At 45.8% G+C, this 133,539-nt stretch overlaps 3 protein-coding genes across 5 annotated transcripts; all 3 read left to right on the forward strand.

Moving 5' to 3' along the window:
• The first annotated feature begins 2,205 nt into the window (after positions 1-2,205).
• On the forward strand, positions 2,206-47,247 carry LOC148515095 (volume-regulated anion channel subunit LRRC8E-like). 2 transcript variants are annotated; one of them, XM_088480442.1, is made up of 4 exons: positions 2,206-2,435; positions 5,267-5,346; positions 44,139-44,293; positions 44,825-47,247. In XM_088480442.1, exons 3-4 carry the CDS (start codon positions 44,156-44,158, stop codon positions 47,096-47,098), a joined length of 2,412 nt encoding a protein of 803 aa, XP_088336568.1. In that variant the 5' UTR covers positions 2,206-2,435; positions 5,267-5,346; positions 44,139-44,155; the 3' UTR covers positions 47,099-47,247. The 2 variants fall into 2 exon arrangements, with proteins under 2 accessions (XP_088336568.1, XP_088336567.1); XM_088480441.1 differs by lacking the exon at positions 5,267-5,346 and having other exon boundaries at positions 2,207-2,435.
• Positions 47,248-59,067: 11,820 nt separating this feature from the next.
• On the forward strand, positions 59,068-68,812 carry LOC148515096 (volume-regulated anion channel subunit LRRC8D-like). Its single transcript, XM_088480443.1, has 2 exons — positions 59,068-59,095; positions 65,997-68,812. Exon 2 carries the CDS (start codon positions 65,999-66,001, stop codon positions 68,336-68,338), a length of 2,340 nt encoding a protein of 779 aa, XP_088336569.1. The 5' UTR covers positions 59,068-59,095; positions 65,997-65,998; the 3' UTR covers positions 68,339-68,812.
• Positions 68,813-92,025: 23,213 nt separating this feature from the next.
• Positions 92,026-118,537, forward strand: MAP2K7 (mitogen-activated protein kinase kinase 7). Of its 2 annotated transcripts, XM_088480332.1 has the most exons (12): positions 92,026-92,179; positions 102,187-102,234; positions 102,829-102,967; positions 104,961-105,027; positions 105,876-105,989; positions 113,797-113,916; positions 114,385-114,492; positions 114,629-114,808; positions 114,896-114,976; positions 115,146-115,288; positions 115,776-115,821; positions 116,299-118,537. In XM_088480332.1, exons 1-12 carry the CDS (start codon positions 92,062-92,064, stop codon positions 116,434-116,436), a joined length of 1,302 nt encoding a protein of 433 aa, XP_088336458.1. In that variant the 5' UTR covers positions 92,026-92,061; the 3' UTR covers positions 116,437-118,537. The 2 variants fall into 2 exon arrangements, with proteins under 2 accessions (XP_088336458.1, XP_088336459.1); XM_088480333.1 differs by lacking the exon at positions 102,187-102,234 and having other exon boundaries at positions 92,027-92,179.
• The last annotated feature ends 15,002 nt before the right edge of the window (positions 118,538-133,539 follow it).

Genomic DNA, 133,539 nt, shown 5'->3' on the forward strand with positions numbered 1-133,539 from the left:
ACATCAGAACCATGCTTGCCGACATTCAGACTACCCCTTCAACGAAGGAGCAGCCAGGTCGGCATAGCAGGGGGGCTTGGCCGGCACAGGGGGGCGCGGCCGGACATATTACTTGGCATTTGCGGGCGGAGCAGGGGATGTGGTCACGCATCCCAGCTTCACAATGCCAAGATTACTGGCATTGTAAAGCAGGGGGGCGGGGACATGATGACGCAATTAACGCTGAATTGCGTCATTGGCCACCCCCGCTGTGGGGGTTTGTGCTGTAACTGCGGGGGGGGGGAGAGGGGGAGCTGGGGGTCATGTTTGCTTTTCCTGGGGGCCCCGGAGTGGCACTCGATTTTCAGGAGGCAAGTATGATCAGAACAATGTAATGAATGACGGAGTGATAACTCGTTCCGTCCTTCATTACACTGCATGGTGGCCGCATGCAATATCAGCAGGATTGATATGCAGCACATCAAGCTTGAAGATTTTGCATGTGACTACGGTAGCATGCATACACACTACACCATGTGCATGATTTGTCGTTCCGTTTTGGCCATATTGGAACGACACTGCTCCAGTGTGTACGCAGCTTTAGTCAATGTAGTCTCTGTGGAGTGTTGGGAACAAATGACTACAGAAAGTTGCGAGGAAAGTGTAGGAAAGCCTCTGGAGAAGCTTAGAGGGGCATGGAAGCTGAGGGTTGGGATGGGAAGCTAGAGAGATGGGCTTCAACTTATTTCTGTTCTTTAGAATAGAAATAATAACCAAATGATTGAATAATGATGACAAGATACTAGTGGAGAGAGATAATTCAGATGATCATTATAGCTGGGATGAGCACAGGACGTAGTGATTTATTTGTGAGGAGAAAGGGACAAGTGGACAAGCTGTAGAACAGGAGGAGAAGATGAGAGTACATACAACATCTTCTTTAGTGGCATCAGATGAAGGGAAGGTGATAAGAGGGCTCAGGAAATAAATTAAGCAGGTTGTGGATGGGGAAGAAGATAATATTCAATGTTAGATCCTGTCAGTGTTTTCATTGAAGTATAGTTGATTTGGGCAGGTTGACAATAGAATATGTTAAAGAGGGTGTTTGGGTTTAATGCCTGAACGGTGATAAGAATGTGAAAGCATTTTTATTTGGCAATGTCCAGAGCTTTTTGATAGAAGTAGCAGAAAGATTATTACAGGAAGTCATGAGAGGTATGAGAGAGCAAAGATATTCCTCAGACTACAAGGAGAAGAACAGGGACAGGCAGCAGAAGGAGAGGAGACAGAAGTTGCAGAGTACATGGGGTGGAGAGTGGAATGATAGGTACTGAAACTTGTTGCAACCACTTTACAAACCAGCATCCTGACCACAAGAACAAGCAACACTCTGTGCTATTATCTTTCCATTCTCTCCCTCCACCTACACCTCCCTCTACCTCTCCCTGTGATCCATGTGGTTAGTTATACATTGTGTGTAATTTTCCATGTGCCTGCCAGGCCAGCCACTAGGTGTCATGTACTTTAATTGTATAAATTCATTTTGTACAGCAGGGAACATTAATGAGATTGGATTGATATGCTTATTATTAGCATGCTACATGGTGCTTTACAGAAAATATATAATCATTCAGTCGCTGCCCCATTGGCGCTTACAGTGCCTAGTGCACACATATTCTACTAGGTGGAAGGGGTCAAGTCGATGACTACGTGTCTATAATAAAACACATACAGTATAGCAATAAACTGGCAGGCTGGATTCATGCATGATTTTGCTTTGACCTCCAACTTGCATGACATTTTTTTTTTGGGTAACATCAAGATTTCAATAGTATTTGGATCAATAACAAGAATGTGGCTCTCTATATATAAATAAATATATATATATATATATTTATATATATATATATATATATATATATATATACACCTAGTGTAGGAGCCTACCAGCCTACCACCATGCTGTTGAGACCCTGGGTGCCATAATTTCACTATATTTATATATATATATATATATATATATATATATATATTACAGTATATCCCTAGTGCAGCAGCCTACAACAGCAGACTTTGAGGTTGTGAGCTGTGGACATGCACTATGTATAATGCATGTGCTCCAATCCAGTGGTGACTTGCTGTGTGAGTACACATCTGCCCCCCTCTCCCTGCCTGCTGTAATGACACACACTGGTGACTAGTGTATACACTATATAGGTTTGGAGTTTGGCTTCCTGGCCCCTCCCTGTCTATCTCACCAGCCTATTCATTCCGGCTTCCAGCTCCAGGGCTCCCCTCCCTCCCTCTGTACTCCGAGCACAGCCAGGCAGCGAGCGGGACACAAGGGCCCCTGCAAGCTACACAGTGGGATCCCGTAACCTCCAACATGGCCCGGGGTCAGTCTGCAGGATGATCTAGGCGGGGTCCGGTATCTGCTTGCCCGGAGGAGATCTCCGGTAAGTGGCTGTACCTGCGGCTGTCCCATGAAGGCTCTATAAGGGCTGCTACAATGAGGAGCGGGTCCCTGGCGCTGATGGGACTCGGGAAAGTTGTGTCTAGTGCTATATATTATGTACAGCTGCTTCTTATTTATAGTGTGTAACTGCCTTCACTTACACTGCCCTGTCTATAATGGCCATTATATATTGCTGTGTATAGATCTGCTTAATTTATTGCTGTTTGTACATAATCGTGCATTTTGTATTACTGTGTATATACTGTACACAATGGTGCATTATGTATTGCTGTGTATACATGTATATACTGTACATAATGGTGCATTATGTATTGCTGTGTATACATGTATACACATGCTCATGCATTATGTATTGCTGTATATATCCTGGACTGTTAAACACCGGAAAGTTTTAAGATCAATCCACACAGCTCTCGCATATGATATCATCCCTATTTCTGTTTCTGGGCTGAAGACTGCTTAGTGGTGTTGTTACATTTCATAAGACTGAGGATCCAGAACTCTCATTGTGGATATTTGTATGGTCTGATATCATAGGACTACTACTCCCAGTGTGCCATGGAGTATAGTTGTGTCATGGAGCAGCCTGAATGCCGACATACACCTGTATTACTCTGCTCCAAGTCTCCAGAGTTTCCTTCCTTGCCCACAGCAGATGCTGGCTTTGGTAACCACTGTGCAGGTTTCTCCTAAGAGAGTGCATTGACCTCTGCTGCTTCTCAGGCAGATACATGATAGGGGAGAGTTCACTGCTTGATACTCAGCTACTGTATGTCATCATGATAGTAAGTGAGAGTCAACATCCAGTGTGCGGATGCTGGGGTAATGGTAGTGCTTTGTGCTGCTTAGTTGGGCTGCCTGAAGGCAGCCTTCTGTACTGGATGAGAATAACAAGATACCTCCATGAGTTCGGAATCGCATATGCAAATTGCTGGAGGGTACAACTGTACTTTTAGTGTCAATTTGCAAACGCACAAAATAAACCCTATTATCCATAATACACACCAGAAGGTTCCCTGCATAAGAGGCTCCTAAACAACCCACCCACCCTTTGGAGCAGTAATCTAGCTGCTGAGCCCCCAGGTTCTGCTTTTCTACCATCTTGATGGGGAAGAATCACCCATCTTTCCACTTTTGGTGAGGGACAAGTCCTTGGAGACTTCAAAGATCCGACCAGCGCACGGTCTTAGACCAGTCATCAACCCAACAGGAGCTGTGATCCCAGTGTTTTCCTGAAGAAGAGAGAGAGTTGGCAGTGTCAGGTCTCCTTTTAAGCATGGTCTGGATTTCTTGGTGATGTGGCTTCTGCATATTTTATTATTAATATCCTTTATTTATATGGTGCCACATAAACAAATGAGCACACAAGAAAAACAGTTATTAACAGTACAAAACCATGCAGGACAAGGACAGTATAAACATTGCTGCATAGTACAGATATAAGCAACAGGGCATCAGCAACCAAGTGTTGGGTGTCGTTTGGGGAGAGAGGAGAAATGATAGTATAAGTAAGGGAAGGAGAAGCACGTGAGGGAAGAGGGCCCTGCTCGTGAGAGAGCTTACATTCATTAGCTAGTGATCCCCTGTCGGATTGATCTCCTGCTTATTGGAGGGATGTCACCTCTGCTCCCCTTGGATGGCACCATGGGGTGGTCAGCTTCAGGCATTCTGAGGAAGATCAAAGGTTACCCACTTGACATAACAATAAGGCAATCATTACATTATGCCATCCAATGGGGCAGGGACATCCTGGATCCAACCCCATGTTAACCCTTAGCAGTCTTACAGGTAGAATGGACTATGGGCTGGCCAGCATTTTTGGGGGGTGACCGCATTATTTCCGCAAAAACTGCATTTCTGGCACAACATGGCTGACTGCTAGCGGTGCAAATCCTGCAAAGTCTGATTACTTATTATTAGAGCTGCTCAGGTCAGCACCAGTCACTTGGGTGCCTCCATGCCCTCCAGTGATATTCGCTCAGCCAGTGGACATATTAGGGAATCTAGGTGGTGATTTAGCAAATCTTGGAGAGAGATAAAGGGCCATATTCAATTTGAGGCGAAAAGTCAGAGGCCGGACTTTTCGGCGTCATTGACATTTTTAGGAGGGGATAAAGTATCGGGCACGTACCCGCTTATCCCCGTATTCAATTAGGATCCGGCGAAAACGGGACCCGGTGGAAAGGTAAGTAGCGAAAACTCCTGCTTTGTTAGTTAGTTAGTTAGTCCCGCACTCTAGCAGGGAGTATCTCATGGTGCCTGGATGTGAAGAATCCTCTTGCCTTTGCTGCGATGGTTACATGCAGTTCTGCAAATTGACTCTTTGAGAATTATTTTCATATTGCCTCCTACCAAAATTGGACCCATTAAAATTTAGCCGTACATATGGCAGACCACATGGCACATATTAAAGTCATACTTTAGGCACAATGTTTTTTTGTTAAGTAAAGACCACACCCACCAGCGGCCATGGTCACTGGGCAACAAGACATAACACTTGACTTGAGCAAACTTACATCTGAACAGATCAGGCAAATGGTCTTTAGGTCAGAAATGTAGTAACAGATGTGTCCACACACATCTTCCTTGTGCGTTAAACAGCCTTTTTAGTCATGCCGTGCCGTGACTCGGTAGCGCCGAGCGTCTTTTTGTGCGACTTTTTACCTACAAATGACGCACAAGCAGCTTTGATGATTAAAACAATATGGGGCATGCCTATATTCTGTGTGCCGCTGTGGTTATATCTGCATGTGAAGTGCTATGTTACGGTGTCTCTGTGCAGTGATGAGAACTCTTGCCTCTCTGCTATAGTGTGGAGAAAACGAAGGAGCAACATCTCTGATAAAAACAGAGCGCCAGAGTGAGAGTGGACCAAGTTGTAACGCACGGAGGTAAGATGTACGTGGACACATCTGTAGAGGCTAACTTGGCTAAAAACATTTTGGGCACAAACATTGCAGAATTTCTAGGTACTTTTCCGCAGTTATCAGTGTTAGGGAACCTTAGCAGAGTGCACTTTACCAATTCCAGTGTTTGCTATGTCAGTATTCATTCCCGCACAGTAAACACTGAACACCGTGGGCCTGATTCAGAGGTGGGCGCTGCTGCGTCAGCTCTTGCGTCTGTTGCCGGAGTCACCTCTGCGGTAATATGCGAATGTTAGTTTCAGCCCTTCCCCATGTGTAATAGCCTGCATCATTGTGCAAGCACTGAGATGCCCACGTTCTGCGTCTCTGCACTGGGCACTTGCACCCATCCTATGGCAGGTGCAGTTTCTCCATCTGAACTTGGGCACTGCGGCTGTGCGTCTGAGCACTTAGCCGCTTTCACTCACACACCCGCGACACTCCCATCACACACCCATGAGACTTTTTTGTGCTCACTTCAGGCCGTCTCTCAGTCACCGCCCAGGAACGCCCAGCACTTTGCCTCCCCATATCTGATACTGTCTGTCAGCCTCTTTGTATGACGCATGCATCATAAGGGTAACCAGACCTTATCGCACAGATGCAAATAATCGCTCAACCACGAGAACATCGGCCGTGGTCCCATCTCTAAATCAGGCCCTAATTCCCGGGTAACTGAAGAGCTGCACTCTATGTGGTGTCGCTGATTACAGGGGCCAGCGGCTGGCACACAGCTGTTGTGCATATGGGGACTTCAGCTTCTGTATATACAATTATCAATGTTGCAAGGAGTAAACTACTTTAGGTTTTGCCCTGTTGCTGTTGAGAGGCTCATCTGCATATACTGTATAACTGAATGCATGAATATCACATGTGCACCATTTACGACTCTGACACATGTATGTACAGTGCAAGTTTGTACACACACAAATACATTGACATGCCGGAAATCCGTGAAAAGGGACTTGCTCTGAAGACGCAGAAAGCAATGAAAACATAATTTTAATTAATGCAACAGAGCAATGTCTACTTAAGGGAAATGCTCACTGCTGAATAGGGATGCAGTCACCATTCCGGCACAGACAATACCGGCGGATACAGTGCTCATTTGTGTGAAAGTTTCCCCTTATAACCCAGGATAAATTCATGTGCCATAACATATGTAAGCAACATTCACTTATTATTTCATACGGGATGAAGTTAATTTACCGGCGGTCGGGATGCCGGCCATTGAACGCCCGACACCTATATTTAGCTAGACGCTGAAATCACGACAGCCACCATCCCGAATAAAGGTTTCGGGACCACCGGGGGGAGATTAGGGTTAGGCACTCCCCGGTGAGGGTTAGGGTTATGCTACAGGAAGGGGTGGTTAGGGTTTCGCACCACCGAGGGGATGTTAGGGTTAGGCACCTCCGGGTAGGGTTAGGTTTAGGGTGCGGGAAGGGGGGGGTTAGGCACCACCGGGGGGAGGTTAGGGTTAGGCACCACTAAGGGAGGGTTGGGGGGGAGGGTACTCACCGCCCCTGTCGGGATCTTCATCCATCGGGATGCCGCTGTCAGGATTTGGCCATTTCATACAATAGTGTTCATTCTAGCACCCTACACATCACAACCCATACAGTTTCTCTTTCCTGCCTGGGGTGCCGCTCTCTGCTCTGGTGCTTCTAGCACACTCAACTGCTGAGATACAGACCAGAGTGTGCTAGAAGAACCAGAGCAGAGAGTGATACTCCAGGCAGGAAAGAGTAACTGCACGTGTTGTGACAGGTGCAGGGTGCTAGAATGATATGTTCTGATATGGGGGATCACTATGGGTACCCCCGATTTGGCCCGCTGAAGGTAGTCGGGGGTTTTTAATAGCCACAGCAGGTGCATAAATGTGGCTTTAGAAGAAGTGGTGAAGAATAGCACTTAGGTTTTTTTGGGGGGAAAAATAACTAGTCCCATCAAATTTGGGGTACATGAAAATGGGTGCAAGCATATTTTTAAGTCCCTAAAGTTATTTTTTTAAATTCTTTAAAAATGCACCTGCCGCTACCAGCCGTATTCTAGAAAGCACCTGCCGCATACATGGGACCCCCCTGAGGATTAAAAAAAAATAATTTTGACACAGATTACTTTTAGGGGACATTAAAAAGGCTGTTTTTTTTTTCTTTTATTCTACACCCCAAATCCCCAATTCTGCACTTTTTTCGCCATGTATTACATGGGGAAAACTTATTCCCGTTTTTTAACAAAGGGCGAAAAGTCTTTGAAATTGAATATGGGGATAATTGAAACTGGCGAAAATGACGTCCAATAACGGACTTTTCGCCCCATATTGAATATGGCCCAAAGTAGAGAAGTTGCCTAAAGCAATTAATCAGCTTCTAAAGCTGGTACACTTCTCAGCGATGTATTGCGTCGCCATACACACTGCATGATCTGCCGTACGATGATGCGATATAGTGTTACATGTTTTATGTATTAACACTGCGTTGTCTCTGGCATTGTTCCATCAGATGAGAAGATGCGACCTCCTAATTCATCAAACTATGATTTGGGTGGGTTTGGGGGTTCACACCATATGATGACAGAAGCTGATTGGTTGGTATGGGCATCTTCTACATTATATCTCCCCAAGGGGTCAATCAATTAGACCTGAGGGGGGCAAGTTGCCATTGCAACGGCATAGAAACGTCCCAGACTCGTGGATTTTTGTATTCAGCCCTATGGGGCCGCAAGCAAAGATCGGCGAGTTCAGTGGTACTGTAAGTGCGACATTTAGCCGCACTTACTCGCAGCTATGACAAAGTCGCACCTAACTGAATTGAACCCTAAGATTTTATAAATCTCCCCCCTAGTTGTGCTTGCAGAATCCACCTGGCGGCATTAAAAACAGTGTAACCATAAAGTTTTACACACATGTCTAAAAAATCAAGTAAAAAAGAGCGCTTGCAAGAAGGGATGCCAAGTGGGATTAACTTTGGTTTTAAAATGTGGCACTCTGCTCTTGCCACAATCAGTGGTATAGCACAGATTAATACAGCTGTTCAATGGTTGTATAGCATAGTCTAATACCCTGGTCCAACGGTTGTAGAGCATAGTCTAATACCCTGGTCCAACGGTTGTATAGCAGTGTCTTTCCCTGGTCTTATGTTGGTATAGGCCTAGAACAGTTAAATATACTGGTCCAATGGCGGTAGAGAACAGATTAATGCAGTGGTTCCCAACCTTGGGCCCTTGCAGGGGTGTAATGGGTTGGTGGTCCAGGACCAAATGATGTTATTTATGGTCCATGTGGCAAAACCTGTCGTGTTGGCTGCCAATCGTAAAATGTGTGGTCAACCTAAGGATGACAAGTAAACACAATTTACTTAATTTAATAATTATTACTGTCTCTGTATTTCCCAATAAAAAACTTTTTTGTCCAGGGGTGCCGTGAAAAAAATTGCTGATACTCTAGGGCGCCATGATGTTAGAAAGTTTGTGAACCAGTGGACTAATGCAAAGATCTAAGCTGGTTCAGCATAGTCCAATACATTGGGCCAGTACTGGTCTACTGATGGTATAGAGTAGTTCAATATGCTAGAACAGCAGTGGTATAGAATGGGACAAACTAAATCTTGCCTTGTACCTGAAAATTAGAGATGTACGCGGACCCCCCACGTTTTGGTTTTGGATCCGGATTCATCTTCGTATTTTTGTTTTGTTTTGGGATCTGTATTTTATAAAAAAAAAAAAAAACAGCTAAAATCATGTAATTTGGAAATGTTTACATACAATCCAAAACATGAGTTCCGAACTGACTACATAACCGAACCGGGACTCTGACTCCGGATCCCAAAGTGATTCCAAACTCAGACTTGGATCGACTCGGAATTCCAAAATTTGGTTGTTGTTGGTTCTCTGGGAACCGGACCCCCCACATCTCTAATGGAAATGATGCTACAAAATGAGAGGGGTTAAAAACAACTAAAGGAAACTGAACATGTTATGTTTTTATATTAAACAAACGCACTCTGGTATTTGCAGCACTTGTAATTAAGAGACCCCTTTATTTCCAAGTAATGTTAATTAGGCCCTGTATACCCCAGTCTGACATTGCTCTATCTATAAAGCCAGTCAATGGAAACATCCCATAAATCAACAACACCCATCACACGCACAGTCCTGATACTACACGGAGTCTTCTGCATACGTCACTGCACAGAGCACAGAAAGCTGCAGCACTCCTGCTGATTCAGGTTACACCTACAATGTAAGCAGTGCAGCATGTGCAGAACTATTATTACATGTACTATATATAATTTGATGCCTAGCTGTGAAAATGGATGATGCAATATTGGGATCTTTCAAACTTTCTGCATTAGCCTAGTGCTGGAAAAAGTATATTACTGGTGACTTGGGCTCCCACGTGTCTCTATTATCCAGGATATCGCCCTTTCTTTCTCTCACCACCAACTGGTGTCAAATTAGTGCATTGCATTAATGTTATTACTGCTAGTAATTAACACAAACAGATCTGATTCTTATTTTTTCCCCCCTACAATAACCCCATACGCATTTCCTATGCAACTTGCATTTGGGAGGATTGCAGTTTTCCAAATGCCGCCGGCCTCATTCAGGGCGGGATGTACTAAGCATCGCTTCCGCGATCCGGTACATTCCGCCTCTATTCGGGTACATATCGCGGTTGACTACCGCTGTATGTACCTAGAAATGCTATTTACATCGCAAAGGACAGCTCTCCCGATAAGAGCGGTCCTTTGTGATGCCCCCGGACAGAGGGACTTCCGCGTTTAACACCCAGAAGTCCGTCAGGCGTCCAAGGGGGAGCGTCCCGATAAGAAGCCCATAGACTTCTATTGGGTAACGCTTCTATTGGGAGGAAGCTGCTTAGTACAGATGTAAAATGTGGTAAAACCCACGGGAGAGATTCTATTAGCAGCTCGGCCACAATAGTTTCCCGGAATGGCACTTCGTGACCAGGAACGTCACTGTTTTTTCCTCATACATCATAGAGGTGCCCAGAAAAATGAGCGATGTTGAGCACCTGTAATTAGGAGCACCTGTAAGTAGTCAGCATCCCGGCGTGTGGTATGCCGACGGTCGGAATACCGGTGCCAGAATCCTGACAGCGTCGGGATCCTGGTACCAGAATTTAGACTTCTGGCAACCCGAAGGTAAGTATAGGGGGGGTTAGGCTTAGGCACCAGGCAGGGTGAGGCTAGGCTCCGGCGAGGGGGAGGTTAGGGTCAGGCACTAAGGGGGGAGGTTAGGGTTAGGCACCAGGGAGGGTGAGGGGCAGGGGTAAGGGTTAGCCTTACCTTACTTACCAAAGAGTGTCGGGATTCTGAAGGTCAGGATTCCGCTGTCGGTATTCTGACCAGTGGCATCCCCAACCTCCAGGAACCTATACCCAACCCAATTAGAAGATATGTGCGCAGCAGAGCAGTGCGGCATGTTCATTGGCATGCTGCAGCTAATTGGATTGCCCCATTAAGTGTATGGAGTTCATCTACAACAGAATATAGTGGTCAATGGCAGCTTTACTAATAAATGCACACATGGAAAAAGTTGTATGTGAAATTAGTTTTATAGATCCTTTATTCTTCCACTGATACTATGTGACAATGCACTAATAAGCCACCTTATCTCTTTACCACCGCTGGGAAACCTGAAGACTGGGTAGGATGAGTACATGATCGCTGTTCTTATCTAGTGTGATCAGGTTTAGAGATTCCCACATGTTGCAGGCAGATAATGCTGACAAGATCCATCTGCAGAAGCACCGCGGCTACTGAAGGCACCAGCACCCCGTCCCCAGACCACTATGACAAGAGGAGCAGCATGGGCTGAATAACAGGGAATGTGCACAGATGTCATGAGCAGATCTGCTTGTAATAGGGAAAAGTTTACTGCACTTCACAGCTGTGTATAATATAGAAGCAGGTTACAGACATGGGGCTCAATCCAATTAGGAGTGTTTGCGAAAGCGAGTTTGTTTCATGGAACACGCATACATCGCACAAATGTGCGCACCCGAGAAAAGCGAGATCCAATAAGAAATGGCAATCCGCTGTAGTTGCAGCGAGGGGCGCAACTTTTCTACAAAACGCGACCAGGGAGAAATGCATGAATAATATGGGGAAACAATCCTGGACCCCACAAAAGTGACAACTGAGATAGCAGGATCATATAGTGACCATAAGGAAGTGCTGGAGGTTTTTAAACTGTGTCAAATGGTTGATTTCTGCACTTTTTATTGGTGGAAAAATGACAGACAGCAAGTGTTTCCAGCAAATGACAGTCTTTCCAGCATCTTAGGGTACAGAAAAATGTATATATAGTAGTTTTTCATTGTTTTTATACAAGTTGTAAAAAGTTGAAATTAACACTTTTACCTCTTAACTGCAACCCCTCTGCCATCAATACAACCCTCCACATACCTGTCCCCTATCCTTTACACCTCCACATACCTGTCCCCTATCCTTTACACCTCCACATACCTGTCCCCCTATCCTTTACACCTCCACATACCTGTCCCCCTCTCCTTTACACCTCCACATACCAGTCCCCTATCCTTTTACACCTCCACATACCAGTCCCCTATCCTTTACACCTCCACATACCTGTCCCCTATCCTTTACACCTCCACATACCTGTCCCCTATCCTTTACACCTCCACATACCAGTCCCCTAATCCTTTACACCTCCACATACCTGTCCCCCTATCCTTTACACCTCCACATACCTGTCCCCTATCCTTTACACCTCCACATACCTGTCCCCTATCCTTTACACCTCCACATACCTGTCCCCTATCCTTTACACCTCCACATACCTGTCCCCCTATCCTTTACACCTCCACATACCTGTCCCCCTATCCTTTACACCTCCACATACCTGTCCCCTATCCTTTACACCTCCACGTACCTGTCTCCTATCCTTTACACCTCCACGTACCTGTCCCCTATCCTTTACACCTCCACGTACCTGTCCCCTGTCCTTTACACCTCCACGTACCTGTCCCCTATCTTTTACACCTCCACGTACCTGTCCCCTATCCTTTACACCTCCACGTACCTGTCCCCTATCCTTTACACCTCCACGTACCTGTCCCCTATCCTTTACACCTCCACGTACCTGTCCCCTATCCTTTACACCTCCACTTACCTGTCCCCTATCCTTTACACCTCCACTTACCTGTCCCCTATCCTTTACACCTCCACTTACCTGTCCCCTATCCTTTACACCTCCACGTACCTGTCCCCTATCCTTTACACCTCCATGTACCTGTCCCCTATTCTTTACACCTCTACATACCTGTCCCCTATCCTTTACACCTCCACATACACTACCGTTCAAAAGTTTGGGGTCACCCAGACAATTTCGTGTTTTACATGAAAACTGACTTTTATTTATCAAATGAGTTGGAAAATGAATAGAACATATAGTCAAGACATTGGCAAGGTTAGAAATAATGTTTTCTACTTCGGGGTCCATAGGGTTCCACAGGATACCTTAGGGTATAGGTGTGACGTCAGTCGCAGGGCACCAAAGAGTTAAGCTTTCAGCCTCCCAGGATGCACTAGGTCCCCCTCCTATACCCCGCCCCCGGGCCAAGGCACCTCAGTTTAGTTTGGTGCCCGGCCGGAGTCGGGTGCACCTGTTGGAGTGGGGGCTAGAAGAGCCCCTGAATCTTTTTCTTCATGCAGCTGTGGCTGCACATCTGGATGAACAGCATGGACAGTCAGTCCTGACGTCCATGCTGTCTTCCCTACACCCCGCCGGTACCAGAACGCCGGTACTGATCCGGGGATGCTGGTGGGCGTCTGGGGTCACAGCTAGCGGTGACCCCAGATGCTCCGGACCATGGCCGGATTCAAGGGGGACAGAGGTAAGCAGCGGGGTCCCGCGGTGGGTCCCGCTGATCACATGGTCCTAAGTCCCCAGGCAGGGGGCTCCCTGGGGACTGGCTGCAGCGTGGAGCCAGGCGACCAACCTGCGCTTCCACTACCCCCTGGGACAGCGGACCGCAGCAGAGCGGTAGCGCTGCGGCGTCCCAGGGGTTAAATGCATGCCAGGGGAGCGCGCCTTCCCTGTCTCACAGCCGGCGCCTCCCCCGCTGCACACAGCCCTCTCTGCACTGTGCTGACTGGTCCTGTGTCAGCGCTCCTCCCCCAGGCCAGCTTCTCTCTGCTCCTCGGCGGCCATCTTCTCTGCAACGCATGGTGAACGCTGCTGGAAGTCTGGAAGGAAGCATCGTGGTCTGGGTCCCCCCGCATACCTCTCCTCCGCTGTGGCTCAGGTCTGTGTATGCAGCGCTGTGTCCTACCAGGCCCTGTGTCTGTGTAGTTGAGTGATCAGCGCTGTTAGTGCAGGAATTGTTATTTCTCTGCATTGTATGTGACTGTGCTAGCGCTGCCTGTAACTTTTCTTCTCTAAACTGTCAGCTTTATTACTGTCCCTGTTCTTTCTGCTAAAGCCCTTGCGGTGCGGTGCTGCAGGGTGGTCTCTCGCCTATTAATACTTAATTGGTGAGAGAGGTCACATACGTGGTGCCATCATGTCTGAAAGTGATTTTCCCCTCCGGCTACAGTGTACCACGTGCAAAGTACCGTTAGCGGAGGGGGAGGGTAGCGTGGAGGGCCTTTGCCGGCAGTGTTTGTCCATGGCGCGGCCTATTACGGTTACAGCACCGGTACAGGAGCCGCCCTGGGCTTGTTTCGCTCAGGCGTTAACAGCTTTAGTGGGCCAGTTAGCTCCGCAGCCCGCGTTTACTCCGATGGGTTTGTCCCAGCAGTCTGTGGTGTCGTCACCCATGCAGGGGTTCCCACGACAATTGGTGGTACCCCACAGTCTCCCTATTTCCCCGCTCCCGGGTTCTCAGGAGCCAGCGTGGGTTAACTCCCTGACGAGTTCTGTACAGCACTTGTCGGATGTGTTGCAAGGGGAGTCTGTGATGCGGCCTCATAAAAGGCCGGTGGCGCCTCTGTCCGCTCCTTATGAGGATGACGAAGGGACGTCTGATGATGGGGAGATTCTGGATCCTTACGATCAGGAACCTCTCCATACTAAGGACGCTGATGCTAAGTCCAAAGTACATATTCCTGGACTTATTCGGGCGGTCCGCACAGCCTTGGTGATTGAGGACGAAGTTCCCCCAGCGGCTAAATCTAAGTATGCCTTTTTCAAAGATGTGAAGGGCGATGCCACAGTCTTTCCTCTTTCGGGTCAGTTGGTGGACCATTTAGAGGAGGCGTGGAAACAACCTGGCAAAAGATACCAGCCGCAGAGACGCCTGGCGGTGGCTTATCCGTTCGCGGATAATTATTTTGCTAAGTGGGCATCCCCTCCACAGGTGGATTCTCACGTGACCCGTCTTGTCCGTAGTGCCACATTGCCGATGCCATCCATGTCCTCCCTTAAGGATGCTACGGACCGCAAGGTAGAAATCTGCCTGAAGTCCGCTTATTCCCTTGCAGGGGGGGCAGCACGGCCGGCTATGGCCATTTGCTGGGTTGCCAGAGCGATGGAGCGCTGGGCGGATTCATTAGAGGCTTCTTTTGAATCCGACTGTCCGGCCGAACAGGCGGAGTTGATTGGCAATCTCCGTGATTCGGCCACCTACATCAACGAGGCGGCTCTAGACATTAGTACTCTGGTGTCTAGAATTTCTTCAGCAGCGGTAGCTGCTCGTCGCACCTTGTGGCTGCGATCCTGGAAGGCGGACGCAGATTCCAAGAAAGGTCTGGAAGCGTTGCCGTTTAACGGAGAAGTTCTCTTCGGTCCGGATCTGGATAAGATTGTGGCCACGCTGGCGGCAGCCAAATCTGCTTGTCTCCCGTCGGCCGCTGCTCCTTCTGGTTCTGGACCATCGTCCTTTCGGTCATCTAGGGCCCAGGGCAGGCCCAAACCACAGTCGTTTCCTCGACAGGCTGGCCCTAAGAAATCGGTCAAGCCCCGGAAACAGGCATGGAGTACCAGACGTCCGGCCCCCAAGCCAGATGACAAGCCTGCGGCCTGACGGTCCGGGTCTCCCCTTGGGGGATCCCAGGGTGGGAGGCCGCCTGCTGCAGTTCTCCCGGTGTTGGTCGTTCACTACGACAGACACTTGGGTTCTGGAGGTGGTCTCCCACGGGTACGCCCTCTCCTTCCGGCACAGACCCCCGGCTCGATTCTTCACCACGGGTCTACCATCAGACCGGAACAAGGCTACGGAGCTGCGGAAGGTATTGCACACTATGCTCCAGGCTGGAGTTATAGTGCCTGTTCCATTCTCCCAGAGGGGCCAGGGTTTCTATTCAAATCTATTTTTGGTACAGAAACCCAATGGGTCATATCGTCCGATTCTCAACCTCAAAGCACTCAACAAGTCTTTGCGGGTCCCGAAGTTTCGGATGGAGAGCCTACGGTCCATCATTCTGGCGCTGGAACCTGGGGACTACATGGTGTCATTGGACATACAGGACGCTTACCTGCATGTCCCTATTCTTTTGCGCCATCAAGAGTTCCTTCGGTTTGCAATTCGCAGCGACCACTTCCAGTTTCGGGCGTTACCTTTTGGCCTGGCGACAGCACCACGTGTTTTCACCAAGGTGATGGCGGTCATGGCGGCTTCTCTGCGGCTGCAAGGAGTCCGCATGTTGCCGTACTTGGACGACCTGTTATTGGTGGTAGGATCTCCAGAGCTCCTGTTACACCACTTGGACCTGACCATTGCACTGCTGCAACGGCACGGCTGGCTAATCAACTGGCAGAAGTCCACTCTAATCCCGTCTCGGAGGATTCTGCATCTTGGAGCCTTATTGGACTCGGGACAGCAAAGGATCTTCGTGACGGAGGACAAGATCTCTGCTTTACAGTCAAGGGTGCGCAGTTGTCTGCACAGCCGCCGGGTGTCCTTACACTCGGCGATGAGGTTACTGGGCTCCATGGTGTCGGTGTTCGACATGGTGGAATACGCCCAGTTTCACTCCAGACCTCTGCAGCACCTGATCCTGTCCAAGTGGAATGGGCTGCCTCAGTCTCTGAAGTTCCAGACGATTGTGCTCACCCCGTAGGTTCGCCTGTCCCTTGCGTGGTGGTTAAAGACGACCCACCTCAACAAGGGACGTTCGTTCTGGGTTCCAAATTGGGTCCTGTTGACAACGGACGCCAGTCTTCGGGGCTGGGGAGCAGTTTCGGGTCCACACTTGTTCCAGGGCAGGTTGACGCCGACAGAAGCGGAGCTTCCAATAAATATCTTGGAACTCCGTGCGGTCTTCAATGCTCTCCTGCAGGCACAGCGGTTTCTCCAGGGTCACCCGGTGCAGGTCCAGTCGGACAACGCTACCACCGTGGCCTACATAAACAGGCAAGGAGGAACTCGCAATCGGGCGGCTCTCGTAGAGGTCTCTCGGATCCTGGTTTGGGCGGAGCGCAATCTTCCGCCCATATCAGCGGTCTTCATCCCGGGAGTGCTAAATTGGGAGGCGGACTTTCTAAGTCACCAGGACGTTCATCCAGGGGAATGGTCCCTGCACCCGGACGTTTTTCAACTACTGGTGGACAGGTGGGGTCTTCCAGAAATCGACCTCATGGCGTCCCGGCAGAACAACAAGTTGCCAGTGTACGGGTCTCGCACAAGAGACGAAGGGGCGTCTCTGGTGGATGCTCTGTCCGTCCGGTGGACGTTCCGGTTCGCATACCTGTTCCCTCCGGTCTCCCTTCTTCCACGGGTAATCCGGAAATTCAAACAGGAAGGAGGGACGCTCCTGTTGATAGCTCCCGCGTGGCCCAGACGGCACTGGTTCTCAGACCTTCAGGGTCTGTCCGTGGACAGTCCTCTGCGGTTGCCGCTACGACCGGACCTTCTGTCTCAGGGTCCTTGCCTTCACCCGGACCTGACTCGGCTGTCTTTGACGGCGTGGCTATTGAGACGGCCATGCTGAGGTCCCGGGGGTTTTCCAGCTCTGTGGTGCGTACCATGTTACGAGCTCGGAAACCGTCTTCCGCGAGGATATACCATCGCGTGTGGCATACGTTCTTCTGGTGGTGTCGACCGAGAGGTTATGCACCGCGGGAGTTTCGTCTGTCTCGGATTCTCGCCTTCCTGCAAGCGGGACTAGATCATGGGCTTCGCCTTGCTTCTTTGAAGGTACAGGTTTCGGCCCTATCTGTCTGGTTTCACCGTAGGATTGCTACAATCCCGGATGTGCGCACCTTTATGCAAGGTGTTCTCCGTATTCAGCCGCCCTTTGTTCCACCTGTGGCGCCTTGGGATTTGGCTGTGGTCCTGAGGGCTCTCCAAGGACCGCCGTTTGAACCACTGGGCTCAGTGGATATTAAATGGCTAACAGCTAAGACTGTTTTCCTTCTGGCCATTGCTTCGGCCAGACGTGTTTCTGAGTTAGGGGCTCTTTCTTGTAGACCCCCTTTCTTGGTTTTTCATGGGAACAGGGCAGTGCTCCGCACTCGGCCCGAGTTTCTTCCCAAAGTTGTTTCCCAGTTTCATGTTAACGAGGAAATAGTTGTTCCGGCCTTTAACTCACCGGGTCTTTCCGTGGGTGAGGCCTCTTTGGATGTTGTGCGGGCCTTAAGGACTTATGTTGACCGCACTTCTTCGTTTAGGAAGTCGGACGCTTTGTTTGTCCTCTATGGCTTCCGTAAAAAGGGTTGGCCTGCTTCAAAGCAAACTTTGGCAGCCTGGATCCGAATGGCTATTTCTGAAGCTTATCTTCATGAAGGCCAACCGGTCCCTCCTTCTCTGAAGGCTCATTCCACTAGGTCTGTGGGTCCTTCGTGGGCAGCTCGACGTGGTGCCTCGGCAGTTCAGATCTGCAAGGCTGCTACGTGGTCTTCTGTCCATACCTTCGTGAGGTATTACAGGTTTGACACCTTCGCCTCTCAGGATGCTTCCTTCGGGCGGCGGATTCTCCTTTCTGCACAGGAGCGTCCCCACCCTTAAAGGATACTGCTTTGGGACATCCCCAAGGTATCCTGTGGATACCCTATGGACCCCGAAGTAGAAAATATGAGATATGGTAAGAACTTACCCTTGTTATCTCTATTTCTACGAAGTCCATAGGGTTCCACAGGACTCCCGCCCTGTCGCACCTGTGCTGCAGATGGGCTTTGCTCTGGTCACCGGTTTTCCGTCTCCCTCTGGTGAGAATGTGATTCTTGTATGTGTCCAGATCTTTGTTCTCTCTCTTCCTTCTCCTCCTCCGGCCTATGGCTTGGTAACTAACTGAGGTGCCTTGGCCCGGGGGCGGGGTATAGGAGGGGGACCTAGTGCATCCTGGGAGGCTGAAAGCTTAACTCTTTGGTGCCCTGCGACTGACGTCACACCTATACCCCAAGGTATCCTGTGGAACCCTATGGACTTCGTAGAAATAGAGATAACAAGGGTAAGTTCTTACCATATCTCATATTTTTTATTTTAAATAATAATTTTGTCCTTCAAACTTTGCTTTTGTCAAAGAATGCTCCTTTTGCAGCAAATACAGCATTGCAGACCTTTGGCATTCTAGCTGTTAATTAGTTGAGGTAATCTGAAGAAATTTAACCCCACGCTTCCTGAAGCACCTCCCACAAGTTGGATTGGCTTGATGGCACTTTTTGCCTACCATACGGTCAAGCTGCTTCCACAACAACTCAATGGGGTTGAGATCTGGTGACTGCGCTGGCCATTCCATTATAGACAGAATACCATCTGCCTGCTTCTTCCCTAAATAGTTTTTGCATAATTTGGAGGTGTGCTTTAGGTCATTGTCCTGCTGGAGGAGAAAATTGGCTCCAATCAAGCGCTGTCCACAGGGTATGGCATGGCGTTGCAAAATGGAGTGATAGCCTTCCTTATTCAAAATTCTTTTTACCTTGTACAAATCTCCCACTTTACCAGCACCAAATCAGCCCCAGACCGTCACATTACCTCCACCATGCTTGACAGAATTGGAATTGGATTGCAAATTAAATTGTCGTTCCCTGCGACAACGGCTCGCAGTACCCAACTCGCTCCTAATTGGATTGACCCTATGGTATCACACACATATGCACGTATATAAGATATAAAAAAAAAAAGCCAGCCCAATCGCCAATGTTTTATAGTGTTCACGCTAGGCTGTTTTAGCAGGGTGCCGCGCCCTGCCAGATATTTATAGTGCAAAATGCGCTCTGCCCCTTTTAACGGTGCCCTGCTAAAACAGCCTGGCCCTGCCGTTCTGCCGCCGCGTGAATAGATGTTATGCGCATGGCATCTATTCACATTAAGGAAGAGCTCCACCTATGTAGGTGCTGGGCACTCCCCCATTAGTGACACCACCGGCTGGGCACACCCCCTGCAGTGACATCGGCGGGGCAGCACCGCCTCTAACAGTGACTTCGACGAGGCCGTGCCCACTTCACAGAGCGGCCGCACTCTCTTTTCAGACGCGCTCGCGTGCACCCTGCCCGCCCCTAATCCAAGCGGGAACACTAGTTTTACATGTTGTTCTTTATAGAAAATACCATTCACAAATATATATTGTAAAATGTTGCTTACCTGAGTTGTGATCCCTGCACATCAGTCTCTGGCAGGCAAATAACTACACTATATTTATATGGTAACCTCACAGTGGTGGGATGTGTACAGTACAGTAGATATCAGATCTATTAGCATCTTTATAAATTCACAGTTCTGGGTACAAATGTATCCAAATCTGGTACACAAATGTGTGGGTGCCTGGTGCAGGGCATTATACATGTAAAACGCACAGGCCCATGCTTTGTTTTCAGCAGTAAAATGTTTTATTGAATCTTATCAGAGTACAAGGATTGTTATCCAGAGTAGCTGCTCCTGTATCTGCTATCTTATATTGACCTATACACATAACTCTCACTGACTTTTGGTTCTGTAGCGTTACTATAGTGACAGCAGGGTGCCCAGCAACCATTATAAAGGTTACCCATGTGACAACCCCTCTTGCCCCAATACTAAGGGAGATGTATCAAACCTTGGAGAGAGAAATTGCCCATAGCAACCAATCAGCTTCTGTCATTGTATAGACTGTGCTAGATACATGATAGCTGATTGGCTGCTATGGGCACCACTTTTAATTTTTAATAACTTTAGTAAACCTACCCCTATATTAAATGTCACCACCATAGTCTTCATTCTAGCACCCTGCAAGTGTCACAACCCGTGCAGTTCCTCTTTCCTGTGTAGGGTGTTGCTTCCTTCTCTGGTACTTCTAGCACACATTAGTCTGTATGTCAGACATTTGTTGCATCAGCTGAGTGTGCTAGAAGGACCAGAGCAGAGAGTGACACCCCAGATACTTAGGGGAGGTGTATCAAGCCTTGGAGAGAGATAAAGTGGAGACGTTCTCCATAGCAACCAATTAGCTTCTAACTGTCATTTATCTAGCACAATCTATACAATAACAGTTACAGGCTCTGACCAACTTCTCCACTTTATCTTTTCCCAAGGCTTGATACATCTCCCACATGTCAGATAACCTCTTGGCTCGTCTTCCTGTCCAGCTAAACTGCTCAGAGCTGCTCACACTCATACTGTCACAATAGAACATAGGGCAGGCTCAGGGGCAGCCCCTCCGATAAGCTGGTGCCAATGCAGGGCAGGGAAGTTATGCATAGAATGCTTTGCTGAAGCCACTACACTGTTGGAACCAGGCTGGGTGTAGAACAAAGGGCATCACCTCAATAGGGGAGATGTATCGAGCCTTGGAGAGAGCTAAAGTACCAACCAATCAGCTCCTGTCAGTTTACAGGCTGTGTTTGAAAAATGACAGGAGTTGATTGGTTGGTACTTTTATCTCTCTCCACTTTGTCTCTCCAAGGCTTGATACATCTCCCCCTAGCTCACTCATTGACTTGGGGTTATTGCTACTGTAGCGCTGATAGGAGTATTGTGCTTGTTGCTCTGATTGTAGAAGTGTACAGTGTGTGGACTTTGGGCCTGATTCAGAGCCGGACGCTATTTGCGGTCGTTTGTTCTGAAAAAAGGGGTGGCTATTCAAATGAACCGTTCGCTCTTTGCTGTCTGTTCACGCCTCTATGTCTGAACGAGCGAACAAAACTTGCGGTCGTTTTTTTGGAAACCACGCCCCCTGGCCGCTCGCATCCTACGTCATGTCCGCTATTTATTAGATTAATCGAGTACGTCGACCAGCGTATGAACTGCACGCTATTCTTGTGGTTGGTTTTTCCTACCGCAATCATGCGAGCAGTTCTGACTATAAAATAACCCAGTGACATGGTCAATGACGCTGCTGTATTAATTATGCACACCCCTAAAACGCCCGTTTTGACCTTTAAGCACGCCTGCGTTCAGATCTCCACTCCCCGTTTTCAAACACCTTCCCCTGTTACCACCCACATACGCCTCCTCCTGTCACTCAAATTAGCAGGCATTCGCTATTTAGCGAACAAATGATTTTCGGCCGCACTGACTGGTTCGCGCATGCGTATTACGATCCGTACGCATGCGCAGTTGGGCAAACATCGCTCGGAACGAACGAGCGGCCGCTTACGAGCGGCTCTGAATCAGGCCCCTTGTCAGAAGTGGATTGAGACTCAGAACTTGGGGCCTGATTCAGCAAGGATCGCAGTAGCAAAGACTCACACAATCGGTCGATTAACTCGCATTGCGCATGCATCGCAGTGCGCATACGCGAACTACAGTAGCAATTGCGATGAGAAATGCGTTTGCAGAGGCTACGCGGACCCTGAGCACATTGATTAACAGGAGTGCCATTTGTCGGTGTTGAAGGGGGGTGGTTGGGCGACCGCAGGTGTGCCAGTGCGTTGGGACGCCGTTGCAGGGGGTTTGCATAAATTATCCACTGCAATACCTTACGCAGCATGAGGGCTCATAGCGTACGCTGACGTTAGCATTTCCTTAGTGAGGTCTGACCTGCCTTACCTGTGCATATGGGTCCGATGTTACCGATTATTTCGCTATGTTGCCCAAATGCTGAATCAGGCCCTTGGTCCCTACCTGACTTGTACAGGAGGAGTGGCTCAGCAGCTGGGAAAGCCTTTTGGATCTGGTTGTAGAATGGGTTTGAGGCTGTGACTCAAAGGTATTCATGTAAAGTGCTTTATAATGTGTGTTGTGTGTGACAATAAAGTCTTTAGGAATGCTTTTACATATATATCTAAGAATGTTATTTATACAAGTCAACTTTTACATTTGATGTTCCTGTGAGACTGAGGGGCCTATTTATCACAATCTGCATGTCAGTGCGGATGGGATGTGTTAAATTCGCCCTAAAATCACAATGCGATATTAGAATACATCACAAGGATGTATGTATGGGGTATTGCATGCAGGGACAAAGCCTGCACTAAAGCTCTGTCCCTGTAAAGCTCTCCTCCACACTTCTTGGGATATTTTTTGCACAAATTACCCTGAGAGTGAGACTGTGCCTGCACTGCCTGCTAGACCCCCAGCCTAACCATTACCTGCGCAGTGACCGGTGATCTCTTCTGTGACTCCGGGATCTCCCGTTTACAGCACAGAACAGCTGACCGGGGGTTACAGAGTAGGTTCCCGGTGATCAGCTGACCGGAGGAGCTCACCGGTCCTTTGGGTGCAGGTAAGTGTTTTTTTCTTTATTTGAATATTTTTTTTTCTGCAATCGGCTTATGGTTTATTCACACGAGGCTGATCACAGGTGCGGGCTCCTAGTGCTGCTATGCCTGTCGGAGCAGAGCAGGAGTTGATAAAGCCCTAATAACGCCATCTCCAAGTGGTGTTGTTATCACAGGACTCGCCCCATTATTTTTTTTACAATTCAAATTGAGTAAATCTGCGCAGATCGCATTTCCTATTAAATGTATGGAAAATGCAATAATTAGGGCTTGGAGGACAATTTAGCACATTCCCTACAATTGCTCTTTAGTACAATTAGGTGAAACTAAAGTAATATAAAACAAAAGGGTGTTAAAAAAACAAAAACGTTTTCACCATATTTTAGTAAAAATATGAATGAATATGCCGGTAAGTGTGTGAACAATACATTGTGACATACATGACACCAGGTCACCTAGGTAATACATGTAGACACAACTTCCACTAACTTTGCTGTTTGTTATTTTTTAATACTTGTATATTTGGCGAAACAAAGTTGCGATCAGAAGACACAAGTCAGTGAGAGCCATGTGTAAAAGTCAATATTTGATAGCCGGTATAAGAGCAGCTACTGTGGATAACAATCTGTGTTCTATATTAGATAGCCGGTATAAGAGCAGCTACTGTGGATAACAATCTGTGTTCTATATTAGATAGCCGGTATAAGAGCAGCTACTGTGGATAACAATCTGTGTTCTATATTAGATAGCCGGTATAAGAGCAGCTACTGTGGATAACAATCTGTGTTCTATATTAGATAGCCGATATAAGAGCAGCTACTGTGGATAACAATCTGTGTTCTATATTAGATAGTCGGTATAAGAGCAGCTACTGTGGATAACAATCTGTGTTCTATATTAGATAGCCGATATAAGAGCAGCTACTGTGGATAACAATCTGTGTTCTATATTAGATAGCCGGTATAAGAGCAGCTACTGTGGATAACAATCTGTGTTCTATATTAGATAGCCGATATAAGAGCAGCTACTGTGGATAACAATCTGTGTTCTATATTAGATAGCCGGTATAAGAGCAGCTACTGTGGATAACAATCTGTGTTCTATATTAGATAGCCGATATAAGAGCAGCTACTGTGGATAACAATCTGTGTTCTCTGCGATAAGCTACAAAGGCCACATTTTACTGCTGCTGTGTATTGTATGGGCTTGTGTGTTTCATATGTATAGTGTCCTGTGCCGCACGCACCCATGTATTGTGCAACAGGTTTTCCTTATACATGGATACATGTGCATGCAGAGTACTGAAGGCATAAACATGCTTATATGGGCGATATCTAGACCACAGGTTCTCAAACTTGTTCATCAGAACTCCAAACAGTTCATGTTTTCCAGGTCTCCTCACAGAATAACAAGTAATATAATTAGCTCCACCTGTGGATCTTTTAGAACAGGAATGGGGAACCTTCTGCCCGGGGGGCGTATAAGGCTCTCAGAATCATTTGGTCTGGCCCTAGGAGCTTTGTCCTGCTATTCTCATCTAGCTAGCAGGGTGTCTAGAATAGCACCCTGCAGCCAGAATCTATGCAGCAGTGCCGCCTGGAGCGTCCTTAGGACACTTCAGATGGCCACACAGCTGCCCTTACAGCTCCCTGGAGCATCCTCAGGATACTCCGGGCATTGCTGTAATCATTGGCGATTGTGACCCCCACCCCCTTGTGACATCACACTGAGGGGCATAGCCTGCACCAGGCCCACGAATAATGTTATATATATCAAAATGACCCATGGCAGATAAAAAGGTTCCCCACACCTGTTTTAAAATGTGTCAGTGAGTCATGAATATACCCGTGCACCTGCTGGGTGACCTGGAAAACATGAACTGTTTTGAACTGAGGACAGATTATGAGAACCACTGACTAGACGCATTCCACCATTGTGATGTCAGCATATAAATTAATTGTTGATCCTCTATAAGATAGACATGTGGGAAATGCAGGCGGGTAAGGAAACTGTTATATTAAGGATAGAAATCTACAAACTGGCCATTGACTGATTTTTCAACTGGTTCTATAAATTGATACTTATGGCCAGATTCATTTAACCGCGGTAATTTACTGTGTGAGAAAATATGGTGGTAACCCATAGGTTTCGGGATAATTACCCGGAGTTATAGGTTAATGCGTTTGCAGCACCCACGATGAGGTCACTCACCTCTGATTTCTGTTCAAGTCTCCCTTAGGCTCAAACAACAGCCTGCGGGCTGTAATTGAATAGCCCTGGTTGATTAATTAGCCTGTAGTTAATTACTGCAGGTAATTGAATCCTGCCCTAAATGTTGCCTAAATTTTCTGAGTTTTTGATAATTTAAAACAATTTTTTTTCCAATGTCAAACAGGTTATCTAAAACTGTTCAAGCTGAAGTTGATTAAAAAAAATTAAGTTGCGATCTCATTAATGTTCTCATAAAAAAAAAACCTGTTTTATTAAAAATATTACTTAAACGATGCATTTTAAGATAAAAATATTTAGCTCTAAATTGCAAGTTCTAAACATATTTAATAAATGAAAGTACAGCGAACACGTTTGGGGCCTTCGACCTCAATAACGATTCAATTTGAAATTTACAGTAGGATGATCTAGTGATGACCTTTTTAGTTTTACTCTCAACATTTGTTTTTAGAATTGTACTGAATTGGATGTCATGTACCCAGATAAGTAAAACAAAAAATACATTTATCTGTAATTTTACAATATGATATGGCTGACAACCCACCAGGACCAAAGCCTAAATCAATGATTGAGCTGACTAAAGACGATTATGAGTGTTTGTAGCATTCTCCTTGATATGGCACCTGTCAGCTTCTTGTGTGATGACCATAGACTTTATATTTCAGACATCTAGGGGTCAATTTACTAAAGGTCGGTTTGGTGTGTTTGGTCGATTTTCCTGTCGATTTTGCAAACTGGACATTTACTAGAACATCGGCCATACTATTGATGTTTTATAGAAACCAGAGATTTACTATTGGTCTGTTTCTAATCCGACCAAAGCCGGATGGACAACACGCCCAAATACTAGACCTGCCTGAGGTAGATGAGATTGTGAGAAGCGCTGCACAGAATACTAGGATCTGTGCAGGCTTCGTTGGCTTATAAAGCATTGAAAGGGAATTTTTTTTCTTTAAAAATGTGTGGGGTCCCTTCCCAAATTCATAACCAGCCCTGAATCTCGCAGCCTGGGTTGGTATGGTAAAATAGGGGGAAACATGGTGTGGGGCTCCCCCTATTTTTCTATAACCATCACCGGGGTGAACCATATGGCGGGGATAATTCCAAATCAGAGAGAAACACAACATGGGATCCTCCTGCCATATTATTAATCGGCCCCAAACTGGTCAAATAATGGGGTACCTCTTCCCGAGGATCTACTAGTCCTGGGCTGAAAGCCTGGGGCTATTCCCTGCACCCCTGGTGGCGGTGGGTGAGATGTTAATGTGCAAAGAATAGATAATATTAATGTTCCTATTTACAGGCAGACTACAGGTGCCAGCAAGCCTGTCCCGAAATGCCGGCACTTGAGGAACAACAAGTGCCAGCATGCCCGGGCATTAAGGGCCCGCTGGCACTTGTAGTCTGCCAGTAACAAAAGTATTACAATAAATACAGTACACAAACACTGTATGTTGCAGTATTTTATTAAAAGATATTGGGTCTCATTGAGACCCGCTCGCGAGCGCAGGACGCTCGCAAGCGGGTCGATGGTACCCAAATGCGCATGCGCACGATGGAGGGAGTGATGTCAGTGGGAGTGATTTTGGCTCTGATAGAGCCAAAATCACTACAGGGCTTGCGGCAGCGAGACCCTACCGCAGAGTCTCGTCGCAAGCGCGATGGTATCGTGACCATCATCATGGACGCTCGCATAAGCTGTGGGTGGTAACCCACAGCTATGCGAGCGTCCAAAAGGCCGCTCCAAATTTAACTAGGACGGCCCTGATTCAGAGCGAGCGTTCTGGTCAGAGCGTCCGGCTCTGAATCAGGGCCATAGCCCACACTTCCCAAATCCATTAAATTCATACTTAACAATTCCATGGATGGCCCTCTCCTCATTTCAAGTAGGCATTCAGTGGTCTTCAGAAAATAATAAACCAAAAACACGAACCCCACGGACGCACACCAAACAGTGTGCAGTGCAATGGCGAACTACAGCGGCTAATACCATCTGGACATGGTGTAAGCTACTGGGGCCAGCTCTGGAATTAATAGCATTTTAGAGCCTGGTAAATTCGCTTTTTATGGGGACTGCTTTGCGAGTGAAAACGGGGGGTCCCTTTGTATATACATTTTGGGGGCACTTGTGTGCGGAAACCCCCCCCCCCTGAAAACAGGTGTTGTCGGGGGATATCCGGCAACTATTAATTGGTAAAGAAGCCCCCTAGGCTGTGTTTTACCCAACTGTAAAGCACTATGGAGTGTGCTGGCCCTATATAATTGAATGGTCACAATAATAGATGTAAAAGATCAGGCAGAATGTAAGCACTAGCTAAGTAATGTAGTTACAGTGGGACCCTTTTATCTATCAAACTGTTGTTTTCTTCTATTTTTAAGTCCCCACTGCCTCTTAGAACGTAATTGAATGTAATTGTATTTACAACAACCTTTAATGCTTTCAAAGCAGCATTGTCTCTTTGAATACCAGGGCAATTGGTGCTCTCAGGTTACACGCACACAGGAGCCTGCAAGTACAGTCTCGGCCCGACCGCCATCTATAGCATCATGATTTACCAGGGACAGTCCTAGGTTTAGAAATGACACTGGGAAGTTCTGTGTACCTAATGATGATGTCCCTGACTTTTACGTTAGTTACTAAAGAATTAACATTCAATAAAACTGTAATGTGATGATGTCCAGTGGTCACGGATAGTTTCCTGTACTGTACTTTCTGACTTTATAAAAGCGTCCTCTGGCAGGGATGCATTATGCCTCATTGCCCACCAACTGCTGCCTTATACTCCACTCGCTGTTGCGCTCTCCACCCCGGCCATGTCTCTCACAGTCCCTGAGGATTGTACACTTTCTCAGGGGTCTGAGAGGACCCCTCTTGAAATGAGGAGTCTGACAGAGTCCCTGTAAATGATACGTGCCTCTCAACATTTCTGAATCGGGACATGGGGGTAACTCCTCTAAAATGAAGTCTTGGTCATGTCACATTGGCGGTATGACCAGTTCACACCTGTGAAAAGCTTGGCCGATCCCTCCCCTTCCTTACTAACGCCCCTGAATTGCCGCTAGGGATGGGCAGAACGATTCACTACACTGAGTTGATCCATGTGGCTCAACTCAGTGAAGTGTCTCGAGATACGGCTTTTTTTTTTTTTTTTTTTTTTTTCACATCATATTTATTGGATTTTTCATTAAAGTATACATTTAACGACAATTGGTTCATGTCTTAGAATACAATTCTTTAACAATGTATAATCAGCCATATCAAATAACTCAGGGAAATTACATGCATATAATACATAGCTAATCTCGGTCTTGAGATACGGCTCTTTAGATAGAGCAGCGCTGTAGCCAACAGGGGAGCCAGCGACTCAGAGTGAGTCGCTGACAGCTCCGCCCCCCCGCAGCCCAGCACTACAGCTCAGGGTTCTTACCGACTCTCCTGAGTCAGTGCACTGCCCGAGCCCTGGCAGTAGCTGCACGACTCAGAGTGAGTCACTGACAGCTCCGCCCCCTACACTGCTGATCTGACTCAGTGCAGAAGTATAATGAGGTCGGATCAGCAGTGTAGGGGGCGGAGCTGTCACTGACTCTAGCTCCCACTGGCAGAGAGGCTAGGGGAGGTGACAGAGAGGCTAGGGGAGGTGACAGAGAGGCTAGGGAGGGTGACAGAGAGGCTAGGGGAGGTGACAGAGAGGCTAGGGGAGGTGACAGAGAGGCTAGGGGAGGTGGGTGTCTCGACTCACCAAACACTGAGTGACTCGAATCATTCACTCATCTGAATGATTCGAGTCAGTGTGTTGAGACACTCGCTCACTAGCCATCTCTAATTGCCGCATGCACCAGCCGCATCCACTCACCATGGCGAGTGGGGACATTCCTCCCAACTTAACACAAGTCTGGAAAAATGTACTGACAACCAGGACGTTATTTTCAGAAATTGGGACAAATTGGAGGTACGATGATATAGGGCAAAATGGAACTGCTTATGCTGGGCATACACGGCCAGATAAAATGCCTGTCAGACCGACAGACATTTTATCTGGCCGGCTGCCAGCCGCAGATGTCGCCAGCATACACTGTGAGATTTCTCTCTCAGTGTATTCGGCAAACATCTGCGCTCTGCCCCCAGGGGAGGAGACATTTCCCTGTCCGGAAGGAACACAGGAAGTATCTGTCTGACGGCCGCGGCTGGGCATACACTGCCTGATGCGGCCGACAGTTTAACGGGAAATATCGCATCGGACGGGCATGCTGGACAATCCGGCATGCCCGACCGAGCAATATTTAACCCTCGGTCGCCCCCCCACACGCTACAATTATCGGGGCGATTCGCCGATATCAGGCGGATCGCCCCGATAATTGTAGCGTGTATGGCCAGCATTACAGATTAATGTACGTGACAGAAAACAGTGCCTGGGAAACTGTCCCAAGGCTGGATATTAATCTCATAACCGCCTCACACTCCCCCCTGCAAGCCATCTGCCGGGCCACTAGCCACTATGGAATTCCCTGCCACCCCCGATCTGACTCCCACAGCCTCCAAATCTTTCTATTCTAGCTATAATCCTGCTCTATTTATTAGTTACTCTACCCCACCCATATCACAATCCTTATTAATATCCCAATCTCCACTCTGTGCCACACTTGTGTGTACTGTTCCTCCATACTGTCCGGCACGGTGTAGCACTACGCTGCTATACAAATCTACAGTAGTAATGATAACAGGCAAACCACGGTGCACTGCTCTGCCCATCATAACATGGTTATAGAACTTGATTATAATGCTGTTTTACTGACCACAAATGCATCTATTAAATAGTGTATTATCTAAACTGTCCAAAGGATAAGAAAAGGTAATGATAGATATATATCCAGTATACGTAATTAGTGGATGTGTATGGTGTATTTGGCAAATATTGAAAAAACAGGGATAATTACAGGCACACACAGCTTTTCAGGGACAGCTCTTAAAACCCTGATACTGTCCCAGGAAATTGTGGCCAGTTGTCAGCTATAGGGCGGAATTCAATTGTTTTCGCGGCCCGCATCTCCCGTCTAAAGTGACAGGAGATCGCGGCCCGCTTTGCAATTGTTCCAGATTTTCGTGCTGATCGCGCCCAGAGAGATCGGGTTTAGCCGCGTAAAGCAGCTAAACCTGACCAAAGTGCTGGGCGCGATCGCGAAAAGTGATGATTGGGCGCCCAAACATGTCACTTTTCGCACATTTCAGCTCTCATCCCCCTGGGGCTGTGAGCTGAAATGTAGCGCTGGCAGCTGATCGTGTTCGACAGGAGCAAGAATTGAATAGCTCCATCGGGCGCGATGGGGGCAGGAATCAATTGAATTCCGCCCATAGTATGACAAGCGACAGAAGTGTGCTGAGCTACATCAATAGCCAGCTAGGCAGGCTGGATAAAATCTCGGCACTGGGTTACTAAGAAGACCACCTGTGTGAATAATATAATACGTGGGGGTGGGTAGTACTGTAGTAAAGTGACTTGGCATAGAAGTGTGCTTGGACGCCTTCCTTACCACACATACTTCAGCTCAATATACAGTATTTGCTGTGTTAACTAGAATAGTAGAGAGGACCACCCCTGACACTTCTGCCCGACAGTGGTCTGCAGTCCTCTCTATATCATGCTGCATGTGTGTCTGTCTCTTGCCCTAGGACACGTCTGTTATAGCAAAGTAGCCTTAGGGTGGGAGATAAAGTACCAACCAATCAGCTTCTAGCTATTATTTTTCAAACACAGACAGTAAAATGGCAGTTACAAGCTGATTGGTTGGTACTTTATCTCTCTCCAAGGTTTGTTACATCTCCCCCCAATGTGAATGTGAGCAGGGCAAGTAAGAGGCTGCGGAACGCAGAGCACACGGGCCATGGCAGCCTGTGAATGGATGGGACAGCTGTGTAGTAAATGGTAATAGAAAGCCTAGCTGGAATGCATCCCACAGCATATGGAATGGTTTGATGGTTAAGTATTCTGGTGCCTGACTGAGATTGAGTTACTGGAAGTCCCGTCTGTGTATATATTGTACAGTCTGGATGAGGCTTTATTCATGGAGTGGTGCAGTAGAAAGAACTGAACAAATGTTCTTAACAGGCTTGGACATCCAGTGGTGAAGCTGAATGGAGGTGCTGCGACTTGTGGTTCCTCAGCAGCAGGAGATCCACATGTTGCTGTTTAATATGTAAGGATGCTTGCTGGTGATGAATAGGTTAACATGAAGTCTGCAGGGAGTCATATAGAGGTAACTGCTGATCCTGATGGAAGGGTTTCTGCTCCTTACCCATTAACCTCCACAGCTAATTGAATGAGGAAATCTTTACTGGCATAGCAAGCTGGTAATACAAGTCTGGTTATAATAATATTGTTATAGTTTTCATGTCTTTTATAATGGGACTATGGCCCTCATTCAGAGCCGTTCGCTATTTGCGGTCGTTCGTTTAAAAACAAGGGGTGGCTATTCAAATGATCCGTACGCACATTGCAGTCTGTTCACACCTCTAAGTCTGAACGAACGAGCAAAACATACGCTCGTTTATTTGTTAAAAACGCCCCCTGGCCGCACGCATCCTACGTCATGTCCGCTATTTATTAGATTAATCGAGTACATCGACCAGCGTATGAACTGCTCGCTATTCTTGTGGTTGGTGTTTGCTACCACAAATTTGCGTGCAGTTCTGGCTATAAAATAACCCAGTGACGTGGTCAATGACGCTGCTGTTTTAAATATACACACCCATAAAACGCCCGTTTTGACCTTTAAGCACGCCTGCGTTCGGATCTCCACTCCCCATTTTCAAGCACCTTCCCCTGTTACCACCCACATACGCCTCATTCTGTCACTCAAAATAGCAGGCACTCGCTATATAGCGTACAAAGGATTTTCGGCCGCACTGACTGGTTCGCGCATGCGTACTAAAAAGCGTACGCATGCGCAGATGTGCAAACATCGCTCGGAACGAGCGTACTGCCGCTAACGAGCGGCTCTGAATGAGGGCCTATATCTTCCTCGTATATATATTTCTATTTTTCTCTGTAGGAATGCTGCAGCATTAGCATAAAGGCGCAGTCACGCTGCGTAAAAAGCTGTCGCGGCTGCCTTAGCGTCCACCTCTGAATAAGGCCCTTACAGCCTCATTTATCAACGAGTGTATCACTAAAAACTAGTGATAAATGTCTCTGTGTATGATAAATGGTGCTCCAGCCAATCAGCTCCCAACTGTCATTTTTCTAGCATGTATTTTTCGGCCCAGGTTTCGGGATGATTGCGTCTGCGCTATAGAAATGGAATGCGGTGGCGATGTTGAGTCGGGACTTAGGGCGACTATTTTTCCAACTTTGCTCCCCCCAGTGTGAAAAGCTGGCTACACCACTGCTGGTGATCTACATGGGAGCCATCCTATAATCCCTACAATGCTCCTTACTACATAGAGACACTAATCTGTAGTGGTTTTTTACCTGCCTGGTATAATGAGATAAAGTGTAAAGCTGCATACACACACAACGATTTTTTTAATGATTATCGTTAAACGATATCGTTTAACGATAATTGATGGCAAAAATCGTTCACTTTCTGAGTCAAACGATGAACGATTATCGTTCATGCGCGTTCACGTTTGTAGTTTGTCGTTCAGTCAGACTTGTCAACTCAACAATTTTCATTAAGGGAATATGCAAAAATCGTTTGTAGTTCATAAAAATCGTTCAAGACATTTAGTAAATGAACAACTTTAGTAAACAATTTTAGTAAATTTTTTCAAGGGAAAATCGTTTACTCAAATCGTTCATTAAAAAAATCCTTGTGTGTGTATGCAGCTTAACACAATATTTTGGAAGAAGCCAGTTAATCCCTGTATTACGGAAACAGCTCTTATCTGTCAGTCTGCCACTGACAAGGAAGCCATTGTGTAATTACTGGGCTGCTTCCAGATGGACATTATTTATAGAGTGTATTAAGCACTCTCCATTCAAAAGACAAAACACATGCTCCTAAACTGACATATTTTTTTTTTTAGAAGACGGCAAATGTAGGTATGGTATAGGAGGACGTTCCCACACTCCTGGCTTTGGCATGAGAAAAAGAGTCTCTGGCCTTTGTGCAGCCAAATCTGTAATACCTGGATGTTTCGTCCTTTCCCCGACCAGACAGCACGCCACTAGCGCAGCTATATGATGGTGTCATACCTTGTAGAATGTCCTCTTCATCCAAGCAGATTCATCATCCACGACAATCAAATGTTGATTGTGATCAACATATTTACTGTTGCCCTCTTAGAGCCGGCCCAGTGGGAGAAGTATAGTTACTTCTCCCATTCTGCTTATTCACAATCCCTGTGGCTCATTATTGGGACCCCATTATATATGGGCCACTGACTGCAGAGTAGACTGCCTGCAGTGTTCCTATCCTATTTACACTAGGGGTATTCAGCATGTGGCCTCCAGCTGCTACCCTGCCACAGTTTCAGCATTCCCTAATAGAAAAACTGTGGCAGGCATGCTGGGATATGTAGTTTCACAGCAGCTGGAGGACCGCATGTTTAATATCCCTGATTTACAATCTGTCTTGTGCATGTAAGCAGGAAGTGTTAATAGTGTGATTTAACATATGGACACTAAGGGGTCTATTTACTAAGCAGTGTTAGGAGAGAGTGAAAAGTGATAAGGTGCCAGCCAATCAGCTCCCAACTGTCATTTTTGTAACACAGCCTGTGAGATGGCAGTTAGGAGCTGATTGGCTGGCACCATATCACTTTTCACTCTGTCTCCTAACACTGCTTAGTAAATAGACCCCTAAGAGGCCTAAGTTGATATTTTATGTCCTTTCATATTCATTCACACACCTGGGCGCAGAGACCAGCAGTACTTCTTATTCCATGCTGCTCTCATACCCTTCCAGGACTCTGTAACGCACCATTAAATTCTCCTTCCTGGGTTGTCTCAGAAATATATGTATGCTGGTTATAGCCTGACACGAAGAGGGAATTAAATGCTAACCAACGTGCACAGAGTCCTGCTGGAATGGGTGGGCGATTGCACTCAATGATCAATATCTTCACTCATTTTTTTTTTCTGACAAGAAATTGAGTAAAGATGGTCTAGTGGCGCGTCGCTCATGATTTACTGGTGACTTCTGCCTCAGGCCTCAATGAAGAGTATTTATTTACTGCACCTATTCATACATATAACAAGGTGTGTCATGTGACAGAAAGCTGCAGGGGGAGCTTACCAAAGAGACAATGCTCCATGAAATGTAAAGATGTAACCTGCTGAAAGGGCCAATAAGCTTTTACATCTGCTGGGTCATCTGAAGAACTTGGGCAAACCGGTACCTGTATACATACACAATAAGCTTTATTTGTGCTCCTGTAATGGTGGTGCAACACAAATTTGAGTGGCATCGTGGAAAAATAGCTTTTGTGCTAAGGCATCACAAGCTAGCATCGTTTGTCAGGCATGCAATCCTGATTTCATACAGCAGGTGGCGCATATGTAAAACTGCGCATGCTTTCTGTATGGCAACCATTTTGAGCTCTATATAGATTGACATGTATGTATAGTATTATGGACTAAATAGGATCAAGAGAAAACCAAAAGATTTTATCTTCCTTTTGACAGTAAAAATAAAAACAGTACTGTGCTACTTCCCCATTTCCATATCCAATTCTGTACAGCCCATTTCCGGTTTCCCATATATCAGGGATACCGAGTATTCGGCATACCTATTATAGACCAGGGCTGGTCGGAAAGAATCAACAAACAACAACAAAAGATCCTGCACTTAGAAGCACTGCGTTTCCCTGTAGGGGCTGGGGTAATTAACATGATTGGCACCCTTGGAGTAGCAACTTTGCCACCCCAGTAATCACAGTATATTGGCAGGGCTGCAAAAGGTACCACATCTGGTAATGTAACAGTGATATATTTTCTATTATATAGCGGGAAGGTAAAATATATTCTGTAACCCTAGGCCCGACCTGGGACCTTTCCAGAAATACATACATGGTTGTGTCACTGTGGCGTTGGGTTCGTTCTTTGTATCAGCTTTTTGACCCTTCTGGATTGTCACCCTGGTGTTGTCAGCTATACATTACACCTAACTAAACTATTGTATTTCAGCTGCTTCCTGCCTACTGTGCCGATGCCATAAAGCTAAGCAGTACGTCCCCACATGGGGCAATTCTATGGTGTTATCAGGAGGAGGGGGCTGGGTGGCATACTGCTCTTGAATCCATGGACACATCCTCATGGCATTATCACAGCATGGCCACTGCTTGTCCCGAGGGCCACCGCTGGGAAGGGCGCAAAGATTACATACTAGGACACCAGAATTGCTCAGGGACTAAACGGTGTATAAAGTAAAGCCCTGCCATAGAGGGGACTAGTAACAGACTGTAAGACACATGATAATAGAAACGCTGAACAGAGAACAACGGATTGGCATGAAATGAGTGAAGCTTGTGCATGGGAAGTGGGTGGTCTGCTATGGTGAATCCTAAGAGGAGATCAAATTAAGCTAGTAGAATAGTGAGTCCTGTGACTGATAATCTGATTAATGCTTCTTACAGCTGCTCTCCCACTTCAGTGAATTTAGTTCAATAGGTGCAAAAAGAAACTATTGACACTTCAATACACATAATGAAGGAACAGGACCAGATGAAATATATACTTAGAGTCTAGCTAGAGCAACTAATGGCCCCTGGTCTGGGGAACTGCATTAGTTGCACATGCTCTGGAAGCACATAATCCTTGTTTTTCCCATAGACACTGGTTCCAGAACATGAGAAACATCTGTGCCTTGTGCTTTAGGAGCACAGAATCCCTGTGTGTGCTACAGTGGTACACAAGCACGATCCCGGGGACCCCAAACAGTTCATGTTTTCCAAGTCAGCTGTGGCTCTTTAAAATGTGACCGCTAGTAATGACTACACCAGTGTCCAGCTAGGGGGACTGGAAAATGTGAACTGTTAGGGGTCCTGAGGACTGGGGTTGAGGAGCAACATATAAATCCCTTTGTATCTGCAGGCCCCAGAAGCAATCTAAAAACCCTAGTTTCTGTATGCCCTAAAAGCAATATAATGTCCCTATGTATCTGTATGGTCTATTATCGGCGCTGCTATCTACAAGATAGCAGCGCCGAGCGGCAGAGCGATGTACGAACGCTCATACCGCATGACCGCTCGGCCGGCTGTAGCTGTCGTTATCGACAGTTACAGCCTGGCGCTAGCCTATCCCCACAGCAGGGACAGCGCTGTCCCTGCTGGGGCTGCTGCCGGCTCCAGGGCTGCACGCGGGGATCTCGCGATACTTGTGAGATCCCACGCATGCTCAGTGGAGCCAGCCGACCAGAGACAAAGTGCGTCAGCACTAGGCTGATGCGCTGCTGTCTCTAGCGGGTAGTGCCGGAGGGGGGAGTTAACGCTCCCCCTCTCCGGCCGATGAGATGTTCATACATCTCATCGGTAGTGCTTCCTGCTGCGCCTCGGTAAAGAGGCGAAGCGGGAAGCGTTATAGCGGCACTTAACGTGCCACTTTAATACATCTACCCCAATGTCCCTTTGTATCTGTACGCTCTAGACGCAACATAAAGTCCCTTTGTATCTGTATGCTCTAGAAGCAATATAATGTCCTTTTGTATCTGTATGCTCTAGAAGCAATATAATGTCCTTTGTATCTGTATGCTCTAGAACACAGGTTCTCAAACTCTGTCCTCAGGACCCCAAACAGTGCATGTTTTCCAGGACTCACAGAATCAAGTGAAATAATTAATGAATACACCTGTGCACCTGCTGGGTGACCAGGAAAACGTGACCAGTTTGGGGTCCTGAGGACCGAGTTTGAGAACCACTGCGCTAAAATCAATATAAAGTCCCTTTGTATATGTATGCTCTAGAAGCAATATAAAGTCCCTTTGTATGTATCTGTATGCCAAGAAGCAATCTAGAAGTTACTGGCTGGGAAAACACATAAAATAAAGCTATGGATCTTTAAAATGTGACCGCTAGTAATGACTACACCAGAGGCCAGCTAGGGGGACTGGAAAATGTGAACTGTTAAGGGTCCTGAGGACTGGGGTTGAGGAGCAACATGTAAATCCCTTTGTATCTGCAGGCCCCTAGAAGCAATCTAAAAACCATAGATTCTGTATGTCCTAAAAGCAATATAAAGTCCATGATTCTATGCTTCATTGAGATGGAGGAATATATTTCCTGCTCAGTCATGGAAAAACTAGTATGTAGTTATGTGCTGTGAAATCGAAGCATATTTAGATGTTCCTTGTCTATATAAAATCACAAGGCCATCATGACTTCTAATTAATCTTTTATTTATTTTAGAAATTGGACAGAATTCATTACAATCCAAAAGGTTCCGTTTGCAACTAAGGCCCTCATTCAGAGCCACTCGCTATTTGCGGTCGTTCGTTCTAAAACAAGGGGTGGCTATTCAAATGAACCATTCGCTGTTTGCGGTCTGTTCACGCCTCTATGTCTGAACAAAACTTGCGTTCGTTTTTTGGAAAAATACGCCCCCTGGCCGCTCGCATCCTACGTCATGTCCGCTATTTATTAGATTAATCGAGTACATCGACAAGGGTATGAACTGCTCGCTATTCTTGTGGTTGGTGTTTGCTACCACAATTTTGCGAGCAGTTCTGGCTATAAAATAACCCAGTGACGTGGTCAATGACGCTGCTGTTTTAAATATGCACACCCATAAAACGCCCGTTTTGACCTTTAAGCACGCCTGCGTTCTGATTTCCACTCCCCATTTTCAAGCACCTTCCCCCTGTTACCACCCACATACGCCTCTTTCTGTCACTCAAAATAGCAGGCATTCGCTATTTTGTGAGCACATGAATTTCAGCCGCACTGACTGGTTAGAGCATGCATATAACGATCCGTACGCATGCGCAGTTGGGCTAACATCGCTCCGAACGAACGAGCGGCCGCTTACGAGCGGCTCTGAATCAGGCCCTAAGTTGCTTGTATGAAGTGATCCTCACACCCAACTGTTGTACGTTCCACAACAAAACACACTCACAATGAGTCATGTGACTCAGGACTTCACTTATCCACAAATACATAGTGCAGTGCTTCCCAAATTGTGCGCTTTAGATTGCAAGCTCATTTGCACAGGACCATCTTTACCTTCAGGTAAATGTCATTCTATGTCACTTGTTTGTATCGTGAGTCGATCGGTATCCGATCAAAAGGTCCACAGCCCTGCCGACACCACAATGCCGACATGGTTCAAACTGTCAACAGGCAACATGTTGATATCCTCGGAATGTCACCATGTTCACAATGTCGAGGGCAGAACTGTTGGCATGTGTAATGTCGACATGCTAAGGATGCCGACAGTTAGGGTTAGGCTTCGGGGGGGTTAAGGTCTAACTGCTGGGGGGGGTTAGGGTTAGGCACTAGGGTTAGTATTAGAGTTGGGGATAAGTGGAGAAATATCCCGGAATTAACTGTCACATGGGAAGACCAGGTAGAAGACGCTGGAGCCGCCACTGCCGCTGGGAGGAGATAAGTTACTACTGGGCCACCAGGGACGGTTGGTCGACAGTTTGACCATGCTGACATTCTCATGTCAACTGGATGACTGTTGATAAATCATATAACACCCATACGATTGATATAAACCACTACATAAAACAGTATGTCAGTGCTTTTATAAATGGAAGATAACTGATCACATCACTACTCTGGTGGCAGCTATATATATATATATGTGTATGTATATATATATATATATATATATATATATATATATATCTGATATTTTGTTTTAGGAAAGTTATTGAAGCATCAATGTCCTTCATATACGGTCCACACAAACGTCTGGGTGTAACCTAAGCCTGTCAGGCCTGCTTCCTGAGCGATCTTTGCTCACTGATTGCAGACTGTGTTGCTTGTTACCAGAGTTTGTGTAAATTACTGCAGCTGCCTCTTTACAGCCCCCTAATAGGGTAGTGTCATTTCTGGTAGTGTCCTGTGATATTCGGCACATACAGGAAGACTGCTAGGTGCTGTGTTTTCTGTGTAAGTAGATATAGACCTGCTTTGTGTGATGAGAGGATGTAAATGCCTGCACAGAATGGGTATGATATGCCAGATGTTGGAATGCCCCCTGTCAAAATACCGACCGTGGCATCTCGATGGTTGGTATCTCGACAGCGGTCTGGTAAGTATTCTCCCTTCTTGTAACCCTAACTCTCCCCACCCCGCACCCTAACCCTAGCCCTCCCCATTAGTGCCTAAGCCTAACCCTCCCCCCCTTCGTGCCTAACCCTCACCCTCCTCCCTAGGGGTGCCTAACCCCCCCCCCCCCCAAATCTAATGTTAGCCCCGCTATGGTATCTAAACCTAACTTTTCTCAACCACCCCCCATCCCCCACCCCCGCGCGGCTAACAGCTAAGGGGCCCCGGACCTACCTGGTTCGGGCTGGCGTCTCCCTGTGTTCTGGTGTCGAGATTAAGATTGTCGGCGGTATTTCGACGCCTATCCTAAGTCCCGTGTCGGACTTCCAGCATCGGGATTCAGACCGGTGGCATGCCGTCCGCGGGTCTGATAACTACAGCCTGCCTGCACTGCCCAGTGGTCTCTATAAATTGTCCAGGTGATCTTTAAATATTTAAACCAGCATCATAGCATCCATACCTGCTAACCGCCTTTCATTTCCATGAGCAGCGCCTATTCTAAACATAAGGGACTGCAGATTCCATGGTCATTATCGGCTCTTTTGTAAATACTAACATTGCCCACAACTAGACTATTTGCTGTTACTGCCCTGCTGGCCATACATGGGCCTATCTGACTGCCGTGCAGCTGGATGTCTGTCAGGTTTGGCCATACTGTACATATGAGTGGTCATAGCTGAATATCTCACTGTTCAGAGCTCTGGTAAACCCCTTAATAGAACAGGGCACCACTAATGCGAACCCTGCATACGTGTCTGATTGTCCATCATTACCCATATCAGTGGACTTTAGGCCCGTACACTGCAATTTGTGACCAGTTAGGTCTAATTGTGTTCATGCTGCAATCTTGCTGGCACTTTAGAAGTAACTGTCCCCAAACCTATTCCTCCCCTAATACATATTAACCATTTAATTACTATGCCTCTTTTATAATGCACAGATATTTCCACTTTTGGTCTGTATTTATTTATGTATTTATCATATTCTGTTTGTCCCTGGAAATGGCATATTAATTTAGAATCTGTGAAAGGTCTATATAGTAATATAAACAATATCTCCTTAGATGCATGGACTAGGCATAACTACTCCTATGTTAGAGCTATGCAGTTCCCATGTAGACAGGTAAAAGAAAAGGCAGACACTGTTAGGTCTGCTCCCTAACTCCTATGTCCCAGCAGCCCCTATTTTGGCTGGGAGGTCCTCTCCATGATTGCTGGGCCCATAAGGAGGTGTAGCTGGGTGGAACAACTTTAGCTCAATCCTGAACATTAATAGAAAATGACTTTTTATCTTCCCCCAAAGCTAATACAACAATTTGGTGCTTTATGTACAGACATGTGATGACATGTTGGATATGAAAGAGACCGCACTAAAATATATTCCCTGCACTGGGGTACAGTATTTTGTACTCTGCATCAGTGCAAAAAAACAGCAGACAAATAAATACACAGCAATTGTACTGTTTACACCAGGGGTCAGGGAACTTTTTTACCTTTTACCCCAAAATATATTTAGATATGCCGACGTTACCCCCTTGATTTGAAAGGAAGGAAATCCTATAGTAGTGCCCCCAGAGTTGTGCCCCTGTAGCAGTGCCCCCAGAGTTGTGCCCCTGTAGCAGTGCCCCCAGAGTTGTGCCCCTGTAGCAGTGCCCCCAGAGTTGTGCCCCTGTAGCAGTGCCCCCAGAGTTGTGCCCCTGTAGCAGTGCCCCCAGAGTTGTGCCCCTGTAGCAGTGCCCCCAGAGTTGTGCCCCTGTAGCAGTGCCCCCAGAGTTGTGCCCCTGTAGCAGTGCCCCCAGAGTTGTGCCCCTGTAGCAGTGCCCCCAGAGTTGTGCCCCTGTAGCAGTGCCCCCAGAGTTGTGCCCCTGTAGCAGTGCCCCCAGAGTTGTGCCCCTGTAGCAGTGCCCCCAGAGTTGTGCCCCTGTAGCAGTGCCCCCAGAGTTGTGCCCCTGTAGCAGTGCCCCCAGAGTTGTGCCCCTGTAGCAGTGCCCCCAGAGTTGTGCCCCTGTAGCAGTGCCCCCAGAGTTGTGCCCCTGTAGCAGTGCCCCCAGAGTTGTGCCCCTGTAGCAGTGCCCCCTGTAGCAGTGCCCCCAGAGTTGTGCCCCCAGAGTTGTGCCCCCAGAGTTGTGCCCCTGTAGCAGTGCCCCCAGAGTTGTGCCCCTGTAGCAGTGCCCCCAGAGCTGTGCCCCTGTAGCAGTGCCCCCAGAGTTGTGCCGCTTGTACAAAAAAACCCACTTACCTTAATCCCCGCTCCTGCATCCGCCGCCATCCTGTCCGCCCGGCCGCTCCTCAGAACTATGGGAGAGACATTATAACGTCTCTCTCATAGTGTGAATGGAGAGAGGCAGAAGCTGGAGTTCAGGAGAGAACTCCATCCTCCGGCTAACGTGGTGCTGCAGGGAAGGAGCTGGGTGCCCGCTGGTAATAGCATCTCTGCTTAGAGTCTCCCTGCGGCGCCGGGCTGGAGGTCACTGGCGCCGGGTACAGCGGCGCACTTGGTTCACGTGCACCTCCAGCCCTGCATCCATTACCCCCATGATAGTTTTACCCCAAGTGGGGTAATTTACCCCTGTTCCCCGACCACTGGTTTACACGTATACACGTATATACAGTGCATACAAAGAAATGAACACTTGACATGCATTTACAGCAGGAGTGGGGAACCTTTTTTCTGCCGGGGGCTATTTGATCTATAATTATTCGCGGACCCAGTGCAGGCCACGCCCCCTTCGTGTGATGTCACATGGGGCGGGGGCCACGCTCGCCGTTGATTACTGCAATGCCCGGATCATCCTGAGGATGCTCCGGGGAGCTGTAAGGGCAGCGGTGTGACTGTCTGAAGCGTCCTAAGGATGCTCCAGGCGGCACTGCTGCATAGATTCTGGCTGCAGGGTACCATTGTAGGCACCTGCTAGCCAGATGAGGCTAGCAGAAAAAAGCTCAGAGGGCCAGACCAAATGATTCCGCCGGCCTTATATGGCCCCCGGGCCTGAGATTCCCATCTTTGATTTACAGAGACAAATGCATTATACAAGCATTGGGGAAATAAGCGTGCATATAGGCACACCGGCCCAGTCACTGTTCCTTGGTAATTGTGATGTTTATGATAACTATTATAAGTGACCAAGATGGCGGAAACACTCCTCAATTGCTACATCTCTGCAATGTACGTTATTCATGTACCTAAATGTTTATACACTCATGTACAGTGGCTGGAGGAATATGTAGATTCTTTACAGATGATGTATTTCCAGGTTCCTCATCTGCATCTATTCATAGTTTGTACAGTCTTTGCTCAGGACCTCCAGTTGTCAAATCATTTTGATTGCATTATATATATATATATATATATATACATATTACCTATATTACAATATAGCAGTATGGACAGCTCAGTGGTTAGCATTGCAGCCTCACTGCACTAGGGTTGTGTTTAAACACTATCTTTGTGGAGTTTATATGTTCTCCCGTATTTGCTTGGCTTCCATCTGGGTGCTCTGGTTTCCTCCTGCTGCAGACACACTAATTGGCTAATTGTTTTTTGATGAGGGTAACCCTAGTGCATATCCTTTCTCTGTTCCGCCAGGGTCAGAGGTTAAGCAGTAGGTTCTGGACTTTTTCTCATTTACAGCATGTATCTGGTTCCAATCAATGTAAATGTAGAAATCTAATACACTAACAGCTTTGTTACAAGTCCCCTAACTGCAGGGATTCGGCACATTGCTGTTATCCTCTCCCTTGACACAGTATATACCTCCGGGTTAGTGTGTTAGAATGGAGGAGTCTGTGGAAGGCTGATCGGGGCATTGTCTCATTACACAGATTATAACACACTGACAGGCAGATGTATCAAGCTCTGGAAAGTGATAAATTGGAGCGTGATAAACTACCAACCAATCAGCTCCTGTCATTTTTTATACACCGCCTGTAAGGTGACAGTTAAGGCGACACACAGAACAATGTAGGCAACGATACGATCTCGTTAACTATTTCCCTTGAACTCCTGAACACCCCAGACAAACGATATTGTTCATACACATGGAACGTTTGTACAACTATCAAACGATATATATATGGATCGTTAACGACTGCAAATCTTTAATGCTATATAGTTTGGCAGCAAACAACCTCCCGATGCCTTCTGTCTCCCCGTCGGCTGGCGCATAGAGGTGGAGGGGAGTGGCCAGGAAAAGTGCCGACAAATCGTTTGTTGCCCGTGAAATCATTCGTCGTTCGTACACACGGAACGATGTGTGTGTCAAATCGTGAAAGACTGGTCGTGATCTTTATGCAAGTACAAAAGATCACAAACCGCGACCAATGACCAGTAGGAGCGCGCATCATTATCGTGCCTACACACTGCAGTTTTTAATCGATTTTGTCGTTCCAATCTGACGAAAATGGCAATATCATTTAAAATATACCGTGTGGAGCCACCATTAGGAGCTGAGTGGTTGGCAGTTTATCACTTTCCAGTTTATCACTTTCCAGTTTATCACTTTCCAGTTTATCACTTTCCAGTTTATCACTTTTCCGAGTTTAGTACATCCCCCCCTACAGTGTGTGCAATCTGTTGAGGAAGATGGGACTCAGTGTTTGAGTGCACAGAGGCTATATTGAACAGACACTGGATTAGTTGTAAACTGATTACATAGGAAATGTATTATTTATTACGTTTCTTATATAGCGCAGCATATTCTGTTGTGCTTTGCATACATGGGGATTGGTGTGGATGTGACAATAATAGAATATTTACCATATTCCCTTTACTTCAGTCTAGCTCACAGTCATCATGATTCCTGTGGCAGAGTTCAAGCAGTTCACTGAGCAGCAGCCGGCCTTCAAAATACTCAAGCCCTGGTGGGATGTCCTGGCAGAATATATCACCATCGCCATGCTCATGATCGGGGTCTTCGGATGCACCTTGCAGGTAAGTAATCCTAACCAAAAAAGGGGAAACTACATTTTATCTTTCTATTAAGGATTAAATGAAATGAAAGGCCTCACTTTTACTTCTTCCTGAGCTATCTTCATTAATGAACCGCTCTCTGAGACCAAACCATCTAGGGTTAAACTGGCCAACAAGGCTTTGTGGTCACCACTAACCTTAGTCATTCTCAGTGATCCAATTCAGTATGACTTTGGTCTGCCAGGTTGGATTCTCTTACATCTTATCAAACACAGAATATTCCATCATGTTCCACTTTATTGTGCATTATGCATTGAGGTTTGTAAGTGCATTGATCTTCCCACTGAATTTAACTCTCCTCTTTTAATGTTTGTTATCCTTTCTCTTCCTGAAGACTCCTAATTGTAACTCATCACCATCTCTTTGCATTATAAGTAATTCCCTGTTCATAATATTTCTGGAACTCTTATTTTTCTTTCTTTTCTTTTTTTTGTTTTATTCACAAACCCATCTGACATCACCTGCTAAAACATGTTTTCTCTCCATTCACAGATAACTCAGGACAAGATCATTTGTCTTCCTAACCACACCTCTGCTGACGTTGTTTCACAAATCTCCTGCCAAGAATTCACCCAAAGCTCTCAAGCCCCAAATGCTAGTGATGAAGATCTATCTGGTTCCACTCCACCTCCGATTGCTACCTCGGCTCCCCCACGTGAGATGAGTGGACTGCGCAATAACTTGGACCTTCAGCAGTATAGCTTTATTAATCAAATGTGCTACGAGACTGCTTTACATTGGTATGCTAAATATTTCCCATACCTTGTGGTCATCCACACTCTTATCTTTATTATCTGCGGCAATTTCTGGTTCAAGTTTCCTGGCACAAGCTCCAAAATAGAACACTTTATCTCCATCCTTGGCAAGTGTTTTGACTCTCCATGGACAACTCGAGCACTCTCTGAGGTTTCAGGGGAGACAACACAGGAGAAGAATGCAGACAGAGAGCTTTCAAAGCCCAGCTTCGAGGAGAATAGCCCTGCAACCACTGAACTTCCAGTTCCAGAAAAACTTGTGGCAGAAACCTCTTCAGCTAGTGTTTTAGACAAGAAAGAAGGAGAACAGGCCAAAGCCCTGTTCGAGAAAGTCAAAAAGTTTCGGCATCATGTGGAAGAAGGTGACCTTCTCTATTCTATGTATATGCGTCAAACAGTGCTGAAAGTCTGCAAATTTGTTCTCATTACCGTATACAATGCTGCATTGGTAGGGAAGATACACTTTATTGTCCCATGTAGTGTGCATACCGAAGACATGACCGGTTACAACAGCTTCTGCTGCAACCACACAAAGGCCCATCTCTTCTCCAAGCTGGCTATCAGCTATTTGTGCTTTTTGGGAGTCTATGGTTTAACCTGCCTCTATACACTGTATTGGCTTTTCCGTCGCCCATTGAAGGAGTACTCCTTTCGATATGTTCGGGAAGAAACTGGGATTGGGGATATTCCTGATGTCAAGAATGATTTTGCATTTGTGCTTCACCTAGTCGATCAATATGACTCTTTGTACTCTAAGCGATTTGCTGTATTTCTGTCGGAAGTTAGTGAAAGTAGGCTGAGGCAACTTAATCTCAACCATGAATGGCCAGCAGATAAACTACGGCAGAAGCTCCAGCAAACGTCAGACGGTCGCATGGAACTTCATCTGTTCAAACTGCCAGGATTGCCAGATACAGTGTTTGAAGTGGTTGAGACCGAGTCTCTAAAACTAGAAATGCTAAGTGAAGCACACATTCCTCCTCTGGTGTCCAAATTAATAAGGTTGGAAGAACTGTGTTTGTTTAACTGCTCAGCCAAGGTACAACATGCTTCGCTGGCTTACTTACGGGATCATCTCAGGGTCCTTCAGATTAAGTTTGATGACATTAAAGAGATTCCACTTTGGATTTTTAGCCTTCGAGCCCTTGAGGAGCTCCATCTGATTGGCTACCTCTCCCAAGACCTCTCAAAAACTGCTACTCTGGAAAGTTTGCGAGAGTTAAAGAGCCTGAAGTTGCTGATTTTGAAGAGCAATCTTTCTAAAGTGCCTCAAACTGTTACCGAGGTAGCTAGCCACTTACAGAAACTTAGTATTCAGAATGATGGCACAAAGCTCCTCACCGTTAATGCTTTAAAGAGACTTTCTCTACTGAAGGAATTAGAGCTGATCCGATGTGATCTCGAACGGATTCCCCATGCAGTCTTCAGCCTTAACAATCTGCAGATGTTGGACTTAAAGGACAACAGCCTACATACCATAGAGGAGATCATAAGCTTGCAGCACTGCCGGAAACTAAGTGTTCTTCGGCTGTGGCACAACCAGATCGCATACATCCCCGAACACATACGTAAATTGAAAGGCCTGGAAGAGTTGTGTTTGAACCGCAATAAGATTCTTGTGTTACCACCTCAACTCTTCCTCTGTAACAAGCTTCGGCACTTAGACCTATCTTTCAATGAGATCCGAGAGCTGCCCCCAGAAGTTGGAGTTTTGCAGATGCTGCAGTACTTGGCTTTAACGGGGAACTTTTTGGAGGACCTTCCCAATGAGCTGTTCTTCTGCCAGAAGCTTAAGACTTTGAAGTTGGGACAGAATAAACTTACAAGCCTGAACCCCAAAATTGGATCTCTTGTTTCCTTGGTGAGACTGGATATAAAAGGCAACAGAATAGATGTTTTGCCCCCAGAACTTGGAGGATGCGTTGGTCTTAAAAAGTCTGGCTTTGTGGTAGAGCACTCATTACTGGAAACACTGCCGCTTGATCTGCGGGATAGGCTAAGTGAGGAGTGATGAAAGGGTTGAATGCTAGGACAAATGTTCGTGGCTGATTACGTCGTGTGAGATACAGGAACTTGCACTAGGTACAGGGAAAACAAATGTAGCTGGTAGTCTCGATGTCTAACAAAGATATGAACAAATTAAACCTCATTAGGAAAAGAGAGCTAAGTAATAGTTACGAAGTGGTGGAAGAAAATGGAAAGTTAGTTCTTGAGAAGGATATCAGTCACCTAAACTCTTTCTGACTTTCTCTTAGCATGCATTGTGTATCCTTACCCCAATAGTGGCCTTACAATTCCTAACCCCTATTGGCCTTTTTTAAATTTATTATGTCTGCCTCCACAGTACCAGGTTGTAAGTATGTCCTTGCTTAAAACTGGTCAAACGTGTATCTACGAAGGTTCCTCACCCACTGCCCACGTGAGAATACCATTACAAAGTGCAGTTACTCAGCAGACTGGCATTGGAGAAGCACCACCTGCTGGCATATAGTGGCGCTTCAAAGCTGGCCTTTCTTTGGATCCCTATGCAGTAGCCCTTTGTGTACTTAGTTTTATCTGAAACATTGGGCACGATTCTATTCAGCGCGATGTAAATAACACCGGGAGTGAGCTCCCGGAGCTATTCAATACACCGCGCTGCCAAGTCCGACTAAGGATTTCTTCTCTCATCCCTCCGGGGATGAGAGAAGAAATCCGCCAAAAGTCCTGGCGCGAGGCTGTTTTCTGCCCTTCGCGCCTGGAAAACAGCCTCGCGCCGGGAAGTTAGGTCGGGGAATGCCCGTTATCGCGCCTAAAAACCCTTTTTAAGGCCCGAGAACGAGCCTTCCCCGACCTAACATCGCGATGAATTGAATAGCTCCGGGAGCTATCTCCCGGCGCTATTTACATCGCGTAGAATTGAATCGTGCCCTTTGTTTTTATGAACTGACCAGCATAAGGTCACTCGTATTACTTTGATGTACATTTTTTTTTTAAATTATTTAAGATACAAATAAACATTTCAATAAATAATTGTATATTTTCTTGCTGAATATTGGCCCTGATTCAGACCCGGTCGCTCTGAGCGCTCGCTCTGAATCAGGGCCACCCCCTTTGTTGCGAGACCCGGAGCGACGGAATGCCTGTCGCTATCCGGGTCGTGCGCATGCGCTCTGGGCCACCATCGACATATACCGGTTGAGTCCCCCATATCCAAAATGCTTGGGCCCTGGGGCATTTTGGATATTTGAATATTCTGTATTTTGGAATATGTACATACCATGAGATATCTTGGGAATGGGACCCCAGTCTAAACACAGAAGGCATTTATGTGTTATATGCACCTTATACACACAGCCTGCACGTCATTTTATACAACATATTCAATAATTTTGTGGCTCAAACAAAGTTTACGTACATACATGAAATTAATTTGTTTCATATACACCTTATACACAGCCTAAAGGTCATTTTATGCAATACAGTATTTTTAATCATTTCGTGCCTTAAACAGTTTGTGTACATTGAACCATCAAAAAGCAAAGTTTCACCATCTTAAGTCATGCTAAAAAATTCTGTATTTCGTAATATTTGGATATAGGAGACTCAACCTGTATCCTTTAATAGGAGTTGAGAGAAATTGGCAATCTGTGATGGGCACCCGCTTGTGCAGCTTGGCTAGAAGAACCCTGCACCATCTGCTCCAAATTGTAATATGTACAGAGTGTACCATGCTAATGTAAGAACTGATCTGTCACATTACTGGTGTGACTGAGAGGTCCCGGAGTGGTACACCAGCACATAACCTCAGGACGTCTAATGATGGCGGTGTGGAAATAGTAATCTAAAGGCACAAGAGCACCGTGCATCCTAACACTGTGCAGTGCAATGGCCTAGGAGGGCTGGCACCAAACCACTACAAGTGAAACAGAGTCGCAGGCACTGGGGACATTTATTTAAACTGCTGCATGAGACAAGTCTGATGCGTGGAATTCACTTCATATAAAAGCACATTAACGTTACATAAATGCTAGCAATCTGGCATTATTCTTCTGTGCTGTTGGAGGACCATGCTGATTTGGGGTTGGTAGCAAAGCAAAAAAGAGCACCTTGGTAAAACCATGTTCCACTGCAGGTGGGGAAGAGGTAAAATGTGCAGGGAGATTATGATGTGATAGGGGTGCTGTTCAGCATTTGTGGGCTACATGCAAAAACAGCTAGTACTGTATTTCCTCTGCATGCAGAAACAATAAATTACCTGCTTTTTTTTTTTCACACTTTGCTCCCAACTCTGATGCCGCATATCCACTAGGCGATATTAATGAGCGATTGCACGATTATAACATCGTAATCGTGCAATCGCTCATTAATCGTGCACTATAATGTCGGAAACGACCAGCGATGCACGCTCCCGCTGGTCGTTTCCGATATCAATCATCGGCTGAACATGCTGGTCAATATGCCGATAACGACAGATTGGCCATGTTCAGGGATGAGGGAGGGTGCCTACACTGAATGACTAATCGTTCAGTGTAGGCACTGCAGGGGATGGGGAATGACTGTACGATTACAATGTCTTTCAGTAGTCGCCTAGTGAATGTGCACCTTGAGTCAGCTGCACAGTCTGAGACTCACTGCTTGCCATCATTGCCCTCCTCATATAACAACACCTGTCCCATGCTGTATCCTGATCACACAAGTGGACGGGACTATGGGCCTGATTCAGACCCGGACACTATGCTGCGCTTGCATTGTGCGATTTTTCGCAATCAGCGCATGCGTATGATTCGCAATGCGCATGCGCGAACCAGTCAGTGTGATGGGAAAGTGCTCGCTCGGCAGTCGGACCGCTATTTTGGGTGACAGTGCCGTTTGTAGGTGGTAACGGGAAGGTGCTTGTACACGGGGGTGTGGATGTGTGAACTCAGACGTGCCCGACCGTCAGAACGGCGTTTAATGGGTGTGCATAATTGGCAAAGTAGCGTCATTACACACGTGACTGGGTTGTATTTTAGCCTGAACTGCTCGTAATGTTGTGGTGGGAAAAGGCTACCACAAGCGCTGCGAGCAGCTCCGATGGCTCTTGATGTTCCCGATTAGTCCTACAACTGTCGGAGATGACGTGTGTTGCGAGTGGGAAAGGGGGGCGTCTTTATACAGGTGCGAGCGCATAGTGCGGCCGCTCGCTATTACTTAGTGGGCGGCTTTATGCAACGCAGTGCGAGCGCATGATTTAAATAGCCGGCCCCTTTTAGCCAGCGAGCGGCCGCAAATAGCGTCTGGGTCTGAATCAGGCCCTAAGGTCTATGGTAAACTCCCAGTTTGTACAGTCCCTGCTCTCTGAAACATTTGAGTCCAAAGCACTTAAAAAAAATTTAACTGAAAGCAGCCAATCAAATGTTTTAATTTGTTCCATTATAAAACTCCTGGCTTCAAGGGACTGTTCCACCGTCCGGCGTAGCCATGACTTTGCCGCGATTGTGTGGGTGTGTCGGAACATATGTCGAGACATCTTCCAATGGTGCGTGCAGAACTTCTAAGGTTATTTTAGTGGAGATGAAGGGAGCTGGGAAGAGTCTGGCTCTGGGGTACTCAACATGCAACCCTCCAGCTGTTGAGGAACTATAAATCCCAGCATGCCTGCCACAGTTTTATTATGCCCTATTGGCAAAGCTGTGGCATGCCATGCTGAGCATGGCTGCTTTGTAGCATGGCTGCGTCTGATTGGCTGCTTTGTAGTTCCACAGGGCCGCAGGTTGAATACCCCTGGCCTAGCTCTTTCAAATGGTGGTATGTCATGCCCACCCCCTAATGCATGGCAGTGTCCCTCCTGTGGTGGTGCACCCATTTCGTCCCAAGTTGGTTAAATGTTGATTGATCTGAAAATGACTGACTTGCTACGGGGTGAAACATACATTTCTCCTAATCACTGCTTTCCATATATATCCTAGCCAGCCATTTGTTTCTGCAAGAGAAATGAACTTAGGACACTACGGGCACAGTAATCCCCTTTACTAATGAGTTACTGTCTTTCAGAGCTCAGGAAGTGTAGGCTGACGATTGGCTGTGCGTTGTGTCTATGGCAATTATATCATTGCAGATACAATGATTACAATGTCGGCAGTGACTTCTGGCAGTATAAATGAAAGAGATCCGGAATCTTTGCAGCCAGAGCATAATGTGCATGTGGCAGGAGAATTAGGGAGGGCACAGGTACGCCTCTGTAATTGGGCAAACTGGCGTCTGTAATTATTATGCTCTGGACTAAATGAGTCATGAATCTGTCATAGCGGCTTACAGGGAGAGGCCGCCCTGGACTGATGACCAGCTTGCACACTTTGGCCTAACAAAATAGTAGTATAGCACCATCTTGTGGTAACTACTGAAAACAATATTGCTGTCCTAGAAAAAGCAAATAGAAGCTGAAAAGAGGAGGAAGATATAATTGTTACAGGTGTAGAAAATGACCGTGTGTTAATATATTGATCAGACGCTCTTTGACTATAACAGGAATGTTTACAAAGTGCATATTAAATACATTAATGCACGTATGCAAGGGCTCCTTATAGGAAATGCAGTACACTGGGCTACTCATCTTTAAAAAGTAGATCAAGTAATCCAGGAGCAAGTTCAGGATTTATCACAGGATTGTGTGATAGCACCTCTATCGTCCACCCAAAGGACTCTATGATTCTGTGTCTCTCTCCATGGGCGACCATTAAACTGCATGGGTACCATGTGTTGATATAGGTGTACTATTTGTGGTGATCAGAGCAGGGGTGTATTTATAATGGGTGCAGGGTGTGTGGTGCACAGGGGCCTCTGGGTCCAGGGGCGTGTCCGCACACATATCATACTTACCTCTCCGAAGTCAGCGCTGTAAATACGGCTGGAAAATGGCCGCCGCTGCCATTTTTCCCTTTTTTTGCACATGCGCAGTACAGGGAAAATGGCCGCCGCGCCCATTTTCCCAGTGACCTGCTCGTGCGCTATAGACTCTGGGCACACACACTAGTGCCCAGAGCATAGTTGCTTACCTTTAATTTCTCCTCCCCGAGAAAGGTGAAGGAGGCTGGGGGCAAAGGATGGTGATGGGGGTTGGGTAGAAGGTGGCAGGGGCTGGAAGCAGAGGAATGTGCCAGGGAATGGTGGAAGGTGTTACATATATATATATATATATATATATATATATATACACATACACAAGTACAAAAAAGACAGCACTCCACCTCACTTGAATAAGATACTGATATCCTAGGTATTCCGCAAAAAGGATCCAAAATACAGCAACTGGAAGGCGGCACTCTGTAAACATCAATCAGTTTAAACTGCCTGTGTTCGATTGATGTTTTACGAGCGCCGCCTTCCAGTTGCTATATATATATATAATCATCTACTGACATTGCAAAAACTGCATATATCACAGTAGGTGTCACTAGGGCAAGTTACACATATCATATACGCACTATAAATATATATATATATATATATATACACTATATATTTATAGTGTATTTATGATATGAATATGTGTATCTTGCCCTAGTGACACATACTGTGATATATGCACCTTTGTTACAGTTTTTTGCAGCTCATTGCAGACTCGATAATTCCCTACCTGCCTGGCTGCTGTGCTTAGTACTGTAGTTCCTGGCCTGAGATCTTCCGTGCCTGTCCCTCTGTTCTGCGGCCTTGCTGGGTGCTGCTGATGATTGATGCTGCTGGTGGGCGGAGGGCCTGTCAGTGTGGCCAAACATCCTGCTGGGGCGGGCCGCGGCCGGAGGTAGTCGCAGCACCTGGGACTGACCGGCGGGCCACAGAAGCGGTCCAGGTGACGTCGGAGACCCTTGTGTAATGTGCAGGCACACACACAGTCACTCTCCGAGAGAGCACTGTGCAGTGCACTGCAGACGGCGGCACAGGACTCTCCAGGAGTGTAGGCGGGGCCGCGTGACGCGGTACTCGCGCAGTGCTCCGCTGGGAGCACTTTTATCGGGCGGATTTCTTGGGGCAGAGGGGCCCGTCCACGGGCCCCTTGGGTCCCGCTGGGCCCTAAGCGAGCGCCTAGGTTGCCTAGTGGGAAATCCGGGCCCTGAGTCCATGTATAGACACAAGGCCTGATTCAGTACGGATCGCAATAGCGATTACGCACGCAGTCTCACTGTGAAGATATGGTAATGATTGCGATCACAATGCCATACGCAGCCTAACATAAGGACGCCCACCTTACCTTACACACATCTGTATTACTTAGCAAGACTGCAAAACCATTGGTAACATCGAGTACAATCGCAGCCTCATGCACACTTGCGCAAGGTCTGACCTTACTCAGGAATTGCTAACCTCATCGCACGTAGTAAAAGCCCAAGCTGTGTATGGCATTGCAGTCTCTAATTTATGCACGCCCCTGTAACGGCGTTCAAACGCTCTGGCACGCCTGTGTTTCGTAGACCCCCTCCTTCACCACCCCCAAATGGTACTTCCTGTCAATCACTCTGTGATGGGTCTGCATAGTCACTGCAATCCATGCGCAGAACACAACATCGCACTTGCGATCGCTGCTGAATCAGGTCCACTATCCATACAAGGAATCCTGCCACTCCCACACCAGTTCTCTCCCCCAGACCGCTATGGCACAGAGCAACGCATGCAAACCAGCATCACCTAATCTGAGCGGCTCGCAGACTGTTCATTTGTCAGCACAATTGTATTGCCCCATAAGAGTGATGGTTAGAATTGGTTGGGCTACAGGATCATCAACTACACCTGGAAAAAAAAAACCTTTGTGGGTCACACTTTGGATGCTATTAAGTTGTCTATTCAGTACACATCATGGAAAAATACATACATACAGTATGCACAGAATTACAATGAATCCTGTCTAAATATAGTAAACAATGTACAATAAACACACTGTGTAAATGGGATGTGGTCATAATTTCCGACCGCGGGGATTCCGGCGCCAAAATCCGGACACCTGTCAGAATCTCGGTGCCAGCATCCCAAAGGGTTTGGGTTAGGTAGTAGGGGAAGGGTTAGGTTTAAGGTGCGGGAAGGGGGGGTTCACAAAAGAATTGATGTAGAATTCCATATGGATATTTATAGTGTTGCTGATGGGGCCTACATGGATTTTGGACATAGTTGTATCTAGGTTACTCGCACAAGACATTGAGATTCTTGATTGGGTATTATGTACAGTATATGGGTACTAAGAATCTTCTGCAATGTAAGACCTCTATATTGGAGATTAATATATATGAACCTTTTAAGGCATGATATCTTAAATCCCAAAAGTACAACACTGTTTTCCCCAAGCCTCAGAGATTTTAGAACCTTGATCTGTGGTTGCGTATATATTTTGGGCAGCAGCATTACACAGACGCACCCACTTCTCGCCCCAAGGTCATACAGCCCTACGCACACAGATTGCCGCTGGCCCTACACTTGCCCCTACACTTGTTCCTAGGCCACCCGGTATTGAGTTTTTGATTTACTACTTACCTCCATTGGGCACACGGATATGTAGCCTATTCTTATTCCAGAATACATATGATTCACCGGTGGCCGGGATGCAGGCGATCAGAAGAACGACAGCAGTATCCCGATGGTCAGGATCCAGACAGGTGCCGGTAAGTAGCCTAACCATCTCCCGGTGGTGCCTGACCCTAACCTCCCTCTGGTGGTTGCCGTCCAGCATCCCGTCTGCTGGAATCCTGAGCGTATCTCCTTATTCCCTGGCATATACCAAACAGGATAGTGAAGGTTTTAGCAATCTGTTGAGTAGTTTTTGAATTAACTTGGAAAAAAACACAGACAAAATTCTAAAAATGGCAAATTACAACTATGTAGATACAACCTATATACTATGTCTACAGGGGAAGCAATCGGGAAGCGGACTGCCTATATACCGGCAGCCGGCTTCCCGACTGTCTTATCCCGGCAAGGGTGAAATGCTGGGCGTCTAGATGTAGACGCCCGCATTTCCCCGAGACCGGCGCCCGGCATCACGATCGTAGTGATGCCGGGCGCCACGAGCGGACAGCCGCGGGGGGGAGGGTTAGGTTTAGGGCTCCCGGCGGGGGACTTAGGGTTAGGCACCCCCCGGGGAGGGTTAGGGTTAGGCTAGGGGGAGGGAGGGTTAGGGTTAGGCACCCCCGGGGGGGACTTAGGGTTAGGCACCCCCCCGGGGGGCTTAGGTTTAGGTAGTGGGGAAGGGGGGGATTAGCGTTAGGCACTTGGGGGGGAAGTTAGGGTTAGGCACCCCTAAGGAGGGTTAGGGTTAGGGGGGTTAGGTTAGTGGATACTTACCTATCCATGATCGAGATTTCCAGCGCTGTCGGGCTTCCGCTGCGTCGCACTCTGCTCCTGTCGGGCTGCCGCTGATGGGAATCGAACCGCCGGCCATGCGGCCGGTGGTATTTCATACCCATTCCGTCTACAGTAATATGCTTAAAAATGTTACAATTATAGACAAAATTACAATTCTATTTAGAATTGCTTATAGACTGAAGTAGCATTGTTAATAATGATGCTTGTACTCGCACATTAGAACTGGAGAAGCAATGAACTCCAAAATGGGTCTCTTGGAGATGACCAACATCCTATAACCACAAAGCCCATGGTATAACTCTTATCCTTGTGAACTTAATATGCAGGTCCTACAGCACTATCAGACATGAGCAAGGTGCAGGTTCATGCTTTCAGTTGTTATGGATAAATAGTGGGAGATGTATCAAACCTTGAAGAGATAAAGTACCAACCAATCAGCTCCTAACTGTCATTTGACAGACAGAAGCTGATTGGTTGGTACTGTATGGCACTACAAGTCTCAGCATAGTAGTGCATCTTATTATGTTTTAAAATTAGGCTGTGCAGTCCAGCCTCTCCCCCATTTTCCTGAGATGTGGAAAGTAGTCAGCATATTGCAGGTAGTAGGACATGGTAGCAAATGAATATAGTTGACCGACTGGCAGTCCCAGTGGTATTAGACACCGCCCTGGGGCTGCCTGTTCTTTGTGTGACTAGCAGGGACCCGGGGATCTGACTCGGGTATTTAGCAGGGTTAGCCACAGGTCGTTCCCATGCAACCCTGCAGTGCAAATGGTGCGATGCGGGTCACGATGACCCGGATCGCGCCGCATGCTGGATGATGGTCCGGCTTCAGTGGCGCTTGCAGATGATGTCATCTCCAAGCGTCCACTTCAACGCCAGAAGAGCTGGGTCACTGCAGACTGGGCTCCGGTGTGAACGACGCTGACTCGGGAATATCCTGGGTCGGTGCTGGGGAAGTTACGGGTCTGATCCGGATTGGAACCCTGTTCCAACCTCCAGGTCAGACCCGGAACTTTGGTATAAAAGCGAAATAACAGATGGGGATGTTGCAGGATGATAGGGTGACATTTGCAAATAAACTTTCAAAACAGACTTGCTTGAGGTGTGCAAAGTGCAGCCAGGCAGAAATGAACCATCAGATGGATTACTTGTGGAGAAAGGACAGATGGGGTTCAACTAAAACATGAGTTCTTAGTTGACATGCTTTGGATGCAGACTTGATGATGGTAGGCAAGATTAAATTGTAGATACCAGAATTATTTCAAATATTTCAGAGATCCCACCATAATGATATAGTCTTCTGCTATCTATGCTGGTTCGGTCCCTATCTAAAAGAACAGGTGCTGCTTTAAGGGGATGTAGTCAGGAAGCCGACGGTCGAAATGCCGACTGCCAGTTTCCCGACAATGAAAGCCCGGCATGGGACTAATAATAGGCGTCTAAATACCGACACCTATAATTAGCCCCACACTGTAATCCCGACGCCCGGTATACTGAACGTAGGTAAGCCGGGCGTCGGGAGCTCATAGCCGCGGGGTGGAGGGTTAGGTTTAGGGACTCCCAGGAGGCAGTCCCCCAGGGGGGTTAGGCTAGGGGGGGTTAGGGACAGGCACCACCGAGGGGAGATTAGGGTTAGGCACCCCCCCGGGAGGGTTAGGATCAGGGTGTGGGGAGGGGGGGATTAGGTTTAGGCACCCGGGGAGAGGTTAGGGTTAGGCACCCCTAAGAGAGGGTTAGGGTAGTTACTCACCTCAGTCGGAATCTTCATCTGCCGGCCTCCGGCGTCGGGTGATGATCCGCCGTGCTGAGGTCCGGCAGTCATACATACCGATTCCGCTTTAAGTACCAAACTCTGGAATTTCTGTCTAATGATTCTAGGGAGTCTATGTGCCTTGGAGAGGGATACATTGGACTGAGATAAAGTACCAACCAATCGGCTCCTCTAATTTTTCAAACACAGCCTGTAACATGACATTTAGGAGCTGATTGGTTGGTGCGTTATCTCTGTCTACTTTATCTCTCTCCAAGGCTTAGTACATAGGGGTGTATAATATATGCTGCGATAAGTGGGATCATTTTGAAACAGGAAAGTAATTTAAATGCAGAGATTATGTAAAATTTTAAGATGCAACAGCTCCATTTCTAAAAACGCACACTTTAGTGTCTGTTACCCCCTGTCTCTGTGATTCACTCCAACTCATTATATACTGCTTGAGTTTGAGCATTTTCATTCTTGCTCTCTATAAAGTGACACCTTAGTGGGGGAAGCACTGCCAATTTATAGCAAAGAGGGCAGATCTACAACCAAGGCATGGCCAGATTAACAATGGGGTGGATGGAGCTGCAGCTCCAGGTGTTCACATAAAAATACTGCAAGCACATCAGCATGGCAGCATTATGGTGACCAGCGGGTTACAAAGTTGGCCATTAATCATAAGTATTCACATTTTATTCCTATTTTTTTTCCCCACAAAATTATGCAATTTTTCTATTTTTAGGTATTTAGGGAGACATTAGGGCTGATGGTGTGCAGGGGTGTATATGCCCACATGGCTCTGGCCACTCCCACACAGCACTGGTCCTATCCCCTCCGCTTCTCACAATAGGCTCTTGAACATTTTCATACCCAGACCCATGTGGGTCTTAATCGGGATTGGTATAAAATGATACCGGACCTATGTCCAGTGGTTCAAATCCTGACACCGGAAGACCGGCAGCAGTGAAGATCCCGACAGCTTAAAAGGTAAGTATAACTAACCCTATTCTCCCCCCTGACCCAAACCCTCCGTTAGGGGTGCCTAACTCTAACCTCCCCCCAAGTGCCTAACCATAACCCCCCCTGTAAGTGCCTAAACCTAACCTTCCTTCCCCGCAGCCTAAACCTAAGTCTCCTGGGGGGGCGGGGGGGCCTAACCCTAACCACCTCCTGGGGGTGCCTAACCCTCCCTTCCCCTAGCCTAACCCTAAGTCCCCTCCGGGAGCCCCATACCTAACCCTCCCCCCCCCATGGCTGTCCACGCCCGCTTACCTTCATTCGGTATGCCGGGCATCGGGCTCCCGGCGTAGGTGTAACGATAGGCGTCGGGATTTCGATGCCTGTCATTAGTACCCTGCTGGGATTTGACATTCGGGAAGCTGGAGGTCGGCATTCCCTGACTGCATCCCTCTTAATCTATCCCTGCCGCAAGTAACCGGACACCCATATGATTTCATGTACATGCTTCTATTTGTTGTAGGTTTTAATGTCTGTATTTGCGACTTGCTTTGTGTAGAATCTTAAACAAGTAAATGCCACCACTATCCCATTCTGAGTAAAGCTGTGTGTAAAATAAATGATAATCCTTTAATAACATGTAATGTCTGTACAAATCATTTGATAGACAGACAATGTATGATTGGTAAAGCTGTAAGCCAACCATAGTTTTGCGTGGGCGAGGTCACCAGACCTATGTGGTTACAGTGAGGAACACATGCGAAGGGGCCAGAGTGGAAAGATCTGATTGAGAGAACTATTTGCCTTGGGAAAGAAGTTGGGGGAACGCGCTTTCCACTGTTCTGGAGGAGAAGAACAGATTGCCTAAGACACACGTTGGGGCTTGTCCTGCACTGAGAAACACAGAAATTTACTGCTGCTTCCTGGTATAAAAATGCTCATCCGTAGAGGTAAGGACTGTGAGCTCAGCAACACTCGCACAAGGTAAGGACGTTTGCAGAGCTGCCAGGTTAGAGGTACAATGGGACACACAAACTTGTACCCAACTTGTAAAAATGCCTGGGAGCCCCCAGCGGGTGAATGGACACAGGGAACAAAGTGGGAGCAGGCAGATAAGTGCCACTATTATTTTAAATTTATAGAGATTAACCACCACCTTAACAAATACATATCGTTAAGAAAAGAAAAGGCATATAGCTCTATTAAGCAATGAGAACTATGGCACTGCTTGAGCATTTATATGGTTAAGAGGTCTATTTACTAAGCTTTGGATGGAGATAAAGTGAACGGAGATAAAGTCCCACCCAATCAGCTCCTAACTGTCATTTTTCAAACACAGCCTGTGACATGGCAGTTAGAACCTGATTAGTTGGGATTTTACCTCCGTTCAAGGCTTAGTAAATAGACCCCTAAGACACAGAGCTGACACCTTTATCATATCAGTGGCTGTATAAGAATGTTCTAGCTTGGAATGTAGGAATGACTAAAGATTGTTACTGCTGTAGGTCGGTCTAAAGCTCTGAACCTCAACATCTGCCACCTGTTGGCCACTCAGCACAATTATATCCCACAAATCATATATTAAAACTAGAAATGGAAGGTGGGGATGAGCGATAAAGGCAAGATGTATTTATTTATAGATGCTTTGTGATCCAGGCCATGTCCTCTACCAGAGACAGGAAATGAACCACTGTATGGATGATAGATAGGTTGTGGGAATGATGGAGAAAATAGCATTAGGACAGCAGGAGCATCCCTGTGATGTTGTGGATATTATGTACATCTGTTTGCCCTAATCTTGCTCGTTATCTGTATGTTATTTTAACGAAAGGTATCATGCAAGTTTAAGTGGCAAACGGTAATTTTGTCCTACGGAGATGCGTGCTGACCACACAAAGGTAACCATATTTTATACAAGTAACTCAGTATATACGTCATCGCACATAACCATATTTTATACAAGTAACTCAGTATATACGTCATCGCACATAACCATATTTTATACAAGTAACTCAGTATATACGTCATCGCACATAACCACATTTTATACAAGTAACTCAGTATATACGTCATCGCACATAACCACATTTTATACAAGTAACTCAGTATATACGTCATCGCACATAACCACATTTTATACAAGTAACTCAGTATATACGTCATCGCACATAACCACATTTTATACAAGTAACTCAGTATATACGTCATCGCACATAACCATATTTTATACAAGTAACTCAGTATATATTATACGTCATCGCATATAACCATATTTTATACAAGTAACTCAGTATATACGTCATCGCACATAACCACATTTTATACAAGTAACTCAGTATATACGTCATCGCACATAACCATATTTTATACAAGTAACTCAGTATATACGTCATCGCACATAACCACATTTTATACAAGTAACTCAGTATATACGTCATCGCACATAACCATATTTTATACAAGTAACTCAGTATATACGTCATCGCACATAACCACATTTTATACAAGTAACTCAGTATATACGTCATCGCACATAACCACATTTTATACAAGTAACTCAGTATATACGTCATCGCACATAACCACATTTTATACAAGTAACTCAGTATATACGTCATCGCACATAACCACATTTTATACAAGTAACTCAGTATATACGTCATCGCACATAACCACATTTTATACAAGTAACTCAGTATATACGTCATCGCACATAACCACATTTTATCCAAGTAACTCAGTATATACGTCATCGCACATAACCACATTTTATACAAGTAACTCAGTATATACGTCATCGCATATAACCACATTTTATACAAGTAACTCAGTATATACGTCATCGCACATAACCATATTTTATACAAGTAACTCAGTATATACGTCATCGCACATAACCACATTTTATACAAGTAACTCAGTATATACGTCATCGCATATAACCACATTTTATACAAGTAACTCAGTATATACGTCATCGCACATAACCACATTTTATCCAAGTAACTCAGTATATACGTCATCGCACATAACCACATTTTATACAAGTAACTCAGTATATACGTCATCGCACATAACCACATTTTATACAAGTAACTCAGTATATACGTCATCGCATATAACCATATTTTATACAAGTAACTCAGTATATACGTCATCGCACATAACCACATTTTATACAAGTAACTCAGTATATACGTCATCGCACATAACCACATTTTATACAAGTAACTCAGTATATACGTCATCGCACATAACCACATTTTATACAAGTAACTCAGTATATACGTCATCGCACATAACCACATTTTATACAAGTAACTCAGTATATACGTCATCGCACATAACCACATTTTATACAAGTAACTCAGTATATACGTCATCGCACATAACCACATTTTATACAAGTAACTCAGTATATACGTCATCGCACATAACCACATTTTATACAAGTAACTCAGTATATACGTCATCGCACATAACCACATTTTATACAAGTAACTCAGTATATACGTCATCGCACATAACCACATTTTATACAAGTAACTCAGTATATACGTCATCGCACATAACCACATTTTATACAAGTAACTCAGTATATACGTCATCGCATATAACCACATTTTATACAAGTAACTCAGTATATACGTCATCGCACATAACCACATTTTATACAAGTAACTCAGTATATACGTCATCGCATATAACCACATTTTATACAAGTAACTCAGTATATACGTCATCGCACATAACCACATTTTATACAAGTAACTCAGTATATACGTCACCGCACATAACCACATTTTATACAAGTAACTCAGTATATACGTCATCGCATATAACCACATTTTATACAAGTAACTCAGTATATACGTCATCGCATATAACCACATTTTATACAAGTAACTCAGTATATACGTCATCGCACATAACCACATTTTATACAAGTAACTCAGTATATACATCATCGCATATAACCACATTTTATACAAGTAACTCAGTATATACGTCATCGCATATAACCACATTTTATACAAGTAACTCAGTATATACGTCATCGCACTTAACCACATTTTATACAAGTAACTCAGTATATACGTCATCGCACTTAACCACATTTTATACAAGTAACTCAGTATATACGATTTAATTTGAGGGTAATTACATCCAAATCGGGTGAACGGTGTAGGAATTACAACAGTTTCAATATGTGCCTCTCACTTTTTAAGGGGCCAAAAGTAATGGGACTATCAACTCAAAAGCTATTTCATGGACAGGTGCGGGCTATTCCCTCGTTATTTCATTATCAATTAAGCAGGTAAAAGGTCTGGAGTTGATTCTAGGTGTGACATTTGCATTTGGAATCAGTTGCTGTCAACTCTCAATATGAGATCCAAAGAGCTGTCTCTATCAGTGAAGCAAGCCATCATTAGGCTGAAAAATCAAAACAAACCCATCAGAGAGATGGCAAAAACATTAGGTGTGGCCAAATCAACTGTTTGGAACATTCTTAAAAAGAAAGAACGCACCGGAGAGCTCAGCAACACCAAAAGACCCGGAAGACCACGGAAAACAACTGTGGTGGATGACAAAAGAATTATTTCCCTGGTGAAGAAAAACCCCTTCACAACAGTTGGCCAAATCAAGAACACTCTCCATGAGGTAGATGTATATGTGTCAAAGTCAACAATCAAGAGAAGACTTCACAAGAGTGAATATAGAAGGTTCACCACAAGATGTAAACAATTGGTGAGCCACAAAAACAAGAAGACCAGATTAGAGTTTGCCAAACAACATCTAAAAAAACCATTACAGTTCTCGAACAACATCCTATTGACAGATGAGACAAAGATCAACTTGTACCAGAGTGATGGGAAGAGAAGGAAAGGAACTGCTCATGATCCAAAACATACCACCTCATCAGTGAAGCATGGTGGTGGTAGTGTCATGCCATGGGCATGTATGGCTGCCAATGGAACTGGTTCTCTTGTATTTATTGATGATGTGACTGCTGACAAAAGCAGCAGAATGAATTCTGAAGTGTTTTGGGCAATATTATATCCTCATATTCAGTCAAATGCTTCAGAACTCATTAGACGGCGCTTCACAGTGCAGATGGACAATGACCCGAAGCATCCTGCAAAAGCAACCAAAGAGTTTTTTAAGGCTAGAAAGTGGAATATTATGCAATGGCCAAGTCAATCCCCTGACCTGAATCTGATTGAGTATGCATTTCACTTGATGAAGACAAAACTGAAGGGAAAATGCCCCAAGAACAAGCAGGAACTGAAGACATTTGCAGTAGAGGCCTGGCAGAGCATCACCAGGGATGAAACCCAGCATCTGGTGATGTCTATGCGTTCCAGACTTCAGGCTGTAATTGCCTGCAAAGGATTTGCAACAAAGTATTAAAAAGTGAAAGTTAGATTTAGGATTGTTTAGTTTGTCCCATTACTTTTGGTCCCTTAAAAAGTGGGAGGCACATATAGAAACCGTTGTAATCCCTACACCGTTCACCTGATTTGGATGTAATTACTCTCAAATGAAATCTGAAAGTCTGCAGTTAAATCACATCTTGTTTGTTTCATTTCAAAATCATTGTGGTGGTGAATAGAGGCCAAAATATGAAAATTCTGTCAATGTCCCAATATTTATGGACCTGACTGTACGTCATCGTACACATAACCATATTTTATACAAGTAGCTCAGTATATACGTCATCACACATTTGTTACATTTAAATTACAATAATATAATTGCCAGGAAGACAACCATACATTATTTAAAAATACACATTTTTACATGATACATCATAAAAATGATTGTGAGACGTCGAGGGAGATTTACTAAGGCTCGTGTTTGGAAGATTCTGCATCTTACTGTGATAAAGATGCGATTTTACAAATTGGGAATTTACTAATGGTCAAATCCCATCTTCGCAGACCAAATCGTGTCAAAGCATCATCAATGCAAATCACGAATTTACTAAGAATCGAGTTTACAAAATCAACGACACTTGCACCCGAATCGCACCTCAATGCACAAAATCAATGCACTTGTTTTAAAAATCGTGTTGACATGTAATCGTGTAATCGTGTAAACCATTTTAATTCGCCTCAACTCAATCAGGAAGCTTGTAAAAGCCGACAAAGGCAACTGCAGCACTCTTTCTGCTGACAAGCATGGCTGAGGCAGAATACTCAGTTGAAACGCCTCTAATTTGCGTGTTCTCATCGGTTTGTGGGCGTATTTATACCAACATGGTAACACCACTGTAGCATGTGCGAATTCTGACCAATCGGAATATGTTTGTGATTTGCTCCAATTTCACATGCAAATTTTGGTGGCGCAAGTTCCGTCATATCGCACATTTCCAATTTCAGTTGAGAAACACACCTGATTTGACTGATCTCGCACACAACATAACACGACTAGTTATACCATAGAATGACAAAACGAAAGCATGCGTTTTGCGGCGCAAAACGTTCTGACTATAAGGTGTGCTAATGGAGCCCAACACGATTCTTAGTAAATCTCCCCCGTAATGTGGGTTTTAATAATTGTAAGAAGATGTTTAAGGGTAATTTTAGTAAACTGTTACTACTGTCAAGGGGTCTATCCATTAGACGACTTTTTGAACGATCCGACCAACACCAGGAGGTTTTGGTCGGAACGTTCAGAAAGCCGTCTAATGGATACCTGGCAAGGACCAGCGATGCGCGTGCACGCTGGGTCCTTGCCGACTATCTGTGGAAAATGCGTCATGTTCCACATATTCACAGATAGGAGGTTGGTCTCCTGCACTGAATGACGTTCAGTGAACGCCGTTCAGTGCGGGCACCGCACCCGGCGACCTGAAGGACAACGTTAGACGTTCAGTTGTTCAGGTCGCCTAACGGATAGGTCCTTTTACTGTGATTAAATCTCCTGTTGCAACTAATCATTTGGCGAATAATAAAAAATTACTGTATGTAAACAGTACAATTTATTTGAAGAGAACTACAGTACATGCGTTAAAATGTGTTAATCATATGTCTGTAAATAGTTCAGGGGGCATTCGCCGTGGTAGATGTCTCCGCTAAATGTCCCTGGTGGATGCTACTCAAGGGTTGACAAGGTGCGGACATTTAAATGCAAAAAGTGCCGTTTTGGGCTGTTAGCCACAAGCTGATTGGTCAGAGACTGGTCTAGCGTCCAACTCAGAATAAGGTCCTTTAGGCTTTTTATATAACCCCATTCCTGTTACTCTTCCTCTATATGGGTTTTCCTATTGGTAATCTGCAAGGAACCCATTCTCCAAAATTGTCACGCTTTCCCAAATGCTGAATGCCTTTGCTCATTATTTCATCCACATCCACACAATTTAGTCCTTTTATCATTGATTACAACTATCCCATTTTGAAGGCAATATATTTTGATTAAAGAACATATGCTTACCAGTATTCACGGTTGTATTATAATAATTATTATCCAATTTTCAAAAACACAGAACTTTAATTTTTTGTATAGAAAAATTAGATTGTATTTGGGCTACTGTTTATAGCTGGCCCTGTATATACTCCCTGTGCTTCCAAATAGACCTTTCAGTTCAGCCCTCCTTATGTGTCTCTATCATCTTACATGATCTACTGGGGAATATGTAAGCTCTATATGAAAAGGATACTGGATTAATGCTTAATTCTTTAAATCAAGAAGGTGTCAAATAAACCACGCTATGATAACAATACAGAAACAAACGGTGAGACAGTTCTGCTTACAATGTAAATTGGCATTAATACAGTCTATTCTGAGTTTTTCAAGATTTGTTTTACTGTTTGCTTATATTGCACATTTTAAACAAATTATACACTATTCTCATTTTCATAAATCTTGTTTCTAATTTCAGGAATGATCACAGCGAGCGAGGTCACTTCACTGGCTGACTCCCAGGCCCATTTCAAGGCAGTGAAACCTTGGTGGGATGTCCTCATGGATTATCTCATCGTTATCATGATCATGGTCTCCTTCTTCTCTGCGACACTCCTACTCACCATGGATAAAGTTGTCTGCATGCCGAAGACTAGAAAACCTCTCAGGAGTACATCAAGTGGATTAGATGGAGCTGGAATGACCACTTCATTTGTTCCTAAAGAAATCGGCCACTTGACCAACTTAGACTTCCAGCAGTACACATATGTAAGTGTTGTTTGCTACCACAAAGTAGTGCCGTGGCAGTCCAAATATTTTCCATACATGACTCTTATCAACACATTGCTGCTGCTGGCCAGCAGTAACTTCTGGTTTAAGTACCCCAAAACGTCCTCCAAGGTCGAGCATTTTCTTTTTATCTTGGCCAAATGCTTTGAATCACCATGGACCACCAGAGCGCTTGAGGAAACCAGTGACCAACCTCCTCCAGAGTATAACCGTCAAAAGTACAGCTCTACCCGTTCCCTAGACTATTCCCCAAGAACGCCGCTGTTACATGAAACACCGTTTCAAACTATTCATCTGCCAATCTCTGCCATATTGGATAAAAAGGAAGAAGAGCAGGCTAAGGCTTTGTTTGAGAAGATACGCCACTTCCGGGCCCAAGCTGAAGACTCTGATGTTGTGTATAGAGTTTACGTTGGGCAGACTGTTTTTAAAGTGCTTACAGTGGTGATAGTTCTTGGGTACACACTCAGCTTGGTAGGATCATTCAGCTTCCACCATACATGCAAGCCTTGCATACAGAATCTCATGGGATATTCTGTGTTTACTTGCACCCACAACTTGGCATACATACTTGAAAAACTTTTACTGACTTACATTTTGCTTATTTCCCTCTATGCCATACTTTCTGTTCATGCCATGTTTTGGATATACAGAAGGTCGCTCAAAGTATACTCCTTTGAAAATAACAGTGACAGAGATGGTTTTGGAGATATACCTGATGTCAAGAATGACTTTGCCTTTATGTTACACATGGTAGACTGCTATGACACATTGTACTCAAGAAGATTCTCTGTGTTCCTCTCAGCTGTGAGTGAGGGAAGGCTCATAGAGCTAGCACTCAATTCCGAGTGGCCAAAAGAAAAGCTGAGAGACCTAGTCAGCAAAGACAGCAGAGGGCGCTTTGAGTTGCAACTGTCAATGACATCAGCAATACCAAAGGCTGTTTATGAACTGACTGAGGTTCAAGTTCTCAAGCTGGAGTTGATCTCCTCTGCAAAATTTGTAGGAGCAGTGTCTCAATTCAAGTGTCTCTCTGAGCTCCACATCAGCCACTGCTCAATCAAAATGGACCCTGATGCATACCATTATTTTCAGGAGCGGTTGAAAGTACTTCATATTAGATTCACAGACTTGGAGGAACTTCCATCTTGGATGTATAGTCTAAAGAGCTTATACGAACTGCATCTTTATGGCAACCTCAATTGTTCCAACAACAGGTCTATCCGCTTACAGTCCCTGCATGGACTGACTAGCCTGAGATCTCTTTACCTGACAAGTAATTTGTCCCATTTACCATCGGCTGTGCTTGATGTGGCTGGGCAGCTGACCACGCTGAGCATACAGAATGGAGACACTGAGCTTGGTTCGCTGACCCAGTTGAAAAAAGTGAACCGCTTGCTTGTGCTTAAAGTTTGCCACTGCAAGATTACAAAAATCCCAGGTATTTTGCCTGCATTACCAAGTTTGCAATCTATTGACCTGACGTCAAATCTGCTGAAGACTGTTGAAGAACTGGGAACACTTCAGCGTCTCCGAAATCTGAACATTTTAAGACTGTGCCATAATGCTATCTGCCAGCTTCCACCATCTATTGAGCTTCTGCGAAATCTAGAAGAGTTGTCCATTTCCCACAATAAGCTGGAGACATTGCCAGTTTCTATTCTTAACCTTGTTAAGCTAAAACACTTAGATGTTAGCTACAATCGTATCAGATTTATCCCTCCAGAAATTGGTCATTTAACGCGTCTGGAAATGCTGGAAATTACTTCTAACCAAATATCTTTCCTGCCACATGAGCTGTTCCGCTGCACTAGGCTCAAGTCTCTCCATGTGGGTTCCAACAAACTTTCCAATTTAGCACCTGAGGTTGGACAGCTGCCTCTGCTATCCAGCTTGGAGCTCATGGGCAACAACCTGACATCCTTGCCTATGGAGATTGCCAATTGCTTGCAGCTGAAAAAAGGAGGACTTGAGGTGGAGGAACATGTGCTGGGGAAATTACCTATGGAATTAAGGAGAAAATACTTGTGAAAGTTTCATTACAAATTAGTGGCTTAAGTACTCTCTCAGAGAATCAGGAACATCTTCAATTGAGTAATAAAAGTAGTCCACATTGGTAAAATGATCTTTTCACAACATGGCTTAATCAGCCCAATAGTAGACCTGCAGATGAAAACCCCATATAATGTCCATTTTCATTGAAATGGGTGTGTCCTGGGGTATATTACAGTATAACATTGCAGCTTTCTAGCTGACCAGCACAATGTCCAGCAAGAAGCAGCGAATTTACCAAGTGAATTGGAGTTTTTTCTCTATAACTCCATAGAGGACTGGTGTATTATATATGTACAATCAGCTGTGTCTTTCCATACCTATTTAGGCACTTATCTGCACATGGTACCAGATTTATGCTCATGCTATTTTTTTTTTAACGTACATTTTATATTCTAATTTTGTTTACATTTTTTTGTGTTCAAGTTAAGCAATGTATACCTTTACAAGAATAAACGCTTAAATAATAACCCACCAGACTCAGTATTTGGGGAATTGACTACTCATTCCATAGTGGCAGCAGAGTGTAAGTAATTTATAAATAATACTGAGTCAATGGGGGTATATTTACTAAAGTGCGGGTTTTTAGAAGTGGAGATGTTGCTCATAGCAACCAATCATATTCTACTTAACAATTATCTAGTCCTTTTTAGAAGATAATAGCTAGAATCTGATTGGTTTCTGTGGGCGACATCTCCAGTTCTAAAAATTCTCTGTATGTTTGTTTTGCATTGAAGCTATTTAAACAGAAACCTTCAGCCTTCTGTTTGAATGCTATGTTGTTGTAGTGTGACAATACATTGAATAGGGAATGCTGTTAATCTGTGGGAGCACTTCAGCCGTGAAAGCACTGCATGCAGTCGAAAATCATTGGTTTACAGAAAGGCTTGTGCAGCCCAGGACAACCAATAGGTACGGCATGATAGTCGTGCCACTTAGGTTGTCTCAAGGCCACAAGTGGTCCTTTTGACTTCAGTTGCCTGATTGTTAGACAAGTCCTTGAGTGTGACATTACACCTTGCATACCTATTGTCTAATACCTTCCCACCTGCGCCCGTTCTCCTGTCTTAGATTTTATACTGTGATGTGTAGCAGTATGCTTTCTATCCCGGTGTACAGTATGTCTCAGTGATTTTAAACTGAGTTTGTTTGTAAATACAGTGATGAATTTCCTCCTAGGCGCATGAGGCACGTGCCTACGGGTGCCACTAGTTGGAGGCAGCACAGCAGTCCTCCCGCATGAGAGCTTTCCAGTGCTCCAATTCAGCATGTGCAATCCTGGAGAATGGAAGAGGAGATTCTTTTGTCCATGATTGAAGCCAACAAAAGTCCCAAAAAACATGTAGCTGGAGAGGGAGGGGTCTCCCCCAGAAGCCCACAGGATGGGACACAGAATATTATTGCGCCTAGGAGCGTCCTGACCCCTAAATCTGCACCTGTATAAATAGGAAGTGTAAATTGCTTACTGCTGGGTATAGACCTAAACCCCATACACTAAAGCTGAGTACACACTGGAGCGATGTTGGGACGATTTGCAATTTTGTAACGACAAATCGCCTACATCGATCAGTGTGTGCACTAAATGTGCTCGCTCCCGCAGTCGCATGCAGCGTTGTTCGGTTTGATGTGCTGCACACAGGGGCGTATCTACACACTGGCCTGGATGGCAGTCACCAGGGGCGCCGGCCGAGGGGGGGGGGGGGGGTGCCCACCAGTGGTGCCATCCACGGCCGGGTGGTAGATACGCGCCGCGTCTTCTCTTCACAAAAAAATAAAAACCTTATCTCACGGCATCGGCAGGCGCGCACTTCAGGAAGCTGCACGGCCCGTTGAGGGCTGGCAGTAGCAACCCCATCTTCATTGCGATTGTGCTGAAGGGCCGTGCAGATTCCTGAAGTGCGTTGCTGCCAGCACAATGAAATTAAGTTTTTTTAGGTGTGGAGGGAAGACCCGGCGCGTGTGACTAGTGCTGAAGATCGGACAGAGGAGCCGTGGCCCGCGAGAGCACTGCAGCAACAAGGTAAGGAGTGGGGATTGGGGGCATGGTAGGGGACCTGCCGGGGATGGCTGGGGAGTGGGGACTTAGAAGGGGGACTGGCTAGGGTGTGGGGTACATAAAAGGCTGCGGCTGGCAGGGGAGTGGGGGCACAGAAGGGGACCTGCTAGGGCTCGCTGGGGAGTGGCTGTTTTTTTTCCCTGTGGAAGCCAATGTGTGTTTTTTAATATTAAAAGTAGTAAAAGCTGTGTGAGGGGAGGGCGCCAGTTCCTTATTTTGCCAGAGGCGCTCTTACCCTCAGATACACCCCTGGCTGCACATCAAAGCTGACGAAATTGATAGCGACCTATGCATACCTCCCAACTTTTTCACCTGTAGAGTCGGGACATCTGCGCGCCAGGGCTTGACCTGATCGTAAAGGGGACGTGTCCTGATGGCACACCTCCCCGTTTGCATCACTAAGGGGCGTGCCCAGCATCTCCGAGATGCTGGGCTGCCCCCGGGCTTCCCCCAGTACTGCGCACGCGCACAGCATCTATTCTCGCTCTACATACCTGCTGCTCTGCTATGCAGAGCAGCGGTGTATGCTTCCCCCAACTCCCCCCCCCCACCGCGGGACACTGTGGCCCGCGGGTGGGAGAGCGGGACAGTCCCAGAAAAAAGGGACTGTCCCGCTAAATGTGGTACAATTGAGAGGTATGCCTATGGTAAGTTCATGACGGACGGAACAGTGATCGTTCCGTCGTTCATTAATTTGTTCCAAGTGTGGACGGGCAATCCCTGTTCAAGGGCATTCGTTCCGATGTCTGAACGAATGCCCGTTGTCTCAGTGTGTACCCAGCTTAAGCATTTGCGTGGTGTTGTAACAGCATAAGAGGCGCTAGAAATAGACAAGTGCTTAGGTTATATTCTACACGCATAGCTGTAAAGTGCATGTACACCTTAGAAATGTCTGCCAGATGGGCCACGGCTCATTTTTGGACTGGGAAGTCTTAAAGAGCAGAGTTTATGGGAGGCAGATATATAACTGATTTATTCATAGACAGAGGCAGCAGTCAGACAGTGATAAAGAGTGGTTGCTAGGTGCCAGGCTGCCAGCACTGCCATATTGGTGAGAAAACACAGATCACTCACACTGCAGTGTATCTCAGAGCTCTGCTACTACTGCATTGCTGGACACTTTAATAACAGGCAAACAGAACATTTAGTATTAGCACCTATCATACATATTATTCATTTAGTCTCCCATTCTTATACATCGATTAGTACAACCCCTTTACATCATAACTTAGCATCTATTATTTGTTTCTATACCACCATCAATTTGATGATAACGCACTCTGAGATACGTTGTGCAAGCAGAGGCTTTGTACACCCTGCAGACTTAGTCTTAGCATTACCTATTATTGCTCTGCTAACACTGAGGCTCTTTATACTGCTCTGCCGTGCTAGCAGTAGCTCAGGGATGCCATTCAGAGGCGACGATTGCTATTATAGACGTATTATATTCAGCAGACTACATATAATAGAGCACAGATGACAATTGGTAATAGCTCTGTGATGACAAGGCTATGCCATCTTCCACATATGCATCTGGTATAACACGCCAGCAACAGTAGTGTTTATGTTCCCATGCGGGGGCGTGTCGTGGCAGAAAGGGGGTGTGATGCAGCGATGATGCAGCTTTGGGGGCGGAGCATGGGCGTGTCCACACAATCACGTAATGGTGGCCCCGCCCCCTCTTGCTTGCCTTTCCGGGGGGCCGTTAGCGGCACCCAATTTTTGGGAGGCTCCTGTCCAAATCGGGAAGGTAGGCAAGTATGCTCCAATGTGACTGATAAATGCCAATGTTATTGGTCAAGCATCCTAAGTATAAAACCAACACCAGCCGTTGATGCCATGTGCCGCAGTTTATTACCTGGTGGCAGCAAATGAAGCAATATAGAGATGTCTCACTTCGGGTGGTGGTATTGCCACAATGTATTCAGAACATTTTTACTATAACCAACTGCAATTGGAGATTTTTTTTATCATTTTCTCCTTCATCCACCAGGGGACACTGGAGATCTAGACACTGGGTATAGACTGGTGGATGAGGGGAGATGGCACTTTAAATCTTTAAGTGTGAGTGACTCCTCCCCCTCTATTCCCCAGAAGCCCCAGTTTTAAAAATGTGCCCGAGAGAGACGGTCACATAGGGCTGAGCTCCAGCCCACACATAGTATTTTATCTTTATTTTATAGCTTTCACAAAGCATTGAGGACAGGCTGACAGAGAACTGCATCTGTCAGCCTGCTACATGGAGGCATCAGGAGACTTGCCGCCACTTATATAGTGTGTGTGTCCGGGCAGTAGCTCAGGGAGGGACACACCACAGCTTATTATAGAAGCTGCGTCCGTGCTATCCTATGCCTAGCCGCAGACCTGATTGCCGGCAGTGGTAGGTATAAATCTCTTCCACCGACTAGCGGAGGACTGAGGACCCCACCCCCCCCTGCTGCAATGACTTATACCACTTTTACACCTAAATTCTGGGTCTGACCCGGAGTTGGAACAGGGTTCCAATCCGGATCAGACTCGGAATTTAGCCGGTGCTGACCCAGGATACCCCCGAGTCGGCGCCGTTCACACCGAAGCCAGGTCTACATAGACCTGGCTTTTCCAGCGTTGAAATGGACGCTTGGAGATGACGTCATCTCCAAGCGCCACTTAAGCCGGACCAATCGGCCGGCATGCGGAGTGCTCCAGGTCATCGTGACGCAGAGCGCGCCGTTCACACTGCAGGGTTTAATGGGTTACTCATGTGTTAAACCCTGTTATTTACCTGTTTTAAACCCTGTTATCTCCCCTTTTACACCAAAGAGCTTTCCGGGTTAACCCTGCAATAACCCGGGTTTTAGCTCCAGTGTAAAAGGGGTATTAGTCTGTATAAGAGTAAACTTGTTTCAGACTATGGGCCTCATTTATTAACGAGTTTTATCACCAAAACGAGTGATAAATGTCACTGAGTATGATAAATGGTGCTCCAGCCAATCAGCTCCCAACTGTCAACTGTCAGTTGGGAGCTGATTGGCTGGAGCACCATTATCATACACAGTGACATTTATCACTCGTTTTGGTGATAAAACTTGTTAATAAATGGGGGCCTATATATATTGTGATCTGACAATTCACTTACGATTGCTGCAAGAGTCAGTTTGATTACATAATTAATCACTCTCTAATGTTATTGAAGGCAGCACAGGGGATGTAGTGGTTAGCGTTGCTGCTTCGCAGCGCTGTGATTGTGGGTTCGGTTCTCACTATAGACCCCTCTACACATCAAGGGACCCGCCGCCACTATTATATAGTGAGTGTCTGGGTCCCAGATACCCTGACACTACGCGGGGAGGAACATGCTGCAGCCTAATACAGAGGTTGTGTCCATGTCACTTTGCCCACGCATGCTCTGCAGATTGTTTGAGTAATCTATCACTATTACCTTGAATGTCTGTGTCACATATGCCTGTATAAGTTACAATTAGGGGTGTGCACCGGCCACTTTTCGTGTTTTGGTTTTGGATCTGGATCTTTCTTCATGTTTTGGATCTGGATTGGTTTTGCCAAAACCACCCTTCCATGTTTTGGGTTCTGGGTTTTGTGTTTTGGATCTGTATTTTTTTTTTTAAAAGCATAAAAACAGCTAAAATCACAGAATGTGTTGGTTTTTCTGCTCCTATGCTATTATTAACCTCAATAACCTTAATTTCCACTAATTTCCAGTCTATTCTGAACACCTCACAATAGTGTTTTTATGTCCAAAAGGTTGCACCGATGTAGCTGGATGACTATGCTAAGCGACACGAGTGGGCGGCACAAACACGTGGCCCATCTAGGCGTGATACTGCAGTGGCAGACAGGATGGCAGTTTGAAAAACTAGGCCCCAAACTGTACATAATGCAAAGAAAAAAAAGAGGTGCAAGATGGAATTGTCCTTGGGTCCTCCCACCCACCCTTATGTTGTATAAACAGGACATGCACACTTTAACAAAGCAATAATTTCAGCGCCAGGGTCTGCCACACAACTGTGGCAATTAATCTGTCCCTGCACAAACTGGCTCTACGGAGGCAAGATGTCGTCCTCATCCTCCTCATCCACCGATTCCTCACCCTCTTCAGTGTTGTGTACATCCTCATCCTCAGAGTATTAACTCGTCCCCACTGGAATCCACCACCAAAGGTCCCTCTGTACGTTCTGGAGGCTGGTCTCCCTGGAAGAGTTGATAATTCATTTTTATGAACATCATCTCCACATTTTGTGGAAGCAACCGCCTACGCCTTTTCGCTGACAAGGTTCTCGGCTGCACTAAACACTCTTTCGGAGTACACACTGGAGGGGGGCAACTCAGGTAAAATAGAGCCAGTTTGTACAGGGGCCTCCAAATTGCCTCTTTTTCCTGCCAGTACAGGTATGGACTGTCTGACATGCCTACTTGGATGCTGTCACCGATGTAATCCTCCACCATTCTGTCAATGGTGACAGTATCATATGTAGTGACAGTAGACATGTCAGAAATTGTTGCCAGGTCCTTCAGTCCGGACCAGATGTCCAAACTTGGTCCTGCCTGCCTGCCCTGCATCACCGCCAGCGGGTTGCTTAGGATACCTAAGTTTTTTCCTGGCAGCCCCAGTTGCGGGAGAAAATGAAGAAGGAGCTGTTGACGTGTCACGTTCTGCTTCAGCTGACAGTGTTTTCACCAGCAGGTCTTTGCACCTCTGCAGGCTTGTGTCAGCCGGAAAGAGAGACACCATATAGGCTTTAAACCTAGGATCGAGCACGGTGGCCAAAATGTAGTGGTCTGATTTCAACAGATTGACCACCCTGGAATCCTGGCAAAGCGAATGAAGGGCTTCATCCACAAGTCCCACATGCCGAGCGGAATCGCTCCGTCTTAGCTCCTCCTTCACTTTCTCCAGCTGCTTCTGCAAAAGCCTGATGAGGGGAATGACCTGACTCAAGCTGGCAGTGTCTGAACTGACTTCACGTGTGGCAAGTTCGAAGGGCTGGAGAACCTTGCACAACACGGAAATCATTCTCCACTGCGCTTGAGTCAGGTGCATACCCCCTCCTTTGCCTATGTCATAGGTGGATGTATAGGCTTGAATGGCCTTTTGCTGCTCCTCCATTCTCTGAAGCATATAGAGGGTTGAGTTCCACCGCGTCACAACCTCTTGCTTCAGGTGATGGCGGGGCAGGTTCAAGAGTGTTTGCTGGCGCTCCAGTCTTCGGCACGCAGTCGCTGAATGGCGAAAGTGGCCAGAAATTTTTCGGGCCACCCAAAGCGGCCCCTGCACGCCCCTGTCGCTTTTCAGAAAATTCTGCACCACCAAGTTTATTGTGTGAGCAAAACATGGGACGTGCTGTAATTTGCCCAGATGTAATGCCCGCACAATATTGGTGGCGTTGTCAGATATCACAAATCCCCAGGAGAGTCTAAGTGGGGTAAGCCACTGGGCGATGATTTCCCTCAGTTTCTCTAAGAGGTTGTCGGCGGTGTGCCTCTTACTGAAACCGGTGATACACAGCGTAGCCTGCCTTGGAACGAGCTGGTGTTTCTGAGATGCTGCTACTGGTGACGCTGCTGCTGTTGCTGCGTAAGGTGATACATCTATCCAGTGGGCTGTCACAGTCATATAGTCCTTAGTCTGCCCTGTTCCACTTGTCCACTTGTCCGTGGTTAAGTGGACATTGGGTACAACGGCATTTTTCAGGACACTGAGGACACTTTTTCTGACGTTTCTGTACAGTCTCGGTATCGCCTGCCTTGTGAAGTGGAATCTAGACGGGATTTGGAACTGGGGACACACTATCTCCATCAATTGTCTAAATCCCACTGCACTAATGGCGGATACCGAATGCACGTCTAACACCAACATAGCAGTCAAGGCCTCAGTTATACGTTTTGCTTCAGGATGACTGCTGTCGTACTTCATCCTCCTCGCTAAGGACTGTTGGAGGGTCAATTGTTTAGTAAAAGTAGTGGTGTTCCTACTTCCTCTCTGGGATGATGAACGACTCCCAGCAGCAGCAGCAGCAGCAGCAGCAGCAGCAGGAGGCGTAGCAATGCAGGATCCTCCAGAGGAATCCCGGATAGGAGAGTCAGTCATGCCAGTGACATGGCCTGCAGGAGGAAATTGACGAGGAGGGAGTTGACGGTGTGGTTTGCAGGTGCTTGGATACAACAGGACAACGGGATTTAGGTGTCCCTGGACTGCTTACGGTCTTAGCCAAAGTTTCTGAATTTGACAGTAACTTTTTATGAACGCGCTGCAGGTGCCGTATAAGGGAGGATGTTCCTAAGTGGTTAACGTCCCTACCCCTACTTATTTCACCTTTACATATGGTACATATTGCAAGACAGTTGTTGTCCGGATTTGGATAGAAATATTGCCAGACCAAAGAGGTGGAATGTTTGGTCTTCTGCCCAGGCATGACCGTGATGGGCTTTTTCATCCCACGGACAACAACTGTCTCCCCCGGAGCCTGATTTAAACAAACCACATCACCATCAGAATCCTCCTCGCCAACTTCCTCCTCAGCGCCAGCTACACTAGTATCCTCATCCTGTTGTACTTCAACAGTGACATCTTCAATTTTCATATCAGCAAGTGGACTGTGGGTGCTCCTTTCAGCACTTGCAGGGGGAGTGCAAATGGTGGAAAGAGCCACCTCTTCCCGTCCAGTGCTGGGAAGGTCAGGCATCGCAACCACCACCACACTTGGACTCTCCTTGGGGATTTGTGATATCTTCTTAGAATGCACAGTTCTTCGCTGTGCTTTTGCCAGCTTAACTCTTTTGATTTTTTTAGTGGGAGGAGGGCTTCCATCGTCATGTGAAGCTGAACCAGTAGTCATGAACATAGGGAAAGACCTTAGCCATTCCTTGCCACTCCGTGTCGTAAATGGCATATTGGCAAGTTTACGTTTCTCTTCAGATGATTTAAATGTTTTTTTCAAGGTCATTTTCCTGAACTTTGTCATTTGGGATTGTATGTGCCCTCTACTATGACATTGAGCATCGGCCTTGGCAGACGACGTTGATGGCATGTTATCGTCTATGTCATGACTAGTGACAGCAGCTTCAGCACTAGGAGGAAGTGGTTCTTGATCTTTCCCTATTTTATTTTTATCGGAGAAAGTTTGGTTCTCCATTTATGTTATATTGATATATACGTGCGGCTAAGGCGCACACAAACACAGAAAATAATTTTTTATTTTTGTTGGAGACTAGTGCACTTTGTGGGTTACACCACCGTTTAAGAAATGAGCCAGCCAGCCCTTTATTTATGGGACACAGGCGCACGCTTGGCGCTGCTCCTTTGTTGATGCACGTGCAGCCACAGTGCACACAATTCACAAACACAGAAAAAAAAATTTGATTTTGTTTGGAGTGCCCTTTGAGGGTTACAGCACCCTTTAGCGGTCAATCCAGCCGGCCCTTTATTTATGGGACACAGGCGCACGCTTGGCAATACTTTGTTGATGCACGTGCGGCTACTGCGCACACAATTCACAAACACAAAAAAAAATATTTTTTTATTTTGTTTGGAGTGCCCTTTGGGGGTTACGGCACCCTTTAGCGGTCAATCCAGCTGGCCCTTTATTTATGGGACGCAGGCACACGCTTGGCACTACTTTGTTGATGCACGTGCGGCTACTGCGCACACAATTCACAAACACAAAAAAATATATATTTTTTATTTTGTTTGGAGTGCCCTTTGGGGGTTACAGCACCCTTTAGCGGTCAATCCAGCCGGCCCTTTATTTATGGGACATAGGCGCACGCTTGGGGCTGCTCCTTTGTTGATGCACATGCAGCCACAGTGCACACAATTCACAAACACAGAAAAAATTTTTTTTTTTTTGCACTTGGGGGGAGCACCCCTGAGGGACAGAGCACCCCCTGGACAACACTACAGCACCCCTTTAGGACTGGGACACTGCACAGGACTTTGGAGTGGACACAGCCCCTATGGACAACTGACTGCACAACACAGTCCAGCCAGTCCCTATGGACTTTGAAGTAGTGGACACAGCCCCTATGGACAACAGCAGCACAGCACAACACTACACTACACTTCACTACACTACACAGCCCAGCCAGCCCTAACTCCCACCCTCCCTCTTCACTGTCCACAGCCGAGTGAGAAAATGGCGCCGACGCGGGTACCTTATATAGGATCCAAAACCCGCGAGACGCGGAAGGTCGGATGATGACGTTTTGCCTCGATTTCAGATCTGAGTCAGGCGGGAAAAGTCGAGCCTGACTCGGATCGGCCTCGGATCAGGGGGGCTCGGGGGGGTTCGGATTTCAGAAATCCGAACCCACTCACCCCTAGTTACAATATAATGCATCGTGTTTCATTGCACATGATGGGGGGGTCCCCATTCTCTCTCTCTCGTGTCTCGGTAGGCTTAGAGGGGGAGGAGTCATCTATGCCTCTTGGCGGATTAGTTGAATATCTTATATGCCTCCTACCTGGTACACAGGCATTGAGCCCTTTTGTCTGACTCACAGTAAGCAAATATCTCTGCGCTTAAGATTACTAATTTCAATTCAACATTACTTTCTTGCAGATAACTGATACCTCAGCTAAACACCATCTACGGTTATCTGACCTCTGAGGTCAGGAATTGTGGGTTCAGGTCCCATCTGGGGTGATGGACTTTATTTCAATAGTCATATCAATGGAGAAAAATTCTTACAAGCCTTTGCTTGACAGATATTTGTAAGATCATAAATGTATCTATTAATTCACCCTCCTTCAGTTGGGATCCCTATTACCTAAGTTTCTACAGGTCATTCTAGACGTTGGACAAAGAATAAAATGTATAACCTGGCGCCTGATCAAGTATGTATGAATACAAATATACAACTCTAAAATCAACGCTGCAGCTTCCCAAATAAAGGTGATTGCCACACATTTACAGACTGAGATAGAAAGGGATGTATATAGGGAGTGCCGCCAATTTGAAACTTCTCACCTTAATTGTTATCAATACAATTTATTAAGATATAATGATATGGCCATATCAAAGACATAATAAAATACAATGCATATAGGACAATATAAAAATAAAATAATTCAGGCTTAATCTGAGCGTATGGTTAAACAGCGAAAAAACAGTCATAACCTTCACAAAGGTTCCGGTAAATTTTTTAAATACTCCACACTTCTTTATGAGTATATCTCAATATATACCCTCTGTTGCCTTAAGTATCAGTTAGATGGATATTTAGTTAGATGGATAGTTCGCTGTATTAGATCCAATCCACATTTTGAAAAAACTTAATTAAAATAACCACTTTGTTTGGTTTCACAAGATTATATATCAATCTTGAAAAACCTTTGCCTTCACTGGGAGAGTCTCTTTATTGGAGGTATCAATCCACTTGTGCTGTTTTAAATAGGATATAGAGACCCGGGTAGTGTCACTGCAGCCCGTACACCAATCTTTGTGTTCAGGGGTATTAAACAGCGATCTTAAGCTGCCCACACACATAGCGATATTTTACCCGATCTGGCCGATTCCAACACATTGGAACGACAGATCGTGTAAAATATGGCCAAATTGTGAGTCCCCACCCACGATGCGATGTGCGTCCCTGCTGGTCGCACATCGCATCATCAGATCTGCCGTGTAGTGGGGCAGATCTGACAATCTAGGATGCGATACACTGTAAAAAGACTGGATGCTGGAGAGATCGTATGAAGATTGGACACCAAATCGTGTGCAGAGCTGCCGATGACCATTTCAAGGGAAATCGTACAGATCGGCTGATCGTGTGCACATCTCTGTCTGTGGGCACCTTTAGTGTCAGTCACGTGGAGAATACTCACATCCAGTTCCTAGTGTATCTTCTCACAGAGGCAGTTCAATAGGGCATTTTCTTGTTGTACAGATGTGTGGAGATAGAATAAGGGAGCCTGTAACGCGTTTCCCTGCTTTGTATTGCATTGTCCTATATGCATTGCATTCTAGACGTTGGACTGTATGAAATATTTATATAACAATGCTTATGCTTCTGGTGCGTAATATACAGCATTATGTCTGCTGTAATGATTGGCCTATCCTAACACATAGGTTAGAACCCATACGTAACATACTTACATGTAGGGGCCATATGTGTTTGTGTATGAGTATTTATTTGCATATGTATGTACATATACAATATATATTGAAGGGATTTAGCACAAGGAGATGGTAGACAAGCTTGCTCTGTCCACTCCACACATTAATTAAAGTATATTTTCGCTGTCTCTTCTTCCAGAAGGGTCTCCAATCTCTGGTGTTTATTTGTTTATATACAATTCAAGATAGCACGGTCTGGTTTCTCCCCTGAACCAGTTCCTTAGACTAAGAGTCCTGTTCCTCTTCCTATGTGAGTATGTGAGGAATTCTAGTTCTGTGTTGTTCTCATTCTATGAGTCCTAGACTGCGGTTTCTTGGTATAACCACAAATGTCTCTACTAACAACTCTGCTAGTTCTTTTACACAGGGCAAGACCTTTACTGATGCAACTCAAGTCTAAGGACCACGCTGTAGAGTGTAAGCTCTCAGGATGACCTACAGAAACTATTGATGCTCTACCTTCATGACAATATTGGCAATGTTGAACAATTGTCAGTAAGAGTCTACATAAACACCAGGTGTCCCTGATTGCTCACAGGAAAGGGTTTGCTCTACTTTCCTACCAGGCGTTCTTGTCTCAGAGCCATTTAGAAGAGTGACAGGCACATTGCACGCATAACCCCTTCACAGCTGTACTGCCAGACATCTGTTCTTGTAAGATACCTCCTTTCATATCAGTTAGGCTCTACACACTACGAGCCTTCCTATCTTCAATCACATTGCTCTGACCTAGTGTACATAAATGACTACATTTATTATTATATGTTCGTTTTTGTCTCCTGCTAATTCTCTTTCCTTCTAGGTCGAATAGACCTGGTCTGACAATCCTGTATTGCACGGATATCTACTTAAGGGGTATATCCACATTGTCTTCTGAGATACAGAAGTGACCATGGTTTTAACTTAACCATCTTCCCTCCTTGCTAAAGGAATACGCCTTGCCTGACATACTGTAGGTATTTGATTGAGAATACAATCTGTTTGGGGCCCGCACAGGATAAAATCAGGTATAATACATGGTCCCTATTATAGATGGGACTGTAGGATACAAATTATGGAAAAAAACTTACAGATATAATTGTACACGAGTTGTGAGGAACAATAGTATGAGTTGGTGGTGCTCCCCTGAGTCAGTAGATACAGATACTATGGCAGGAGAAAAGAAGACTCTTTGTTGGGGGCACTCAATTGGTAAATACGGTAATTGTATGAAAAAGTATATTTACTTAAAACTTAACCTTTAATTTAAGTCATATTAAAATAATGACCTCTAAACACTACAACACATAAGACTTACAAGACAACAAAATTTCCTAGTCGGCAATAAATTGTTTAGTAAAATGTGCCAATAGGTGAAAGAAAATTGTACACCATACACTCAGTCACATTATTGTGCAAACCGCATCAAAACAACTGAGTGTAATAACCATTTGTGACGGTGAATAATATTGAGTAAGTGCTGGCCTCAATATTGTAAAATACCCAAATAGCATGGGAAGATAACCGAATAATTAGTAAATATGTCTCAAATCCTTGCCTTTACATAGTAAAAGGACTTCAGCAGATACAAAGTATACAATATATAGTGAGTATCTTTGTTTTGCCGGAGACCAGAAAATATATCAGATTGCAAAAATTCTGAGTTTAGAAAGTAACGGCTGATAATACTGTAGAGATAGTAAGATACATGTGGAAACTGCCTAGAAATCAAGACTCAATATACGAGAATTGGATATTCCAAATACATGAAAAGTGGATAGTAACACATGAAATAATGCACATTTTAGTAAGAAGTATATATATGTGTGTAAATACACATATATGCCACAGTGTCACCTATAAAGAAGAAAAGGTAAGTAAATAACATCAGATACGAGTCCAAAAAACCCGATGAGCAAAATTAGATAATATTCATGTAGGTACATGCAATAAAGAACACCACAGAATAGTTAAAATAGTTGAAGGTTGGCCCAGATATTGTCCCCCCGTTTCTGCTGTCTCTGTGTCTTGTGTTAAACAGAGGACACAGGATGAGAGAACGGGGTAGATGGCTCGTTGGAAGAAAGATAAAGAGCACCTCTGCTGTCGGCGCGCTCAAGGTGTACCTAGCGCACCTAGACTGCAATGTCTTTTGACATCAGGATAGACGCGGTTTGAGCGCACCAACAGCATATATATATATATATTTCTCCCTTTAGCACAGCATTGAAGGTGAGAATTCTACCCACATCTGCCATCATTAGATCTGCTGACAGTTCAGTTTTATTATTTCTCACTAGCTGAAGTTGTTCAAGTTCAGTTTTATTATGTAATGTCATCCAAATCCATCCAGTGGAAGGCCCAGAACAGGCTCCCTGGATCAAAGTTCTGCCCGGCGCACTCCCCTGTGAGGTCCGACCTGGACTCCAACCACTCCATTAGGCATCCATCTCAGACAAATCGCCACCCCTCTGAGAAGTTTTCATCCAAATCCATCCAGTGGAAGGCCCAGAACAGGCTCCCTGGATCAAAGTTCTGCCCGGCGCACTCCCCTGTGAGGTCCGACCTGGACTCCAACCACTCCATTAGGCATCCATCTCAGACAAATCGCCACCCCTCTGAGAAGTTTTCATCCAAATCCATCCAGTGGAAGGCCCAGAACAGGCTCCCTGGATCAAAGTTCTGCCCGGCGCACTCCCCTGTGAGGTCCGACCTGGACTCCAACCACTCCATTAGGCATCCATCTCAGACAAATCGCCACCCCTCTGAGAAGTTTTCATCCAAATCCATCCAGTGGAAGGCCCAGAACAGGCTCCCTGGATCAAAGTTCTGCCCGGCGCACTCCCCTGTGAGGTCCGACCTGGACTCCAACCACTCCATTAGGCATCCATCTCAGACAAATCGCCACCCCTCTGAGAAGTTTTCATCCAAATCCATCCAGTGGAAGGCCCAGAACAGGCTCCCTGGGTAAAAATTCTACCCAGTGTACACCAACTGGAGGTCTGACGGACCCTAACCCCCCTAAAACCTGGCGAGGTTCCAACTGGACCACCTCACATTGGTTTCATCCCAATCGGTGCAGGGGCGACATAACCGGACAGACAGACAGACAAAAAGGACGATGTATTTTATATATAAGATGTTTGCATTGCATTATATCACTTGCATACTGTAATTGCATTCTACTGTGTTTGTTACAGTTTTACCAATTTCATCTACTATCACAATAAACTCCGTTCCTCAGATCTTCACCTCTAGATTTGTTTTTAATCAGGGAAGATTTTAGTGAGGGCAGAACAAATGGTTTAGGTCTTAACTGTTTTAGAAATCTTTACCTTAAACAAGCCAAGTAGGACTCTTAGGTCTTGTGGATCTGGATTATTTACTATTTCAAATTAGAAATAAGATTTAAATCTTGGAAGCACAGTTGGCATAGTGGTTAGCATTACTCCCTCACAGCATTGAGGTCTTGTTCCCCTAGTGTTTGAGTGAATAGCCTCCAGTTTCCCCCACAGCCTACACGCATACTAGTAGGTTCATTGTATTCTTCTGACAATAAATTTACCCTAGTGTGAGCCTGTGTATCCATGTGGTAGACCCATGCCTTCTGGACAGCTTCCCACAGCTCCCCGATATTTGTAGGTGCAGAATCTTGGGTGCATATGGACATCTCCACCAAGTCCCATGAATGCTCGATTGGGTTCATGTCGGAAAAAAGGTGGTGGCCACACTATTCGTCAGAACTCTCCAGAATACTCCTGGAACCAATTCTGGACAACTTGGGACTGATGACACTCTGCATTATCCTGCTGGAATATGCCATCATTGTGGGGGTACATAAAGTCCATGAAGGGCTACAAATGGTCATCAAGCAATACAACATAGAGGTTACTGGTCAATGATGTGTTCAGGCAGACCAACGGAGCCAACCCATGCCACGTGAACACACTCCACACCATTATGAAACCAGCACATACCTCCCAACATGACCCTCTCCAGGAGGGACACAATGCTCTGGTCCTGGACTTCCCTGGTAAGAGGTGGGGCTGCAGAGCAGTTCAAAATTCAAATAGGGGAGTCACACCAACTGTCATTTCACACACTGGCTGGGACTCACTGGTAGTTGGTGTGACTCCCCTATTTGAATTTTGGACTGTGCTGCAGCCCGACCTCTGGAGCCTCCACCAATCATAAATTATCAGGGAAGTCCAGGACCAGAGCATTGTGTCCCTCCTGGAGAGGGTCATGTTGGTAGGTATGCTAGCACCAACCTGCATAGTGCCTTGTTGACAACTGGGTTCCAGGCCTCGTGGGGTCTGTGCCACACACGAACCCCACCATCTGCCTAAAAGGAATCGGTATGAGTTCGAATCCCAGCAGCGGCAGCCCGACAAACCAGCAGAGCCCGGCAGCGGAAGCCCGACAGCGCTGGAAATCCCGATCGTCCTAAGGTAAGTATCTACTAACCTAACCCCCCCTAACCCTCCTTAGGGGTGCCTAACCCTAATCTCCCCTCTAAGTGCCTAACCCTAACCCCCCCCCTTCCCCGCTGCCTAAACCGGGGGGGGTGCCTAACCCAAACCCTCCCTCCTCCTAGCCTAACCCTAACCCTCCTGGGGGGGTGCCTAACCCTAAGTCCCCCCCGGGTGCCCTTCCCCCATGGCTGTCCGCTCGCGGCACCCAGCATCCCTTCGATCGGGATGCCGGGCGCCTGTCTCCCGGCATCAGGGAAATGACAGGCGTCTAGATATAGACACCCGGCATTTCACCCTCGCCGGGATATGACAGTCAGGAAGCCGGCTGCCGGTATTAAGGCAACCGGCTTCCCGATTGTATACCGCCCGAAACAACTGGAACTGTGACTCATTGGACCATGCCACATGTTGCTAATTCTCCATGGTCCAATAAACAATGTCACAAGCCCAGTTGAGGCGCTGTGTCCAGTGCGGTGTCATAGTGTTAACAGGAGCACTCTGGTGGGTCTTCTGCTCCCGAATCCGCCATCTACCATTGCCTTTACATACTGCTATCCCATGACTTCTGGCACTTCAGTGTACATCTACAAGTGTTACATTGGGTTTCCATTTCAAAAATATTAAATTGTTTTCTTTAATCTAATAATAATTCTGTTTAATTTGGCCACCAATCATTGCTACAAATCATACTTAATCCTTGCTAACCTCTACATAGACAGAAATCTGTATAGAGAGCATGAACCAGGTAGCCCATGCAGTCATTGTTATAGCTACTAGTAAGTAAACCTCTTCTGAAAGGGATTCCTAAATTATATTTAGAGGAATATTTAAATATTAAATTAAAACTGCACTATTTATGGAAAGATACATTTTGTTCTTAATTAGAGGGTATCTCCAGGGGAGTAATCAGAACTTTTTTGGCCCCAGTGCAGCATTTTGAATGGACCCCAGCCTCAATGCTACATCTCTATCTGCAACAGTTGTACATTTTATGCCCCACAGTAGTGCCCTAGTTCATATTTTGCCCCATAGTTGTCCCCTAATTCACATTATGCCACACAGTGACCCCAGTTCACATTATGCCACACATTGCCCCAGATCACATCATGCCGCACAGTGACCCCAGTTCACATACTGCCACACATTTCCCAGATCACATTATGCAACACAGTGACCCCAGTTCACATTCTGCCACACATTGCCCCAGATCACATTATGACACACAGTCATCCCAGTTTACGTTATGCCACACATTGCCACAGATCACATTGTCACACATTGCCCAGTTTACATTATGCCACACAGTGATCCCAATCCACATTATGCCACACAATGCCCCAGTTTACCATATGCCACACAGTGACCCCAGTCCACATTATGCCACACATTGCCCAGGATCACATTATGACACACATTGCCCCAGTTTACATTGTGCAGCTCATTGACCCCAGTTCACATTATGCCACAGTGCCCCCAGTACATATTATGCCACACTATAGTGCCCCAGGTCATATTAGTAGACAACTATATGACCAGGGTGCAGATGAGCTTGGCTCCATAGCAATGGCACTCGCTGCACCCACAATAGCTACGTCCATGGGTATCTCCACAAAAGAGTAAACATTGACTATTACTGTCCAGGGCCAGAGCTGGTAGTATTACTAATACACTATGGGCCTGATTCAGACCCGGTCGCAAGCGCTGAGCGCTCGCAACCGGGTCGATGGCGGTCCAGAGCGCATGCACGCGATGGAGCTGGCTCCGTCGTGCACATGCGCAAGACCCGGATTGCGACAGGCAATCCGTCGCTCCGGATCTCGCAACAAAGGGGGCGTGCTGTCGATGTTGAGTGACAGCACGCCCCCTTTGGTGGGCGGGTCGGGGGGTTGCCTGCCCAGACGGAGGCGTTCCCGCTTTCGGCTCTGTTTCGGCCTATGGGCCTGATTCAGAGCCGGACGCTCTGACAGAGCACTTGCTCTGAATCAGGGCGTCTTTTTTTTTTCTTTATGGAGCGGCCTCCTGGCTGCTCGCATTGCTGTGGGTTACCACCCACAGCTAATGCGAGCGGCCAGGATGATGGTCGCGATGGTCAAGACCATCGCGTCCATCGGGCTTGCGACGAGACCCTTGTGGTAGGGTCTCGTGGCCGCAAGCCCCAGAGAGCTTTGGGCTCGAACAGAGCCGAAAGCTCTCCCACTGACATCACTTGTGATGTCAGTGGGGCCGCCCCCAGACGGTAGGCGTTCTCATGGGAACGCCTCCATCTGGGCAGCCACCCCCCGGCCCGCCCACCAAAGGGGGCGTGCTGTCACTCAACATCAACAGCACGCCCCCTTTGGTGCGAGACCCGGAGCGACGGATTGCCCGTCGCTATCCGGGTCTCGCGGGTCTCGTGCAGAATTGCAGCTGCGATCGCATTAGCGTCCATCTCTGAATCAGGCCCTCTGCCATCACCTGCCATGCAGAAAGGTTTGAGCCTGTGTCAGCTATATTTGTTTGCACTCCAGAGGGGTGTTGAAAATGAGATAACATGCTGAAAAATGTATCTACCTTAATATTTAAAGGAACAAAAAACACCTTCTATGTAAGATTGCTGATTTAATGAATGCAATTTATGCAAGTAAACTAGCTTTGGATTCTCTCCCTCATTAGACAACAGTTTCCAGTGGCAAACTCTATGCAATGGCGATCCAATGCATCATCTACAGACGCTGCACTTGGGGCCTGATTCAGAGCCGGATGTTATTTGCGCTCGCTCGTTCAGAAAAAGGGGGTGGCTATTTAAATTAACCGTTCGCTCTTTGCGGTCTGTTCACGCCTCTATGTCTGAACGAGCGAACAAAACATGCGGACGTAAAAAAACGCCCCCTGGCCGCTCGCATCATACGTCATGTCCGCTATTTATTAGATTAATCGAGTACATCGGATGGCGTATGAACTGCTCGCTATTCTTGTGGTTGGTTTTTCCTACAGCAATCATGCGAGCAGTTCTGACTATAAAACAACCAAGTATGTATATATTTGCTGGATGGTATAGCACAGTCGCTTCATAGTGTCTCTGCAATACTGTCCACATCTATCATTCTAACTCCTTGCTACATGCTCCTTCGTCCCCATCTGTGTCAACCCAGTTTGTCTTCCCCCACCTTTTTAGAATGTAAGCTCTCACGAGCAGGGCCATCTACCCTCTTGTGCTTCTCCTTACTATAGTGTCATTTACTTTTTACTCACCACTAGGGCACCTAATACTTGGTTGCTTATGCTCTGTTGCTTATCTGGGTGATATGGTCACTAATGTAGCAATATATATTATCCATGTCCTGTATTGTATTGTTCTGTAAGTCACTTGTATACAATTTGTTTTTGTACTTTGTAAGGCGCTGCGGAACACTTGTGGCGCCATATAAATAAATGATAATAATAATAATAATAAGTGACGTGGTCGATGACGCTGCTTTATTAATTATGCACTCCCTTAAAACGCCCGTTTTGACCTTTAGGTACGCCTGCGTTCTGATCTCCACTCCCCGTTTTCAAGCACCTTCCCCTGTTACCACCCACATACGCCTCCTCCTGTCACTCAAAATAGCAGGCATTCGCTATTTAGCGAGCACACGATTTTTGGCCACACTGACTGGTTCGCGCATGCGTATTACAATCTGTACGCATGCGCAGATGTGCGAACATCGCTCGGAACGAACGAGCGGCCGCTTACGAGCGGCTCTGAATCAGGCCCTTGGATCGCTATTGCTGTCCGGAGCCGACTGTTACCTATACACACCTCCTGCAGTATGTATATATTTGCTGGATGGTATAGCACAGTCGCTTCATAGTGTCTCTGCAATACTGTCCACATCTGTGTCCTGTGTAATGCTAAGATGGTTCATTATAAAGTGCAAATGAGAACCCAAATGTATCTGCTGTGTGCACACACACAATCACTATAACCTCAGGGCAGGACTCCTAACAATATGAAAGTCTCACACAAATGCGGGTGCAGTGCACATGTGATCACCAGTATGGGATGCAGTAGATGGCTAAGCAAATAAAAAGGGAAAACAAAAGAATGTAAGGTGTGAGGATCCCAGATTAACGATATCTCTATAGGGTGATTCTCTGTGTGACGCACGGGACATTTATATACATTCATGTACGTGAACTGTTTCTATACCACAATTAATTTTTTTCTGGTGCATAAACATTGGGTTGATGTAAGTCTCTGAATTAGGCCCCAAGTTCACGGTCTTCACGCTTATAACAGGTGCAGGAGTGACAAATCCCACGGTATTGTAAAAGGTTCAATCTCTAGTGTTATCAAAGACCAGCCCAACAGGAGATGTGAACTATCTCGGTGAGACGTAGGGATGGACATTGGAAGCCGATGATTAGCAACCATCAATGATTCTGATACTATGGAAGTACTTTTTCCATCAAATTGTGGGTAATTGATGATTGCCAGCCATCAGATGAAGCTATCTGATGCCCATCTAATGGCTGACTGTTCTTTTTCAGCTATGGACACCCGGAAGTGGGGTTTGCAGCCCAGCTAATGTGCACTGCACATGCGTGAAGCTCTCACTGCTATTGTGCATGCACACGGTACAACCATCAATGGTTATACCATTGAATGATGTCGGAAGTCCAGCAACCATTCGATGCCGGGCTTCCGATGTCCATCCCTTGTAAGATGTCCCTGGTGCAGCCTTCTCTTATCTGGCATTGCTCTCATCCATTTCTCCTGGCTTCCATCCACAAGATAAAAAAAGATACCTAGCACCCAACAAAGTAGAGAAACAGGAGGAGGCTTAAAGACAGTAAGTTAGACCAAATGAGAGACTTGCTTGACAGGACTAGCTGGGGATTACGGTTCCTAATACTTTGTTTAGAGGCTAAACTACCGATTTGGAGAAGACTTTTTTTGTCAGCTCTATGAACCTTCTTCAACTCTGTATGTATGCCCGCTGAGAGCAGGGTGACAAGCTTTATTTTACCTTGCTGGCAGCAGAAATGATTTCAGACTGTGAATAAACAACTGATTCTGATTACTGAAGCTTCAGTGTGGTTGGTTGTATACTGGATATTATTCTATTTCCCTTTGTGTGTTGTGTTGTGCACTAAAGTATTGCAAAGAAACACTCATATCCTGAAGCTCAATTGGAAGCAATTGTTTCCAGCATACACACAAAAAAGAAATAAAACAATCGCTAAAAACACAATTGTGTTTTTATTTGTATCTTAAGTGCACCTAGCAATTCACTATCCCTGGGACACTATTGGGTGGATTAATACAGGTGTAGATAGATGCATGCAGTGGTCTACATGTATCAATATATAGTGTGACATGCCAAACCAGTAGCACTGCTGTCAGCTACTTTGCTAACGTTGGGCATACACTACACAATTATCGGTCCGATCCACCCGATATCAGCAGATCGCACCGATAATTGTGCTGTGTGTGCGGACGACCAATGTTAAAATATCAATAGGTTGGGCATGCCAGATCGTCCAGCATGTCAGTCCGATGCGATATTCTGTAAGTTAAATGTTGTTGCATCGGGCAGTGTAGGCCCAGCCGCGGCCGGATAACAGACCTTTCCCCTGTTCCTTCACAGCGCAAATATTGGGGCCAATACACTGAGATATCTGCAGACAGGATGTGGTCATTATACCAGCCATGGGGATTCTGGCACCCAGAATGCCAGCGACAGAATCCCGACGCATTCGGTTTGGGATCCCGGCTGCCGCATGACCGGCAGTTCGATTCCCGCCTGTGGCAGCCCGACAAAGGGGCAGAGCCCGACAGCGCTGGAAATCCCGATCGTCCCTAAGGTAAGTATAAACTAACCTAACCAAGCCCCCTAACCCTCCTTAGGGGTACCTAACCCTAACCTCCCCCCCAAGTGCCTAACCCTAACCTCCCCCCTCTAAGTGCCTAACCCTAACCCCCCCTTCCCCGCTGCCTAAACCTAAGTCCTCCGGGGGGGGGGGTGCCTAACCCTTAGTCCCCCCCCCCGGGGATGCCTAACCCTAACCCTCCCGGGGCCTAACCCTAATTCCCCCCCGGGCGCCCTAAACCTAACAATCCCCCCCCGCGGTTTTAGACGCCTGTCATTTAACCCTAGGCGGAATATAGGATTCGGGAAGCCGGCGCTCGGGATTGCGGCCGCTGGCTTCTTAAACGTATCGCAATCCCGACACCTGTCAGAATCCTGATACCGGCATCCCGAAGGTAAATAGCGGGGGTGGGTTAGGATTAGGATGCGGAGAGGGGGAGGTTAGGTTTAGAAACTAGGGGTGGAGGTTAGGTTTAGGCACTGGGGAGGGAGTGTTATGGAGAGGAGGAGTGTTTAGATACAGACCGTCAGGTATCGGTATCCTAACCCTGACGGGAAGCCGGCGTTGGGATTCTGCCTGCAGGCATCTCATACCCAAACCCTGCAAGCTGTCAGTCTGACAGGCATTTTACCTGGCTATATATGACCAGCATAACTCACCACTGTCTGGGTGATCAATTATTACTAACAGTTTTGCTTCTAATGCAGAAGCCACATTGTGTGAGCCATTTACATAGGCCTCAGTACATTTTGGACTCCAGAAAAATATCTGCAACTTGTTAAACTCAATTAGCAATAGAAACACACTTAAAACGTTGGGTTAGCTGAACCTGATGTTCTGGCAAAACTACATTTATGAGCTTCTCTGCAGGATGAACAAACCAGGAGGAGTCCCACCTGTTCATACCTTTCCCCGATGCCTGTGCAGTAACTACTATCACCACTAGTAGCTACCCTAGTATCTCCGGTCGCTTTAGTAAGTGACACACCTGCCACCTCTCAGCCAATAGGCGAGGGCTCATTTGCATCTGGTTGCTAATGCTCTGTGTATCGCGCATGCGCAGTTAGGATGTAACGTGCGGCACCCTGAGCGCAGGCGCTCTGCCAGCTGTCAGTCATCTCCCTGTATGTCAGGTTGTCCCTGCTGTCAGGCGGCCGCGCATGCGCGGAGACAGCTGTCACTCTTCCCTTCCCCGCGCACGCGCACTGGGCTGTTTGTTTATTATTAGTGCGCGGAGGAAAGATGGCGGCGTCCTCCCTGGAACAGAAACTCTCCCGTCTGGAGGCGAAGCTGAAGCAGGAGAACAGGGAGGCGAGGCGGAGGATTGAGCTGGAGATCAGCCCGCAGCGTGCCCGGCCTAGTAAGGATGATAGGGGGGGAGGAGAGAATGGAGTGGCCTGAGTGTACGGAACCCTGTGGGGGGAGGGGTGATCCTGATACCGGAGAGGTGATAGGGGCAAATCTGCTGTGTGATAAAGGGCTGCCTGTAACTCTGGGAAGAGGGTGATTGCAGGGTGTTATGAGGGGGCAGAGGATGCCTGACCGGAGGACTGGTAATGGCCGAGAGACTCCTATACAGGGGACTTGATTGGCTTCTAAAATGTGGCTTATGGCACTTGGTGTAAAACGAGTTGCTGGAGAGAGTAATTGTATAGAAGGGAAAGGATGGTATATGCTGGCAGGAGGAGTAGAGAAGCACTTCAGAGAGAACCGTGTATGGTCTGCTGCCTGGATTGGGGCACTGCGGTCTGGGGTGCTGCCTGGACCGGGGGCTCTGCGGTCTGGGGTGCTGCCTGGACCGGGGGCTCTGCGGTCTGGGGTGCTGCCTGGACCGGGGGCTCTGCGGTCTGGGGTGCTGCCTGGACCGGGGGCTCTGCGGTCTGGGGTGCTGCCTGGACCGGGGGCTCTGCGGTCTGGGGTGCTGCCTGGACCGGGGGCTCTGCGGTCTGGGGTGCTGCCTGGACCGGGGGCTCTGCGGTCTGGGGTGCTGCCTGGACCGGGGGCTCTGCGGTCTGGGGTGCTGCCTGGACCGGGGGCTCTGCGGTCTGGGGTGCTGCCTGGACCGGGGGCTCTGCGGTCTGGGGTGCTGCCTGGACCGGGGGCTCTGCGGTCTGGGGTGCTGCCTGGACCGGGGGCTCTGCGGTCTGGCTGAAAGAGACTACTAAATGCTATAAGATCTGTATAAGGAACTTTGAAACTTCTTTATCTAGTTTATTGTATAGAGGAAGTATTTAGTCCTATGAGCCAGGTAGCCAATTCAAGAAAAACATTACGGATGGTGTCTGGCTTTTAGGAGCCATTGCTAGTGATGTCAGTAGATGTACAGTCAGTAGTTGCACTTCTTTAATGACTACTTAAAAACTCTTGCTGCTACATCACTGAATGGCCACTGAAATCTAGGTCTTATGTTTGGATTATTACGGTCTGTGGGATGAGACCAGCACATGCTCCTAGTATTTAGACAGGATATTATGGTGATCTGTTCTGTTGTGCTTTGTAGTATAAATAGACTGTTCTGATTTGTTCCTGATGCTAACTCTTTTGGCTAGGCTCTCTTTAAATTAAAATACTTTATTGAAGAGTGTTATATTCAGACCTGTAGAGTCAATAAACAAACCTTCAACTCCTCTATTTTACAAATAGGAGTCCGAGGCGAAGGTTTTCATTTACCGACTCCACCTCCCTGGTTATATTGGGACATTACCTAAGTGGAAGCCATTTTTATAGTTGTAAAACATTGGTTATAAAAGGCATAAGTTCTCTGAGTCCAGTGGAATGAAGGTGTTCTACCATATAATTTCAGTCATGTTAATTGGTAAAGACATTTCACAACAGGTTCATGAGCCAATGGTACTTACACACTTTTCTTAGGACTATAATACACACAGACCTTTTTATGGTGATACAATGGCCAGAATTGATTGTATGAATGTTTGTCATAAAAGAGCTTTGATTTTGCTAGGGTATTAATGCAAAATCCCATTACAGTTTAGCTTATGGTGGGAAAAATAAAATCCTCTGCGTCCTTACAAATGGCCTTTGTTTCCAAAGGTGCCGATATGAGGCCAGAGAAACCACCATGTTGTGTTCACACAGCCAACATAGTAGTTTGACCTGTGGTTAGTTAATGAAGCTGAAGAAAAGACTCTGCCATCCAGCCACAGACTAATCAGCTATATTATTATTATTGCTCATCTACAGGGCACTACTGAAAACTGCACTGCCATACAGTGTGATAGATTCCATATTACAAGATGTAGAGCAGTTGTCCAGCATTTTCAGGACATAGAAGAAGCGTAATACTGTACAAAAGGTGCAGAAGACAAGGTATATTATTTACAGGCTTCGCAAATAACATGCAGGAGGCAAGAAACACGATGCATGGGTGGACAAGGGGGCAGACAAGAAGACATGAGTAAGAAGGGCCTAGCTAGCTCATGAGAACTTACAATCTAAAGGGAAAGGGAGAGACAGAGGAAGAATGTGTATATAGAAAGGCTGTGCCATTCGGTTTAAGCCTTAACATTGAAGGCTGGTGTGGAGGATATGGGAGTGTGTTCCATGTGTGTGGTGTTACACGGGGCACAACTTGGAGGCAGAGTGTGATGTGGGGAGTTGAGGTACCCTTGCTTGGCAGAGCGGAGAGGGCAGGAGGCAGTGTGGATACAGATATAGGGGGCTGAGGGCTTTGTAGAGGGGGGTGAGGAGTTGCATTGGATTCTATAGGCAGTAGCTAGCCAGTTTAAAGCTTGGCAGAGCTGGCTGGAAGAGATGGATTGAAGTGGGGGTGTGGAGTGAATGGGACGGCCAGACAAGAGGATGTTGCAGTAGTTAAGGCTAATGAGAGATTGAATGAGCTTTATTGTAGTTTCATGGTTAAGGAAGTGTAGTGTTTATGATTCGAAGATGCGAGAGAGGGGCTTTTGGGTGGGCCTGGATGTGGGAAATGAAGGTAAAAGAGGAGTCTGTCACCCAGATAGCTGACATGAGGAACTAGAGGAGAATGCAATGTTCTCACCTGAGAGGAGAGGTTTGTTGACTCTAGAGCAGAGGTGCCCAAACAATGGACTGTAATGGCTGAGTTTGGGAACCTCTGCTCTACAACAATGCTTCTCAAACTTGTTCCTCAAGACGTACAGTCCAGGTTTTATGGATATCCATGCTTGAGCACAGATGGTTAAATCAAAATGACTGTGGTACTATTTAAGTCACCAGTTCTCAATCATGGATATCCTTAAAACCTAGATTGTTAGTGTATCTTGAGGACCAAGTTTGAAAAGCATTGTTCTAGAGCAGTGATTTTCAACCTTTTTCAACTCTAGGCACTCTACACAAGATTTTAAAATTGCCGAAGCACACCATCCTTTTTTATTTTTTTTTTACCAAATATAATATTTAATAACAAATATCAACATATATTTAATATGCCACATTGCTCCCCACAGAAAACACCTATACCACATTGCTCCCCACAGAAAACGCCTACAGTGCATCCGGAAAGTATTCACAGCACTTCACTTTTTCCACATTTTGTTATGTTACAACCTTATTCCAAAATGGAATACATTCATTTTTGTTCTCAAATTCTACACACAATACCCCATAATGACAATGTGTAAAAAAAATTTTTGAGATTTTTTGCAAATTTTATAAAAAAAAAATAATAAAAAACTAAGAAATAACATGTACATAAGTATTCACAGCCTTTGCCATGAAGCTCAGGTGCATCCTGTTTCCACTGATCATCCTTGAGATGTTCCTACAGCTTAATTGGAGTCCACCTGTGGTAAATTCAGTTGATTTGGACATGATTTTGAAAGGCATACAGCTGTCTATATACGGTCCCACACTTGACAGTGCATGTCAGAGCACAAACCAAGCATGGAGTACAAGGAATTGTCTGTAGACCTCCGAGACCAGATTGGAAGACCAGGAAGGGTACAGAAAAATATCTGCTGCTTTGAATGTCCCAATGAGCACAGTGGCCTCCATCATCCGTAAATGGAAGAAGTTCGGAACCACCAGGACTCTTCCTAGAGTTGGCCGGCCGTCTAAACTGAGTGATCGGGGTAGAAGGGCCCTAGTCAGGGAGGTGACCAAGAACCTGATGGTCACTCTGTCAGAGCTACAGTATTCCTCTGTGGAGAGAGGAGAACCTTCCAGAAGGACAACCATCTCTGCAGCAATCCACCAATCAGGCCTGTATGGTAGAGTGCCCAGACCGAAGCCACTCCTTAGTAAAAAGCACATGGCAGCCCACCTGGAGTTTGCCAAAATGCACCTGAAGGACTCTCAGACCATGAGAAACAAAATTCTCTGGTCTGATGAGACAAAGATTGAACTCTTTGTCATGAATGCCAGGCGTTATGTTTGGAGGAAACCAGGCACCGCTCATCACCAGGCCAATATTATCCCTACAGTGAAGCATGGTGGTGGCAGCATCATGCTGTGGGGATGTTTTTCAGCAGCAGGAACTGGGGAAAGATGATTGCAGCAAAGTACAGAGACAACCTGGATGAAAACCTGCTCTTGACCTCAGACTGGGGCGACGGTTCATCTTTCAGCAGGACAACGACCCTAAGCACACAGCCAAGATATCAAAGGAGTGGCTTCAGGACAACTCTGTGAATGTCCTTGAGTGGCCCAGACTTGAATCCGATTGAACATCTCTGGAGAGATCTGAAAATGGCTGTGCACCGACGCTTCCCATCCAACCTGATGGCGCTTGAGAGGTGCTGCAAAGAGGAATGGGCGAAACTGCCCAAAGATAAGTGTGCAAGCTTGTGGCATCATATTCAAAAAGACTTGAGGCTGTAATTGCTGCCAAAGGTGCATCAACATAGTATTGAGCAAAGGCTGTGAATACTTATGTACATGTGATTTCTTATTTTATTTTATTTTTTTATTACATTTGTAAAAATCTCCAAAATAAACTTTTTACATGTTGTCATTATAGGGTATTGTGTGTAAAATTTTGAGGACAAAAAGTTATTTATTCCATTTGGAATAAGGCTGTAACATAACAAAATGTGGAAAAAGTTAAGCGCTGTGAATGTTCCCCACAGAAAACACCTATGCCACATTATTCCCCACAGAAAGAAAAATGCATGGCTGGACCCCACAGAAACAAACAAAAAAACCCCCACACATTGCTCCACAATATAAAATAAAACATTGGCTGGCCCCCACAGAAAAATATGATGACAATTGGTCAACCTACAGTAAAACTTGCAGAGCTGTTAACAGCGGGCGAGCGTCCAGGCAGACAGGAAGGCTGCCGGTAGAGAACGGAAGCGCTCTGGCCGAGAGGGAGGACGGCGGCCAAAGCGACATACGTGACCTCTGATGTCACGTCACTGCCCGGGCGCGCCTGAGTCTCCTAGAGAGGAGCTCAGCGACAGCCCGGGCTGCTGTACTGCAAAATGTGCCCGGCGGCTCTGACCACCGCTGCACACTTCACAACTTCTCACGGCACCCTAGTCTAGAGGGAGAGAATGATGAGCTTGGCATTTGGTAATGTTGGGATATTGTGATACTGGAGACTGAAGGGTGTGCTTAGCTCACTAAGCAAGGTGTACATTGAGAAGAGCAGAAGGCCTATGACTGAGCCTTGTTGGAAAGAGGAGGAAACAGAAAAGGTGTAACTGGACATGTTTGAAATCCAGTGGAGAGTATGCGTGTTCCTCAGTGTTAGAATGAATAAGAAAGACTGACCTTAGGCAGAGAAAATATAATTGGTGCTGTTTCTGTGGAGTAGAGGTGATGGAAACCAGATTCGTGTGAGAGGAATTAAATGGAGAGGAAGCTTGTGAGCCAGTTCTTGGAGTGAATGGGTGTAGACCAGGGATGGGGAACCTCAGGCCCGGGGGCCGTATAAGTCGCCCCCCCCGGAATCATTTGGTTTGGCCCTTTGAGCTTTTTTCTGCTAGTCTCATCTGGCTAGCAGGGTGCCTAAAATGGCACCCTGCAGCCAGAATCTATGTAGCAGTGCCGCCTGGAGCGTCCTTAGGAAGCTTCAGAAAGTCATGCTGCTGCCCTTACAGCTCCCCAGAGCATCCTCAGATGCTTTGGGCACTGCTGTACTCATCGGCGATTGTGGCCTCTCCCCATGTGACATCACACGGAGGGGGCGTGGCCTGCACCGGGCCCGCAAATGTTATATATATCAAAATGGCCCTTGGCAGAAAAAAGGTTCCCCACCCCTGGTGTAGACTGTCTTCACACAGCGACATCTGACCATTCAACATGACCCTTTCCATCTGCACTATATGCCCCCTCTGCCCACGCTTAAAATTCCTTACTCATCAATATGATAATTGTATTTAAAGTCAATTAATTAATCTTCTGGCTATTACTGTAGGTTTAGTTAATTCTGTGGGAAGGTGAAGGCTAGTGTAACGGAGCAATCTGTACTGGGCAGAATGTTAAATGGTCTACAAATGGGTGGGTGGGGGATTACTTTGGCCAAAAGTGCTGCGTTCCCACCATTAACAGCCCTCCACTAGTTCCATCTTGATAAAAGCGAAATGTGGCTGTGAAAACAGGCCTTTTTTACTATGAATATGAGGCTTTTGAAATATGTAATACAGATTTCGTTGATTGAAAAAAAGAATCACTGATTATTTATCTACAGATTTATTTGAGTTAACTGTATTATTATTATCTTTATATGGCTCTACAAGGGTTCCACAGTGCTTTACAAAATGCTGAAGCATAAACAAATACAACAAGGGAAATAAATGCAAAAGACTTACAGAACATGTGCTGCAAGCTATTGAGACATTGTTTCATATGAGTTCCCAGAGGTAGTGCTGCCTGTTTAGCCTACAAGTTTGGTGCCAATGTCTGCAGGGGAGCAGCATAAGAGGTATGAGGGCCCTGCTAGTGAAATGTAGTGGTAAATTTACTAAAGTGAGAGTGGAAATGTTGCCCACAGCAACCAATCAGATTCTAGCTATTATCTTCTAGAAGGTGCTAGTTAAATGTTAAGTAGAATATGATTGGTTGCTATGGGCAACATCTTCACTTCCAGAAACTCTCACTTTAGTAAATTTACCCCTTAAAGTCTGGAGACCAGGGGCAGATGGACAGAAGTAATGCAGAGGAGAGACAGTGAGGGAGGAGCATGGCGGGGTCTGGATGAGAGCCGGAAAGCTTTAATAAAGAAGTGTGTTTTCAGAGCTTATTTAAAGCTTTGGGGGATTCAGAAAGTTCCAGTAATGAGGAGCAGTGCAGGTGAAATCTTGGAGGTGGGAGGAGGTTAAAAGTTGGGAGGAGGGTCATGGTCATTGACTGAGCGAAGTGGACAGCCAGGAGTGTGGAGGGAGATGAGATTGGAATGTAGGGCCAGTGGATTGGGTGAGGTCTTTATAGGTGAGTGTGAGGAGTTTAACTTGTATTCTGAAGGGAAAGAGCCAGTGAAGGGTGGAGACAAGCAGTTTGTTTGGAGAGTGGTATGAACCTAGCTGAAGCATTGAGAACAGATTGTTGTGGAGAGAGGTGGGAAACAGGGAGGCCAGATAACAGGAGGTTGCAGTAGTCCAGTCTAGAGATGACGATCAGTGGATGGAAGTGGGTGTTTGTTAAAGGAGAGGTTGGAGTCAAGGAAAACAAAGACTGCGGACTTGAGGGATAGATGAAATAGTGAGGTTGTTGATGGAAAGTGAAATCGGATGAGATGGGTCTCAAGAGAAAGGGACGATCAGCTCAGTCTTAAGCTGGCCACAGACATGGCGATGTGCTCACGATCTGACATCTTGCATGATTTCCCTTGAAAACTCTCCTCGGCAGCTCTGCACACAATTTGGTGTTTGCAGTGTCCAATCTTCAAATGATCTATCGTGCTGCCAGACATTTCTCCAGTGCATTTGTATCCCAGATTGGCAGATCTGCCCTACAGCACGGCAGATCTGAAGATGCGAGGTGCGACCAGCGGGGAATCGCATCATGATCGTGAGTGGGGACTCACGAGTTTCTCACGATTTGGCCATATTTTAAACGATCTGTCGTTCCAATGTGTCGGAATCGGCCAGAATGGGTAAAATATCGCTGTGTGTGTGGCCAGGATTAGATATATGAAGTTTAAGAAAGCACTGGGAAATAACAGAGGAAATAGCAAAGAAACAGACACATGAGTGAGGAGGAGAGGTATATCTGCGTCTCATCAACATAAAGATGATATTGGAGTCCAAAAGAGCTAATTAACTCGCATAGGGAGAATAGAAGGGGACCAGGAACAGAGCCTTTGGGGACACCAACTGGTAGTGGAAGTGGGGGGAGGTAGAGTCATGAGAAGAAACGGATAAAGAGCAGTCAAAGAGGTAGGAGGACAGTCTGGAGAGGGCTGTGTCATGCAGACCAAAGAAGTGAAGGATTTGCAGGAGCATATCGTGGTCAACCTTGGAAAACACCTACTTTAAGTGGAAGTGGGAATGAGAGGAGACAGAGAAAGAACGTCCAGGGAGGTAGAACGACAGCCAGGAGAGGGCAGTGTCACGTAGATGAAGGGAGTGATGGATTTGCAGGAGAAGAGTGTTGTCCACAGTGTCAAAAGGAGCAGAAAGGTCATGGAGAATGAGCAGAGAGTAGTGGCCCATAGCTTGCAGCATGGAGGTCATTACTGACTTTAGTGAGGGCAGTTTCAGTAGAGAGGACAAAAACAAGACTGGAGGGGTCAAGCAGTGAATGGTAGGAAAGAAAGGCATTGAGGTGGTTGTAGACAATTCACTGGAGGATCTTGGAGGCAAAGGGGAGTAGAGAGATGGGCAGGTAATTATAAAGCGTGTTAGGGTCAAGGGTGGTATTTTTAAGAATAAGAGAGACCTTGAAAGCAGAGGAAACGGGATATGAAGTGGGTCGCAAAGTCAGTGGCAAAAAGGAAAGGATGGCGTTGCTCTGTTAAAGAACAATTATGTTGAGAAACGAAATATGATGCTACTAATGTTGGAATTTGTGAGGTATAAAGAATATATATATACTTGTCCACAGTGTTCTGATAATCTGTTCACTGTTTACGCCATATTCCGCTACAGAAGATATAGGCACTGCAAACGTGTGGAATTCCATTATACTCTTCTGTATGGTAGGTCGGAAGCACCATGGGCTTGATTCAATTAAGTGTAATGTTGAATAGCCTCGGGAGGGAGCTCCTGGAGCTATTCAATTGCTAATGATATTTGGTCCGGCAGTTGCCAGTTAAAGTCGGAGAATGCCTGTTCTCGTGACTTAACCTGGGTGTTTAGTCGCAAGAACCGGCATTCTCCGACTAAAGTTCCGGCTCCGAGTCTTAGTACTGCGCTACACTTTTGTCGGATTTCTCCTCTCACCCACAGCACTCTGGATCTAATAGCTCCGGGAGCTCCCTCCCGAGGCTATTCAGCAACTTGCAGAATTGAATCGAGTCACAAAAATCTGTAATATATTTTCTTTAGAATCATTTTGGGGAATTCAATTGTTTATTTGGGCGTCGCAATTTAAGTGCTGCTCCGATCAGACGCCCATTAGTCGCGGCAGTCACATTTTTTTCTCGCAACCTCCAGATGTGTGAATCAAAATTTGTGAAAAGTCCTTAGTTTAAACACCCAAACCAGGACTTTAGAGATGGGGTTAGACACTTTTCGCTAATAAACCTCGTCCTTTTGGGCATGTAAAATACGCGTCTGATCGTAACAGCAATTAAATTGCTCAAATAGATGCCCATTAGACGCCCAGCGCTAACAATTGAATTGCCCCCATTATGTTCATTCATCCCACCAATGATCGATATGGCCCATGGGAATGAGAGGAGCCTCCTGGGATCGAGCTGGCCCCTGAGAGACAATCCAAGAAATGGCACTGAAAAGTTAAGCAAGCAGTGACTGTGTTGATAAGGAGAAGAACGGCCTCCATGTTGTGCTGGCAATGAAGTAGAACAAATGGGCTTATGTGATTGTGTTGGTGGCAATGATTTTGGAAGAGACGGTAAGGTGAATATTGTTGGAGCAGGGAAATATTAGTGCAATACACAGGGAAAAACTATCAATGATTATAAGACTGGAGTATGGTAGATATGTCATCTGATGTGTGGGTCTGGGAAGGAAATTGACGTTCTTTTAATTTTATTGGAACTTTTTGAGAAACATCATGTCTTCATGTCCCCATTATCTTCTGACCATTTATCATCCATCCCATCTACATTCTTATGTCGTTCATTCTCCATATTGTACCTCCCCATTTTGCTCATCCCTCTGTTCTCATGTTTATTTTCATTTTTCCATATTGAGACTCCTTTGTTCTATTCCTTTATCCTGTTGTCTCTTATGTCCTGGGTTGCTCTGTATTTTATGTTGATTTATTTATTTTTTTGTCCCCCTATTTTTTTTCCCCCAGTTATTCTCATCACTCTAAGCCCCACGCCCGCTCCATCCCAGCGAGCAGGTACCGGATCGTCCTTCTCAACTCCTCACTTTGTCCAGGCCCAGCTAACGCCCCCCTCCCATGTTACCTAACACGCACCCACTGCTTTGTTTTTATTATTTTCCTGTATCCCCTCCTCATCCTGGCCCTCTCTGTACCGATAATCTCTCCTTGCTTTTCTCTGCTCATGCTTGGCATCGCTTTCCCACCTGTCTTTGTGCATGGGATGGGCAATGTTGCATGCAGAGTGGACATGGCATGCAGGCTTTGTATGGAGCATGAGCTCAGGAGAACCTAACAAACAGAAGAAAAGATTAGATATTTGTGCAAACCTGAAGCGTTTGGTAATACGATGGGGGTGACAGGGTGCATTGCATGGAGTGTAACAGCTCAGAAGAGGGGGGAGCAACTGCTTCTAAAACAGAAGAGTATACTGTTTGGGGGCATGATGTGTAGAAGATGCTCCCAATGCACAATGCGATAGAAGCCACTGGAGTAGGTGACTTACAGAGGGGTAAATATGGAACACTGCTGTTGCTCGGTGCTTACTGTACCTATTTTCCCCAGTCTTTCTCCCTTTTCTACATACTGCCATCTACCACTTTTTTTGTGCAGCCTTACAACTCCCTCTTGCCAATGATGGACACGCTCGTCCTGACAACCCCTCACACCACCACTCTTCATTGCCTGTCCGGCCGCGAAACATGCTGAACTTACCCCAAACCAACTACCTGCCGCAGAGAAGCTTGGAGAGGTGAGACCATGGCATGTTAACACCTGATATGTTTCTGCATACGGATATCTGTCGCGTAGTGACGGACCAACATTCCAAGGTTTCCGTAAGGTGTCAGCTAAGCAATTGCACACATCATATACATATATACACACACCTGTGTCCAGTAAAAAAAAATTGTTCCCTCCTGTCACCTACACGGTTTATTGCAGTAAGAAAGGAAAGAAACATTGGTGCTCAGGCAAGGTTAGAGGTGGTTAGAGCATACAAGACGCTAATACCCCTTTCAGACAGAAAACCAAATTACCGGGTTAAACAATTCAACTTGGTAATTTGGTGATTTACACAGGACCCTTTTCTGTCTAAAAGGGTCATCCCGTGTCTAAATTCCCGGGACTTCGACCCAGGAATTTACCAGGGTCGGAGACATAGGAATTTAGTCCTGGGTTGACCCTTTCAGACAGAAGAAATAGACTTGTAAAACAGCAAATTACCGGGTTGAATTGTTGGACCCGGTAATTTGCTCTTCTGTCTGAAGGGGGGTACAGGCAGGAAATGGCAAAACAACCCGGTACGCAAATAGGAAAAAATCCGGGTTTTTTGCCATTTTTCTATCTGAAAGTGGTATCAATAAATCGGATTATGCTGCAGTTAATTCATTGCAGCCTGGGTGGGGATGAAACTGCCGAACTTGCTCTAGTGATTCATTGAGACAGGTGTTTGGGGCAAAGGACCCAAAAGTGCGAACCGAAGAGAACCAAAGACGCCTAGAAGCCAGTATGAAGATACAGACTGTGATACCACCTGTACATAACTTGCACAGTCAACATTTAAAAAAAAAAAAAAAAAAAACAGGGTTAAAACACTAATTTAATTTAATTCTTTCCCTTCCAAATCATACCTTGTATTAGTAATACATGTCTACACACCAGTGAGCTGAGTGGCCTGCAGGTTTATAATGGAGTGGGCAGGGGATTGAAAAGGATTACTCTAACCCAGGGGTGAGGAACCTTTTTTCTGCTAAGGGCCATTTTGATTTATAAAATATTATTCACGGGGCCGTGCAGGCCACGACCCCTCCGTGCGATGTCACACGGGGACGGGGCCACATTAGCCGGTGATTACAGCAATGCCCGGAGCGTCCTGAGGATGCTTCGGGGAGCTGTAAGGTCAGCTGTGTGACCGTCTGAAGCTTCCTACGTGATGCTCCAGGTGGCATTGCTGCATAGATTCTGGCTGCAGGGTGTCATTCTAGGAATAAAGCTCCGAGGGCCAGACCAAATGATTCCAGGGGCCTTATACAGCCCCCGGGCCTGAGGTTCCCCATCCCCGCTCTAACCAGACAACCCATTTTAGCAACTATACACTCCCTTTATTCACTTTAGTATTGCACCTGTTTCCCATTGTTATTTTGTTAAGGCAAATATGTATGGAAGACCAGCATTTTATGTAGAGGGGGCATGTTTTATGTGTAATTGCTAGTGGAAGTTACCATGCCGATTACTTGCGCTAGTATGCAATCAGTAAACTGCAATGTAACAGTGCCACCTTGTGGCCAGTTACAAGGAACAATTTCCAAATATGTGCATAGCTTTATCAAATATATTATTAAAAGGCATGGTGACACCTTTTGTGTTTCATTAGCGACCTACAGATTTGATGTATTTTTCATAATATTGTCCCATTGAATTGATATGTATGATATTGTTATATAGAGGACTGTAGAGAGGAGCAACTTTCGTTGTTACACTTATACTGATGGCACAATGGGAACGCATTCTGTCCTTATTCCACACATCTAAATTTTTTATCTGTGCCTTTTGGATGCTATTGATTTGTATGCATATATTAAGCAAGCTGCTTGACTATTAAGTGGATAGGATGAGTGACAGTCTTGTGTCCCATTTGTGTGTGTATATGTATATATGTATGTGTGTGTATATATATATATATATATATATATATATATATATATATTTTTAGTCATGTAGCGTGTTATTTTTTTCTTTTTCAGCACTGAAATTGATCTAAAGCTGCAAGAAATTATTAAACAGACTGGGTTTCTTTTAATCGAGGGGCAGGTGAGATATGGCTGAAGTAGACATTAAGCATTATCAATGTAAACTAACATGTAGGATGATCCATTGTTAGATATAGGAGAGTTACAAGCGAGGGGTTAATGTAATAGGATAGTTACAGGGTATGGGGTACATGTAATACAGCAGAGATAGTTATACAAGTGAAAAATAAAGCACTGTTATAGAGAGATGGGTATGTGTAATAGATCAGTTATAAATACAATAGGATACTGGCTCATATAATAGAGTAGGGGAAGCAATGGTTATGTTATGAGGTGGCCAGTTTAAAAGAGAATGGATAGGTACTGGTCAGTTGTATGGAGAAGGCTCTATACAGAACAGTTATAGGATACTGAGTCATGTAATAAAGCAAGGAAAAAGTCAGGTTATAGTAAGAGGGGATCGGTATTAAAGTGTTATAATATATAATGGGCTTTTGTGTGGTGAAGGGTGAATATAATCGATCAGTCATAGATACTGGGCAGTTACAAGGTGAAGTAATACAGAGAGGATAAATGAAGTCTAGTTCTCCTTTGAAGGGTCAGTGTAAGCTTTCGGATACAGGGTCATGGTATAGGTCATTTTATATTTTCAGGGCAGTTGTAGGATGCAGGATCTTTATAGGTAACAGGACAGTTATGGGATGCAGGATCATGTAATAGAGCAGTGAAGTACATATGACGAGATGAATCTGTAGCAGTCACATGACCCTCATTTATATAATGAGATGATCATGTGCTAGACTAGTGGTAGATACAGGACATTAATCAGAAAAGGGGTAATGGGCCATTTGTGGAGCATGGGATTCAGCAGTGGGGATCTCATCTGACTTGTGATGTTCTTACACTCAGAAGTACCAGGCGGACATTAATGATCTGGAGAATTTGGGGGAAATCGGCAGTGGGACTTGTGGACAGGTCTGGAAGATGAGATTTAAGAAGACTGGCCATATCATTGCTGTTAAGGTGACTGGGGATGTTTTAAGTAGTAACTTTGGACACATTTTGATCCAAGCGTGCAGTGAAACAGTTAATGCATTGCTGTATTCCCATGAAACTTTGTACTACAGTCTGGTCACCTATCATAGATGTTCTAGCTCAGAACTGGTCAACCTGTGGCTTTCCAGAAGTTGTGAAACTACACATCCCAGCATGCACTGCCAGAGTTGTAGCATTCCCTAATAACAAAACTGTGGCAGGACATGCTGGGAAGCCACAGGTTGGCCAGACCTGATCTAGATGTTATTCGCTATTCTGTTCTGTTCTGTCTTCCATGGCCAGGTTGGAGAGGGGTGAAGGCAATGTGACATATGGGCACTGCCATTAAACATTTGGGTACTAAGGAGTTAAAAAGCGTATTTACCATGTAGGCCATACCCTAAGTGTAATGCTGAGATCAGACTGGACTTAAGAATTACTGGTCACTTGTAGCCATCATCCAAACAACATTAGGACCCATGAACCAAGCAAAACGACATCTCAGTAATGACTGTCCACAAGTGATGTCACTGAGTCGGTTACTTCATAATAACTGATTTAACAGTGAAAATAAAAGTCTATCTTACAGGCCTCATCGGGGTGAGTACAAGTGCTGTAAGGAGATCTCAGAGAGAAAGAGGTTCAAATTAAAATATACCCAACAGAATGTCAAAATTACATCTTTTGAGGCTGTAGACTAGTGATCTACTGGAGTAGATGAGCAGTTACACCATACAACAGCTTGGAACAGAAAACTCCTAAAAAAAAATTTCTACTTCAGGGTCCATAGGGTATCCACAGGATACCTTGGGGTATAGGCGATGGCGGCAGACATCCAGGCACCACAGAGTTAAATTTTCAGCCTCCCAGGATGCACTGGGGTCCCTCTCCTATACCTCGCCCCCGAGCCTCAGGCCACTCAGTTTTCGTAGGTGCCTGGCCGGACCAGTCGCACCGTACAGAGGGGGGTCTTTTGAAGGCCCCTGAATATTTCTTCGCAGCTGTGGCTGCACAACTAGAGTGCTCCAGCATAGGACAGTCAGTATTGACGTCCATGCTGTCACTCCTACACCCCGCTGGTACCAGAACGCCGGTACCGATCCGGGGATGCTGGTAGGTAGCTGGGGTCACAGCTAGCGGTGATCCCCGGCTACCTGGACTGTGGCCGGCTGCACGGAGAACAAGGTAGGCGGCGAGGTCCCGCGGTGGGCACCCGCCGGTAACACAGTAGTGTTTGGTCCCCAGGCAGGGGGCTCCCTGGGGACCGGCTGCGCGTGGGGCCAGGTACTGATCCTGCGCCTTCCACTAGACCACCAGGGACAGCGGGCCGTAGCATGTGCGGTACAGCGCGGCGTCCCAGGGGTTGATAGCACGCCAGGGGAGAACGCCTTCCCTGTCTCACAGCCGGCGTCTCCCCCGCTGCACAGTGCCATTCCACAGCGGTCTGAGCGGGCTGTGTCAGCGCTCCTCCCCCGGGCCCTGCCTTCTCTCTGCTCCTCGGTGGCCATTTTCTCACTACATGTGCTGGGGATGGCAAACGCTGCTGGAAGCTGATACAGATGCCATTGCGGTCCGGGTCCCCCGCATACCTCTCCTTCAATTAAGGTCAGTGTATGCAGCACTGTTTCCTACCAGGCTCTGGTCTGTGTAGTTGATTGCAGTGCCTGTAATGCAGGATGTTATCTGTGCATTGTATGTGACTTAAATACTAGCGCTGTTTGCCTGTACTTTCATTTCTGACTGTCAACCTTTTCCTATCCCTGTTCTTCTGCTACAGCCCTTGCGGTGCAGTGTCGCAGGGTGTTTATTACCTCACAGTAAACGTGGTTTTTCTGTGTGGGAGGTCACATACGCTCCGTTCACACTCCTCATGTCGGAAAGTGAACGAGGATATCCTCTTCCAGCTATAATGTACTGATATCATGTGCAGTTAGCGGAGGGATATGTAGACGCTGAGGGTTTATGGAGGGCATGTTGTATTATATATCACGCCCCATTTTTGTCACTGTGCCTGCCCAAAAAAGGGGACCGCCCTCGGCTGGCTAAGATGCTTACAGCCTTTGTGGGCAACGCCCCCTGCGTTTCCCCAAGGGGTTATCGCAGCCTGTGGTGGTCTCATCACATGCAGGGGTCCCTGGACAGTTGATGGTACCCCAGTGTATCCTGTTTTTCGCCCCCCCCAGGTCTCGCAGGAGCCTGTGTGGGTGAATTTATTGTCCAAATGGTATAGCACCTGATGGACGTTTTACAGGGGGAGTCACCATTTCGGCCTTCTAAACGGCCTTTCGGGTCTCAGACGGGTAAAGACATGACGTCTGATGACGGTGACATTATTGACTTTTTCAGACACGAGCCCCTTAGTGCAAAGGAGGCGTAGTCTGGGTCTAAAGTCTATATACCTGGCCTTCTACGGGCAGTGCGGCTTTGGTTATTACATATCCCCCGTGGCTAAATCCAAATATGCCTTCTTTAAGGATAAGGGTGTTGCCACTGTAATTCCTCTATCTGGTCAGGTGGATCATTTTAGAGGACGGTTCCAGCCTCAAAAACGGTTGACGTTTTGCATACCCCTTTTGCGGATAATTACATTTCCGAATGGGAGTTACCTTTACGGGTAGATTCTCATGTTACACGCCTAGTGAGGAGTGCTACGTTGCCCATGCCCTCCAGGTCCTCTTTGAAGGAGGTTCCAGATTGCAAGGTGCAAATATATCTAAAATCCATTATTCCCTTGCTGGAGGGGCTTCCAGGCCGGCTATGGCCGTGTGCTGGGGGGCCAGAGCCATGGAACACTGAGTAGGTAACTGGATCTCTGCACACTGACTCTCCAGCAGAGCAGGTGGATAGTGGCAAATTCTCAGAGACTTTGCCACGTTCATAATGAGACGGTCTTACATATAGCCTACTCCTTTCCAGAATCTCGGCAGCAGTAGCGGCTTGCCGCTCCCTGTGGTTGCTCTCTTGGAAAGCGGACGCAGATTCCATTTGGAATGCTTTGCCTTTTACGGGACAAGTCCTGTTTGGCCCTCGTCTGGACGCAATTGTGGCCCTGCAGGCAGCAGCTACGTCTGCGTGTCTGCCATCGGCTACAGTCCCATCAGGGTCTGGGACTTTGTCTTTTCGGCCCTGTGAGGCCAGGGTAAGTCTAAAATACAGCTTTCCAAGACAGTCAGTAGCCAGGAAATCTGCTCAGCCATAAGAACAGGCTTGGAGTACAAGACGTCCTACTCCCAGGTTGGACTATAAGCCTTCAGCCTCACGGGACGGGCCTCCTCTCGGGAGCCCCCAGAGTTGGAGGCCGGCTTCTCCAGTTCGCCCAGTGCTGGTGTCTGACCACCACGGACACTGGGGTAAGAGAAGTATTTTCTTGAAGGTATGTCCTTTCCTCCCGGTAAAAGCCTCCCAGAAGGTTTTTTGTTACAGGTCTTCTGTCAATTCAGGACTAGGCCCTGTAATTTTTGAGGGTGTTACACTCTATGCTCCAGGCAGGAGTTATAGTACCTATTCCGTTGCCCCAAAGGGGAACGAGGTATTACTCCATCCTCTTTCTGGTACAGACACCTAATGGGTCTTACCAGGACATTCTCAACCTCGAATCCTTCAACAAATTCTTAAGGGTTCCTCGGTTCGGGAGGGGGACCCTGCATTCCATCATTCAATGGAGCCTGGGAATTTTGTGGTGTCGTTGGATATATTCAGGGTGACTACCTGAATATCCCTCTTTTCTTAGCACACCAGTGTTTTCCTCAGGTTTGCAGTGGTCGATAAGCATTTCCAGTTTCTGGCATTGCCCCTTGGTCTGGCCTCCGCGCCTCACGGTTTACCAGGGTCATGGTAGTTATGGCAGCCCACCTGCGGATGCAGGGGGTCCGCTTGTTACCCTATCTGAGTGACCTCCTGTTGTTACACGGTCTCCAGAGATACTTCAGTGGCATATGCAACGGACAATATCTGTGTTGCTACGTTAGGGCTGACTGATAAACTGGAAATGGTCCTCTCTGATTCTTCACAGAGGATGCTCCATATCCCAACATCTGAGGATCTTTGTGATTGAGGAAAAGATCTCTGCATTACAGGCAAAGGTACGCAGTTGCCTGCAGAGTCGCCGAGTGTCTATTCACTTGGCAATGTGGTTCCTGGGTTCCAGGATGTCGCTGTTCGACATGGTGGAGAGTACCCAGCTTCACTCTAAAGAACTTGATCCTCTCCGGATGGGATGCGTTGCCCCATAGGATAAAGTCAATAGGCTTTCCCCGGAGGTTTGTCTCTCTCTGGCCTGGTGGCTGCAGAAAGCTCACCTAAACAAGGGGCACCCCCTTTGGGATTGCGGACAGGGTCCTTCTGACGACGGACGCCAGTATCCGTGGCTGGGAAGCATGACGGGTCCACACTTGTTCCAGGGCAGGTGGACACCAGTAGTTTTTGCGCTTCCCATAAACATCTGAGAACTCTGAGCAGTATTCAGGGTTCTCCAGCATGCAGGACAGGTCCTCCACGAAAATACCGTGCAGGTACAGTCTGACAACGCCATCATGATGGCTTATGTAAACCACCTAGGAGGTTCCCGAAGTCAGGCGACACTAACAGTGGTGTCCCGAATTCTGGCTTGGGTGGAAGGCTATATCCCTGCCGTCATCGGCAGTGTTCATTCAGGAATCCTCAGATGGAAAGCGGGCTTTCTCAGCCGTCAAGATGTGCATTCAGGGAAATGTCCTCTTTATCAGGAGGTGTTCAATCTTCTGGTGAACAAGTGGAGCCTTTCAGAGATGAGACTCTTCTGATAGACGTAGGCAGGTCCAGTGGACCTTCCAAGTTGTGTACCTCGTCCCTCCGTTATCCCTTCTTCCTCCAGTAATAGCAAGAAGGAGGCACGCTCCTGCTGATAGCTCCAGCGTAGGCCAGATGGCACTATTACTCAGATCTTCGGAGCCTCTCAGTTAACACTCCGAAGCTGTTGCCTCTACGCCTGGACCTGTTGTCTCAGGATCCTGGCTGATCCCCAGACCTGGGTTGTCTGTGGTGGAGACTGCCCTCTTAAGGTCTAGGAGTTTTTCCAGCTCTATAGTTAACAGGGGCTCTGTCCATGCTAAGAGCTCGGAAGTTTTTATCTGCAAGAATTTACCATTAGGTATGGTATACTTTCTTTCAGGTGTCGCCCTAGAGGCTAGGCTCCTCGGGTATTCCGGATATCCAGAGGTTGGCTTTCCTACAGGTGGGCTTAGATAATGGTCTTCGCCTTGCTTACCTCAAGGTGCAGGTTTCTGCCCTGTTAGTATGGTTTCAGTGTAGGATTGCTACTCTTCCTGATGTCCGCACCTTTGTGCAGGGTGTACGTTATATTCAGCATCCCTTTGTTCCACCTGTGGCTCCTTGGGATTTGGCTGTGGTCCTTAGGGCTCTCTGAGGACCGCCATTTGATCCACTGGGCTCAGTGGATTTCAAATGGCCTACGGCTAGGACTGTATTCCTTCTGGCTCTTAATTTGGCCAGTAGGATCTCAGAATGGGAGGCTCTGTCATGTAGACCTCCCTTTTTCTCATCTTTCCTAGGAACAGGGCAGTGCTTGCCTTTACTTCCCCAGTCCTGTCTGCTGGTGAGGCCTATTTGGCTGTGGTACGGGCGGTAAGAATTTAAGTTGACCGTACCAGTCCATTTAGGAAATCAGACTCTCGGTTTTGTCCTTTCTGGTTTCCATAAAAAAGGGTTGGCCTACCACTACGCTAACTTTGGCAGGATGGATTCACAGGTCTTCCTGTTCCATCCTCTATTAAAGCTCTTCCACTAGGTCTGTGGGTCCTTCGTGGACAGCTCGACGTGGCGCTTCAGCGGTGATTGGCAGCCACGTGGTCATCTGTCCATATTTTTGGTAAGGTATTATGCTTTTGATACCTTCGCCTCTCAGGATGCTTCCTTTCGGCGGCGGATTCTCCTTACAGCACAGGAGCGTCCCCACCCTTAAAGGATACTGCTTTGGGACATCCCCATGGTATCCTGTGGATACCCTATGGACCCTGAAGTAGAAAATATGAGATATGGTAAGAACTTACCCTTGTTATCTCTATTTCTACGAAGTCCATAGGGTTCCACAGGACTCCCGCCCTGTCGCACCTGTACTGCAGATGGGCTTTGATCTGGTCACCGGTTTCTCCGTCTCCTTCTGGTGAGAATGTGATTCTTGTGTGTTCCAGACTGTCTTCTCTCTCTTTTTTGCTCCTGCTCCTGCCTATGGCTTGTTACGAAACTGAGTGGCCTGAGGCTCGGGGGCGGGGTATAGGAGAGGGACCCCAGTGCATCCTGGGAGGCTGAAAATTTAACTCTGTGGTGCCTGGATGTCTGCCGCCATCGCCTATACCCCAAGGTATCCTGTGGAACCCTATGGACTTCGTAGAAATAGAGATAACAAGGGTAAGTTCTTACCGTATCTCATATATTATATATATATATATATATATATATATTTATATATATATATATTTATATTATTTATTTCTTACAGTAATGAGAGGGAGTCAAAGAGTGGCGTAGCCGTCGGGTGGCAATATTTGGATAATTTGTCATAACCCCTGAAATAGAGCATGTATGTTCTTACATTAACATAAGAAAAACTTAAGGGGAGTCTGAAGAAGATGCCCTCTGAGGATATCCTATAGGAAGACCATCTTATGTCTCTTGTAATTCCAAGTCAAATGAACCCAACACTAGGTCTGCACCACCACAGAAGTGGGGAATAGCTTTAATGAGGAGACGGGCCACCAAGGGACAGGAGTACATCCCTAACCATTGTCAATTCCACCTGACTTTGTTCTAGTTGTATAAACTCTATGGTAGAAGATGGCACCGGGGACTAGACTGGAGCCCCAGGTCTTGACTATACTTTATCTATGTTATCAAAAGTACAGTTTGAAACAACTGGAGGCGCTCTTAGCCATGGTGGATGGGTAGTGCAGAAGCGAATCTGGACAATAAAGTCCTTTTCACCACTTCTCTTTCATGGGCGCCACCAGTTAGTTGAGTCTTTGATCATCTTACCACATATGAAGGGATGCCACCATTAAAGTGTCCTGTTTGATGTTAGGCTATTCCAGCTGTCACCTGTTTTCGGTCCTCCGTCTATAGCAGCCAGTATACTAGATCAATAGATCCAGTAGATAAGGATAGGAAGACCTCTTAAGTACTGTTGCTTGTCTTGATGGTTCAGGCCAGTCGATTGTCGATAAAATTGAGAAAACCTTAGTTCAACTGTTCTATAAGTCCTAAGCATTTGTGTCCAGTAATTTAATACATTGAACTAATTCATTAGTTCAATCTGATGACTGGGAGTCAGTTATTGTGTCCAATCTGTATAGTAAATGGTGCCTCTCTTAGCCACTGGTAATGCTTGAAGGTAAAACAAAATTACTGTCTGTTGACCTCTCTCGTACAGCGGAAAGTATGGGCTCTCTGCACCATTTCTTTTATTTTTTAGAAATTTTTTAGCTGGCAGGAAAAATTGAGTTTTGTATAGTTTTGTCTCTCTGTGGATTTAGCCTAACCGTAACAGGCTTCCTCTTTGTTAGACTATTAAACAATACGTATGGTACCGGTCAGATCCTGTAATGGAGGATTACTGATATTACATACTCCATACTATACAGTTTTGCCAGAAGATGGATGCATTTTACATAACATTTGTGACTATCCCTGTAGTTGTAGATTCAGTGACTCTTTCATATTTTTCGGTTGGAGTATTTTGCAGATCATGTGACCACCGCTAGAGGAAGTAGATTGTAATGATGTGTCTGTCATTGGTTTCCAGCAAATGCGACGTTCTGGTAACAAGGAGGAGAACAAACGGATCCTTATGGATTTAGATGTTGTGCTGAAGAGTCATGACTGTCCATACATTGTTCAGTGTTACGGCACTTTTATCACAAATGTGAGTACTTTTATTACAGTATATAGATTATTTTCCAAATTTTTTTATTTTTTTTTTAAATTCTGTCCCGTTATGGATCATGTCACACTACACCAGTTTTGCCCCCTCCCATTTTTAACCTTCTATTTACTTTCTAGCTTTAACTAGATGTTCCAACGTGCACCGGAGTACTACAGGATGCCCCAACCTGGGGGCGGATTTACTAATCCGCAGTGGCAACGGCAATAGATGCTGCTTTGACAAACCATAGTTTAGTTTAGTATATTTATCCCCTGGTCTACTTGATATGGATATAGAAAAAAAGTGAAATAGCTAAAAGGCTTTTGTATTGGTGACACTTAGATTGCCAGTATTTTATCTCTCTTTTAAGTATTTGATTGAAATGTTTTGGCGATTGGTCAGACCAGATGATACGCGACAACCCTTGACCTTGCAACATCTGACTCCGTATGTGTCCTATCTCTGTAGACAGACGTGTTCATAGCCATGGAGCTGATGGGTACGTGTGCAGAAAAACTGAAGAAGAGGATCCAGGGGCCCATCCCAGAGAGCATTCTGGGAAAGATGACTGTAGCGGTGAGTGGTATAAATGATCGGGGGTTTTCAGCGGTGAATAAATTGATTGTGTGAGAGAGAAAGCAGGAAAATAGATCTTTATGGTCATGTGAGGTGAAATTGTCCCATCACGCTGAATTCTCTCTTGTCGTCATAGATTGTGAATGCTTTATATTATTTGAAAGAGAAGCACGGTGTTATACACAGGGACGTGAAGCCCTCCAACATACTGCTGGATGCCAATGGACAGATAAAACTATGTGACTTTGGAATAAGTGGTCGACTTGTGGATTCCAAGGCCAAAACCAGGAGTGCAGGATGTGCTGCTTATATGGCGGTGAGAGGGAAGGGGGCTGTAAGGTCGGCAGGTAGTTATGAGCAACTCTGTGGCAGATTCCAATAAAGTGTTTCTTGTTTTCCTCAGCCTGAGAGAATTGACCCTCCGGATCCAACCAAACCAGACTATGACATCCGAGCAGATGTCTGGAGCCTTGGAATCTCATTGGTAAGTTAATGACCCCGCAAACCCCTGCACAATCTTCAGGCGCTGTCTAATGCCTTATCTGGACTCACTCCGGAGACCATTGTGTAGTCCACGAATGTCTATCAACTCATGTCTTCGTTCCTATTGGACGCCTGTGGTATTTTACTCCAGTCTGCTTGTTCTCTCTCAGGTGGAGTTGGCGACAGGACAGTTCCCTTACAAAAACTGCAAGACCGATTTTGAAGTTCTCACCAAAGTCCTCCAAGAGGAGCCCCCAGTTCTCCCTCACAATATGGGGTTTTCTTCTCTTTTCCAGTCTTTTGTTAAGGACTGGTAAGTTACAAATGGTATATTTCCCTTTCCTGCTGAAGGATTATGACACCCCCCCCCCCCCCCCCCCTTTTCTTTTATTTGCAAACATGAGCCGAGACTACCGGCACTATGCTTTTTCCAGTTTCACCAGAAGTCCTGGTTTGTCACCCTATCTATCTTTTTATCCATTTTAAGAGGCTTTTTCGCAGCCAGTGAACCATGATCCAGGACCCCATTTTCCCTTGTATATTTTATCTAAATGAGAAGGAGGCAACATATTCAGTAAGGTTACACATACCCTCTGCTCCTATAGCTGTTCAGCAGGGAATAGAATATATATATATTTTTTTCCTCTTCCTCATATCTGTTCTAAATGTACCAGTTGGTTACACCCATTGGTGGCAGCCATCTTGTGCTGAGCCAGTGTTCACAAACAAACAGCCTATCCTCATTGGCCCCACCTTTTATACTAATGATACTAATTGTCTCTCTTGATTTCTGTCTGCAGTCTCACTAAGGATCACAGAAAGAGGCCAAAGTACAATAAGCTTCTGGTAAGTAGATGAGTGGTCTTGTCTCCAGGGGGTATATTTACTAAAGTGCGGGTTTATAGAAGTGGAGATATTGCCCATAGCAAATCAAATTCTACTTATTTATCTAGCACCTTCTAGAAATAAATAGCTAGCATTTGAGTGGTTGCTGTGGGCAACATCTCCACTTCTATAAACCTGCACTTTAGTAAATATACCCTCAAGTTTATCACTTTAGAGAGGCTAACTTGTTTGAACTAGTCAATTAAAACTAGGTTTTACCTTTAAAGACACCGCTGGAATACGAGCAAGGTCTAGGACTACTCGCCACACTTGCCCCATCACTGTCTCTTCATGTGAACCCTTGTTGCATATTTCTTTCTGTTTAATATCTGTACTTCTATTTTCATTTTTGTCTCTCTTTATCGTCATGTTCTTAATCTCAGCTTTCACCAGCCAATCTTTCATTATTGTAACCATTCCCTCTCGCTTCTATTCTAGGAGCACCCGTTCTTGCGTCGGTATGAGACCCAGGAGGTGGATGTAGCCTCCTGGTTTCAGGATGTCATGGCTCAGACAGAGTCTCCAAGAAGCAGCACTCTCCTCAGCCCTCAAAACCTCCCCTTTTTTGGCAGGTAGCATCTGGCTCGGGAGGGGAGGTCTGTCCCCTCCCCAACATGATCTTTGGATGCGGCTTTGAGACTCAAATTTGGATAATCGTGTATTATGTGGTGTATGGGGGATTCTTATGAACATTTTCCTGGCAGGGGAAGGTCCGTTCCCGCTCCCTCATTATTTCTTCTGTTGGAGATGCCCTCTTTTACCCTTTCATACTGCCCCAGTACAGGGATGAGGAGTCCCTTTTATATTATGAGATGTCTTCAGTCAGCACATTACCGCTCTCCTTTATCAGAGACTCTGCATCAGAGTTGTAGGCTCCTATCAAAACACTGGTTACTTCATGTGGAAGCATGTAGGTCTGAGCGTGCCACCGCTTGTGTGCAATGCGTCCTATGATAGGTTTCATGAACTCTGCTTCGGTGACCTGATGCAAGACATGGAAGCCTATTTGTTCATGGAAAGGCAGAGCTGTATCATGATAGGGGAGATATATATTTATTTTTTAGAGAGTGTTTGACATATTCATAGTCACTCCATAACCACCTCATTTCTTATACACCTTTTGTGGGGTAGTTGAATGGATCCACAATCAGAATATCAGTTTTTATTTCCCCCCACCCCCGCCTGTCCCACCACACCAGCATATCCTTCTAACTGCTTTCTCAAATGAGGACATCCTCACGACCACAAGATCATTACAGGTGAGAGACCTTTCGTCAACAAAACACCAGGTGTATTTAAAGGATATTCAGAGCAAACACAAAATAAACTGAAGAGGATCATCCACATTTTCTTCATCTGATGACTAAGACTAGACGTTCCTAGTCTACTGGGGAAGTGGAGGAATGTGTCAAGGTCCTTTTTATTTTTAGCAAATTCGTACACAACATCATGTGGTCTGTCCCAAGTGGAAATAGAAATGGATTCCTAACATACTGTTGCATCTAAGACTCTCTTCATGAAGACTATTTAATGGCCTCCAGCTGTTGGTATGGAAAAGGTCCATACACCTCTGTTAAAAGCAGGACTTTTGCAACATATGCTCAGCAGGGGGAAGGGTATCCTCAGGAGACCTGTTGAGGGTAGGTGTGCTGCTAGAAGTTAATATCCTGTGAAGATATCAACTTGTTAGTGTATCTGCTTAAGGTGATGGTAGATTTTTTAAACTGATTATTTTTTTTTTGGTGCTTCCACCACAAAGACGTAACAATAAGGGAGAAGCGGTTCTCATAACTAGCCTCTATTGGCTCAGGATGAAGTGGATGCACCTACCATGGCTTTGATATGGTGATCCCACTTGGCACAAGAGGAGGGAGTGAGAGAAAGCTTTGGACTTAAAACCCATCAGGACTGAGGCTCCATGGTTCCCTCTGTGTAGGTGGTCACAGAAGTAAGTTGTTGAACATTTTGGGCATTTTCTGTAAAGAGCCCACAAAGATGGGAGACTGGAACAGTGCATGTGAAAAGAGGAGCAGGAGCAGCATTGCTCTTGTTGGCTGGGGCTACAGGAGAGAAGCGCACGTGGAAGTGAGACAATTGCAGAGTAAGGAGTGGTGCACGGTTTACCATGGAGATCTCACGCAGGAAGTATTTGCAATGCATTGCTCAGCTACAGAGTAGACGATCAATGCCCTACTTGTCTTCAGGACTGTTCATAAATGGGTCTATAGATGCAGTTTTAATGCATTATCCGTTAATTTTCAGATCGATATGTGACTGCCCCCTTCCTATGTGAAGGAGGAGCCTGAAGTGGTTGACTGGGTGGGAGGGGCTTAATATGACTGTACCAAAGCTACATGGTGGTTTGGGGGAGGGGTTATGGCGGATATCCCACCGGTTTTAATGTCTGTAATTATATTACTGCAGCATTGTAGCAGGCACACTGCTATTCTGCATTGTAGTGTGGGTGTGTGTATGTGTGTTTCCTTTTTCCCCACCTCGTTCCTTTCCCCACATCCTTCTTTTTTTTGCTTATTCTTGCTTTTTCTTTCCTTTTCTCTTTTTCACCACCTTTCCCCATCCTGCTCCAATATATCCACTCTACTATTCCTGTTGCATGTGTCCAGCTGGCTTTTCTGCAGGGGAGGCCATGTTTGAAATAAACTCTGCTACAACACTACAGGATGTGTGCAGTTAATGTATTACTTTCCTGTGCCAAGTACAGTCCTATATGGCTTTATAGATATGGGATAGTTTAGACTCGCGCTCACCAGTTCAGGATATGTTAGCGCTAGCTGCAGGAACAGATGGATTCTTGTTTCTGGTATCGCATAGGAAAACCTAAAATGTATCTGTGCTCTAGAGGTAAAAGTGTGGATGGTTTAATGCATTAATATATTCTGGTGAGTACAATGAAAATAGGGGTAAATCTATACTAATGACCCAAATACGGCACCTTATAATGTATACACACGAGTGACACAAATTTAATAAACCAAAAACATTACTATATATGGTCAGTGCTAGCTAGAAGTTAAGAATAGATCATGAATGTAAGTATAACTAAAATACTGCAAGGTAAGTAATATTAAGGTAGAGCGCAATGTACTTCCACAGTGGCAGAGAATAATGATTGCCAGAAATCAAGTGTACTGCCAGGCGGCAGTGAATTTTGGTGGGTAAATAAGTCTTTGAAGTGACCCGTGTCTCAGAGGGCAGCGTCCCGCTCCTTTGTGTAGCACCTTCTTACCCACTGATTGTCTTAGGAACAGTGTCTGAAAGTCCTCCTTCCCCCCGCTCTCAACCTGGTCCTTGGGAGTGCTGGTTGGTGATGATTCCTTTTTTTGGGGGGGGGACTATGGTAGTCCCCGGTTTCCTCCTTGACTTGTGTGTGTGGGTGTGAACCCCACATGCCGACGTGGTGCTGCGGGGATCTCTCACATTCGCAAGACTTCTGAGTTCTTAAGTCTCATGAGACTTTGCTGCTGTGATAATGTGAAGACGGCCGTCTGACGCTTTAAACTCTCTGGCTTGAGAGGAAATTGACGTGCTTGTTTATAGAAATGTAGAGCTTATCTGATGCGTAGCAGCCTCCTGCCCTTCCTCAGATGGACTGTATAGTTCTATGACTGCCATTTAATTACCAAAATATATATATATCTCTCAAAGCAAATCCAGATATTTCCCATCTCTGAACAAAACTATAAATTCTAACACAGGCTGTGCTTTGTCCTTGATGCAGCTTCCAAGTATGAGTATACGGATACCTCAGTAACAAACCATGTGATAAACCAGGGAATGCGTTGATGGTTCACTGCGCTGTGTTTAGCAGACACAGGTTTACACTAGTGGGCAAAAGTTTTAGAACACCCCCATTATTTTAGTTTTTATTGAAATCTAAGCAACTCAAGTCCAGGGAATAATCTAAAATGGTACGAAGGTAAGCTGTAAGCTGCTAGAAGATTAACTTTTTTTTTAAAGGTTCAGCTTAGCAAAAACTGAAAAATAATGTAAATTTCAGAGTTGTACTTAAAAAAGAGGAACAAGAACTTACAGCTCTTCTGCAGCAATGGATGTAAATTAAGTCTTGAAACATTTCCTACAGGTGTTCCAACTTCTTTTGATTACAGACACTGTTGGAAGTCGTCTGAAGCAATATTTTTACAATATTGCACTGCAGGACATGGTATATTGTGTCCTAATGGTGAGAAAAAGGCCATTAACAGATGTAAACAGGCGATTCTAACCCTTAAAGGTGTAGGTCTTTCTTTAACCACGTAACTGGTGCGGTTGTATGGTATTCAAATACTGGGTTTTAGCCGATATGGGATGTGACCGCACCGCCTTGCTGTGTCTCCTGGCTTTTAATAAGAAAATCCATTGTGCAGAACAGTTTTCATCTGGCTCCACAGGCAGTGATGTAGCGGGCCGAGATCACCACCACTGTGGAAATGCCGTTTGAATTACATTCTGGAGCACATGCATCTGGACAAAAGTGTGATTAGAGGAACTTCGTTCTCCCCTGAGCACTATGTGCCTGATCTATGCAAGTGCAGAGGCTTGCTTTTTTTTTTTCTTCCAATAATTACAATTTTTATAATGTTTTTAACTTAAATGAAGAAAAAGTCAACAATTTTTGAATAGTACTTGTATAAAAAAAGGCAGTTAAGAAAAATCGCAAAGAAAGCCATGGTCTCTATGTGTACGGCTTCCTACACCATCAAATTGCACTTGCAAACTGAACAAAACTCTCTTACAGGAAGAGGTCTAGCAGATCTAAAGCTACAACAGATTCAGAAGAAAAATAAGAGTTATGGTAGACTTCTTCAAGGTCCATAGGGTCCACAGGGATACCATGGGGGACATTATGGTTGGAGAGATCCAGGCACTAAACAGTTAAAGCTTCAGCTCCCAGGATGCATCGGGTCCTACTCCATATATACCCCACCCCTAGCCATAGGCCTTCAGTTTAGTTAACATGCCTCAAGGCAGGAGAAGGAAGAGCAATTGTACACCAAAAACACTCTTACACAAAATGAAGGCACTGTGACTGAAAGAAAAAAATTACTCATGCAGCCAGGTGCGTCAGGGTGGGTGCCCTGTGGACCCTATGACCTTGAATGAATAGGAGTAATCTAGGTAAGTACCATAACGCTAATTTTCTGCAGGGTCCATAGGAATACCATGGGAATGTCCTAAAGCAGTTCCCCCTAGGGTGGAGGATGCTCCTGAGCAGAAAGGAGAAATCGTTGCCCAAAGGAAGCATCGTGAGAGGCAAAAGTATCAAAGGCATAGAACCTAAGAAAAGTGAGGACAGAAGACCACGTGGCTGCCTTGCGCAATTGTTCAGCAGAGGCACCACGACTAAACGCCCTTGATGGCCCTACAGACCAATTACAATGTGCTGTCACCGTGCTTGGGGCAGGGAGATCAGCCTGTGTGTACACCTGAGAGATAGTCATGCGTAGCCATGAGTCTGCTTATTAGCTGGCCATCGTTTGTGAAAATCATATATTACAAAAATAGCATCTGATTTACTAAGAGTTTGTACGCTCCACATAAATACAGAGAGCACAAACTACATCCAGGGAGGCTTCATCTACAGAAAGATCTGGAGCCTGAAAAGCTGGAACTACAATTTCTTAATTTACATGGAAATGGGACACTACCTTATAAAGGTAACCCTCCCTTGTACGAAGAACAGCTTTATCCTGGTGAAAAATAAAAAATGGGGAGCGACATGAAAGTGCTGCCAAATCAGAGTCTCTGCGAACAGAAGAGATAGAAGAAAAAGTGTCTTCGCTGTCAACCACTTCAAATCTACAGAGTCTAGAGGTTCAAATGGGGGAGCTTGTAGCCCCTTAAGAACCAAAGACAAATCCCACGGTGCTACCGGTGGAACCTAGGAGGCTGAAGTCGCAGAGCTTCTTGGAAAAAATTCAAATATTTGATAGTGAGGCAATCTTCCTCTGGAACCACACTGACAGTGCACTCTCAAAGTAGCCAGGTGGAGACCACTGTCTAACCTCGTCTGAAGAAAAACCAGTACCCTGAAATTCCTGAACACCTTAGGATCATTCTTATGGGAACACCATTGACCAAAAGAATGCCAAACTGTAATAGATGCGGGCAGAGGCAAACTTCCGTGCCCTAAGCATCGTCTGAATTGCAATTGGAAAAACCTATTGCTCTTAGGATGGAAAATTCAAGAGCCACGCCAACAAAGCCAGACGATGCAAGTCCGGATGCTGGCAGGGACCCTATATTAGAGGAAGAGAATATGGACTGTCTACGGACAGATTCTGTATGTCTGTGAACCAATGACGTCGGTGCCAAGCCGGAGCCACCAGTATTACTGTTCCACCTTCCTGCTTGAATTTCCTGAGAACTCCTGATAGAAGCCGGCGGAAAGAGATACGCCAGCATGAAATCCCATCTTACTGCCAGTGCGTCCACAAAGACTGCTGATTGGTATCTGAATCTGTAGCTGGGGGCATTGTGGTTGTGACGTGATGCCATGAGATCTATCTCTGGTAGACCCCATTTGTTTACCAGGAGCTGAAACACTCCTGGATGGAGAGACCACTCCGGCGTGTATGTCCTGGCGATTTAGGAAGTCTGCTTCCCAATTGAATGCTCCCGGTATGAATATTGCCGAGATGGCCGGAAGATGACGTTCTGCCCAAATCAGAACCTTTGTCACTTCTTTCATGGCTGTATAACTCCTCGTGCCTCCCTGATGATTGAGGTAGGCCACTGTAGTCGCATTGTCAGACTGAATCTGGACTGGCTTGCAGGTCCTGTGTCATAAGTGCCTTGTACACTGCTCGCAGTTCCAGAAAATTTATTGGCAGATGACATTCCTGGTTTGTCTATCTTCCCTGAAAGGTGTGATAACCTGTCACTGCACCCCATCTGCGAAGACAGGAGTCTGGTGAGAAGCACCCAATTTGGAATCCATAATGTGCGCCCTTTGTACAGATGATCCTTTCTCAGTCACCACAGGAGAGTGACTAACCTCCGGAGTCAGAATGATCCGCTGAGACTTTATTAGATGATACTGTCCGTTCCACTTGGAGAGAATCAACTTTTGCAGAGGCCTTGAATGGAACTGAGCATATCCCACCATGTCATAGGTGTATACCATTGATCCCAGAATTGCTAACAATTGGATACCCTTCGCTTGTGTATTCGCAATGACAGGGCCACAATCTTGCCTTTTGGCAGAAATATAGTTTCCCAGATGTACCATCTGCTGTGTTGGAGAAAGTGATGATTTCTTCCAATTATCCAGCCATGCTTTTGTAGGCAGGCTATGGTCAGTTGAAGATTTGTAAAACAACCAGAGTCTGTGCCAATATCAGATGGTCATCCAGATATGGCAGAATTCTGACTCCCTGATGCTTGATATAGGCAGTCATGACAGCCATTATTTTGGTAAATACCTGGGGAGCTCTAGATAGACCAAAGGGTAGTGCCTTAAATTGGTGATGTTGATGAAGAATAGCAAACCGTAATAGCAAACCGTAAATATTGTTGGTGGGATGGTATAATAGGAACATGCTTATATGCATCCTGGATATCTAGGGAAACAATGTAAACCCCTGGCTCCATTGCCAAAATAATTGACCAGAGAGTTTCCATTAAACCTGATTAGATTTAGTATAGGGCGATAGGCCCCATTCGGTTTCTGAACCAGAAATTGATTGGAATAATAACCCCTTCCCTGGACTATTACCCCCGCCTGCAGCAGGGAGTGCAGCAGGAACCGGGACTATTACCCCCGCCTGCAGCAGGGAGTGAATGACTCCTGAAAGGCCTAGTCCTTGACCGCATCTGATGAAGGATCTGTGCAAAAAAACTTCTGGGAAGGATGAGTCCTGAAAGTGAGGGCATGCCCCAGAGAGACAATTTCTCGGACCCAGGCATCTGTTGTTTGATGCCAATAATCCGCAAGCTGAAGAAGTCAGCCTCCCACCCTGCGATGCGCCTGGAGGAGGTCCACCCCATCAGGCAGAGGGTTTGTCGTCCGGTTTAGAAGCTGGACGTCTTGCCGGGCCAGACCTCTTAGTTTGTTGCCTTGTGAAAACCAGTTGGCCTAGAGCAGTAGTTCTCAAACTCAGTCCTCAGGACCCCACCCAGGTCATGTTTTGCAGGTCACCTAGCAGGTGCATAGGTGTATTTATTATCACTGACATGTATTAAAAGATACACAGGTGGAGCTAATTATTTCACTTGTGTTTCTGGAGGGAGACCTGGAAAACATGCACTGTTTGGGGTCCTGAAGCCCGAGTTTGAGAACCTGTGGCCTAGAGGAAGACTTCCCTCAGTCCCGCTGATTTTGAAGCCACCAGAGTAGCTATTATTTTATCCAACTCTGCTCCAAACAGTACCTTTCCCTAGAAATTTAAAACTTCCAGTTCCCTTTTTGATCCTGTGTCAGCCTTCCAGGATCTTAACCAAAGTGCCCTGCGTGCCACTATTGAATCTGCTGATGCCTTAGAAGCTAAAATTACAGAATCTACTGCATCTCCTCCCAAATAGGAATCTGCTTCCCGTATGTGAGAGATATACATCATCTGTTTTCTGGTAGCATCTGGTAGAGAATCTTCCAATGCCCTCATCCATTCTTCAACAGCTTTGGCTACCCAGGCTCCAGCCATAGCTGGACGAGTAACAGCTCCAGCTGATGATAATATTGCCTTAAGACATGCTTCAATTTTTCTATTTGTGGAATTCTGCAGAGAAGATGCTGACAGAATAGGCCATGTAGCATTTCTGATTAAATGTGTTACATGACCATCCACAGTAGGAGGAACCTCCCGCTTAGTACTTACAGTAGCATAGGAAAGGATACAACGATGTTATTCTTTTATTCACAGAAAATATTTATTCGGGTTACCCCATGCCTCATCCAGAAGCTTAGTGAGCTGCTCAGATACAGGAAACTCAGGTTTGGCCACCTTCCAGTGGTGATCAAACATTGCAGCCTTCTTACAATGAGCTGATTCCTCATCCTATATATCTAGGACTGATTTAACCACCCTCACCAAAGAAGGAACATCCACTGTGGACGGATGGTCCCCCTCCCCGAGCTCGACCCTGGAAAGGAACGCTGCGCATCATCTGATTCCTCTGATGATGCATCTGAATCCATATGTTGAGCAGACTGATAAAAAGAACGCGCTTAGGCGCCTTAGTAACTACCGGTCTACTTTCAACATTAGATGGTGCTATACTTTTACTAGAATGGCCATAAACATCCCAGGAAGAATGCATAGGAGGTGCAAACATAGCATGCTGTTGACACCCCATACAAGTAGGCATCGTGTGAGCAGCCATTTGGTCCACAAACTGCTTCATTACCTGGGACAAAGATGATACCCATGATGGTTCTTGTCCAGAGACCGGTAAACTGTACTGGTGAGGTGGCTCTTTATAACAGACAACACACAAACCATCCTTTATCTTCTGAGTGGATACATAAGCCATACATGATTTACATGAAACCAGCACAGGGCTCCCCTCCTGTTTCCATTTATCATTTGACTGTTTAATAAAGTAATAGAATGCAATGCTATATGACAGCCTTTACAAAATCTTAAATGAATATGAAGTACTCAAAGAAAAACATCCACTCCAAAAGGATGGAGAGAGAAAAAAAAATAGTGATAGTTCTAATTGATAGACAGAAATAAAAGACCATGTCAATTGCAGCTAGCAACAATAACATACAATGTCTATGTAATATAATTACAATGGACTTTAAATAAACTACACAAACACCAGGAATGGTAGGATATAGAGCCCTATATACCTTAACTACGGGAGAGGTATACAAGGAGACTGACCCAAACCCTCCTGAGACCAACAGCTACTGAGCGAGCATAGGCAGAGCAAACACAGATACGCAAAACCCTTTGTAGGGTCTGGGGAGGAACTCCTGGGGAAGTGCCTACCTTCCCTTAACTGCGTCGACAGCCGGGTACACCTGCTTTTGGGCAGCAGAAGCATCTGCTGCCATTGTCAGACGATAAGGCTCCAGCGGTCTAGTAAGGAAGCGGACAATCCCGGGCCCTGACTGCAGATGGTTTCTGGTGCTTCTCTGACACCAGAAGCAAGGACTGCTGCGCACGAATCCCCATACGGGAGGAAAGTCCTTACTTGATAACTCTGCGTCTGGTTGCAGTCTGGGTTGCAGCATTGATGCTAGCAAGCTCAGCCATGACCCACCGGAATCACCAGCCTAGTTACTGGTGTTGCAGCCCGGCTGAGGTAGATGGAGTCGCAGTACATGCGTCTTAATTCAGACGCTTAGTACTGCCAACCCAAAAACTTAGAAATAAAATAAAAGCTTAGCACTGCCTGAGCAGTCCCCTGTTGCAAAGGTGCTTCTAGATCCTGCCGCACGAAACGAACAACTGAAGGCCTATGGCTAGGGGCGGAGTATATATAGGTGAGGACCCAAGGCATCCTGAAAGCTAAAGCTTTAACGGTTTGGTGCCTGGATCTCCAACCATAATATCCCCCATGGTACCCCTATGGGCCCTGAAGAAGAAATTTTCTCAGAGTAAACAGCTTGCGTGATGGGCGGCCCACATGACAACAGCTACAAGCACAGCATAAAAGTGGCCAAAGTAAGCATCAGCGTCAACTGTGAACAGAAGATTTTCAGCTGCAGGTTTGCCAGGTCATGTTGCAGTAAGAAAGCCATCGCTAAGATGGTAACATAGGAAATCGAGGCTTGCCTGGCTTTTGAAGCAGTGGACTACTGGAGACTGGAAGGTCTTATGGACCTAGCAACAAAAATTTTAAATCTGGTACATGCAGGGTTTTTATACAATGTCGAGAAGGCGAAAGGATCGTTCCTCAGTATGTGTCACCAACTGTCAAACATGGAGGAGGACGCATGACGATGAAACTTCCTGATCCCAGAGTCGCCCACTTGCACTGAGTGACTGGCACCCTGAACCATGGGCTGCCACACCAATTTGCAGCACCTTGCAATACACTATGATCTACACCTAGATGGTCAAGGGTTCATTCTACAGCAAGATAAGACCCCAAAACACACTTTCAAGCTATATCAGAACTACCTATGAGCTCTAGAACTCAAACCCCCTGGAACTGGATTGGGATGAACTGAACAGAAGGGTGAACGCAAAGCAACCTACAAGCACAACACATCTGTGGGAACTTCAACAGTGTTGGGAAGAATTTCCCAAACAATATTTTCTTCCATTGTAGAAAGATGCCACAAGTGTGTTTTGGCGCTTTCTCTGCAAGATGTGGCTATTTTCAGTCAAAATTTTAGATTACATTTTTTAAAACTTTATCTGATCTCTTTATCTCCTATTGTTTATATGTTGGTGTACTGAGACATTAAACTGCATACATTTCACTAACAACTGGAAAATTGGGGGTGTTCTAAACCTTCTGAGCTGTAATGTATGCATGGAAATATATATCAAAATAAAATCACACAATAAATATGCTGTATTGTGGTCAGTGCAAAAAATAAAAAGCCAAACAGTAAAGTTATTTAATATTGCATATTAATACTGATTAGAGCACATTGTTGGATTTATAATTAAGATTTATAATTCCTAGATATTTCTCATATGATAGAAGAATGCTCTATTTTGCCATGTAAATGGACTCTTATTGTTGTGACTAATTTATATCTTCTATCCCACAGGTTATTATTATTACATGAGTGATTGGAACATATGTATAGCATGGACATACTGTGTGTACTTTTTTAAAAAAATATGACGTACTTTTTATAATAAAATGTGTTGTAAATATAAATTCAACAATGTTTTGATAAATGTCACTGTATTTTTTACATGGACAGTGCTTATTTATAGACGTACGTATATACATAAATGCACACAATGGAGAAAGGGTGTACATAATAAGTGAAATATGTAATAAGTTTTCTTTTGTTAAAGATAAAACGTACAATTCACAAATCTGAAAAGGAATATCACAGCAAATCATGTCTCACCGCAGATATGGTCTGCTCTGTCCCTTTTATATTCAAATGAACTGCAATAAGCTAACGAGTCCAGTCATGCCTCATTCTCAAGACCGTTGTGTCCCAAGCTTTTCTCTTCTGTCGCTTTTTTTTTCAAAGGGTGGAGTTGCTAACATTGAGCAAGCCTGAAATACCCACAATTCCAATTAACATGAACAATGCCCAATTAACACCTTTTTATGCTTTATGATGTATACTTTTATACCCCTTGAAGTCCTGTAGTGACAAAACGCGTGGTTTGGCTGGACTCGTACCCTCCCTGCAGTTTATTTGGACATAAGAGGGATGGAGCGGCAGGTATCTGCTGTGAGACGCCATATACTGTGTGTTTTATATTTCTTTAAAGATAACTTTTTATTACATACTTTCTCTTCCATTCCATTCATAATTGGTGTCTAAAGGAGGAATGGGCATTTCAAGGGCAACTGCAGCATATTCTATATCCATTGTTGCTGAAAGGACTGTGGACCTCATTCAGACCCGGGCCCAAGCGCTGCGCGCTCGCAACCAGGTCGATGATTTGGTCCTGCGCATACGCAGCGGCCGCACTGCTCGTGCGCAAGCCCCAGAGCGAGAGAGAAACTCGCTCTGGAGCTCACTACAAAAGGGCCGGCTGTCGATGTTGATCAACAGCTCGGCCCGTTTTGGGGGCGGGGAGGAGGGGTGGCTACACAAACGGAGGCGTTCCTAATGGAACGTTTGCCGTTTTGTGGGCGGCCGCACTGACATCAGCAGTGATGTCAGTGGGGAGGTTCCTGCTCGATCCTGCTTGGACCAAAATGCAATATATAGCACCTATTCTTGTGTATCAATGCCTATTTCCCTATAGATTGTAAGCTTGCGAGCAGGGCCTTCCTACCTACTGTATATATCCGTGCAAAGTGAGCTACGCATAATATTAAAAACCACCACCACAGAGTACACAGACTCTGGCAAATACAGTGCTGGACACAAGGGAATAATGGACATCATTAGCATACTCATAAAATAGCATCCCAAAAATAGGCTCTCCCCACTACAAGCCATTTTGAATGCAGCTGCGAGGTTGAACTTTCTCACCAAACGTTCAGTGTCTGCTAATCCACTCTGTCAGTCCCTCTATTGGCTGCCAGTCTTCTACCGTATTCAATTTAAAATACTTACACTAACACATAAAGCTATTAAACCACACCAACATACATCTCTTCACTTATCTCAAAATATCTTCCAACCCGACATCTCCGTTCTGCACAAGATCTGCGTCTCTCATCCCCGCGCATTACTTGTTCCCATGCACGGTTACAGGACTTTTTTCAGGCTGCACCCACCCTGTGGAATGCCTTCCGACGCATAATAAGACTTTCCACTAGTTTCCAAACATTCAAGTGTTCTCTGAGTACTGTAACCTGCGCTGTGGACTGGGCAGATCATGACAACATAGAACAAAACAAACACATACACATATATGACTATGGAACAATTCGTGAATCATCGCTGATATCAGTCTCTAGACAGCATCAATTTGGAGAAACCGGCCAACTGGTATCACAGCGCTGGCAACTCCATACTGGTACTCATATTGACAGCCATGTATGTGTAACAAATGGAGGCTGTTTATTTACCTTTTAAAGCCCGCCCACCCACCTGATGCCTTGTAGCCAATCAACGCCAAGGCAACAGCATGATTTGGGCTTTACTGATTTTGGCGCCCTTTTGGGGTATATTAAGAGCTCCAGGGCTCAGTATGTGTTAGCCCCTGAGGAAAACTGAAGTACAGTTGAAACGATTGTTGGGCCACTGATAGCTATGTGGTATGTCTGTTCACATGCCTTGTGAATAAACCTGTGGATTCATCTAAATGTGAATGCTGGTTTTTTGTTTACTCTGCAGGTGATTAGCTTGCTTAGTGACAGGGTATTTATATTACAACTTGTTTTGGACCTAGCACCCCCCTGCCAAATAGTGTTTTTTGAGTGCCATGTCTCATGCTATATATATATATATATATATGTATATATATAATAAACTATATGGACAAAAGTATTTGGCCACGCCTGTTAATTATTGAATTGAGGTGTTTCAATCGGACCTGTTGTTACAGGTGTATGAAACCAAGCACCCAGCTATGCAATCTCCATTTGCAAACATTTGTGATACAAAATGGGTCGTGCTGAAGAGCTCAGTGACTTCAAGCGTGGTACTGTGATAGGATGCCATCTTTGCAATTAGACGGTTGGTGAAATTTCATCCCTGCTGGATATTCCACAGTCAACTGTAAATGATATTAGAAAGTGGAATTGTTTGGGAACATCAGCATCTCAGCCTCAAAGTAGAAGACCACGTAAAATAACAGAGCGGGGTCAATGACTGCTAAGGCGCATGGTGCGTAAAAGTCGCCAACGCTTTGCTGATTCCATAGCTGAAGAGTTCCAAACTCCCACTAGCATTAATGTAAGCACAAAAACTGTGCAACGGGAGCTTAATGGAATGGGTTTGGCCGAGCAGCTGCATGCAAGCCTCACATCACCAAGTCCAATGCCAAGCGTCAGATGCAATGGTGTAAAGCACACCGACACTGGACTGTGGAGCAGTGGAAACATGTTCTGTAGAGTGATGGCAGTCAGATGGGTGAATCTGGGTTTGGCCAATGCCGGGAGAATGTTACCAGCCTGACTGCATTGTGCCAACTGTGAAGTTTGGTGGAGGAGGGATAATGGTATGGGGCTGTTTTACAGGGTTTGGGCTTGGCCCCTTATCTCCAGTGAAGGGCAATCTTAATACTTCAGCATACCAAGACATATTGGACAATGCTGTGCTTCCAAGTTTGTGGCAACAGTTTGGGGAAAGCCCTTTTCTTTTCCAACATGACTGTTCCCCAGTGCACAAAGCAAGGACTATACAGACATGGTTTGATAAGTACAGTGTGGAAGAACTTGACTGGCCCACACAGAGCCCTGACCTCAACCCCACTGAGCACCTTTGGGTTGAACTGGAACGGAGATTGTGAGCCAGGCCTTCTCATCCAACATCAGTGCCTGACCTCATAAATGCTCTACAGAATGAATGGGCACAAATTCCAACAGAAACACTCCAAAATCGTATGGAAAACCTTCCAAGAAGACTGAAAGCTGTTATAGCTCCAAAAGGGGGACCAACTCCATATTAAAGTATAAGTATTTGGAATACAATGTCATTACAGTTCCTGTTGGTATAATGGTCAGACGTCTGAATACTTTTGTTCATATAGTGTGTGTGTGTGTGTGTGGAGTGCGCCAGGTTCTGTGCAATTTGGCTTGGGCTGAGTGTCTGCATCTTTCCTGACTGAACTGCATCTTAGTCGCAATGCGATGCAACAAAACTGCTTAGCGAGCCTGCACTGATTAATTTGATATGCAACACTTGTATATCTGTGTAAATTAGTCTATATACAAAGTGCTACAATGCAGTGGCCGTGGCTTTTTTTTATGCCATGTTACGTGGTGCTCAGTGGTTTAAGTTCATCCCAGACGCCCGGAGGCAAGTTATAATTTGGTGCCCCTCCCTCTAAAAAAAGGGAAAATAAATATGGTGCATGTCTATCTCATATCTATCTTTCTATCTCTCTCATAGTACATGGTTATGGTAGCTTCTCGGGTGTCGGGAAGAGGTGCCGTGTATTGGGCAGCCGTGACGGTACACTCTGGATAAATATTTACAGTCCTAAGTGGGATGAATATATTGTGGGCAATGGAGGAGGTGCCCCTTCAGTGCTGGCACCCGATGGCAGGCGCCTCCATTGTCTCCCATAGTTCTGCCCCTGGTGGTGCTACATCTGCGAATTTGTACATATTTAAAACTAGTTTCTGTTCAGTTATAGTGCGTACACACTAGATGATTCGCTCCATGAGCGATATCGTCTTGTGTGTTGCCGACAATGAGCACACTTACTGAACGATATCATGAACGATATTGTTCAGGGCCGGGCACCATCCCTCATCCCCGAACATGCAACAACCTAAGAATATCGTCAGGTTGGCCTGCATGTTCGGGCGATGAATGACAATGACCAACAGCCTGCAAGAGCGTGCATTGTTGGTCGCCATCGTTCATCATTTTAGCGTACACACTGGCCGATATAGTGAATGACTGAACAATATCATTATTGTTCAGTCATTTGAAATATCGGCAAGTGTGTACGCACCTTTACACTCGCAGCCCAGTGTCCCTGGCACAGATTCAGTGTTTTGCTGCATGTGCGGTGCGAATAAAAAGCTGCTACGCTACACTGTAACTAACACCAGGTGTTTTGCTCTGCATGGTGTATTAAGGCTGGATATGTAAGGGTACATCTTTGTGTATGTGTGTGTGTGTATATATATATGATGCATACATATTTTATTAAAAACTGCATAAAACGGATGTTTCATTCTAAATGTGTGCCATGTATAAAAGATAATTCGACATCACAAGTTCTCTGTAAAGTGCTGCGGAATATGTGTGCGCTATATAAAAAACATAAATAGTGCTCTCCACACTAACTGATGGCAGCTTCACAGAATTTCCACCAACTCAGCAGTAGGTCATACAATATCCTGTGCGGCAGATGGGACGATGCAATGAAAGTCGCGGCATACAATTATAGTTTGCACCGTCATACGCCGGATAGCGTAGTGTGTATGGTGAGTGAGATGTATCGCTACATCGCACTGATGCATCACCGGGTCGCACCATCGTACGGTGTGTACCCAGCTTAACAATAGGCAGTTAATCATTTGTTTATGACGTGACCACCAGGTGGCGCTGCCTCCCCTGCAATGTGGAACATTTGATGAAAAAGAAGAAGAAGAAGTAAATGTCATACAGGTGTGATCACTGCAGTGTCTGGTAGGAGCACTGCTAAACATGTCCTGCACACACATCATTGAGAAAACATTCATGCATGCTGAAAAAAAAAAATCAACATTTTCTTTTTCAGGGTCCATAGGGCTCCACAGGGAGACCTTGGGGTGTAGGTGGTTGAGGACTGGGCATCACGCAGTTAAAGTTTTCAGCTCCCAGTCATCAGTCCCTCCCCCTATACCCAAGCCAGAGACACCTCAGTTTCATCGGTGCCCGGCCAGAGTCGGGTCACCATTCTGCAGTGGGCTGCTTAGGCAGCCCAGATCGCTTTATTTTTATTATTTTATTTATTTTTTGTAGTTTTTTTCTGTTGAGTGGGTGGCAGCAGACTGTCCACAGGACGTCTGCGCTCCCGCTGCGTAACCTCTCTGGGAGCCGCAACGCCAGCTGCAGCTGGGGATTTCAGCGGGCATCCCGGGGACCTTGCTAGCCGGCCCCAAGGACGGACCCATACTGCATTCTGGACACAATGGGTGTCCCCGGATTGGCAGTCTTACCTCCGGTCTCAGGGGACGGACCAGAGGTGCTGAGAGTGAACACAGGCTTTGCCCACAGTGATCCACTAGACCACCAGGGTACATATGGATTGGAAATCCAGCATCCCAGTGGTTAATAATCAGCATGGGAAGGTCAGCTTTCCCCATTAAAGCGGCCCCTCCCCTTAGCTCAGGGCGCTATTCCTCTGAGGTCTCTCTTCCCTGAACTGCTCTCCTCCAACCATGCCCCCTCAGAGGTCTCCGGCGCCCATTTTCTCTCAGGGAAACTTTGGGTCCGGTTTCCCTACA

The sequence above is a fragment of the Taudactylus pleione genome, unplaced genomic scaffold (genome assembly GCF_031769625.1).
Source record: "Taudactylus pleione unplaced genomic scaffold, aTauple2 ptg000253l, whole genome shotgun sequence".
Taxonomy (NCBI): Eukaryota; Metazoa; Chordata; class Amphibia; order Anura; family Myobatrachidae; genus Taudactylus; species Taudactylus pleione.

Bases quoted from the DNA above. Each gene is read 5' to 3' on its own strand.
- MAP2K7 (XM_088480332.1), top strand. From the start codon at position 92,062: ATGGCGGCGTCCTCCCTGGAACAGAAACTCTCCCGTCTGGAGGCGAAG. The intron at 102,235-102,828 runs GTACCGGATCGT...TTTTTTGTGCAG, and splicing joins CGCTCCATCCCAGCGAGCAG to CCTTACAACTCCCTCTTGCC. The intron at 115,289-115,775 runs GTAAGTTACAAA...TTCTGTCTGCAG, and splicing joins CAGTCTTTTGTTAAGGACTG to TCTCACTAAGGATCACAGAA.
- LOC148515095 (XM_088480442.1), top strand. From the start codon at position 44,156: ATGATTCCTGTGGCAGAGTTCAAGCAGTTCACTGAGCAGCAGCCGGCC. The intron at 44,294-44,824 runs GTAAGTAATCCT...CTCCATTCACAG, and splicing joins TCTTCGGATGCACCTTGCAG to ATAACTCAGGACAAGATCAT.
- LOC148515096 (XM_088480443.1), top strand. From the start codon at position 65,999: ATGATCACAGCGAGCGAGGTCACTTCACTGGCTGACTCCCAGGCCCAT.